Genomic DNA, 139253 nt, shown 5'->3' with positions numbered 1-139253 from the left:
ATATCCTTACAAAATGCACTCACATATTGACAGTGTATATTTGCTACTTGTTTGAAACAATGGGTGAAAGTTTTACCAAATGTGAATTAGGTGAAAACTGAATATGAACTACAAATTTTTTACTGACTTATGCTTACCTTTTTTGTTATTCTTAGACTAACTTGGGGAGGACATTTTGAATAACAGCAATAGGTTTCAATTTTAAAGCCATCCTTTAACCACACCATGAATTTCCAAGGCTGAGTAATGCAGATTATGGTCCTGGAATATATCCCCCCCACACTCCTCACACCCCCACCCCGCCTCCGGGAGCAGGGGAGAGAACTAGCCTATTCACTATAATCTGGGCCTCCTTGTAGTAAACTATAACCCATTTTATGCATCGTGACATAATGCCAAGCAATCTTCTTTAGAAAATTCTAAATAGCACAAGGAATCCCTTTATATCCTTGCGTGAAACAATTTCACTCTTCATAAATCTCCCTTCTTTGAATCAGCTACCATTTAAAATATTTTAAAATCTTTTTTAAAAGCCCCTAGAGCGGTTGCATTTAGTTGGTGGCTTGCATCTAAAGGTGTGGCCTACACTGCCATGTTAAGAGCCTCAACCTTCCACGCTCAGGTTCTATTCTTTGAATAACTGAAATATTTGTTTCGAGCATTTGGTATCTTAGTTTCCAGAACAAGCCATTACAATAAATCATCCAGGTTTTCTAAAGCTTGAATCCTCCACATTATCAGGTAAGTACAGACGGAAGTAAAGGAAGTGAGAAAAGAAAAAGGCAAAACTCACTGACAAACTGGAAACATGAAAATAATCAGCTGAGCTATCCGGACCAGAAATTTCTGCATTTTAGGGTATTTCATCTTTAAAACTGACTGGACCTCTCAGGACTCCCATCCCCCAGGTGGGTTTCTCCCGGTCTCTGCACCCGCCCTGCCCAGCCAGGAAGAGGCACGCTGCAGTCTGCAGCATTGGCGCGCGGGTCCGCAGCGTGGCGGTAGAGGCCCCAGCGAGGGGAGGGGGCTCCGAGCGCCGAGCCCGCCTCTGCGGTGGCCAGGCCCGGCGCCGAGTGGACGCCTGTGTAGGGGGAGGGGCTGCGGCCGCCGCGCCGCGCGTGCCCGCCCGCCCCTCCCTAGCCGCTACTTAAGAGGCTCCAGCGCCGCCCCCGCCTCAGTGCGTTACTTACCTCGACTCTTAGCTTGTCGGGGACAGTAACCAGGACCCGGTGTCTGCTCCTGTTGCCTTTGCTTCCTAACTCGTAGCCACCATGGTGAGTGGACCGCGCCGCGGCGCCCTGAGATGTTCGGGAAAACCGGGGGAAAACGAGCGGGAGAGGTGCGAAGGGCTTCTAGCTAGAGAGGGCTGGGACAAACGCCATCCAGTTGGAGAGCAAAAGGCGAGGCGGGGGCGGGGGTAGATGAGATCCGGGGACAAGGGCTGGGGACCAGATAAAAGGGGGCTACGGGATTTCATCTCGGGCTCTGGGGGTAATGGCGAGGCACCCGCCCCGCGGTATCTGGAGCTCCTAGCGTTAAACTCTGGGGCCCGGCGCCTCAAGACCCTACCCTTTCCCGCGCGTGCCCTTCCCCCATCCTAAACCCCTCAGGCGGGTGCGCGCAGTCACCCCGCCCTCACTTCCTTCGGAGCGCGAAAAGCGGGGGCGGGAAGGAGCTGAAGACAAAGCGCAGGCGCGACCGTTACCTTCCCGCCCGAGAGCGGCGGGAAATTACCACTGCAGTGTGCGCATGCGCACAGAGGTTCTGCGGCTCCATGACTGCAGGGCGTAGCCCCTGTAACCCATGGAGTTTTCCTAACACTGTACCACACTACGCCCCAGCCTATTAAGACAGTTAACATCTAACAGCTTTCAGAGAACCTGTCTCCACTGCACTAGGAAATCGTGTGGGGAGCAGGTGGTGGCAGTGAAGAATTTGGAGAGAATGGAAATCTGCATTGGGGCCCCTGAAAACAGATGTGGAGGTGCAGGGCTGAGCCCAGTGCCTGCAGGTATTGCGGGCATCTGCAGCTGCGCACCCCCGCCTTTGAGCGCAGCAGTGCGCTCCCTGAATTGCTCATTCATCCAGTGCCGCAGAGCCCCACCCCTTGTCCCTGCGGCCAGACATTTTCTTTGCACTCCTGCCATGTGCTTCCTGTGCTGAGAGCTGTCCGGAAATCTGGCCAACTGAAGTGGGGTTCTGGGTCTGAGCAATGGGTGGTGGATGAATTTCTCACTGCCCTGTGTTAAAAAGAGGAACCTGACTAAGCATTCTTACAGGTCTCAAAATAGCACTTCTCGATTTAAGGGTGGGAGGGGAAAAAATCGTTCTCTACTACCGGGGGAAAAAAATACGACATTTTGGATTGTTTATTTTATGGTGGAGATTGAATCCAGTCAGGGCTCATCACTGAGCTGTGTCCCCAGCTCAAATCATTTTTTGCAATACCGGAGAATACTCTTCCACTAAGCAACATTCCCGACCTTTATTTTTTTGTTCTAAGACAGGGTCGCCTGAATTTGCCTAGCTGGCTTGGATCACATGTGATCCTCTTGTCTTGGCTTCCTAAATTAATAAGAATTACAGGCATGTGCCTGAAAAAATAATTTGTGGTAGTGGGGGCTTGGCAGCACACCTGTAATAGCGGCGGTTTAGGAGGTTGGCGCAGGATTGCAAGTTCTGGACAACCTCAGGAACTTGGTGAGACCCTGTCTCAAAATAAAAAAGAACTTGTAGCTCAGTTGGAAAGTATCCCTGGGCTCAATCCAAGCACCAAAACTTTAAAAAAAATAATAATAATTTAAAAAAAGGAATTTGTTTAAATTCCATGACTTCCCCTGTCCTTTCCACAGCGTGAGTGCATCTCCATACACGTTGGCCAGGCTGGTGTCCAGATTGGAAACGCCTGCTGGGAGCTCTACTGCCTGGAACATGGCATCCAACCTGATGGCCAGATGCCAAGTGACAAGACCATTGGGGGAGGAGATGACTCCTTCAACACCTTCTTCAGTGAGACGGGTGCTGGCAAGCACGTGCCCAGGGCAGTGTTTGTAGACCTAGAACCCACGGTCATTGGTGAGTTGACTGGGCATGTCTTGGGTTCTCCATTGATCACATACACATTGTCCTTCCCACCAGAGTTGAGCAGTTTTGTGCAGGTTATTAAGCGATGGGTGCTGGTTTCCTTTTCTTTTTCAGATGAAGTTCGCACTGGGACCTACCGTCAGCTCTTCCACCCTGAGCAGCTCATCACAGGCAAGGAAGATGCTGCCAATAACTATGCCCGAGGCCACTACACCATTGGCAAGGAGATCATTGACCTTGTCTTGGACCGAATTCGTAAACTGGTAAAAACCTTAAATGAATATGTATTTTAAATGGGGTGAGAGGCTCCAGAGCAAGTTGAATAGACTGACCTAATGACTTTGTTCTTTGGTTCCAGCAAAGTGGAATAGGCTGCTTACTATATTAATTAATTAGACTTCTATGCCAGTCAGTCCCTGGCTGTAGAATAATTTGTGATGTGTCTGTTAGCCAATTTTTTATGCTATCTGGATATGGTCATGATTTAAAGAAATTATGAATAGTTCTGTAGAAAATCTGGCCAGGCGCAATGGTATGCTTCTGTAGTCTCAATGTTTGTGGGGGGGAGGTAAAGTGCTTACCTAGTTTGCACAAGGTTCTGAGTTCAGTCCCCAGTGCATGCACACAATTGAATTAGCATTAAAATATTACATTTCCTTTTTTTCTTCCCCTACAGGCTGACCAGTGCACAGGTCTTCAGGGCTTCTTGGTTTTCCACAGCTTTGGTGGGGGAACTGGTTCTGGGTTCACCTCCCTGCTGATGGAACGTCTCTCTGTTGATTATGGCAAGAAGTCTAAGCTGGAGTTCTCCATTTACCCAGCCCCCCAGGTTTCCACAGCTGTAGTTGAGCCCTATAATTCCATCCTCACCACCCACACTACCCTGGAGCACTCTGATTGTGCCTTCATGGTAGATAATGAGGCCATCTATGACATCTGTCGCAGAAACCTTGACATTGAGCGCCCAACCTACACTAACCTTAACCGCCTTATTAGCCAGATTGTGTCTTCTATCACTGCTTCCCTCAGATTTGATGGAGCCCTGAATGTTGATCTGACAGAATTCCAGACCAACCTGGTGCCCTATCCCCGCATCCACTTCCCTCTGGCCACATATGCCCCCGTCATTTCTGCTGAGAAAGCCTACCATGAACAGCTTTCTGTAGCAGAGATCACCAATGCTTGCTTTGAGCCAGCCAACCAGATGGTAAAATGTGACCCCCGCCATGGTAAATACATGGCTTGCTGCCTGTTGTACCGTGGTGATGTGGTCCCCAAAGATGTCAATGCTGCCATTGCCACCATCAAGACCAAGCGCAGCATCCAGTTTGTGGATTGGTGCCCCACTGGCTTCAAGGTTGGCATTAATTACCAGCCTCCCACTGTGGTTCCTGGTGGAGACCTGGCCAAGGTACAGCGTGCTGTGTGCATGTTGAGTAACACCACAGCCATTGCTGAGGCCTGGGCTCGCCTGGATCACAAGTTTGACCTGATGTATGCCAAGCGTGCCTTTGTTCACTGGTACGTGGGTGAGGGGATGGAGGAAGGAGAGTTTTCTGAGGCCCGTGAGGACATGGCTGCCCTAGAGAAAGATTATGAGGAGGTTGGTGTGGATTCTGTTGAAGGAGAGGGTGAGGAAGAAGGAGAGGAATACTAATTACCTATTCTTTTCAGCCCTGCAGCATGTCATACTCCCAGAGCTTCAGCATTAGCTAACAGGCATTGAAGTTTACTGATTAGATTGTCTTCACTCAATCATGATCATGTCTGTCTTTTTCCATGTGTACCTGTAAAATTTTTCCATCATGTCTCAAAGTAAAGGCTTTAAGGAAAAGTGCTTTGTCTCCTGTGCTTTATTGTAATGCATCCAATATGGAATCACTGCAACACATTGTCAAAGACCCTCACTACCTATCTAGGTTCATTTTGCTACCTTGAAGTATAGTGGACTGGGCTCAATCTGGAGCACCAAAGGAATTGAGTGATTGTCAGAGTTATAAGTGGTTTTAAATAGCCTGTTAATGGCTGCTGTTCAGTTACCATTACCACACACAAAACCTCAAAAAGACCCTTGAAGTAGAAAAGGGTGATAAGCTGTTTCAGCTCTAAAAATGAGAAAGTTGCAGGATTTATAGTAATCAACAATAGTACTAGGAGGTATGGTGGCACATTTTACCCCTGTGACTTAGGAAGCAAAGTCTGGAGAAAAAGTTCAAGGTTACCCTCTACAATTTTGCAAGATCCTGTCTCAAAATGGGCTGGGGATGTAGCTAAGTGGTTGGGTGTCCCTGGGATAGAGAAGAAAACCAAAGATTGCACAATAGGCCATGTGCATTGGAGAGGGAGGATTGCATTGCAAGATGTAATGGCAACAATGTAAATGGTAGGATAAGGGGGTCACACCATGTAACATCTGGCATGATTTGCATTCTTTCAAGCATATAGTTCAATTAAATCTAAAGGTCTGATAATAAATATGTAGCACTTGGCATGGTTTACATTCTTTCAAGTTTATAGTTCAATTAAATCTGTTAGAGGGGCTAAGGATGTAGTTGAGCCATAGAGAGCTTGCCTAATATGTGGGAGCCTCTGGGTTGGTGGGTTCAATACTTAGCACTTTTAAGAAAAAAAAAAGGATCCAAATAGAGGATTTAACCTTGGAGAAAATTACTTCACATACAAAAAGCACAAGGATAAATCTGAGGATGATGATATTTTGTTTTGTGAGTTTTTTTGTTTGTTGATACTGGAGATTGAACCAGGGGTGCTTTACCATGGAACTACATCCCAGCACTAATTTATTTATCATTTCCTTTCCTTATTGGTAACAAGGATTGAACCCAGGGGTACTTAACCACTGGGCCACAAGCTATATCCCAGTCCTTTTTACTTATTAATTTATTTTTTATTTGTTCTTTATAGTTATACATGATAGTAGAATGTTTTTTGACATACATATATGGATTATAACTTCCCATTTTTGCGGTTGTACATGATGTGGCATTACACTGATTGTGTATTCACATATGAACACAGGCAAGTTATGTTTGATTTATTCTATTGTCTTTCCTGTTCCCAACCTCCCTCCCTTCCCTTCATTCCCCTTTGTCTAATTCAATGAATTTTTATTCTCCAACCCCCCACCCATTGTAGCATCTGCATATTAGAAAACATGTTCGGCCTTTGCTTGTGGGGATTGGCTGGCCTTTTATTTTTTACTTGGAATTTTTAGACAAGATTTCACTAAATTGCCGAGGCTAGCTTTGAACTTGTGATCCTCCTTCCTCAGCTTCCTGAGTTCCTGGGATTACAGGCATAGGCCAGCACTCTGGCTGTTCTCCTTCTTGAAGACACTATTAAAATAGGAGGAGCCCAGGGGCTTGGAATGTGGCTCAAGTAACAGCGTGCTGTGGTAGCACGCTTGCTTGGCATGCGTGAGGCACTGGGTTTGATCCTTAGCACCACATAAAAATAAGATAAAGATATTGTGTCCAGGGGCTGGGGATGTGGCTCAAGCGGTAGGGCGCTTGCCTGGCATGCGTGCGGCCCGGGTTAGATCCTCAGCACCACATACCAACAAAGATGTTGTGTCCGCTGAGAACTAAATAAATAAATAAATAAATATTAAAAATTCCCTCTCTCTCTCTCTCTCCTCTCTCGCTCTCTCTTTAAAAAAAAAAAAAAAGATATTGTGTCCATCTAAAACTAAAAAATAAACATTTAAAATAGGAGGAGCCCAGTGCCTTATTCTACAGGTGATAGATATAATCAGTAGAAAGCAAAGGAAATGGTATCACAGTTCTGTGTCCTGCCTTGTAGGACTGGAGCCGTAAATATTGTTTGCTAAAAAAACAAAGGAAACTGGGTCCCCGGGGCTGGGGATGTGGCTCAAGCGGTAGCGCGCTAGCCTGGCATGCGTGCAGCCCGGGTTCGATCCTCAGCACCACATACAAACAAAGATGTTGGGTCCGCCGAGAACTAGAAAATAAATATTAAAAATTCTCTCTCTCTCTCTCTCCTCTCTCACTCTCTCTTTAAAAAAAAAAAAAAAGAAACTGGGTCCCCCACCCCAATGTGGGGGACCCAGGTTGTGATTTAGACTAAAATGCTTGAGTAAGGCCATTTTCTCCTCTCAATCCTAACAAACTCATAGCAAATTCTTTAATGTCCTGCAGATGGCACCACTAACAAGGAATTCTCCATCCGGGAAAGCCTAATTCACATTTGTGAACTCTGCCCTTGCAGTCACCTTGGAGCTAAGCCTAAAAGATGCACAACAAACAGGAAGTGACTGACCTGGCATTCCTAGCATTCACATGCTTGTCACTTTTTTGTTCTGACAATTACTGGAGGCAGCTGGGCCTTGTGCTAGGCCACTCAATCAGGCAGGCAGCCAAGGGAGACCCCACATCCAAGGAGTTTCTTGAACTCAGCCTTCTAGAATATTTTCCCTGGGTGGGATAAATATAAAAACATAGCCTTAGAGTCAACATGTAGAAAGGGAGGAACACATTGTGACATCTAAACTCAATACAAAGTCAATAACCACCTGATGATGTGGTCATCATCGTGTAGATAGGGATGTCGTTGTGTTGCTAAGACCAGCTCCTTCTCTGCCATCGGGTCCAAAAATCAAATAAACGCCTTACCCCACCCACCTGAAACTGATAGCCTGCTATATTTTACTGTGTCCAATTGTGACAGAATCAGGCTCATGACATTATTCCTGTGTGGGTCCATCAAACACATTCCTACTTTGCCTATAATACCTCCTCCAACCAAAACTGCCCCAAACTGCCCTCAACACATTTGTCCACTCAACTCATACTCTTTCTTCAATGATGGAAACCCAATTGTCATCTCATATAAAGACTTGGAGACGGGGCTTGGGATGTGGCTCAAGCGGTAGTGCGCTCGCCTGGCATGCGTGCGGCCCGGGTTCGATCCTCAGCACCACGTACAAACAAAGATGTTGTGTCTGCTGATAACTAAAAAATAAATATTAAAAATTCTCTTTCTCTCTCTCCCTCTCTCACTCTCTCTTAAAAAAAAAAAAGACTTGGAGACTAGGTCAGACTAGGTCAGATTCTATACTACATAATATTTCATATAACTTTCTACTTACTCTCATATCATTTATATTTTGTAATTACATATTGGTGGTGTGATTATTTAGTATTCTTCTCCTTTACCAGATTTTATTTTTTTCTCTACTAGATTTTTTTTTTTTTTTAACCCAGGGGCCTCAGCCACTGAGCCACATGCTCAGTCTTATTTTGTATTTTATTTAGAGACAGGGTCTCACTGAGTGCTTAGTGCCTCTCCATTGCTGAGGCTGGCTTTGAACTCGCAATACTCCTGTCTCAGCCTCCGGAGCTGCTGGGATTACAGGCATGAGCCACAGCGCCTGCCTCCACCAGATTTTATAAACTCCATGTTTCATGTGCCTATCATTGTATCACAAAGTATCTAGCTCAATACTTAGTATACAATTAATGCTTGATACTCAAGAATTAATTTTGGGCAAGGGCAGAGATTCCAATTTTTTTTTTCTTTTTGTACCAGGGATTGAACTCAGGGGCCACTGAGCCACATCCCCAGCCCTATTTTTTTTGTATTTTATTTAGAGACAGGGTCTCACTGAGTTGTTTAGCACCTCATCATTGCTGAGGCTGGCTTTGAACTCATGATCCTCCTGTCTCAGCCTTGTGAGCCACTGGGATTACAGGTATGTACCAGGCACCTGGGTAGAGATTCCAGTTTTTAATTCTCAAAGCTAGAAAAAACTACCCCTCCACTATCTTCCCCCTTTCAGACTAAACCCAGGACCCAAATATATGAGGAGCCTCAGGAAGGGTAATGGAGGTGGAGAGGAAGGTTTCTTCTCTGTTCTAATGATTCTTCATGAAGAAGAGATCCTTCAGCATCTTCTGGCTCAGTTCAGTGTCTCATGATACTGGCATGTAGGCACTTCTGTTGGCTCACAATGACCAAATGAATGCATGCCATGAAACTAGGTGTGACCCAGAGCAGGCTGATGTCACCTTAGATATTCCTTGTATGCAAAAGTGCTCAAAATAGCCAGGCATGGTGGTACACATCTAAAATTCTAGCAACTCCAGAGGCTGAAGCAGAAGGATCTCAAATTCAAAGCCGGCCTGGACAACTTAGTGAAACCCTGTCTCAAAATAAAAACAAAAAAAAAGGGCTAAGGGTGTTGCTCAGTGGTAGAGCACCTCCAGGTTAAATCCTCAATATAACACACACACACACACACACACACACACACACACACACACACACACTGCTCAAAACTAGGCAGGTTAAGTATTCCTCCACCATCTTCAGTGGTCATCCTACTGAGAAGTCTGTTATTCAGTTCTGTGTACTTGCTTCAAAAGGAACACGGATAAGTAAGAAAGTGGTGTGGTAAGGGTTACTAGATAGAAAAACTCAGAGAATTGAGGATATTTAGCTTAGAAAAAATAAACCTCACAAATGCTGCTATCCAGAACAGCAGTAGATTAATTCCTGTAAATCCCAGAAAGCACAGCAGAAAATGGGGAAGAATACTACAGTTCACTTTCTAATAATTAGGGAGGATCAACAATGGGCTATGTATTATCAATGTCTTGAAGGGCAAACAGGTAAACTGATGACCTCTAAGATTCCCATCTATCGCCAGAATCCAAGATTTCTTTTTAATTTACTTATTTATTTATTTATTTATTTTGGTAGTCTTGGGGATTAAACCCAGGGCTTTGTATATGCAATGCAAACATTCTACCAACTGAGCTATATCCCCAGCTCAAGATTTCACAATTTTTACTGTAGTCTCAAGCCAACATTTCATTATGATTATTCTAAATATTTGCGGGGAGGTCAGAGACAGATAGGGACAAGGGAATAGAATCTTTTAAATCTATTAAACTCTTCTCCCCTTTTCCTAAAACCCATTCACAACAAAAAGTTCTCAGATCCTGGGAGGCCTTGTTAAGGGAATTCCTGGTTTTCTGGCTTCCCTGGCATCCTAGACAAGAAGGCGATTCCAAAATTGACAGTTCATTTCTAGGAATTAGCCCTGTTTCTACCAGAGAGAAAGAAAATAGTTTTTATCTATAGTATTTTTCACCTCAGAGCTGAATGAGCTCAAAGACCAGGAAGTTCTGGGAACAAAACCGCCCTGAAAGTAGTCTTATTAGAGTGAATTTTTCTATACTTATTATATTGTTGTTGCTTTGCTTTGTTTGGTTTGGCATTGGGGATTGAATCTAGGGGCACTTTACTACTGAGCTACAGCCCCAACCTTTTTTTCTTTTTTTAATTGTAGATGGACAGAATGCCTTTATTATTTTATTTTATTTTATTTTATTTTTTTTTGTGGTGCTGAGGATGGAACCGAGTGCCTCATGCATGCTAGGCAAGTGTTCTACTGCTGAGCTACAGCCCCAGCCCTATTTTTCTTTTGAGACAGCCTCACTAAATTGCTGAAACTGATCTCAAATTTGTGATCCTCCTGCCTCAGCCTCCAGAGTTTCTTGGATTACTGGAGTGCATACAATACCATACCTAGCACTTATTGTGTTTTCTGTGGGAAAATTAGAACATATAGGAAAGCAAAGAGAAAATAAAAGTAATCCATATTTTGAATGGACAGTTTCTGAAATCTTCATTTAAAGAAAAAGGCACTGTGTACGGTGGCCCATGCCTATAATCCCAGCGACTCCCAAAGGAGGATCATAAATTCAAGGACAGCCCTCAGCAACTTTTGTAAGACACTGTCTCAAAATAAAAAATAATGATTGTGAATGTAGGTCAGTGGTAGAGCACCCTTGTGTTCATTCCCTGCCTTCTTCAAAAAAAAAAAAAAAAAAAAAAGGCAGCATATCTTAATCCTTCTGCCCCAGTCTTGCCCCAATCACCTTTGGGAATGGGTTCTCCTGAATCTTATCTTCTGTCTATTCCACTTAATAATAAGTCAAATCATTCAGAATCACAAAGGTTGCCTTACAAGAAAGGGCAGAACAGTGAACCTTTTAGATTCAGATGGGAGTGTGTTAGTATTACTGAAAGCTTGGTCCTTATACATGATGCCAATCCAATAATGAGGATATAGTTTTGAGAAAAAGGAAAAAAAATATTGTTTTGCTAGCATAAGAGAAACACAAGGGACTCCTATCCCAGAAGCTGTGATTTTCTCCATCAGTGGTACAGAATTTTTAAAGAGGTGATCCAGAAGGACTCCTTTCCTGAGATTAGGGAGGCAAGATTAGGGAGGAGAGAAAAAACATGTCCATTTTAGAATAGCAAGGGCTATATTCAAAGCATAAAGTGGATGGATCACTGTTACATTAAGATTCTCAAAGTTCAAGCTTTACCTTTTTTTTTTGGTATGGTATTGAGAATCTATAATTTTTAATTTTAAAAATTAAATTTTAATTAATTTTTATGTAGAGACAGGATTTTGCTAAGATGCACAGGTTGACCTCGAACTTGCAATTTCTCCTGCCTTAGTTTCCAAAGTCTGGGATTATAGGCATGCACTTCCACATCCTGCTGTTTTTTTTTTTTTTTTTAACCTTTATTTTATTTATTTATTTTATGTAGTGCTGAGGTTTGAACCAAGGGCCTCACACACGCTAATCAAGTGCTGTACCACTGAGCCACAACCCAGCCCCCTGCTCTTTTTCCTTTTATTGCAGGAATGGGGATTAAACCCAGGGCCTTGGGCATGCTGTGCAAGTACTCTACCACTGAACTACATCCTAGCTCCCCACCCTCTTTTTTTTTTTTTTCCTGATACTAGGGATTAAACCCAGGGATGCTTTACCAGTGAGCTTCATCCTTCACCAATTATAATTAGACATTGGAAAGAAAGTTATTGTGCTTCGAATGGATTTGTAAACAAGTGCTCATGGACTTGTGAGTCACTAAAATCAGATTCCTACTAGGTTCAAAACTACTTCGTCAAAACTGGGTACAGTGACACACACCTGTAATCCCAGCAATTTGGGAGACTGAGGCAGGAGGATTGCAAATTCAAGGTTAGACTTAGCAACTAAGTGAGGCCCTAAGCAACTTAGTGAGATCCTGTCTCAAAACAAACAAACAAAAAGTACTAGGGATGTGGCTCAGTGGTTAAGCACCTCTGGGTTCAATCTCTGGTACAAGAAAGAAGGAAGGAAGGAAGGGAGGGAGGGAGGGAGGGAGGGAGGAAGGAAGGAAGGAAGGAAGGAAGGAAGGAAAGAAGTGGGAAGGGGAGGGAATGGAAGGGAAAAGAAGGGAAGGGAGTGAGAAAAACAGAAGAAAAATGGAACTGGGGTTGTAGCTCAGCAGCAGAGTGCTCGCCTAGCACATGCGAGGCCCTGGGTTCGATCCTCAGCACACATAAAAATAAATAAACAAAATAAAGATATTGTGTCCAACTACAATAAAAAATAAATATTAAAAAGATAAAAAAGGGTCTGGGGATGTGGCTCAAGCGGTAGCGCGCTCGCCTGGCATGCGTGCGGCCAGGGTTCGATCCTCAGCACCACATACAAACAAAGATGTTGTGTCTGCCGAGAACTAGAAAATAAATATTTTAAAAAAATTCTTTAAAAAGATAAAAAAGGGCTGGGGATGTGGCTCAAGTGGTATTGCGCTCACCTAGCATGTGTGAGGCACTGGGTTCGATTCTCAGTACCACATAAATGTAAAATAAAGATATTGTGTCCACCTAAAAAAAACTAAAAAATAAATATTAAAAAAATAAAAAGATTAAAAAAAAGCTATGTTAAAAAAAAAAAGAAAAAGAAAAAACACCCTTCTTTGTCTAGGAAGTCTTCTAGTTCTTCCTTCCTGTTCTGAGCTTGAATTTGGATTGTATTATGCAGTTCTGAACTGATGTATGTATTGATATTTTGCCTTTGAAAGTTCACTTCGGGGCTGGGGGATGTGGCTCAAGCGGTAGCGCGCTGGCCAGGCATGCATGCGGCCCGGGTTCGATCCTCAGCATCACATACCAACAAAGATGTTGTGTCCGCCGAGAACTAAAAAATAAATATTAAAAATTCTCTCTCTCTCTCTCTCTCTCTCTCTCTCTCTCTCTCCTCTCTCCTCTCTCTTCTCTCCCTCTTAAAAAAAGAAAAAAAAAGAAGTTCACTTCAGTTGTTTACATCTAAGCAATCAATCTAAGCAGAAACCATGTTTATCAGTTGTTCTAAGATCAGATATAGCCAACTGTGATGGTGCATCCAATTTGGGAGACTGAAGCAGGAGGCTTGCAAATTTGAGGCCAGCCTCAGCAATTTAGCAAGGCCTTAAGGAATTTAACAAGCCTTATGTCAAAATTTAAAAAATAAAAAGGGCTGGGAATGGGCTCAATGGTACAATGGTACAGTGCCCCTCCCTGTGTTCAAACCCCAATACAAAAAAAAAAAAAAAAAAATCAGATATAATTGTCCATGACAGAAGAGGCCACAGCACTTCATTAAACTATGAATATGAAATTAATAGATTTGGAAGCAATCTAAAGGTGAAATGAGATGAAGTGTAGCACAAATGACAGATTACTAGAACCAGAACCTAGCCCTTCTGATTATTAGCAATGTCTACCATCTTTTCTCCTACATTTTTGTTTGTTTGTTTGTTTGTTTGTTGGCACTGGGGATTGAACCAAGGGATGTTTAGCCACTGAGCCACATCCCAAGCCCTTTTAAATTTTTTCTCATTTAGAGACAGGGTCTTGCTAACTTGCTTAGGATTTTACTACATTGCTGAGGCTGGCTTTGAACTTGCAATTCTCCTCTATCAGCCTCCCAAGCTGCTGAGATTACAGGCATGTGCCATCATGCCTGGCTTCTCACTACATTTGTAAATGTTTGAGTCTCTATCTGTATAAGACACCAGGTTAAAAGCTCAGGAAATCACCCAGTTCAAGATAAATATGATTCTTTCTCTGGAGAAGTCTCCCCCTGCTCCAGAAGTCTATAGCAGGGAAGGCCAAAAGTGAACATAATTGTGTGTCAAATAATAACAAAATTAGGCTGCTTTATATAAGGTAGTGGTGGGAAGACTCCTTTAAGCAGGGAACATTTAAGCCCAACCTGAAGGCTATTGGAGCCAGCCAAAAGTAAACTGGAAAAGAAGGGAAGAGGAGAGGAGAACTCTCTTGGGCAGAGAAAATAACAAATTCAGAACCCTGGGGTGGGGAAAAGAACTTGGCAGGGTCTACCAGGGATCAACTGAAGGTCAGGATGAGGATAAATCCAAGTTACAATGGAGAGGGGCTTGGTCAAGGGTCTTAAACTCAGATATAACTAGGCAATATAAATAAGAAAACTGGTGAGATGTAAAATTGAGTAATAGGGGGACATCTTGCTCCGTGCCATAGGTCCTTATTGCCCAGCTCTGCCAGATCCAGATCTCTGTTTAAGAGACAGATATCTGATTTTTTGGGGGGTGGGGGTGGGGGGAAAGTACAAGGAATTTAACCTAGATGTGCTTTACCACTGAGCCACATCCCCAGCTCTTTTTTAAAATTTTTTATTTTTGAGACAGGGTCTCGATAAATTGCTTAGGGCCTCACTAAAGAGATAATCTGGATTTTTAACAAGACATCTCTTTATTTTTATTTATTATTATTTGTAGCACTAGGGATTGGATCCAGGGATGCTCTACCACCAAGCTACATCTGTAGCCCTTTTTATATTAGGTAGGTCACTCTAAGTTGCCAAGTCTAAGTTGCCAAGACTAGGCTCCAACTTGTGATCCTCTTGTCTCAACCTCTCAAATCACTGGGATTACAGTTCTGTACCACCTTGCCCCTCCACCTTTTCATTTGTTTAGTACTAGGTATTGAACCCAGGGCACTTTACCATTGAGCTAGTTCCCTAGCCCTTTTTGTATTTTTATTTATTTATTTTTGGGTGCTAGGGATTGAATCCCAAGGGTAATGAGCTACATCCCCAGCCCTTCTCATTTTTTTTCTTTTCTTTTATTTATTTATATGTGGTGCTGAGAATCGAACCCAGTGCCTCACACATGCTAGGCAAGTGCTCTAACACTGAACCACAACCCCAGCCCCCTTTTATTTTTATTTTTTATTTCGAGACAGGATTTTGCTAAATTGCTTAGAGCCTTGCTAAATTGTTAAGGCTGGCCTTGTATTTGTGATCCTTCTGCCTCAGCCTCCCAAATTGCTGGGATTATAAGCATGCACCACTATATTTGACTTTCATTTTTAAATGTTGGTTTAAATCTGTTAGAAAGACTTTAAGACAAACTAAACAGCCTGTCTTTTTTTTTTTTTTTAAGAGAGAGTGAGAGAGGAGAGAGAGAGAATTTTTAATATTTATTTTTTAGTTCTTGGCGGACACCACATCTTTGTTGGTATGTGGTGCTGAGGATTGAACCTGGGTCGCACGCATGCCAGGCGAGCGCGCTACCGCTTGAGCCACATCCCCAGCCCAACAGCCTGTCTTATACAGCCCAAGGGCTACTATTTTATTAACTGTGAGGGCCTTCTAAGTTTATTTGAAGCTAGTGATTTTTTTTTTTTTTTTTTTTTTTTTACTTAGGATTGAACCTAGGGATGCTTTTCCACCAAGCTACTGAAGCCAGGTTTAAAGACAGGTAGTAGTTTAAATAGGGTCTGATAGAGAAAATGGAGTCCGATTTGAGTCCAGGAAAATGGAAACAGCTCCTGGGAGAATAGAATGTTCATGTCTCCAAAGCCTTTTGATACTACCCCTCCCAAAAAGGTTGTTAATTAAGCAGCTCCTGAGCAGACAGGGAACTGCTAATCAAAGCCCTGTAGGCTGCTGCTCCCTTCCTGCCTAGCACTCTACCTAGGCCCTTCCAGCCCACTGCTCACCCCCTGCCATTCCACCAACATCCCCCAGTCACTACGCAGGTGCAGGATGAAGGGGAAATGAACAAGATCAGGGAGAAGAAGGCAGGAGAACAAGGGAAACTTTAGATGTATAAAAGGGACAGGAATTCTTCATCCCACAGATTCCACTGTTAGGTCCCCTTCTTCTACCTGTGAGGAGTCTGTTTTACTATTCTTTTTTTAAAAAAACTTTTTTTTTTTTTTAGTTGTAGATGGACACAGTACCTTTATTTTATTTTATTTATTTTTACGTGGTGCTGAGGATCGAACCCAGTGCCTCATATGTGTGAGGCAAGCACTCTGCCACTGAAACACAATCCAAGGCCTGTTTTACCATGTTTTAATAAAGCTCCTTACTTTCTACTCTAAGCTTGTCTTGGCATGCTTTTCTAGTGTTATACTTCAACATTTGAGGAAGCGGGACTCGTCAAGGTAACCAGTAATTGGTGGTATCACTACTACTACAGCTCTATTTTTTATTTTGAGACAGGGTCTTGCAAAACTCAGGCTGGTTTTTTTTTTTTTTTTTTTTTTTTTTTAAGAGAGTGAGAGAGGGGAGGGGGGAAGAGAGAGAGAGAGAGAGAGAGAGAGAGAGAGAGAGAGAGAGAGAGAATTTTAATATTTATTTTTTAGTTCTCGGCGGACACAACATCTTTGTTGGTATGTGGTGCTGAGGATCGAACCCGGGCCGCACGCATGCCAGGCAAGCGCGCTACCGCTTAAGCCACATCCCCAGCCCTCAGGCTGGTTTTAAACTGGGAATTCTCCTGCCTCAGCCTCCCTAGTTGCTGGTATTACAAGTGTGGGCCACCACACTCAGCAATAAACTAAGTTAAAAAAATTTGGTGGTGGGGGAATACTGGGGATTTAACTCTGGATGCTTTACCACTGCGTGACATCCCCAGCCTTTTAAAAAACATTTTATTTAGAGACAGCTTTGCAAAATTGCTGAGGCTGGCTTTGAACTCCTCAAGATCTTCCTGCTTCAGTCTACAGAGCCGGATTACAGGCATATATCACAGAGCCCAGCCCCAAACTTAAAAATAAAAAATTAAATTTTGATGCAAAGAGCATCACTAGGGGGGTTAGGATTGTGGCTTAGTGGTAGAGCACTTGCCTTGCACATGTGTTCAATCCTTAGCAACACATAAAAGATAAATAAATTAGTAAAACAAAAGTATTGTGACAATGTTCAACTAAAAAAAAATTTTAAAAAAGAGTATCACTAGGTTGCTTAGGGCCTCACTAAACTGCTGAGACTGGCCTTGAACTTATGCTTTTTAATACTATCACTAAAAAACAATGCTTCTCATAGTTGAAATAAATATCTGAAAAGAAGGGTTTGGCTCCAGAGCCTCCTTCTCCCAGACTGGTTGCAAGCTCCTCCAGGGTATGGCCTTCATCCATTCAGGCTTTTTTTTGTTCATTGGCTTTTTTGGTACCAGGGATTAAATCCCAGAGCAACTTAAATCTGAACTATACCCTTAGTACATATTTTTATTTTCTGAGATAGGTCTCACTAAATTACTTATAGCCTTGCTAAATTTCTCAGCTGGCCTAGAACTTGCAATCCTCCTGCCTCCTCCTCAAGGAGTTGCTAGGATTAGAGGCATGCATCACGTATCAGGCTTTCAGGTTTGTTACTAAAACACACTTAATAGGGGGGCTAGGGTCATGGCTCAGAGGTAGAGTGCACTGGTTTCAATCCTCAGCACCACATAAAAATAAATAAAGATATTGTGTACATCTACAACTAAAAAAAATTTAAAAAATAAAAAAGGTATTGTGTTCACCTACAACCAAAAATATATATATTAACAACAACAACAACACATAATAGTCCCAAGTCACCTCCCTGTATTTTCCTTTTCTTCCTTGTAGTATAGGAAGACCCAGCCAGCTGTCTTTTCTTTGTGTCTCTCTCTGTTGGAATTCTATTCACTCCAAACTTGGTTGCTAAGAGAAATTAGCACTTCATATCCTCTCATTATCTTGCTATCATCAAAGACTAGTATATATATTATCTAGTATATATATTATATATACTAGATAATATATATACTAGTATATATATTATCTACACAAATATATTTGTTCACAGTTGTCTTCCATGTCTGCAGGAGATTAGTTCCAAGAACTCACCCCATAAATTTCCAAATCTGAGGATGCTCAAGTCCTTCATATAAAATGGTGTAATATTTGGGTATAACCTATGTACATCCTTGATATACTTTAAATCATCTCTAGATTACTTATAATACCTAATAGAATATAAGTGCTATATAAGTAGTTGTTACATTGTATTGTTTAGGGAATGACAAGGAAAAAGTGTGTGCATTGTTTAATACAGATGAGGTTGTTGTTTGTTATTGTTGTTGTTAGGAACCAAACCCAGGGCCTCATACATGCTAGGCATGCCTGAGTTGCATCCCCAGCACCTGACACAATATTTCTCTAAAAAAAATTTTTTAAAAAATTTTAGTTGTTGTCGGACACAATAACTTTATTTTTATGTGGTGCTGAGGATCAAACCTAGTACCTCACACATGCTAGGCAGGCACTATACCACTGAGCTATAGCTCCAGCCCCTCCAAATGTTTTTGATATGAATTGTTTGAACCACAGATGTGGAACCTGAGGATACAGGGGGCCAACTGTATGTAGGTGTACATATACAAACAAGTTTTTTAAAAAACCAGGTTCTATAGCAAACCACTGGGGAGACATGGGATAAAAATAATTTGACCTGTACTGGGCAGGGGGCACCTGTAATCCCAGCAATTTAGGAGGCTAAGGCAGGAGGATGGAGAGTTCAAAGTCATCTCAGCAATTCAGTGAGGCCCTAAGCAACTTAGTGGGACCCTATCTCAAAATAAAAAATTAAAAAAAAAAAATGGCTGGGGAGTGGCTCAGTGCCTCTGGGTTTGATCCCTGGTACCAAAACAAAACAAAACAACCCCCCCCCCAAAAAAAAAAAAAACAAATAAAACTTGACCCAATTAAAGAAGGTACAAAATAGTAGACAGTTGTTCACAATTCCGGACTCTTAACTTGTGCTTAGATAGCAACTAGACACAAGTCTAGGCCTCTAAAATTGGGCTTTTATTCTCAGGTGGGTATAGGACCGCCTCTGGCTATTTTCTAGCCTCTAGAGTTCTTGCAACACCTTCCTCTGAAGTGTTACTATGAAGAGATAAAGGCAACAGTAGGTGGATGCAACTAGGTGGATAGCTAGACGTTGGACTTAGTCCTCCTCACCAGTGTTCAGTGCTACCCTGTGCATATTTTTTCACCAAGTTTCAGGTTATTTCTGTAGGTTTTGTTTGTTTGTTTTTCGTACCAGGGATTGAACCCGGGGGCGCTTAACCACTGGTTCAAATTCCCAGTCCTTTTTATGTTTTGAGACAGGGTCTTACTAAGTTGCTTAGGGCCTGACTAAATTCCTGAGAGTGGCTTTGAACTTGTGATCCTTCCTGTCTCACCTCCGGAGCCTCTAGGATTACAGGCGTGAGCTACCATACCCGGCTCCAGGTTTCTCTACTATTTGTTCTAGTACACATTAGGTCTTTCATAAAAATGATTTGAGTGAAAAATCCTGGGGACTGGAAGGTGTGGGAGGGGCATCCCAACACAAACACACTTTCAGAAACTGCTATGCTACGGAATTTAGGTTACCGGACTGCTGTACCTTTTGGAACTCCCGGGTTGCTCTCACATCCTCCCTGGCTGGCCTGATCCAAACGGTTCGGCTCATTTAACCAAGTTCAAACTATAATTTAGCCAGACGTGGTGGCGCACTCTTGTAATCCCAGCGACTCACAAGGTTGAGGCAAGAGGATCACAAGTTCGAGGCCAGCATCTGCAAATTAGCGAGGCCATAAACAATTTAGTGAGACCTGTTTCAAAAGAAAAACTAAAAAGAGCTGGGGACTTAGCTCAGTAGTAGGGCTCCACAGGATTCAACCCCTAGTTAAAGTAAATAAATAAAAACAAATAACAACAGCATCAAAACCCTAAAATCTTGGCTGTTATTGAAGTCAGGAACCCCCACCTCTCTACAGTAGGAGGTGAGAGAGACAGTTGCTTAGTTTTAAAATGAGTTTAGGTAGGCCCAAAACGTCCCGCCTCCTTCCTCAGACGAACCTATCAGCGCTCCTCTAGCTGTGAGCGGCAGCTCCTCACAGGCCAGTGAGTTCCACTCTCTGGAACGAGCCCGCCTATCACTTGTGTCGTCACTCAGTCTCTTAAAAAGATAGGACTAAACTTGGCGCTTCCTCTAAATTAGCGGGGTGGTTTGCATAGAAACGTGACCGGGGCCCGACCTTAAAGGACAGGGAGCAAAGAGGGGCCGGAGCCCTTTAAGACGAGGCGGACTAGTGCCTGCCCCTTTAAGGGCGGGGCAACCCGACGACTGAATCTGAGCCCCAGATTACCCCGAGTTTCCGTCACAGGCAGCGAGGAAAGGCTCCTTGGCTGGGTCCGGGTGCTTGGCGGCGGCGGCCTCATCCCCCGCTCGTCCTCCCCGGGCCCGGAGACACCCCCTGCTCCAGTCATGCTGAACAGAGTATGGAAGCAGCTGACTACGAAGTGCTGTCTGTGCGGGAGCAGCTATTTCACGAGAGGGTCCGCGAGTGCATCGTGAGTGCGGGACCTGGGCAGGAAGGGGTCGGACCAAGGTGGGAGGGGTACGGGTGCTGTGGGAGAGCGAGAAGTTCGGGTCAGGGTGCGACCATCTGGGCTCAGAGCGCTCTCAAGCCCTGCTGGGACCAGGAGCGGGCGATGAAGGCTTCGAGCGGGAGAGAAGGGCCGGTGCCCGGCTGGTGGACCCCTAGTCAGGATGAGCTGAATCCCTGCGCGGTAAACAAAGCCGGTCGGTTTCCGTTCCTCCTCCACGCCCCTCCCCCAGGCTCCCTCCTTTCCTCCTGCGGTGCTGGCGTTTCTGGCGGTGGGTCTTCGGATGCCCAGCGTCTGGCGAGTCTGCCTAGTTTGATGGAAAGGGATACGTTTGATTCAGACAGGGTTAATTTACGTGTCCTCAAACTGGGTAGAGGGCTGATGTTGAATGAAGGGGAGACGTCAGCACATTGAGTTAGATTCTGGGAAAGACTTGGCAGGTGTAGTGGGGGACTTGATAGGTCGTCTCTCACTTTGGAAGAAGGGACGCTTACTGGGAGGGATTCTGAGTTGTAAAGTGTTTCCCCTATTTTCTCGCCACACTGGTGTTTTTGTTTTTGTTTGGTGTGAACGTGTGTTCAAGTGCTTGTGCTCGGAATTGAATACAGGGCATACCAAGCACATGCTCTACCACTGGCCACACTCTCAACCCCTTAATTGATATTGTTTTTCTTTTCTTTTTTTTTTTTTTTTTTTTTTTCATTTTTCCCAACCTCCTCTCCGCCTTTCTCTTCTCTCTCTTTTGTACTGGGGATTGAACTCAGGGCCTCCATCGTACTGAAAAGCTCTCTATTACAGACCTACATCCCCAGTTCTTTTTATTTTATTTTGAGACAGGGTTTTGCCAAGTTCTGAGTTGTTCAGGCTGGCCACAAACATGTCATCCTCCTGTCTCAGCCTACAAGTAGCTGCACTCACCCTGCCCCCACTTATTAGTGTTTCTTTGAAACCCTGAAAGTTTGGATTCTCAGCTTCCTAGCCATTCAGGAATTGCCCTTGTGAGTGGCTCCCACACTTCTCTTGAGTGCACTTGGCCACTGTTCCCTATTTCTCATTGCACCTAAAGCAAAACTGAATTTACCACACAGACATGTACTCCTTACTTTGGGGCTAGGGACACCCAGGCCTGTTTTGAATTCTCATCTTACTGTGTGTTTCTTCTCCAGGGGTTTCCAGGGTATCCCTTCTTACCAAATATTAAGTGAAAAAGGAAAGGTTTGGAGGCACAGAAAGAACTGTTAGTGAGTTGGGGTAATGGATACTGATGGAGTAATTTTTTCTTAGGCTGCATATTAGGCCAACCTGGACATCCTCGGATTGAAAAAAGGGTAAAGTGAACCAGGTTACAACTAGGTCTGTCTTTTTTCCCAAGGATTGGAAAGTAGGAAGTATGTTAGTGCCTGTGGGGGACTCCAATAAAAGTCTGCTCCCTTGTGTGTTGCTTTGGGCATATTTTGGAGGCATGCCTAAGCCTTGAGACAACGTAGAAACAGAGGCCCACATTCCTGGAGAACAGGGAGGGATGAGACCTTGGACCAAAGCAGCCTTCTGGATGGTCTCCCCTATCCTTTAGTGTCATTAGATGAGGGCATCAATGCTGGCCAAGGGCAGCCTGAAGGCTTCTGGTGCCTCCCCCACCTGGCTCCCATCTAGAGGCTAGAAAACAGCCTTTCCTCTGCCAGAACTGCGTGGAACTCCAGCCTGACCTTTTGAGCCCTCCCACCTTCCTGGCTATTACGCAAGCCCAGGGTAGAGCACTAGGCTGTAAAAATCCTGCAACTATAATCCAAGTGTCTCCTTCTAGTCTGACTCCCTAGTGTCAAAAGTTACAACTTTGTCCTAGACCAGTAGCTTTCTTGGGTCACTTCCCTCCTTGTGTAGAAAGCTGTATGCAGCTTTCCAATAAAGTCAGCTTCTCTTGGGGATTGGCTGAGACTGATCTTGTCTTTGCCTCCCACAAATGCAGTAACCTCTTGGGATTCTCTGACCTTGATTGTGGATCCAAGCTAACCAGTGACTTCTCCTCTGGCATTAGCAGCTGACTTGGAGTAGGGTAGGGATGCAGTGCATGTACTGATTAACCTGGCCAAGTTCTGCCATAACTATGAGTTGGAGGTCCAGTCATTTAGGGGTGTGGGATAGTCCCTGAGGGGCCCTGGAGTTGGAAGTCACTTCAGGTAGATTCCAGGGATTTACTATCTAAAGCTACTGCTACTGGCTCTAGAAACGTTGTAGATGTTGGGGCCCAACTAAAACCTACTCTTTTTTTTTTAAATACTTTATTTATTCATTCATTCATTTTTATGTGGTGCTGAGGATGGAACCCAGTGCCTCACATGTGCCAAGCAAGTGCTTCTACTACTGAGCCACAACCCCAGCCCCTAAAGCCTACTCTTAAGATTAAATGAGGATTATCCAAAGTACATGTATGAAGACATGGATTGAGTATCAGCCTACTTTATATACAAACAGAGTTATGGAAAATTGTGGTATATATGTGTAATAAGAATTGTAATGCAAAAAACAAACAAAAAACAAAGTACATGTATAAAGACATGAATTGGTATGAACATACTTTATATACAAAGATATGAAAAATTGTACTCTATATGTGTAATAATAATTGTAATGCAGGGCTGGGGATGTGGCTCAAGCGGTAGCGCGCTCGCCTGGCATGCGTGCGGCCCGGGTTCGATCCTCAGCACCACATACCAACGAAGATGTTGTGTCCGCCAGAACTAAAAAAATAAATAAATATTAAAAATTCTCTCTCTCTCTCTCCTCTCACTCTCTCTTAAAAAAAAAAAAAAAGAATTGTAATGCATTCCGCTGTTGTGTATTTAAAAAAATAAAATCAATTTTAAAAAAAGGCTGAGAATGTAGCTCAATAGTAGAGAATCCCAGGTGTTTGATCCCTAATGCCATTAATTAATTAACTAGCTAACTAACTAAATTAATTAATTTTAAAAAAAGATTAAATGAGACTCTGGTTTTGTCCAGAGCAGACTTAATCTTTCAGGGCCCCTGAGTAAACAAAGAGTCTGAGTTCCAACTTTATCTATAAACATGATTCCTATATACTCTCCTGGAGCTTGTTGGCTCAAGACACCAGCTGGAGTGGGATAAAAGTGGAGTGCCAGATCAATGTACACATCTTCATCTCCTCAAACCTGCTTCTCTTTCTAGTAATGTACTCAGAGTATATTCCCTCTGCATGCTTGTGGACTGTTGTAAGGGTGTGTGTGTATATCTCTAGGTTTTTTTTTTTTTTTCCTTGTTTGCCAACAGAGTTGGGCTGAAGTTATTTTCTCAGCAATTCTTATAGGACAGAGCAAGGTACATGGGACAGCTCTTTGGTCCTTTCTAGAGCCCCCCTGAGTATCTGACTTAAAGGAAGTACCACTGAAAAAGAATACCAGGAGGTATGACCCCAAAGAATTAAGAGGCTGTTGGGTCTGTGGAATGTATAGAGATTAGAGCTTCTCATCCCAGCTCATTTTTTTTGCCACAGATCTCAATACTTCTGTTTGCAACACTCTACATCCTCTGCCACATCTTCCTGACCCGCTTCAAGAAGCCTGCTGAATTCACCACAGGTATCTGCAACTTCCCTTCCTTCTGCCACAGTTCCTGTTGTCATGGAGTCAGCCTCAGGGGAATGGGCAATGGTCTCTGTTGGGAAAGGAAAGGTGGCTATGATGGGCTGTTCTGGAGACATTGCCTCTTTATACTTTCTTCACAGGCAGGGCCAAGGTGATGTGGTAGGAAGTGCCTGTAAGCTGCTGGGCAAATCATGTAGCTTTCCTAAATTCTCAGTTTCTTATAAAATGGACATAACAATGTATGTCCTGACCACTGTCATTGTGTAGACCAAATGAGGACCCTTCATGAACCTGAAGTGGGCAATAGCAGGATGAAATGAATGTCGTCATGGGCACATGCTGTGTCATCTCTTCTTATTCTCTAACACTCAGGACCAAAGACCTCCCTAAACACTGGGGCCCCAGGACCTAGTAATGGTAGCCTTTGTCTTTATAGAGTGGCTAAGCGTACTTAGACTGTAGCTTTCCTTTCTATAGACATCTTATTGGAAAGAGGGACACTTGCCTTGATTTCTTTTTTTTTTAAATTATTTTTTTTATAGTTGTAGGTGGACATCATGCCTTTATTGTATTTATTTTTTTGTGTGTGTGGTGCTGAGGATTGAACACACACTCTAGGCAAGTGCTCTGCCACTGAGCTACAGCCCCAGCCCACATTTGCCTCAATTTCTAGCCTCAGCCTGCTGAGATCATCCCATCCTGGCCTCAGCCTTTTCTCCCCTCAGGATGAGCCACCACCCAACAAGTGAACTACCATAATGTAATTTCCTGGGGGTCTTTATAAACCTCCCCTTCTCTCTTTTACTTCTCTTTCCTTCACCAAACCAATGATGTAACCAGCTTCACAGATCAGTTTAGTGTATTTACATAGAGGAACCTGTGATGGGAGAGATTCTGGGAGGAGGGAGAATTAGGGAAATTTCTGATATATATTTTTTCTACCTGAGAACATTGAACTTTAAATTGCCACCTTAGCTGGAGAATATGATGTGAGATTCATAGTGTGAGGGTCTCCCTTACAACCTTCTTTCCAGGGTGGGCATGGGGATGCAAGCCTGTAATTTTAGTGGCCCAGGAGGCTAGGAGGATCATAAGTTCAAGGCCAGCCTCAGAAATTTAGGGAGGTTGTAAGCAACTTAGCAAGATCTTGTCTCAAAATAAAAAAATAAAAAAGGGCTGGGGATGTGGCTTAGTGGTTAAGTGCCACAGTCTGGCTGGGCACAAATCACTGAGCCTCCACAAAGCACTTGTCAAACAGGAAGCTTTATTTCCCGAACTCCACCAGCACTCCAGGCACACTCCCGGGAACTCTCCCAGCTCTCCACCAGGCTCCACGCTCGCTCCCTCCCTCTCTCTCCCTCTCTCTCTCTCTCCCCCTCCCTCCCTCCCTCCCTCCCTCCCTCCCTCTCTCTCCCCCTCCCCCACGAGAATTCAACGGGAATCCCTAAGTGGTGGGAATCCCAAAGTGGTGGGCGCCTGAGGCAGCAGGAACCACCCTATTCCTGGAGCCACCCTATTGCTGGACAGCAGGGGTCCATATACAACTCAATACACAGCCTGTCCCAATCCAGCATCATCCAGTCACAGCAATTATAACTTCATTATCATCATCTTAATGGCTCGCTGGCATCACCTCTTAACTACTCCTCTGGCGCCATCCTGGCTGTGGCTCTCAGCAGTTAAGCATCTCTGGGTTCAATCCCTGGTACCAAAAACAACAAAAAACAAAACTTTTTTGGGTGCAGTGGTGCATGCCTGTAATCTCAGTGGCTCAGGAGACTGAAGCAGGAGGATTGAAACTTCAAGGCCAGGACTAGGACCGTAGTTCAGTGGCAGAGTACTTGCCTAGCATGTGTGAAGCACTGGGTTCAATCTTTAGTACCACATAAAAATAAACAAATGAAATAAAAGCATTCTGTCCATTAAAAAAAAAAATTCAAGGCCAGCCTCAGCAATTTAGTGAGGCCCTAAGCAACTTAGCAAGACCTGTCTCTAAATAAAATATAAAAAGGGCTGGGAATCTGGCTCAGTGGTTAAGTGCCCTTGGGTTCAATCCCCAATACCAAACCAAAATAAAACAAAACAAAACCTCCTTTCCAGCTCTGCCTCCATTTAGGGAGTAGGGAAGGGGGCAGGGGACACATTTTAACCTTGTTGGTTCCAAGAGATGTCCATTGATGTCCTACCCCTTCCCCATGTCTCTTTCTCTTGCAGTGGATGATGAAGATGCCACAGTCAACAAGATTGCGTAAGTCATTGCTTCTGCATCTGACATCAGCGACCTTTAGGAGTGGAAGAAAGGGAGGGTGTCACCCAGTAGAAACAGTTCCTGCTTCCATCCCATTTCTGGCTTCTTCCGGCTTTATCTCATCCTAGGGACGCTTAGGAAAGCTGCTGTTCCTGTCTTCCTGGTTAGGCCAGGATCTTCTGAGAGTCTCATGGCCAGAAACTATTGGCTGGGACCCGAGTCACCGGAACTAGCTCTAGCTTGGCTTTACCTCCTAGTGGCCAGTGATGGGGGAGTAGAGTGGGGAGTGCAGCTGATGGAAACCGGAGGGTATAGGAAAGATGGAAACACCTGACAGAGAATGCTGGCTTCTGAGAGGAAGGCCCTTACAATAGACTGCTTGTATTCACTAACATATACAGAGAAAAATAGAGAGTAGACTCCTCTGGGTTAGCAGATTAGAAGGCACCCTCTCCACTTTGCTTTCTCCTCTTGATGAACCAACTAGAAAAAGTGGCCCTTTTAGCTGATGTAGTTTGGGGCACAGGTCTTGGTTCTGAAGTTGGGTTGTAGCTTTCCTTTGTCCGTCTTTGCACTAGTTGTTCCTCCTCCTCCTCCTCCTCCTCCTTCTCCACGGAGCCACATCCCCAGCCCTATTTTGTATTTCATTTAGAGACAGGTCTCACTGAGTTGCTTAGCACCTCACCTTTGCTGAAGCTAGCTTTGAACTCTGAGATTACAGGCATGCACCACCATGCCTGGCTTGCACTAGTACCTTCTTGAAAGGCAGATCCATTCTAGGCTGAAAGAGGCTAGTCCAGAAATTCATGTCCTTTAGCAGAGAAAACACACCCTTAGCTTTGGCATCATGCCTGGCACACCCTATAGGCATGTATAGAAGGACCACATTCCTGGGGGCAGCCTAGGAAAATGACATGGCAGGTCACCATGTGTCCTTGAATGCCTGAGGTTATGCCCATTACATGTGCCAAGGCTTCCTTGGAGGGTAAAGGGCCAGGGTCATGTGGCAATAAATAGAGCCCTAGTTGGACAGTTCCTTCCCTAGGTCTCTCATTGCTATATCTGGTTCTAGAAGCTACAGGTGCCCTTTGGGGAAAATGGGGCTCTTGAGGAACTAAGCAATGACACTGTCCCCTTCTCTGCCCAGGCTTGAGCTGTGTACCTTTACCCTGGCAGTTGCCCTGGGTGCTGTCCTGCTCCTCCCCTTCTCCATCATCAGCAACGAGGTGCTGCTCTCACTGCCACGGAACTACTACATCCAGTGGCTCAATGGCTCCCTCATCCATGGTGCGTGGCTGCAGGTTGTAACTTGGGACTGTGAGTGGGGTAGATAGGCCAATATAGGAAACCTCGGGCTAATCAGTCATATGTCACCCCCGCCCCTGACCCATTACAGGGCCTATTCCCTGTGTGTTGTCCCCCTTTACTGACTACCTCTACTTTTCCTTTTTTGGCTCTAGGCCTTTGGAACCTCGTTTTTCTCTTCTCCAACCTGTCCCTCATATTCCTCATGCCCTTTGCATACTTCTTCACTGAGTCTGAGGGCTTTGCTGGCTCCAGAAAGGTGAGTAGGGATATAGTAGTCAATCTAGGCAGGAAGCAGAATTTAACTCCAATGGGTCAGCCCAAGATTCTTTAATGAAGACTGTTTTCATAGGTTTAGTAAGAGTAAAGGTAATGGGTTGAGGTTGTGGCTCAGTGGCAGAGCACTTGCCTTGCACATGTGAGGCACTGGGTTTGATCCTCAGCACCACATAAAAATGAGTAAACAAAATAAAGATATTGTGTCCATGTAAACTAAAAAATATTTTAAAAAAAGAAAAAAAAAAAAGATAAGGTAACGATCAAGTAGTCTGAGGCTGTAGTGACCAAAGTCATTACCACTCCAGGCCTTATGGGATTAAAGGGAGGAAATAGTTTTCAGATAGTTAAAGTTGGAAATGTGAGGCGACTTAGCAGAGGAATTCTTGTCTTAATGTCCTAGCCTGTACTAAAACCAGGGTGCCAAAGGTGTGAGAAAACATGGGGGAAAAAATCCCTGAACTGTTTTTCTAACTACCTTCTACTCTCCTGCTGATTCTTTTTTTTTTTTTTTTTTTTTTTTTTTTAAGAGAGGAGAGAGAGAGAGAGAGAGAGAATTTTTAATATTTATTTTTTAGTTCTCGGCGGACACAACATCTTTGTTGGTATGTGGTGCTGAGGATCGAACCCGGGCCGCACGCATGCCAGGCGAGCGCGCTACCGCTTGAGCCACATCCCCAGCCCCTCTCCTGCTGATTCTTTCATTGGGCAAGCAGAACTAGAAGCCAGAGAGCAGAGATCTTATATAATACAGACTTCAGAGTTCATCTTTTCATGGCAGACAAAGATGAGGAATTGATCTGGGGAGAGAACTTGCAAATGAAGTATATCCAGAATACAGGGTGACCCCAGACGGGGGAGTGGGAGGGCAAAGCAACTCATCAGAACAAGAGTGAAACATTCCTGTCTTTAGTCCTCCGATCCCAGCAGCCATTTCTGATATCTCCTTCCTTTCCCACATGCCTTGATGTTGATCCTCCTCTACTTCACATGCTGCTTTCTCCTATAGGGCGTCCTGGGCAGGGTCTATGAGACGGTGGTGATGTTGATGCTTCTCACTCTTCTGGTGCTGGGCATGGTATGGGTGGCATCAGCCATTGTGGACAACAAGGCCAGCAGGGAGTCTCTGTATGGTGAGAAGCCCAGCTTTTTCTTCCTCTTCCTCAAATGGACTGGCTCTTCAGTTGGCTGATATTCCTGTACCTTGGAACAACTATATCCTTCTATAGTGAAGAAGATTGGCACCGCCTTCCTTAGATTGAAGTTTCAAACTGATGGACTTCCAGCTACATCCAGTCTGCAGAAGTGTTCCACTGGACCTATGCAATGATTTTTTTTTCTTTTTTCCACATTTTAAAAAATTGGTGCAGTATAGTTATACATAATAGTGGGATTTGTTGTTACATATTCATACATTCACACAATATAACAATACCCATGTGGTGATTTTAAAAATCAAATGAATCAGTTGCTAATATTTTAAAATTGGGAGGTTTCGTGTTATATAGATAATCTGACTTTGCTTGACAGGGAGAGAATCTGGCTACACTAGTCCCTGGTGATTGGGGCTAAATAGATTTTTTTTGCCTTTTAAATAGGGCTTAGGATCTTCAGTTTTCTATAGTCCCCTCCACTCATTCTTCGAATGCTCAGTCAGCTCTTCTCATTTGCATTTATTGTCTAATCTATATAAGTGTTTGTATGTACTCTTGAGGCCTATCAACCCCCAGTAAATAGGAGGAAGGAGATGAATTAACATGACTTTTTTATCCTTAGACTTCTGGGAATACTACCTCCCCTATCTCTACTCCTGCATCTCCTTCCTTGGGGTCCTGCTGCTCCTGGGTAAGTGTGCAGGATCTGGAAAGTAATTATTATAGGGTCCTTGGGCCTATAATAATATAGGTGGAAGGAGAGGGAGTAGGCGGGGGAGAAGGGGTTGGGGGGTACAGATAAGGGATTGACAGGTGACTGGCTCTTGTCTTCACAGTATGTACTCCACTAGGTCTCGCCCGCATGTTCTCAGTCACTGGGAAGCTGCTGGTCAAGCCTCGGGTATGTAGTGCTTTTGCCTGTTTTTTTTTTTTTTTTTTTTTGGTACTAGAGATTAAACCCAAAGGTATTTAACCACTGAGCCACATTCACAGCCCTTTCTTATGTTTTATTTTGAGATAAGGTCTCACTGAGTTGCTTAGGGTCTCACTAAGTTGCTGTGATTGGTCTTGAACTCAGAGTCCTCCTGCCTCAGCCTCCTAAGCTGCTGGGATTATAGGCATGTGCCACCCTGCCTGGCATGCTCTTGCCTCTTAATCATACAGGATGACCTTCTCACAAAGCTGGGGCCAAAAAATGAAACAATCCTAAGGTTGTGCACTGAACAACCTGCAAAAGGCCACCGTTTTCATTGGTTTCTGTATCATATATCCCTATCATCTGGAGCTGATCGCCTGACATGGAAGGCAGAACTCAAAGCAACTGGAGGGGATTGGACAAACCTGCTAGCCACAGGGTGGTAAATGCAAATTGAAGAAAGGACTGCAACTATAGAGCCCTGAGATGAACAAGGTTTTCTTGGAGCCCTAGATCAGGGAGCCTCTGACAGTCCTTCCCTTCCTGTGCCCTCAGTTGCTGGAAGACCTGGAAGAACAGCTGTACTGCTCAGCCTTTGAGGAGGCTGCTCTGACCCGCAGGATCTGTAGTGAGTTGTAGTTCTCCCTAATTTAGGTAGTAGATTTGGCCTGGGCAGGGGCTGCAGGACTGGGGGGCAGCATGGTCTTCTCTGCCCTCAGATCCCACCTCCTGCTGGCTGCCTCTAGACATGGAGTTGCTGCACAGACAGGTCCTGGCTCTGCAGACACAGAGGGTCCTGCTGGGTATGTGTGTTGGTATGGCTGGGAATACTTTAATTTCTCTAATGAGAGCAGCTACTTGTTTGAACTATTTGCTAACATCCTCTCTTACTTACCTACACAGAGAAGCGGCGGAAGGCGTCAGCCTGGCAGCGGAACCTGGGCTATCCCCTGGCCATGCTGTGCTTGCTGGTGCTCACAGTGGGTATACTAGTGTTGGTGGGAATGGAGAGTGGGCCCTTGAGTACTTAAGTTCCCTCAGATGGGATAAGGAGATGCAAGGACCTAGTTATTATCAATAATAGTTGCCTCTTACTGAGGTTTCTTTCTTTTTTTTTTTTTTTTTTTGGTACTAGGGATTTAACCCAGGGGCACTTTACCTCTGAGCTACATTCTAAGCCCTTTTTATTTTTTATTTTGAGACAGGTTTCACTAAATTGCTGAGGGCCTGGCTGAGTTCTAAGTCTGGCATTGAACTTGGGATCCTCCTGCCTCAGCCTTCCAAGTTGCTGGGATTACAGGCACACGTGTACCACTGCCGCTAGCATGAGAGCTCACTTTGTGTCCCTCCCTGCACTGAATCATCAATCCCTATTTTGTGGATGAAGAAACAGAAGTATCCAGCAAGGCACTGTGTTGTATATCTATAATCTGATTCAGGAAGCTGAGGCAGGAGGATCACAAGTTTGAAGCCATCCTCAGAAACTTAGCAAGATACTGTCTCAAACTAAAGAATAAAAAATAAAAAAGGCTTAGGGTTATAGCTCAGCGGTAAAGAGCCCTTGGGTTCAATCCCTAGTATTTAAAAAAAAAAAAAAAAAGGAAAGAAAAAAGAAACAGAAGTAATTTGTCTCAAATCAGCTGCTGAGTAGTTGTGTAGGTTTTGCCCTGGGATAAGAAAAAGGTTTGAAATCTAATCCATTCCTCCCACTAGATTTAGGATTAGAGAAAGACATATCAATTTTCTTTTTCTTTTTTTTTTTTTTGCAGGGCTGGGAATCTAACTCAGGGTCTCACACATGATAGGGTAGGCAAATGCTCTATTACTGAGCTATACTCTCAGCTCCATAGTCACTTTTTTCTAGTTAGCCTTTTTGCAATCCTTCTATCTGGAAACTCTGTATCTGATAAAATCCTCAATAGTGCTAATAATAGCCTTGAGAAGGTCTTCCACAGCTAGTTGGAAGCAGAGTTAATCTTGGAAACTGAAAATGTCAGACCAAAGTCTCTGCTTTTAGTAGTGAACTCTGGGCACAATTGTGGGCCAGGGAAGGAATGGGAGTCTGACCTTGCCTCACACAGGGCCTGTCTGTGCTCATTGTGGCCATCCACATCCTGGAGCTGCTCATTGATGAGGCTGCCATGCCACGGGGCATGCAGGTATTGGACTGCCCTTCCACTGTGCCTTTTGGGGAATGCTCAAGAAAGGTTGGGGAGATGGGCAGAAGCTGAGGACAGAGGGAAGGCTGGGTATGGTATGGTGCTGACGTGGGAACGCACCTTGGTGATGCTACTCTACCACACAGGGTGCCTCCCTGGGCCAGGTCTCCTTCTCCAAGTTGGGTTCCTTTGGTGCCATCATCCAGGTTGTACTCATCTTGTATCCTTGAAACTGCCATTGCCTTGCTCCTCAAACCTGTCCCCTGGAACTCTAGACAGAACCCCTCTGGGACTTTCTTTGTGGGATCTGGGGGAGAGTAATGCAGAAGAGGGTAAGTCTTCACCAACCTTGGGATCAGAAAGAAAGAAAAGACTTGATGTGAAGCAGGCATGGTGGCTTATGCCTTAAACCCAGCCACTTGGGAGGTAAGGCAAGAGAATTGTGGATTCAAGGCCAGCATCAGCAACTTAGTGAACTACTGTCCCAAAATAAAAAGAGCTGGAGTTGTAGCTCAGTGGTAGAGCATCTCTGGTTTTAGTTCCCAGTACCAAACAAATCAATTAAACAAATAAACAGGAGGGCTGGAAGAGTGGTGTTCATTCCTTTTGAGATCAAGCATTCATTAATCCTTGAGAACTGGTCAGTTCTTCCTTAACCTAGTGACAGTTACCTGATGGTGTCCTCGGTTGTGGGTTTCTACAGCTCTCCATTCTTTGGGAGCCTGCGACCCAGATGGCATGACACAGCCATGACTCAGGTAGCTGGGAAAGAGGAGAGGAAGCTTCTTGGCGGCATGGGTGGGTACTAGGTGCTAGCAGGTCTGCTACCCTTGCTTTTCTTTCCCTACTCCCACCCAGATAATTGGGAACTGTGTCTGTCTCCTGGTCCTAAGCTCAGCACTCCCTGTCTTCTCTCGAACCCTGGGTAAGTAGCAAAAGGAGAATAAGGGAAGTGGCCTATTTTTTTTAGTATCTATTACTAATGTCAGCAAACGTGTATGTGTGTGTGTGTATGTGCTCGCATGCTTGTGTGTGTATACATTTATAATATTATATAAAAATTTATTTTTTAAAAATATGTGTATTTTTTTTATTCCCACCAAAAACTGAGAAATGTTACCTATTATATAGATGGGGAAACTGAGGCTCTGTAAAGTGCCTATGCTAAGCTTTAGAGTAATATCACTTCAGAGCTCATTTTTTATTTATTTTATTTTTGGTACAGGGGATTGAATCTAGGGGTGCTGTATCACTAAGCCACATCTCTAGCCCTTTTTACTTTTTATTTTTTTATTTTTTTTTTAATATTTATTTTTTAGTTGTAGTTGGACACAATACCTTTATTTCACTTATTTATTTTTATATGGTGCTGAGGATCGAACCCAGGGTCTCGCACGTGTGAGGCGAGCGCTCTACCTCTGAGCCACAACCCCACTCCCTTTTTATTTTTTATTTTATTTATTTCTTAAAATCTTTATTTTATTTATTTATTTTTATGTGGTGCTAAGGACTGAACCCAGGGCCTTGCACATGCTAGGTGAGTGCTCTACCACTGAGCCATCCCAGCCCCTTATTTTTTATTTTGAGACAAGGGCTGACCCAAAGTTCTTTTTTAATTTATTTTATTTTTTTCTAACATTCACTAAACTCCACTGCCTTCCTCATGTACTTCCACTTCTTGGTCAGGGAGCACTGCTTTTCTCTAAGTCTTCCTTCTGTGATAAACATTTTTATTCACGAGCATGAGATCCTAAGTTCAATCACCCCCACAAATTCCCATTCAAAAAATAAGACACAGGCCGAGCATATAGCTTATAGCATATAGCATATACCAACTGAGGTAGAGTGCTTGCCTCACATGCACTGGGTTTAATCCCCAGCACCACACACACAAAAAAAAAGGCACAAAGCTGGATACCATGGTGTATACCTATAATCCCAGTGATTTGGGAGGCAGGATTGGCAGGTTCAAAGCCAGCCTCAGCAAGGACGAGGTGTTAAGCAAGTCAGTGAGACCCTGTCTCTAAATAAAATAAAATATAAGATAGGGCTGGAATGTGGCTCAGCCGTTGAGTGTCCCTGAGTTCAATCCTCAGTAGCCCCCTACCAAAAAAAAAATGAGACACACCGAATCTAATGAATTCACCCAAAGTTATACACCTAGTTGGAGGTAAAGCTTTGTCTAGCTAGAATCCTTATCTCCTGAACCCTCAGATCAGTGGCTTTCTTCACATACTGGAGTGACAAATAATGTCCCCAGTCCTCCTGCCTTTAGAGACTTAGTCTAGAATTAACCAGTATAAAAATTCGAAAGTGGGGCTGGGGATGTGGCTCAAGCAGTAGCGCGCTCACCTGGCATGCGTGCGGCTCAGGTTCGATCCTCAGCACCACATACAAACAAAGATGTTGTGTCCGCCGAAAACAAAAATAAATAAATAAATATTAAAGTTCTCTCTCTCTAAAAAAAAAAGAAAGAAGGGAAAAACTCATTGAGTTTATTTAAAAAAAAAAATTCGAAAGTGCTGGGCATGATGGCATATGCCTATAATCCCAGCAGTTGGGGAGGCTGAGGCAGGAGGACTGCAAGTTCAAAGCCAGCCTTAGCAACTTAGTGAGACCCAGTCTCTAAATAAAATATAAAAAGGACTGGGGATAAGTGCTCCTGGGTTCAATGCCCAGTACAGGGAAAAAAAAAAAAAAGTTAAAAAGTGTAGCTGGTTCACCCAGAGTACTATGGGAGCTAAGAGGTAAGAATTCCTGTTTCTTCTCCACACCATTACCACATTATCCTCTGTATAGTATAATGATTTTGTATTTCAGTCAGCTCTAATTTTTTTTTTAAATACCAGGGACTTAACCACTGAGCCACATCCCCAGCCCTCTTTATTTTTTATTTTGAGACAGGATCTCACTAAGTTGCTGAGGCTGGCTTTGAACTTGCAATCCTTTTTCCTCAGCCTCCAGAGCTGCTGGAATTAAAGGTGTGTGCTACTGCACCCAGTTTCTATTTTGTTCTTAAAGATTATACAGATTGAGGGCTGGGGTTGAAGCTCAGTGGTAAAGTGCTCCCCTCGCATACAGGAGGCCCTGGGTTCCATCCTCAGCACCACATAAAAATAAAATAAAGGTATTGTGTCCATCTATAACTAAAAAAAAGATTATACAGGTTGAGTATCCCTTATTCCTTATCTGAAATGCTTGAAACCAGGAGTGTTTCAGATTTTAGATTTTTTTTTTGTGTGTGTTTTGGTATATTTACACAGATTTTACTGGTCTGGCATACCTAATCTAAATCCAAAGTGCTTCAACAGCTGAGCACACCCATAATCCCAGTGATTTGGGAGGCTAAGGCAGCAGGATCACAAGTTCAAGGCCAGCCTCAGTAATTTAGCAAGGCCCTGTCTAAAAATAAAAAGAGTACTGGGGCTGTAGCTCAGTGGTAGAGCACCTTTGTGTTCAATCCCTGATACCACAAAAACAAAGAAAATGCTCCAACAGTTGGATTTTGGATTTGTGGATTAGTCTGTACTCTATTGTACCATTTGTATTTATGATATGGGATTTTAGTAGGAAAGTAGTCTTATGGGTTCACCAATTAGTTCTTTTGGATGTAGGGAAGAGTAAGTGGGAGGTTCTGATTTGTGATAATATTATTAAGTGCTAGATAGTACCTGGCACATATATGGCTTTATATGTGTCATCTTGTTGGGTGTTTTTTTTTTTTTTAATATTCATTTTTTAGTAGACAGTACTTTTATTTTATTTATTTATTTTTATGTGGTGGTGAGGATCGAACCCAGTGCCTTGCATGTGCTAGGTGAGCACTCTACCGCTGAGCCCCAGCCCCAGCCCCTCTTTTTTTTTAATATTTATTTTTTAGTTGTAGTTGGACACAATACCTTTATTTATTTTTATGTGGTGCTGAGGATGGAACCCAGACCTCTAACGTGCTAGGCAAGTGCTCTACCACTGAGGGGCAACCCCAGCCTGCCCCCTCCCCCGCCCCCACCATTTTGTTTAATTCTTAACAACTGCATTCTTTCCTCTGTTTTGCAGTTGAGTAGAATGAGGCACAGAGTTTAAGGAGCTTGTCCTAGAGCACACAGAAGTTGTTGGGCTGTGAACCAAAGCAGACTGATCATAATCTAAGCCTTTAGCTACCCCACTGCTCTGTGTACTCAAGAAAACTTGGTGACCAACTGGTAGATTCTTAGCCTAGGAACAAGTTGCAGACCTGGGAGCTCCTAAGGACACCTGAAGCCAGAGAGACCCCATTGGAGAGAATAAGCCAGACTCTGGAAGGAAAACTAGAGTAAGCGTAGCTGCTGATACTTCCTTCAACAGCCTTGGACTGGCCTTGGAACAGAGTTTGAGAGGTGGTAGTAATACATACATAGGAGAGGCCAAACTATCAGTTGCAGTGTTGAGATATGGCCACCAGGAGGCAACAAAAAGTTGGGTTTGCTACACGAGAGGGACTGAAAAACCCCCTTCTCATCCTGGCCTTTGTACTTCAGGGCTCACTCGCTTTGACCTGTTGGGTGACTTTGGACGCTTCAACTGGCTGGGTAATTTCTACATCGTGTTCCTCTACAATGCAGCCTTTGCTGGCCTCACCACACTCTGTCTGGTGAAGACCTTCACCGCAGCTGTGCGGGCAGAGCTGATCCGGGCCTTTGGTGAGAAGGCGTGGGAGGTGCAGGCTGGCAGGGTGGTTATGTGATAGGGCTCTAGACCAGGAGTCATTCCTGCTGGGGGAGGGCTTGCTTCTTGATTTCTATGTAACATATCTCATCCACCCATTTTGTACCCTGGTTGTTTTATCCTTGAGGGACTAGAACTAAGCTGTCCTTCTGATTGTGTACCTCCCCCACTTCTCCAGGGCTGGATAGACTACCGCTGCCTGTCTCCGGTTTTCCCCGGACATCCAGGAAGACCCAGCACCAGTGACCTCCAGCTGGGGATGGGAGGGAGAAAACTGGACACTGCCATCTGCTTCCTAGGCCTGGAGGGGAGCCCAAGGGTGGTTGGACCTCAGGACCTGGAATCTGAAAGGGTGGGTGGTAGAGGGGAGCTGAGCCATCTGCACTGTTGCATAATCTGAGCCAGAGTTTGGGACCAGGCCCCTGCTTTTCCAGACTTAACTGTGGCCTCAGCATAGGGTGGGGCTGGTTGACTGGATCTGGCTCCTGGTCCCAAATCCGTTTACACATCAATCTGCCTCACCGTTGTTCAGGGCCATGCCTGTAGTCATGTTTACATGATTTGATGTGCAATAGGGTAGGGAGGGAGTGGGCAAGGGGCAGGCTTGAGAGGCAGGTTGTCTCCCTTGCCTCTGTCCCAGCAAAACTTAGCACTGTGCTATCCTAGAGGGGCTTTGGACCACTGGAGAAAATGGGGGCATAGGGTGAAAGAGGCTGCACCCATCAGCAATAAAGTTGATCCCAGGGTTTGCTTTGGTTTTTTTAAAGAGCCTGTCTCTGTGACTATTTGAACAGCCTTGCTCCCACTAGTCCTGAGTCTACCATCTGAGAAACAGAGGGATCTTGCCGCCATCTTGCCATCTTTTCCTTCCCTTCTATCTGCATTCTCAGTGTTATTTTGGTACATAGATCTAGTATTAGGCCATATAGTTGAGCAGTGGGAAGCTCCTCTTCCTTTTGCCTTGCTTAAAACTGGCTGGTCCCGCAGGGTGCCATGGCAGATGCCTGTAATCCCAGTGGTTTGGGAGGCTGAAGCAGGAAGATCACAGAGTTCAAAGCTAGCCTCAGCAACAGCAAGACACTGAGCAACTCAGTGAGACCTTGTCTCTAAATAAAATACAAAATAGGACTGGGGATGTGGCTCAGTGGTTAAGTCACCCTGAGTTCAATCCCCAGTCTCTCCTAACTGCCCCCCCCAAAAAGAAAGGCTAGTCCCCTGCTCTTCCTTATACTCATGACCTTGTTTCTGTACCTTTGGAATTGGGGGTTGTAGGGCATGAGCACAGGAATAAGATAACCTCCCCATATATACTCAGCCTTCAGCCCTGTCCTCCCTGATGTGACAATTGGTATAGACTAAAAGAAGTGACTGCTAATGAGAGCTGTGGCACATGCCTGTAATTTCAGTATGTTTGGGAAGTTGAGACAGAAGGATTGCAAATTCAAAGCCAATCTCAGGAACTTATTGAGGCCCTAAGCAACTTAGATCCTGTCTCAAAAAAATGAAAAGGGGAGCTGAGACTGTGGCTCAGTGGAAGAGCACTTGCCTAGCATGTTTGAGGTACTGGGTTCAATCCCCAGCACCACATAAAATAAATAAAGTTTTAAAAATAAATAAAAAGGGCTGGGATATAGCTCAGTGGTAAATTGCTCCTGGGTTAAATCCTTAGTATCCCTCCCCCCAAAGAAAAGTGACTGACAGGTCACTTTTTTTTTTTTTTTTTTTTTTAAGATAGGATTTTTTTTTTTTTTGAGAGAGAGAGAGGGGAGAGAGAGGGGAGAGAGAGAGAATTTTTAATATTTATTTTTTAGTTCTCGGCGGACACAACATCTTTGTTGGTATGTGGTGCTGAGGATCGAACCCGGGCCGCACGCATGCCAGGCGAGCGCGCTACCGCTTGAGCCACATCCCCAGCCCGACAGGTCACTTTTTAAAACTTGTTTTATTTATTTATTTTATGTGCTGAGGATCAAACCCAGTGTTTCATAGGTGCTAGGCAAGCATTCCATCACTGAGCTACAACCCCAACCCCACACTGACAGGGTTTTTTGTGTTTTGCTTTTTAACTTTATATATATATATATGTATATGTGTATATATATATATATATATATATATATATGTAATTTACTTTTTATGCGGTTCTGAGGATCGAACCCAGTGTCTCACTCATGCTGGGCAAGTGCTCTACCACTGAGCCACAACCCCAGCTCTTCACAGGGTTTTGATTCCTACTTCAGAAAAGAACCTAACTTCGATCTTTGTAGAGGCTTTCATTTCCTTGAAATCTCCTTGCTATGTTGGGAATTAGGGACAAAATTTCTGCTTAGATTTTTCACTGTATAACTTGTGGAACAACTGTTCACTTCATAGTCAATATATAGTTGTAACTTCCCCCCCACCCCGATTGAACTCAGAAGCACTATACTACTGAATTATATCCCCATGTATTTAATTTTTTAAATTTTGAGATGGGGTGTCACTAAGTTACCCAGGCTGACCCCAAACTTGTGATCCTCCTGCCTCAGTCTCCCAAGTAGCTAGGATTATAGAAATGCACCACTTTCTTTCCCTCTCCATCTCTATTTATTTATCCTGGTGCCAGGGAGCAAATCCCACCCCCACTTACACACACAGCCTCACATAATGCTAGGCAGGTGCTCTACCACTGAACTACACTCCAACTTCCATGACCGTTTCCTTATAACTGGAAGTCTAATGTCTTGAGGAAGGATTTTGTTTTTCCTAACATACACAAAGTTGGTGTGAGTGCCAGCTATGGAGCTACGTGAGGGAAGGGCGAGTGTGAAATACAAAAAAGTGTAGATTCCACAAATGCTTGCTGAGCACCCTACTAACCACTTAGCCTTGGAATTACATGACAAACAAGTTTGTACTTAAATGCTTTGTCTAGAAGGATACCAGATAATTCTAACAGTTTACTAGCATAACAGTCAATTGCTGCCTCTTACAGGAACATGGGTGGGCAGTATTAGAACATCATGAAAGACTTCCCAGAGGAAGGAATTTATAAATGTTAGAAGTAGGTGAATGAAGTGCCTCTGAGATGAGATCTGAGTGGCTTGAAGTAGAGTCCGGAAGAATCCAGAGGCTACAGAAGTGCCTACCTGGAAGATGAAGGAGGATGATCATTATATTAGTCTTTTACAGAGCAGGACTTTTGATAAGTGTCCCCTGTCCATCAGCAACTTCAAATTGCAATTTATTCATTTGAAAAGAAACTAGAAGGTGCAAAGTTGGAAGTCCTAAACAGAAGTATAAATACCAAACTCTGTTCCTGGTTCTGGGAACACTGGAAGACTATAAAGTTACTAGGGAAAATGGTCCCCTGGGATCCTTGCCTCCCATTCCTGCTTACTGCTGAGTGTGAAGAGAGAAATGGGGGAGGTTTGGAGAGAACCACAGAGAAGGGAGGCTCTGGTTGTATGCCCAAAGGGCTTGGCTGGCCTTGAGCAGAAATTGGAACCCATACTTCCTGGATGACAGCAGAGGGCATGGCCTGCCAGGGTAGGCTTTGGGAGAGCAAAGACCAATTCAAGGATCAGAGGAGAATGGTTCCAAATTTAGGTTTGGAGGTAGAAGGATGCTTATCCAGGCAGCCAAGGACTGTAAAGCTACAAGGATTTCCTAGGCAGGTGTCTGCATGGTTTCCAGGATGGGACACACTTCAGTCGCGAAATGGAACAGTGGTGACCGACTAGATCCCCCGCCCGGGTGGGAGGGGGCGGGACGGTCCTGGCAGGGGGGGGCGGGGCTACTTAAGGCGGAGTCCGAGCATTCTGGCAGCACAGGAGTTGGGCAGCAGAGACTGGCTGGGCTGGCACTCACCCACGACCCCCCTTCCCTGCCATGGTGGTCCACCAGTAGCAGATTCCAGACCACCCCAACCCCCCCCCCCCCGGACCTTTGGGCAGACCCAGCGACAGCCAGGTGCGCAAAGCCACAAGAGCTCTAGCGCAAACTGGGGGCAGCTCTGCCTGCTGTGTTCTCTTATGCTTGTGGAGATGCCCAACTGACAGGAGAGTGAGCGAAGAAAAGAACGCTCCCTCTTGACCCACGCCTGCTGCAGCCATGGCACTGCGGGTCAGTTTGTTGCCCCTGTGCTGCTTGGCACTTTTGGCATTACCTGCCCAGAGCTGTGGGCCGGGCCGGGGACCTGTTGGCAGGCGCCGCTACGTGCGCAAGCAGCTTGTGCCTCTGCTGTACAAGCAATTTGTGCCCAGCGTGCCAGAGCGGACCCTGGGTGCCAGCGGGCCGGCGGAGGGAAAGGTGGCGAGGGGCTCCGAGCGCTTTCGGGATCTCGTGCCCAACTACAACCCAGACATCATCTTCAAGGATGAGGAGAACAGTGGCGCTGACCGCCTGATGACGGAGGTAAGGAGGGCCTCGCCCCACCTGCGCCAGGGCATCCCCAACTTCTGGGAGGGTGAGGCTGCCTTCATCTACAGAGACCTTAGTCTTAAAGAAAAGACCTCCCCCAGTAAATTCCCTTTAAAAAGTAAGAACCTGGCTGGCTGGAGAGTGGTTAGGAGGTATCCCAACAGGGAAAGGCTGGGATGGGAAGGGGGGAGGAGGGATTGACTAGTGAGAGTGAAGCTGGGAGAGGCAGGGAGGGCGGGGAAAGGAGGATGGCGGCAGGCGAGACGGGAAATGGCTGAGGCGTGGACCGGGGGTCAGCCACCGAGCCAGGCAGGAAGGGCTGGGGTGAGCTGGGGGCCAGGAGCTGGCTGGGCAGCAGACAGAAGGCTCTACCCTTAGACTAGCTCCTGACCTGACTGTGCAAAAGCCCTCTGCGCAAAGAGACTGAAGGGGGTTGGGAAAGGGTGGCCAAGGATCAAGTCCCAGGGTATCTACCTGAGGAGGAGCTGGGCAGGAAATGTCTTTGGCGTAGGAGAGGTTTCCTAGAAGCAGGACAAGGCTTTTCTAGGGTCTAGATGACAGTCTTGGTGTAAGAAGCAGTCCTCAGTGAAAAGAACAGGTGGGCTCACCTGAGTATCAAATGTTTGCTGGGTCCCCCAAGCTCAGTTTAGTTCAGAAGCTTTCCTTCAAATTAAATAATTCAATTAAACTACCATTAGTGAGCATCTGCTGTAGACTGATACTGAACTGACCTAGGTGATATGGGCTATGCCTTGGAAGAGAAGGACCACCTCTGGCATGTGATAGTATCAGAACTCAAAGGAAACTTGAAAATCACATTCCTCCAACCTCCCACCCCCACCCCTCACTTTAAATGGGAGAGCTGGGTCCCAGGAGGAAAAGCAGTTTAATCAAAGTCTCACAATTAATTAGTGGCATTGCTGGGACTAGAATTCAGGACTCCTGACTTTAAGTCCTATACACTTTCCATTACACCACCTAATTGTGTATGAAGTGAGAAGGTGGGGGGAGAGGGAGGGGTACGGATTTCCTCTGATTAATTGCCATAGTTTTCCAGGTTACTTTGTTAGGAAAACCTGTCATGGGAAGAAAGCATTTCTACTTGCTCCTGTACTGAAAGCCTTCCTCCTACCCAGAGATTGGGAAGGGTCTATTCCTTTTTTTCCCCTCCTTGGTCATGGAACATTATGGCCCTTTCCTCTGGCTGCCACCTGCAGCAGAGGAGGCAGAACAAGGGACAGGCACAGGAGGGCCTCTGACAGGCCTGGGAACCCCCTCAGTCCTGCTTATCTCCCACACCCTGGCTGCAAAAGGCCTCCATTGAGTTGGCTCTGCACTGGGCTGCTGCCCCCGCAGGTCAGGGCCTCCTTAGGGGACAAAACGACAAGAAGTTGGAAGGAGCTACTGCTTTTCCTGTTCTCTCTCCCTCCACACCCCCAACCCTGCAGTTGCAGAGGTGGAGATGACTAGAGATGGGAGAGTGGGGGTGGATCCCCCTGGCAGTTTAGGAAAAAAACAAGTCTGAGGTGAGGGGTCTGGGAGGGAAGAAGAAAAGGAAACTGTCCTCTGCGCTCCTCCCGCGGTGTCCGTCCTATGGTGCGCGCCAAGGTCTCCAGCTCCCAGACAGGAGAGGCCAAGATAACTGTGGCCTCACTCCCCCAGGTGCAGACTTCCAGCCGCTGTTCCTTTTCCTCCTCTTCAGTCCACCCTGCAGGGGGCCCCCCAGATCCGCGCAAGGGCAGCGCTGAGTATTCTCAGGTGCTACTCCCACGAGCATCTCTGCCCAGAGATTGAGGAGAGATTGAAGCTCTCCAGGCTGGCGGAGCCTTAGCTGGAACTGGGAGGACTGGTCACGCTGGGGGAGGGGACCTGGCGGGCCAGAGCAGGGATGGGAGGCGCGGCTTTCTGCCCTTTCCTCTCTATGAGCCGGGGCGGCTGAAAAGCGCCTTTGTGGCTGGAGCTGCTGAGTCCGCTTCTCCAGGCGCGTTCCCGGCCTCGGCCCGGGATTCTCGTTCAGTTAAGTCATCCTGGAGAATGGCCATTGTACTTCGTGCAGCCCCCGCCACCCAACCCTTTTTCCAGCAGCCTTGATCCTGCACGGCTTCTCTTGGGCACCTCTGTGGGGGGCACCCAGACCACGAAGGGGTTAATGCTAGGGGCTGAAAGGAGGAGGAGGAAGGAAGGAAGGAAGGAAGCGATGCCCAGTGCCAGGGAAGGCCAGGGGAGGCAACGAAACAAAAGATGAATCAGGCGGAGGGAGGGCAGCCAGGGCCTGGGGCAGGGGCCAGGCTCAAACAGGGGCTCCTCTTGGGTAGCCAGGCCCTCCCTAACCAAACTCCACCCGCCCTCTCAACTCAGGTCGGGCCAAGGTCCCGGAACAAGTAGGGGCTAAAGGCAGCCATTTAAAATAGCGGAAGAGCTAGGTATGGGTGCCCGCTCTTAATCTTAGAGGTGACCCCATAGTTCTCCAACGATGCCCTGGCAAGGGAGTGCAGAAAGGCGACTACACCTATTCAGATCCTCACTTGCCCAGAACACTCAAAAACTGGTATGGAATGAACTGGGACCTAAGAACAAGGAATCAACGCTCCTATTCAAATCGTTTCGCCCCAGAGGTAATGATAGTGGTAGTGGGGAGACTGACTCCTTTATTCTCCAACAGCGTTGTAAGGAGCGGGTGAACGCGCTGGCCATTGCAGTGATGAACATGTGGCCTGGAGTGCGCCTACGAGTGACCGAGGGCTGGGATGAGGACGGCCACCACGCTCAGGATTCACTCCACTACGAAGGCCGTGCCTTGGACATTACCACCTCTGACCGCGACCGCAATAAGTATGGTTTGCTGGCGCGCCTGGCAGTGGAAGCCGGCTTCGACTGGGTCTACTACGAGTCCCGCAACCATGTCCACGTGTCTGTCAAAGCTGGTACAGTAGGGGGTGGGTGGTAAGGTCTGCCCAAAGGTGTCCGCAAGAATCTACAATAGCCCTAGGGGAAACCAACTGGGAGTTAGTGTTGTAAACCACCCTTTCACTTCTGCCCAGATTAGGGACTGATCAGTGGGAAATATTGTACTATCCAGAACTGGGTGAGGTCTGCATTGAGCTTGACTCATATTTTTGAGAATCTACCACCGTTCTGGAGCCGCTGGTCTCGATTCAGTCCTATCTTTTTTTTTTTTTTCCCTTGCAGATAACTCACTGGCTGTCCGGGCCGGCGGCTGCTTTCCGGGAAATGCCACCGTGCGCCTGCAGAGCGGCGAGCGGAAGGGGCTGCGGGAACTGCACGGCGGAGACTGGGTGCTGGCGGCGGACGCCACCGGCCGGGTGGTGCCCACGCCGGTGCTGCTCTTCCTGGACCGGGATTTGCAGCGCCGGGCCTCATTTGTGGCTGTGGAGACCGAGAGGCCTCCGCGCAAACTGTTGCTTACGCCCTGGCACCTAGTGTTCGCTGCTCGAGGGCCAGCTCCGGAACCCGGAGACTTTGCACCGGTGTTCGCGCGCCGATTACGCGCTGGGGATTCAGTGCTGGCGCCTGGCGGGGACGCGCTTCGGCCGGCGCGCGTGGCCCGCGTAGCGCGAGAGGAAGCCGTGGGCGTGTTCGCCCCACTTACTGCTCACGGGACCCTGCTAGTCAACGACGTCCTGGCCTCTTGCTACGCTGTTTTGGAGAGTCACCAGTGGGCTCACCGCGCCTTTGCTCCCTTGCGCCTGCTGCACGCGCTGGGGGCGCTGCTCCCCGGTGGTGCAGTCCAGCCCACTGGCATGCACTGGTACTCGCGCTTCCTCTATCGCTTGGCAGAGGAGCTGCTGGGCTGAATGCCCCAGACATAGAAACCTTGATACGCTTGATGAAACCCAATCGTGCTGGCTGAGATGTGGGGATGTGGGCACAGGCGATGCAGATTGGGAGGGTGGGAGGGTAAGGGAGAAAGGGGGCTATATGGAAACTGCCTGCTTTAAGGTCAACTTTCAACAGAAAGGAGGTGATCTTTGGTCCTCAGTAGGTGGGGTTGATGGTGGCACCCTTAATGAGGACTGCTTAGCCTCTTCTTCCCCAGTGCCTTAGCCCCACCCGATAATTTTATTTTATTTACTATTTATAAATTTTAATATAAGGATCTGCTTGCCCAGCCAGCCAAGATGAGGTTGCCGTCGGGCTACAACATAGCTTTAACATTGTCTGACACAGCTAGCCAAATCTGACGTCTCTCATTTTTTCTGCAGGTGGGCTAATAAAGGGAAGACTTTTAGGAGCTTATTGGAAAACATCTCTATTCAGAGGGTAATTTGGGGGGAGAGAGAGAGAGAGAGAGAGAGAGAGAGAGAGAGAAAGAGGAGATCAATCTTATTTCTGTCTCCCCCTCCTTCCTCACAGCATCTTTGGGACCCTATTCCTCTTTTCAGAGCTGTGTCCCAATGCATCAGCAGAAAAGACCAGAAAAGTCATGCAAGTATTTTAGGCTGCTGGGGAAAACTTCAATGTGAAAGGAGAAGACTGGCATTCTTCCCCTGAGGTTGCATACCGACTTCTGTAGAGAACTTTTTCTGTCCTGGGAGTTGGAAAGCCCATGCACCTCCCTTTTCTGTTTAGAGGGGCTCCCCTGTCCATATGGTACTCTTTAAGTATCTCAGTCCCCTATCTTTAGCAGTCCTGGCACCTCCCTCAAGGTCATGAATCAGCCTTGTCCCCATCTTACTGTGGTGGCACTCTCTGAAGGGAGTCTTTCTTTCTTTCTTTCTTTCTTCTTTCTTTCATTCTTTCATTCTTTTTCTTTTTGGGGATGTCTCTGGGCTATCTGATAACCTGTGGGAATCCCTGGCTAAGAACTTACAGTCCACACACAATTATAGGCAAAAGAAAGAAGCTAGAGGAAGAACTGAAATCTTTCCTTACTGCAGGGCTGCAGAGAACAAAATTGGCCTGTGGGTGTGGGCGTGGGTGTGGGTGGACGTGGGTGGACAGCCTCCCCAGGCAAGAGCATGTGCCTATTACAACCTTATCTCAGTTTTCATCACCAGCCCTGGTTGTTGTTTCTATTAGCTTCTTCCATCATTCTTCTTCCTCTTCCATTATTCCTGGGCTCTGACTCTCTGTCCCAGGTATTTTGGGGAGTTCCAACACAGTAAACACCTGGAATCAAAGGAGGCAGGCACCCCTGAGGTAGGAAGGAAAGCTCAGAAAAGGTTGGACTGCTCTGTAAAGGCAGCATCTGAGGGGTAGTCAGGAGTGGTTGATACTTAGGGGTGGGGGTGGAGCCTGCCTATAGCAGCTGTGCTGCTAAATAGATTGGTTTTGAGAATCTGAGCCTCAGAGCCTCTGAGCCCCAAGGGTCCTGCTATGTACCGCCCTCTGGTGACCATTAGGAGAATCTAGGCTTATGCCTGCAAATGGTTCTCTTCTACACCCAAGGAAAAGAACTATATTATATGGATGTGTATACTGGACAAATGTATCTCAGGGCTTGTTAAGCTGCCAGGGGTGAGCCACATGTGTCAGGAGCTTTCCAGAAGCCGTCTTATTTCCATTTAGAAAAGCCCTTCCAAAGAGTGGCACTTTTGCTTCCCTAGTGCATAGTTTAAGCTCTGTGGCTCATGGAAGCTGGAGGGGTAGCAGTCATATTCCCAGAGTAGTCCAGACTCCCTTACACATTGAAATTTCCCCCTCATGTCCCTCACCCTTGTAATCCTTGAGTTTAATAGTCAAGAAGTAAAAGCAAATGGAGTTCCATGTAGTGCTTTAGGAAGGTAACATTTGGCAGTGAAATGTTTACCTTTAGTGTCCTTCCACTCACCAATTCTCTCAATCCACACCAGGTACCTGTTGCCACCCACCCTTTTCCTGATCTCAGAAACATACTCCAAAGCTGTGGACCTTTCTTACTTTCTTTCTAAACCTGGCCTTGTTCATTCTATCAGATTTGGTGTCATTCTTTTATGTCACCCATGTGATGATTAATCTGATAAACTAATTCATCTTTCTGGGTTGGTGGGCTCTTTGTTTTTACTACCCTTCTCAGTTAATGCATGTATCCAAAAGGCTTGCTGAAAATAACACCATAAAACCATAACGATGATTATTCCTATAGTTTTAATAAGTTATACAGGGTGTTCTTTAGAGTTAAGAAACACTTCACTTGCTCTCTCTCTCTCTCAAAAAAAAAAAAAATTATGACCTATTCTTAAGCAAGTTAAGTGCTCCATCTCCAGGAAGCAGGTGGGCATACTCAGCCACCCAACATCTTCCAGTTGCCACACCTCTTTTCATCTAAAAAGTAGGGTAAGACCCTGACTGGGGAGTCAGATAGAACTGAGGATAATGCTACCTCCCTAACAGGATTGTTGATAAGGTTGTACTCGATATGAAATAGACACTCAGCAAATGTTTTCCATTCTTTACATCCATTTCTCACTGCCTTTGCTGCTTTTTGCTGTTTTTCTCCTTACCACTCCACTAAAAAGCATTATCAGTGCAAACTTTTCAGGGTTAAGTTATACCTACACTTGTTTGATTTTATGACACTCCTTTTTTCAGAAGGTGCTGTGTGACAGATTTGGGTTTGTTTTAGAACTAAGGTCTAATTAAAAACAACCTTATTTTGAAAATTTACTGAGCATTTTGCGATAACCCTGGCAAGACCTCTGCCTGCTAGGAAATCAAAATTAGAACCACTGTTTAAAGGTTCAGGTAATCCTTTTAAATTCATTCCTTTTTTTCAAGCAGGGTTTTCAGAACATCAAGAGTGTAGCACTGTGTTAGGCACTCCAAAACAAAAAGATTAACAAACAACTTCTTTCCTAGAAAAGGAGGCATAAAGACATAAAATGTTTAACTACTAAAGCAACATTGTTACTTAATTGGGATTAGTTGGACCAGCAGTAAATGTAACAGTGGTACAGAGAAGGCCTTGTGATGAAAGGAAGGCCTGAATAGAGTATTGATGCTTGTGTAGGTGGACAAGGCTGGAAAGAGCATTCCAGGCACAAGGAACATCATGTGCAAGGGCTTGAAATCTGGGATTAAGATATGTAGCCTGCTGAGAGCAGAAAACTGGGAAGTGTAACAATATATAGCTAATGTTTACTGAGGATTTAATACATGTCAGGCCTTGTTTTAGCACTTTACCCGCATTCTGGTTAATCCTTGCAACTGTCCTCTGAGATGATATTACAGATGAGGAACCTGAGGCAGAGCTTTAATTCACTATCTTGGGTTGGGTACCACAGCCAGAGTGGTAAAATGAAGTAGGAGTATATGGGAAATAAAACTGCTCTGATGGGGGCGCTGGGGATATAGTTCAGTTGCCTCTCATGCACAAGGCCCTGGATTCAATCCCCAGCACCACAAACAAAAACAAAAACTGCTCTGATGGATGGGTCCAACTATGTGGGCCTTAAGCTACTGTTTACTCTTGCTCTTTCCCTTCTTTGAGTCATAATATAAAGTCCTTCTAGCTTTCTAACACTTTTTTCTCTCTCATTTTATTGGCCTTTCTTCCTCCACACAGGATGTCTGACCTCCCACTAGGAGCTATCTGACCATCCAGTTAAGGAAATACATGTGTTGGTTTCTGATAGGAATCCATGGGAGGCTAGCACACCCACACAAAGTATAAGAAGACCCCCAGTTCTTTCTGATTAGAGAAAGAGAAAGGAGGTTTTGTAATGGACTGAATGTTTGTGCACTCCCCCCTTCCTATATTCAAATTTTGAAGACCTCTAAGGAATTAATTCAGGTTAACTGAATTCATAAAGGTGAGGCCTTAATCCTAGGATTAGTGCCCTTTATGAGAAGAGATACCAGAACAGTCAGTGTGTCTGTCTGTCTGTCTGTCTCTCTACACACACACACACACACACACACACACACACATACACATACTCACACACAAAAACACACACACAAAAGGCCATGTGTGAGGACATATGTGAGAAGCCAGCTGTCTGCAAGCCACAGTCAGAAAGCTGCTATCTAGAGCCCTCATAGAAACTGAATCATCTAGAACCTTGACCTTGGACTTCTAGCCCCCAAACTATGAGAAAATAAATACCTGCTAATTAAGCCACCTGGTCTGATATTTTGTTATGATAGCCCAAGATTAAGACAAGCTTCCAGAATTTTTTTGGGGGGGCGGCTAGGAATTAAACCCAGGGGGGTGCTTCACCAATGGGTCACATCCTCAGCTGTTTTTTCTTGGGGGGGGGGTGCTGGGGATTGAACTCAGGTAATGCAACCACTGAGCCACATCTCCAGCACTATTTTGTATTTTATTTAGAGATGGGGGTCTGAGTTGCTTAGCACCTTGCTTTTGCTGAGGCTGGTTTTGAACTTGTGATCCTCCTGCTTCAGCCTCCTGAGCTGCTGGGATTATGCTGCATCCAGCCCCAGCCCTTTTCTCTCTCTCTCCCTCTTTTTTTTTCCATAATTTTTTTTAGTTGTAGCTGGACACAATACCTTTATTTTATTATTTTATTTTTATGTGGTGCTGAGGATCAAACCCAGCACCTCACACATGCTAGGCAAGTGCTCTACCGCTGAGCCACAACCCCAGCCTCTTACCTTTTTTTTTTTTTTTTTTTTTTGTGGTGCTGGGATTGAACCCAGGGCCTTGTGCATAGAAGGCAAGCACTCAACCAACTGAGCTATATCCCCTCCCCCTTACATTTTATTTTGAGACACCGTCTCACTAAGCTGCTTAAGCTAAATTGCTGAAGCTGGTCTTTTTTTTTTTTTTTTTTTTTTAAAGAGAGAGTGAGAGAGGAAAGAGAGAGAGAGAGAGAGAGAGAGAGAGAGAGAGAGAGAGAGAGAGAGAATTTTTAATATTTATTTTTTAGTTCTCGGCAGACACAACATCTTTGTTGGTATGTGGTGCTGAGGATCGAACCCGGGCCGCACGCATGCCAGGCGAGCGCACTACCGCTTGAGCCACATCCCCAGCCCATGAAGCTGGTCTTAAACTCTTGATCTTCCTGCCTCAGCCTCCCAAGCTACTGGGATTATAAGTATGTGCCACCATGCCCAGCTCTGGCTCTGAAATCTTTAAAGGAGGAAGAGTCTAGTGCTAAGATAGGGTCTTTACTTAATGAAAATAATCATCTCTCCTTGAAAAATTAGCATGTCTGATATAAAACTTGACATGTTTATCCCTGACTATGCTTTTATGATCTGTGTTATATTAGAGAAGCTTTTTTCTGAGGCTGGGAGATTGAGGCAGCTGTCTGTGGAAAAGAAAGCTATAGGTAGTTAGGGTCTATTTCTCTGCAGGGGATTTTGTGGCCAATTAGCACACTCAAACCCTCCTCTCCCTGTTATTGTCTCTGTATGGGACTTGGTTGATGTATGTACATGAGAATCTCCAGGAGAGGGGGATCTTTGATTCAATAAGGATTTACTGCATACCTACTATGTGCCATGTGTTATGTTGTATGTGGGAATAGATTAGTAAAAGCAGGTATAGACACAATTCCTTCCCCTCATGTTTCTTACATTCATCTTACAAGACAAGCATAAATTGTTTGAATGTTGTTGAGTGTGGTGAAAGAGATTGATAGAGACATTTAAGCTGATACCTGAAGGAGGAGTCAAGTTGTTCAAGCAGAAAATATGGCATGTGCAAAGGCCTGTATAGTTGAAGAGTATGAATAAGATGAAACTGAGAAGCATCAAGGGGTTCAATCTAGCTAGAGGGAGATGGGATCTATTTAAGGATTTTAAATTTTATTCTGAAGATGAAACCCAATTATAGAATTTGAAGCAGGGGAATAACACTGTGAAGGGAATAAATAAACACATTTTACTATTTTTTATTTTTGGTACCAGGTATTAAACTAAGCCACATCCAAAGACCTTTTAATTTTGAGACAGGGGCTCACTAAGTTGCTTCAGGTCTTTCTAAGTTGCTGCAGCTGGCCTGGAACTTGTGATTCTTCTGCCTCAGCTCCCTGAGCCACTGGTATTACAGCTGTAAGCCACTATGCCCAGTGAACAGGAGTTTTTGGATAGTCTTTATCCCAAAGCAGATTGGTTCTCATCTCACTTTCCACCTTAGGAAATGCTCCCTCTCCCATATACAATGTGCTATGGGAGCAGATGAGACAGTATAGGGAAACTGGAGCAGATCAGGGTAGGATAGAATAGGATGAGAAATGCAATATAATTGAAGCCAATATACCTCACCCTGGCTTTGCTTCTCTCAGAAACGTAAACCCAAATTGTCTCTCAGCTTTTCTTATTGGGACCACATAATCTGAGAACACAGTTGCCTGATTTCTTACCAGAACTTGAGACTCTGCCATTTTCTTTTGCTTTCCAGTGATCGTTTGAGCAGAGTCTTGGTTTACCTTGGAACTGATGGCCACAAGCTGAGGCAGACTTATTACCCTGAGATGAGAGCCAGGTCTGGGCTGAATACTGAATATTGCAGCTGCCCCAGGAACAGCTGGTTAAGCCCTCAGCAGCTGCAGCAGTTGGGATTCCATCCAATATTTGAACTGGGATTAAAACCATTTCCTCCACACATAGCCCTTCCTTGTTCTAATCCATAGCTTGTCTGCAGTCATCTCATAGAATCTTTGAGAACAGATATAACAGATATCTTTTCTTACTAAAGTGGAGTCACCCACCTTCTTCTGGATGCAGTAAGCCCAAAGCACACAGCCTCATTTCCCTCATTTTTTCTATCCTTCCATAAACTGGTCAGGATGGAGTATTCTTGAATTGTATGATATTCTGTAAAAACTATTAGAATTGTTTAAAGATGGAGGGACTTCTTTGGTGTCGTGAGGTGGTAGATTTCCTTTATCTTTCAAGAACTCTACAAGGCTTTCAAACTCTTGGGAGTGTTTTGGGGAGGATCAAGAATCATACTAGTGGCCAGGATTGGTAGCACCCACCAGTAATTCCAGGGGCTCAGAGGCTCCTGGATTGCAAGTTCAAAGCCAGCCTTAGCAATTTAGTAGGCCCCAAGTAACTCAGTGAGATGCTGTCTCAATATAAAAAATAAAAAGGGCTTGGGATGTGACTCAGTGGTTAAGCACCCCTGAGTTCAATCCCTAGTCAAAAGAAAAAAAGAATCATATAAGTGATTGTTACTTTCACACTCACTGCTTTTCACTGAACCTACAGTTAAAAACAATAGGACTGTATTTTCTGTTTGATTCTTACTCATCAGTTATGTAACCTTGAGGAAATGTTGTGTGAGATGCCAGAAGCCATAATGAAGTGCTCTCCAGAGGATGAGAAAAGAGGAGGTGCTCAAGACTTAAGGCAAATTAGGGCTAACACTCTAGCTCAGTGGCAGTTTTGCATAGTACCTGTGAGGCACCGGGTTGGATCCTCAGTACCATATAAAAGTAAATAAAATAAGGGCATGCTGTCCATTACAACTACAAAATGAATTTAAAAAATTGGTCATAGGGCTGGGGATGTGGCTTCGATCCTCAGCACCACATACAAACAAAGATGTTGTGTCTGCCGAAAACTAAAAAATAAATATTAAAATTCTCTCTCTCTTTAAAAAATAATAATAATAATAATAAAAATAAATCCTATCTCTTCCTTTCTACTTTAAAAAAAATTGGTCATAAAAAAAGACTTAAGGCAAATTAATACATGAAGGGACAGGACAGCTCCTCCAGATCCAGAGACTTGACTCCAACAAACAGTTACCAAACCCTGCAAGTACTAATAGGCCTGTACCATGCTAAGGATTTGTGATATTTTTCTTTTATTTTTAATTTTGTTGTTGTTGTTGTTGTTGTTGGGGCTGGGATTGTGGCTCAGCTGTAGAGCGCTCGCCTAGCACAGGCGGGACCCGGGTTCAATCCTCAGCACCACATAAAAATAAAGGCATTGTGTTAATTTTTTTGTGTGTGTTGTAGATGGACTGAATGCCTTTATTTTATCTGTTTATTTTTATGTGGTGCTGAGGATCAAACCCAGTGCCTCCCACATTCTAGGCAAGCGCTCTGCCACTGAGCTACAGCCCCATCCCTCTCTTTTTTTTTTTTTTCCTTTTGGTACTAAGGATTAAACCCAGGGGCACTTTACTGCTGGGCTACATCCCCAGCCCTTTTTAATTTTGATTTTGGGGCAGGGTATCACTAAATTGCTGATACTGGCATAACATTTTTATCCTTTTGCCTCAGCCTCCTTAGTAACTAGGATTATAGGCATGTGCCACCATGCCTGGCTCCCACCTGAATTTTAACACATAGTCCACACTCAGAAAATGCTCCAAATACAGAGTCCACTCTGTATTTCCAGATAAATCTGTTTTCACTCTTCCCTTAGAATTTTTCTTTTTCCCTAGCACCTTTTCAATTACCTTATCAAAACTTCTCTTTTTTTCCTCTCTCTCTTTCTCATACACACACACACTCTCTCTCTCTCTTTCTCTCTCTCTGTCTTTTTCTGTCATTAAGAAGGTTTCTTCCTCTATGCGTCTAACTTCCACTGTGATGTGAGAATGTAATTTTGCCTTCTAATCTTTCATTCAACAATTTCCCCTACTATGTCTTTCATGGCACACTCAAATGGGGGAATTGAGGAGACTATAATGAATGGGCTATTCATAAAGTTGTGGACAGGGTGAAGAGGTACCAACAAGAGTGGTGAAGCATTCTGAGTGGCATCAGTGGGAGCCATTACTACCCCTAGGACTGAGAAAGGTGGGATATGAAAACCTAGAGAATACTGTAATTAACCACAGCTGTTGGATGAAGGAGAGAATCTGTGGTCTCTGGAAGAGGAGCATAGCCACGTCTAGAGTGGTTCAGCCAAACACGGTGATGCATGCCTCTAATCCCAACTACTCAGAAGGCTAAGGCAGGAGGATCAAAAGTGTGAGGCCAGGCCAGGTAACTTATGAGAACTTATCTCAAAACAAAAAAATAAAAAAGCTGGGGATGTAGCTCAGTGGTAGGTCACCATGGGATAAATCCCTAGCAACACACAGACACAGACACATAGACACACACACACACACACACACACACACACACACACACACACACTAAGCAAGAATACAGACCAAAATGTAAGTCTAAGTCTTTAGATTAGAAAGGAAAGTGAGAGGGAGCATCTGAAAGTAACTTATTAGCTAATTTAGACATAAGAAACAGCATGTTTGCATTTTATCTAATTCAACATCAGTACCTAATTTTTATTTTATTTTTAATATTTTTTTTTAAAGAGAGAGTGAGAGGGGGGGGGAGAGAGAGAGAGAGAGAGAATTTTTAATATTTATTTTTTAGTTCTCGGCGGACACAACATCTTTGTTTGTATGTGGTGCTGAGGATTGAACCCGGGTCGCACGCACGCCAGGCGAGCGCGCTACCGCTTGAGCCACATCCCCAGCCCATTTTTAATATATTTTAAAATTTGTTCTAATTAGTTATATATGACAGTAGAATGCATTTTGATACATCATATATAAATGGAGTACAACTTCTCATTCATCTTGTTGTACATGATGTAGAGTTACACAGGTCATGTAATCACATATGCACATAGGGTAATAATGTCCGATTTGTTCTACTATCATTCCTACCCTCATGCCCCACTCCCCTCCCTTCATTCCTCTCTTTCTAGCCTAAAATATCTCTATTCTTCTTCTGCCATTGTGAATTAGCAGCTGCATATCAGAGAAAACATTCAGCCTTTGGTTCTTTGGGATTGGCTTATTTTGCTTAGCATAATATTCTCCAGTTTCATCCATTTACTGGCAAATGCCATAATTTCATTCTTTTTTAAGGCTGAGTAATATTCCATTGTGTATATATACACCACAATTTCATTATCCATTCATCTGTTGAAGGGCACCTAGCTTGGTTCCATAGTCTAGGTATTGTGAATTGAGCTGCTATAAATATTGATGTGGCTGGATCACTATATAGTATGCTGATTTTAAGTTCTTTGGATATAAACCTACAAGTGGGATGACTGGGTCAAATGGTGGCTCCATTCCAAGTTTTCTTAGGACTCTCCATACTGCTTTCCAGAGTGGCTGCACCAATTTACAGTTCTACCAGAAATGTACGAGAGTACTTTTTTTCCCACATCCTTACCAACATTTATTGTTGCTTGTATTCTTGATGATTGCCATTCTGACTGGAATGAGATGGAATCTCAATGTATTTTTTTTAATATTTATTTTTTAGTTTTAACTGGACACAATGTCTTTATTTTATTTATTTGTTTTTATGTGGTGCTGAGGATCGAACCCAGGGCCTCAAATGTGCTAAACAAGAGCTCTACTGCTGAGCTACAACCCCCAGCCCCTCAATGTGGTTTTTATTTATTTATTTATTTATTTATTTATTTATTTATTTATTTATTTATTTATTTATTTATTTATTTATTTTAGTTATTGGCGGACACAACATCTTTGTATGTGGTGCTGAGGATCGAACCCGGGCCGCATGCATGCCAGGCGAGCGCGCTACCGCTTGAGCCACATCCCCAGCCCCCTCAATGTAGTTTTGATTTGCATTTCTCTAATTGATATAGATGTTGAACATATTTTCATATATTTGTTGGTCTACTGTATTTCTTCTTCTTTGCCTATTCATTGTTTTTTTTTTTTTTTTGTGTGTGTGTGTGTGTGTGTTAAGTTTGTTTGTTTGTTTGTTTTTGGTACTGGGAATTGAACTTGGGCACCCAACCACTGAGCCACATCCTTAGCCCTATTTTGTATTTTATTTAGAGACAGGGTCTCACTGAGTTGCTTAGTGCCTCACTTTTACTGAGGCTGGCTTTGAAATCATGATCCTCCTGTCTCAGCCTCCCCAGCCGCTGGGATTTGCAGGCGAGCATCTGGTGTTAAGTTTATTGAGTTTTTTTAATATATCCTGGAAATTAATAGCATATGATTTTTAAAAAGTTGATGCCCAAAATGAGATTATTATCCATTTCTCAGTTTAATAGATTCAGAATAAAAGGTGTTGCTTGACCAACTTCAGCAAGCTTTTAGGAGTCAAGAATCAAAGGTAAGTTATAATTTAATGTATTTGCTTATATATACTTATTTGAATATGTACTGTCCTACAAAGTAATAGATTGGGCTGCGGAGTATAGCTCATGACAGAGGGTGTGATTAGCATGTGTAAGGCTCTGAGATTGAGCATTATTAATAATAATAATAGATTAATTTTTTTCTGCTTTTCCATTCTTACATTTCAAGAATAGTTTTATTCAAACTTTTTTTCTCTTAAGATGAATAAAAATTTTTTTTCACAATTGAATATGAAAATATTTATTTTCAGTATATGATGACTTGAGTCTCTCTCTCTCTCTCTTTTTTTTTTTTTTTTTTTTTTTTGAGAGAGAGAGAGAGATAATTTCCTAATATTTATTTTTCAGTTTTCGGCGGACACACATCTTTGTTTGTATGTGATGCTGAGGATCAAACCTGGGCTGCACACATGCCAGGCGAGCACGCTACCACTTGAGCCACATCCCCAGCCCCTGACTTCAGTCTCTTTTGAACTGATTCTACCTTTTGCCTGAAGGTAAAATCATCTTGTGATCATGAGGTGACAAGCATAAAAAAATGTAAAGAGAACTGCAGAAATGCCAGACCTGACATCATGGAGCAACTGGACTATTGTTACTTACCTCCAGCTTTGTTATGTGGCAAAAATAAATGTATGTGTCTAAGCTACAGTAATTGTTTTTTTTTTTCTATTACAGAAGCCAAATACATTTTAATGTTCAAGTGTCTACAATGACAGAATCAGCAAATTCATGTTAGTGTAGGTTGGGTACTCAATGTCAGGGTTTCTGCAACAGATGTCATAGATAGCCTCATTGTCTACTATGAAGGCACAGAGTGCTCCAGGGTGGTATGGAGAATTCCAACTTGGGCCTTTATTTTATTTTATTTTTTTGGTACCCAGGAGTGAATGAATCCTTGGGTGCTTTAAGTTGCTTAGGGCCTCACTAAGTTGCTGAGGCTGGTTTTGAACTTATGATCCTTCTGCCTGAACCTCCTGACCCTCTAAGATTACAGATGTGCATCACTCTGCCTGGTCAGCTTGGAATTCTTGCCATAACCCAACAGAGAGACACTCTGTAGTAGGTTGAAAAATAGCCATAATATTTTGCAGTTCTTATAAAAAATAGATTCTATTTCCACTGTTTTGAATCTGGGCTGAACTTGTGACTTGCTCAGACTAATAACATGTGACAGAAGTCACATTGTTGGGTGGGTTCAAGAACCTAGGGCTCACAAGGCCATATGGTTTCTGACTTTTCCTTCTTGCATGCTTCTATCTCCAAGTCAGGAAGCCTCAGACTGGCTCCTAAAGTGTTTTGACATGGAAAGAGAGAAGTGGTGATGGGGAAGACTGACACAGGTGATAGCGAGCCCCAAGTGCCTTGACTTGTGAGTGAAATCCTTTTAGGCTTTCCATTTCCAGTAGCACATTCAGCTGACTATTGCTACATGTATGATTTAATGATTCCAGGAGAGGGAATAGAAGAATAACCAATTCAACCAACAGATTTCTGAGAGATAATACATTGTTATTGTTTAAGCTACTAAGTTTTTTTAAGCTACAAAGTTTTGATCCTATTTATTACATTGCAATAATAATCAGTAGGGAAGTTTCCCATAACTATAGAAAACCAAGAAACCCTAAAGCCCTGTACAACAGAATTCACTGGAGAGAAAATGCAACATAACTTTGGTGCAAACATTATAGAGATATTCTCATTTTTATTTATTTATTTTTTTGTGGTAGTGGGGATTGAACAGGGACACTTTACCACTGAGCTACAATTTCAATCCCAGTTCTTTTTTTTAAAGAGAGAGGAGAGAGAGAGAGAGAGAGAGAGAGAGAGAGAGAGAGAGAGAGAGAGAGAATTTTTAATATTTATTTTTTAGTTCTCGGCGGACACAACATCTTTGTTTGTATGTGGTGCTGAGGATCGAACCCGGGCCGCATGCATGCCAGGCGAGCGCGCTACAGCCTGAGCCACGCCACATTCCCAGCCCCATCAATCCCAGTTCTTTTATTTTATTAAAAAAATTTTTTTAAGTTGTCAATGGACATTTATTTTATTTATTTATATGTGGTACTTGTTGGGTGCAGAGCAGGCTGAACTGTGTTGTCTGCAGGGCAGGCTGAACAGATCTTGCAGCCCACATCTGTTCAGCCTGCCCTGCAGACAACACAGTTCAGCCTGCTCTGCACCCAACAGTACTGAGACTCAAACCCAGAGCCTCACACATGCTAGGCAAGTGCTCTACCACTGAGCTACAATCCCAGCCCTCAATCCCAGCTTTTTTATTTTTTAAATTCTGTTTCACTAAATTGCTTCGGGCCTCACTAAAATGACGAGGCTAGCCTCAAACTTGCAATCCTTCTTTCTGTCTTGATCTTCAGAGTCACCAGGATTACAGGTGTGTACCAATTTACCTGGCAGATGTTTTCACTTTTTACAGAGATACTTCAAACATTTTTCTGGGAATTTTTTAATCTTTATTTTGTCTCAGTTGTTTGAGACATAGCACTGTATGGTGTTATTACTAACAATGTCATTGTAAACCTATTTATCTAACATTAGGATAGTTTGTTTCCTTTATTTTTGGTCCTGTATTGGTGATCTTGGTATAACTGTAATCTTTACCTAGTGACCATTTGTACATTATTTAAAAAAATAACTGATAAACTGGGCATGATGGCTCACACCTGTAATCCCAGCTACTCAATTGGATTGAAAGTAATTTAGCATAGCCTTAAGCAATTTAGTGAGTTTAAAAGAACTGGGAATGTGGCTCAGTGATAATGCACTCCTTGGTTCAGTCCCTAGTATTAAAAAAAGTGATATTTAATGAACAAATATTTATTTTTCTTACATGCTAAGCATATACTCTACCACTGAACTATACCCCCAGACTCATGAACAAATATTGAACAAATAAAAACCTTGGTCCTAAAGTTATATAGGTTTTGTAGATTGAATCAAGAAACATTTTTTTCTTTATTTATCTTGGTGCTGGGGACTGAAACCAGGGCTATGTGCATGCCAGTCAAATACTTTACCATTGAGCTACATCCTAGCCTAAGCATTTCATTCTTCCTTTTTTTCTTTTCTTTTCTCTCCTTCCTTTCTTTCTTTCTTTTTTTTTTTTTTTGATATGAGGAATTGAATCCTGTCACTTTACCACTGAGTTACATCTCCAGTCTATTTATTTATTTATTTACATTTTGATCTCAAAATATAAATAAATAAATAAATAAAAAGACTGGAGATGTAACTCAGCTAAATTGCTGAGGGTCTCACTTTTGCCCAGGTTCACCTTCAACTTGTGATGCTTCTGCCTCAGTCTCTCAAGTCACTGGAATTACAGGCATGCACTACCACACTTATTGGCCCTAAATATTTATTTCGAATCATCTCATCTTTTGTCTTCCTTTACTATAGAGGTTAGAAAGGAAAATGGTAAAATTTCTGGACTCCCTTACAGCTACAGATGGTCATATGGTACAGTTTTATTCAAGGAGACAATCTGCTAAAGATATTCCCTCTACATGTAAACAGAAAAGGCCACAAGAGGAGAAAGCCCTTTATCTGATCTCTTTCACTTTGGTGTGTACCACCATACCTGATTCACAACAAGAGTCTGAAGATGAGTTAATGAAGAGACTATTTACAGAGGTGTGGACAGAGTACAGGAAAGCAATAGTGAGTAGAATAGTAACCCAAGGTGTATAACATAGGCCCATCACAACTGTAGGCATGAGGAGTGAGGACAGGGGTTACAGCAAACCAGGAGAGAGCTGAGTGAGAGGTAGCTTCCTCAAGAGGAGCTTTGACCTTCAGAGGGGTCCCAACCACCCTCCTCTTTCATTCTAATCTCCTTTGAGTGCTTCCCTTTGTTTAAGCTCCACAGAGAGTCAGAGGGAAAAGTCTCCTGGACACAAATCAAGGTAAAAAATATTGGAGAATTAATCTGGAGATAAAAACACCACACAGGCATCTATCTTTTTCTTTTTTCTTTTCTTACATCTACAGAATGCAACACACAGTGAGAGTCCTGGCAAAAAGTAGGAGATGAATCCATTTTTATTTGCATTTAATTGAATTTAATTATCTGTTCTGTCCTACAGTACTCACGACCCAATCTGAAATCACCATCAACCTTATTCATGCATAAAATCCAACATAAAATTGCTAGTCTGCAAATAACTTCTTTTTTACCCAATAGCAAAAGATATTTGGATCCTTTCCTGAGGCCAGATTAGGAGTGGTTTTTTGAAGCAACTTTTGTAGATCAAGATTTACAAAACATATTAGAAATGCAAAATAAACTGGGTGTTGTGGCATGCGCTTTTTCCTTCTCTCTTTTTCTTTCTTTCTTTCTTCTTTTCTTTCTTTCTTTCTTTCTTTTCTTTTCTTTCTTTTTTTTTTAGAGGAAGGTCTTGTTAAAATTACCTAGGTTAGTCTTGAACTTGCTGTCCTGCCTCAGCCTCCTAAGTAGCTGGAATTACAAGTGTGTACCACCATACCTTTAGGTGTGTGTGTTTACACTATTTTTTTTTGGTTTTTAAGATGGGGTCTTGTTACTCATGAGTTAAAGCCATCCTCCACCTCAGCCTCTGAAGTAGCTGGACATGTGTGTTGTCATCCTGCCTGGCTCAACATTTATATATTGATGAATGAATAAATTAAAATAATTATCAATGTTAGTTTTGTTGTAAATATAAAGTGAGATAACAATAAAATGCACTTAGTACATAGTAGAACTCTATAAATTTAAGTGTTTTCCCTCTCCCTTCCCCATGTCCAATAATTCAACAAGTCAGCTTGACCTCAGTTTTCAAACATATCTTTTTGCTCTACTTCATTTATTACTACCATTCTAGCCAAACCAACCTTATCTCCCATCTAGACTACAGTAATAGTTTCTTTCTTAGCTGATCTCTCCACCTTCTTTCTTGCTCCAGTTCCCATCAAACTCCAATCTCTCCAGAGTGCGGAAGATCTTTTAGAATTGCTTTTTTTTTTTTTTTTTGGATGGTGGAGTTGTGCTGGGATGAAACCCAGGGTCTCAGGCTGCAGTCTGGCTGGGCACAAAATAACCCAGCTGCCACAAAGCCTTGTAGGTTCAAACAGCAACTCTTTATTCCCGAACTCTCACCGGCACTCTACACACACTTTCCGGGAACATATTCCCGCGCCAATTCTCACAGAACCCAGCGAAAACTCAACGGGAACTCCGAAGTAGCCGGTGCCCTAGGCAGCAGGATCCGCCCTAATCCCAGAGCCGCCCTATTCCCCCCAGGATCCGCCCTATTCCCCCGCCCCCAGGATCCGCCCTAATCCTGGAGCCGCCCTAATCCCGGAGCAGGGTCACCTTTCAACAATTCCCTCTAGCAAAATACCAGGTGTCATTCCCACTAAACTGTGGCTCTGAACAGTCTCATGCATAAAAAGCATGTGCTCTACCATTGAATTACATCCTTAGGACTAGAAACAGTTCTGATGATGTCATTTCTAAACCAGATTAAACATTTTTTTTTTTTTTTAAAGAGAGAGTGAGAGAGGGAAAGAGAGAGAGATAATTTTTTTTTTAATATTTATTTTCTAGTTCTCGGCGGACACAACATCTTTGTTTGTATGTGGTGCTGAGGATCGAACCTGGGCCGCACGCATGCCAGGCGAGAGCGCTATCACTTGAGCCACATCCCCAGCCCCAGATTAAACATCTTTAGGTATTTAGAATTAACCTGGACTTCTTTATGTTGTTTGGTCTCTACTTTCCTCTTAAACTTCATATGCTTTAGGCTAATTGGCTCTTCCCCCCACCATCCTGGAATTAACAAAATTTATTTCCATTTTAGCACTTTAGCATTGATGGATTCTTCTTTTGGAATATTCAGCTAGTTAATTCCTTGTTGCCATTCAGATATCAGTTTTAAGGGGGACTCCCTCTGAGAAGGAGTATCACTAATCAGAAGTGGTAATTTCTGGGGCTGGGGATGTGGCTCAAGCGGTAGCGCGCTCGCCTGGCATGCGTGCCGCCCGGGTTCGATCCTCAGCACCACACACCAACAAAGATGTTGTGTCCACCGAGAACTAAAAAATGAATATTAAAAATTCTCTCTCTCTCCTCTCTCTTAAAAAAAAAGTGGTAATTTCTTATCATACCACCTTTAATAGCACTTAACACTGCACTGTTTTATTTATTTATTTATTTATTTATTTATTTATTTATTGTCTATATGTTTGTTTCTCCCTCAATAATCCCCCCCCCGCCCCCGTGCTGGGGATTGAATCCAGGGCTTCCTACATGTCACACTGATCTATAACCCCAGACCCTCTCTTCAATAAATTTTAAGCTTTGTGTGAATAGAGACCTTGTCTGGTATGTTCATCTCTCCATCTCCAAAATTAGAGCGATGTCTGGAACTTGTAGTATATGCCTAATAAATATTCGCTGAATAAATGAGCGCACTACTTATGACGACGACGACAACAACAACTCAAACTAGTCGGTTACACATTCTTGCAAATTTTCCAAGAACAAGAATTGCAGTTCCAAGCCCCTGGGTTCCATCCCAGAACCGGAAAAAGAAAAATCCTGGAAGACTGGGAAACCTAAAAACAAAAGATCTGGGGTTGCAGGCTGAAGAAGTGAAGAAAAAAATTCATGAACTTTGGCTTTTCTTTCCTAGCCAAAGACCCCAGAGACCTTGCAAAAGGGAGGCCTAGAATCTTTTGACTAGACACTCCGGCTCAATCACTGTGGGTATTTTCCATCTATGATACTTTGTAGCCACTCCTGTCGGGCTGCAAATGCGCAAATACCTTTAGGACCCCGTGTTCCATTCTGTTTCTTTATGAATGAACCGGCTCAAATCGACGCACGCGCAGCTCCCGGTTCTCCCGCTCCACGTGAGGCCCACCAGTCCCTCTAGCCCTGCGGCCCCGCCCTCATCCATTCTAATAGACCAATGATGAGAGGCCTGGGGGGCGGAGCCCGAAGCCACCAGGTTCTGTAGTTCCCCGAGCGCCCGGCTCCCTCGCGTTAGTCTTGCTGTGTTGTGATCACGTGGCCGACTTCGGGCGCGGCGCTTGTTTTGGTTTTTCTTTAGCTTGCCTCTGGAAGCTTTGGGGTGAACAACTTTCCTGCACCGGTTGCCGTGCCTGCCTACATCCAGACCTCTTCTTCTGGCTCTCTTAGCCCCCAGTTCTGCATGCCCCTTGGGGCGGGTTCCTGCCATGCCGTTGGTCCGCTACAGGAAAGTGGTCATCCTCGGATACCGCTCTGTAGGTGAGTCTCCGGCCTGCAAAGAACAGGAACGCACCGCAGCTTTGTGGCCAGAAGAGGCGCGCTGTCGCGGGAACTTGACCCAGTGCCTAGTGTTTAGAGCGAGGGATGGAGGAAAAAAGGTTGGTGTGTTGAAGGCTGCAGGAAGCCGTAGCTTGTAAGGGTTAATGTGGACTTGACTGCAGGAACATCTGAGAGGTCCTCAGCATTATCCTGGGAGTAGAGATGGGGTCCGGACTCGAAGGTGTGGGCAAATAGTCACAAGTGTCCTGGGGCAGTGAGGACACTCCTAGGAATATCGAATCTTCTCGGGAGTGAGGTGGGGTAGGGAAAGGTGGCAGGAAAGGCTTCCTGCCGCGCTGCTGTATGCACCCGGGAGCCAAAGCGAAGAGACAAGGCCAAAAGATGGTGAAGGTAGCATAAGAGAAAGTCTTTGTTGGGGCGCTCACAGACTAGGGTACTGATTTGGGGTACTATTTGGTCCTGAGCCACAGTCCTAAAGGACTGAGGATGTGAATGTGGAGGGATGTTTTACATACTACTTCTGCACTTTACAGGGAAGACATCTTTGGCGCATCAATTTGTGAAAGGCGAGTTTTTGGAAGGCTATGATCCTACAGTGGAGAATAGTGAGTATTTTGTCCTTTCGTGTGAAGGGGATATAACCTGGAGGGCTTGGGTGCCTCACCCAACTCCATGATTTGGGATTTTCCTGTTGCCAAGGGGCTCCTTTATTTAGTTGTTAAATCTAATCTCCTCTTGCAATCTTGTTCTGTGGGTGAATAGAGTATGGATTTGCAAGGTACTATGTCCAGAATAGTGTAGATATAGACAGCAAGAGTCCTAGCATGTCACTTTAGTTTCCTGGAGAGCTCCCTGGACTTGGTACATCTATGTCACCTCCAGAGTTAAGAATGTATGGGGGGGCTGGGGATGTGGCTCAAGCGGTAGCGCTCGCCTGGCATGCGTGCGGCCCGGGTTCGATCCTCAGCACCACATACCAACAAAGATGTTGTGTCCGCTGAGAACTAAAAAATAAATATTAAAAATGCTCTCTCTCTCTCTCTCTCTCTCTCTCTCTCTCTCTCTCTCTCTCCTCTCTCACTCTCTCTTAAAAAAAAAAAAGAATGTGTGGGGTACACATTGCTGGCTGTACAAAGCACCTCACAGTCAAGTTTTCTTTTCTTTTCAGCTTACAGCAAGATAGTGACTCTTGGCAAAGATGAGTTTCACCTACACCTGGTGGACACAGCAGGGCAGGTACCAGTTGGGGCAGGGTATTCAAATATGGTAGTTCAGCCCTAGGAGATAAAGTTTGGCAGCTTTCGTGGTTCATGTGTAAAGTAGTATTGAATGAAAAGCATTTTAGCTGCTAACACTGTTTTTAGGGCTCATTAGAGCTGTTCCATAAACTTATCGGATAGAAGTGACTGGAGTGGGGAGTGCCCCAAGAACACTGGACACTGTCCCACCGACCTTTGCCATCTGAGTGGTGTGGATCTAGGTTCTAATGTTTCTATTTCTTGTCAGGATGAGTACAGCATTTTGCCCTATTCATTCATCATTGGGGTCCATGGTTATGTCCTTGTGTATTCTGTCACCTCTCTACATAGGTAAGTAAACAAAGTTGTGGGGGACCTGGGAGGACATGAGGACTGTCTCAGAATTAAGATTATAGCTCCATTTCTTGTGTTTAAAGCTTCCAAGTCATTGAGAATCTGTACCAAAAGCTACATGAAGGGCATGGGAAAACCCGGTAAGTGGGCTGAAGGGGGTTGGAGGAGCAGAGGGGTGAATTGTCTAAATTAGAAAGGAGGCTAGTACATAGATAATGCCTAGCCTGATGGGGATTTGTCAAGCCTTGATTTGAAGGTGGTTGGGGTCCATAGAGAATGAGAGGGGAGCCTATAGTCACTGCCATCTCCTCACAGGCTGCCAGTGGTGCTAGTGGGGAACAAGGCAGATCTCTCTCCAGACAGGTATGTAAGTCTCTGCTGCTCAGGGTTAAGGAAAGTGAGCTAGACTAGGAATCAGTTAAGCTCTAGTCCTATCCCTACTACTGACTCAAATAAACTATTTCACCTCTCTTCATTTCTAACTAGAGGGTTAAGAGAAGATAACCCTTCTATCACAAAAGCCACAGTTGCAGTATTTCAAGTCTCAGTCTTTTTTTTTTAATCTCCCTGTGGTTCTGGGGATTGAACCCAGGCCTTGTGCATGTGAGGCAGGCATTCTACTGAGCTATATCCCCAGCTGCAAGACTCAGCCCTTTGTTTACCTATATCTCTTTCCTCAACCTTTGTTGCAAACTTTGGAGAGATGGGAAGTATCAGAGAAGTCTAGATTCTAAAGATTTTGCAGAGAACTTGGGTACATTGTTATCATCCATTTTTATGTCCCAAATTTACTTCCAGAGAGGTACAGGCAGTTGAAGGGAAGAAATTAGCAGAGTCCTGGGGTGCGACATTTATGGAGTCATCTGCTCGAGAGACTCAGGTACTGGGAAGGTGGTGGGGATAGCAGTTTCTTCCTTATACATTGCTTGGTGGCGGGGATAGGAGGGGAATGGGGCGTTCACCTCAGAGCTGGCACCAAACTGACTTTTGCCCTGAATGCTTATCCCTTATAGCTGACTCAAGGCATCTTCACAAAAGTCATCCAGGAGATTGCTCGTGTGGAGAATTCCTATGGGCAAGAGCGACGATGCCGTCTCATGTGAGCCCTCGGGTGTGGGGTAACTCCCTTGTTGCTGCCTCTAGCACTTGCTGGGTTCCACTGGGGGACAGACCCTCTGGACTTCATGGATAGCTGCCAGCTATCCCTAGCCCTCTGGGCACACAGTGTGGTACCTCATATTTGCACACTCTCCACAGGCTCCAGTGGCCTGGGTGTCAATGTTTACAAAGGGCAAGGATGTCTCATGGGCACTGGCCTCTCTAGACCCTTTTTTCCTCTAAATGAATTCTCTTAGAACCTGTGGGTTGGTATATGAGTCCTGGGCATTGTTTATCCAGGACTCATCCTCCTGTATAGGTTTTTGGTGTTGCCTGGGCAAGAAGAGCTGGGGACTCCTGAAGAAGAGTTGGCTCCCTGGTGTGACAATGTATATATGCAAATAAACTGAGAAATCTTTTGTTGTTGACTTTTCTGTATCTGAGAAGCTCAGGACCAGTATTCCTTTTCCAAGGAGTGATGGTCTTTGGTGGGAAATCATTCCTCCTACCTCATGGCTACTCCTTACTCCTCATTTATTAAGGACCATTACCTTAAGACTTACCACCTGCCTTTCTCACCTTTCTGCTAGGTTCTTCTCTACAGTACTGAGTTTCTGTTGGTTGCTCCACCCATCCAAGTTAGGCTCTTAACATTCCCTTATCTACAGAAACACCACCCTCTAGTGGCCACCTGCCATATGCTGATCTAGCTGTTGTCTCTGGGGCCTTAGTACTTGGCTGAGACTCCTGGTAGAGTTTGGGGGGGGGGGGGAGTTCCTCACTCCTTATAATGTGAAAATGAAGGTAAAGACTAAAAGTGTTGTGAAGATTTTGATTCCCCAAGAAAGTTGAGAAAGTCAGAAATAATGCTTCTGGTGCATATCAGCCTCTTTGCCCCTAGTCCCTTTCATTATAATATGCATTCTTTGCTCTTTTTATGCTTTTTAATTTTTTTGTACTGTTCACATTTTGGGGGGCATGCTACATGTTTTAGCTGCCAAAGGATATTGTTTTTGTCCTTTTTCAACAACTTACCACCTTAGAATGAGGATGGCTATCTATTTCAGCTAGAAAGGTTTGGGTCTCTTTGCCTCAGTTTATATACATACATACATAAACACACACTATATACATATTTTAGTTGTCAATGGATCTTTATTTATCTATATGCAATGCTGAGAATTGAACCCCATGCCTCACACATGCCAGGCAAGTGCTCTACCACTGAGCCACGACCCCAGCACCTCTCTGTCTCAATTTTTTTAAATTTATTTTATTTTTGGTACCAGGAATTGAAGCCAAGGGTGCTTAAGCACTGAGACACATCCCCAGCTCCCCTCCCTCCCCCGCCCTTTTTTTAGACAGGGTCTTGCTAAATTGCTGAGGCTGCCTTTGAACTTGTAATTTTCCTGCCTCAGCCTCCCAAGTAGCTGAGATTGGAGGCATGCACCACCCTATCCAGCTGCCTGTTTTTCTTGACTCTCTTTCTCATAACCCAAGAGTCTAACTGGCCCAACTTCTTCTCCAACGAAATGGATTATTTGAATGGTATCATAAATGTATAAGGAGGATGAAATACCCCATCAGTGCACTTACTTGATGGCGGTGAGAAATGGACAAAATTTTTTTTTTTTTTTTTTTTTTTTGTGGTACTGGGGACTCTTAGCTACATTCCCAGTCCTTTTAAAAAATATATATATTTTTAGTTGTAGACGAACCCACACAGTATCTTATTTTTATGTGGTGCTGAGGATTGAACCCAGTGCCTCATGCGTGCAAGGCAACCTCTTTACCACTGAGCTACAGTTCCAGCTCTCCCAGTCCTTTTTATTAAAAAAAAAATTATTATTTTTGGTTTTGAGGATTGAACCCAAAGGTGCTTTAGTACTGAGCCACATCCCTACCTATCAGTATGTTGCTTAGTGCCTCTAAATTGCTGAGTCTGGCCTTGAATTTATAATCCTCCTGTCTCAGACTCCCAAGTCTCTGGAATTGCAGGCATGTGCTACCAGGCCTGGATCTTTTTTGAGATAGGGTATCACCAAGTTGTCCAGGCTGGGCCCAAATCTGTGATCCAGGCTGGGTATGTGGCTCAAGCAGTAGCACACTCGCCTGGCATGCGTGGGGCGCTGGGTTCGATCCTCAACACCACATAAAAATAAAATAAAGATATTGTGTCCACCTAAAAAAGCTAAAAAATAAATATTAAAAAAAAAATCTGGGGCTGGGGATGTGGCTCAAGCGGTAGCGCGCTCGCCTCGCATGCGTGCGGCCCGGGTTCGATCCCTAGCACCACATACCAACAAAGATGTTGTGTCTGCCGAGAACTAAAAAATAAATATTAAAAATTCTCTCTCTCTCTCTCTCCAAATAAATAAATAAATAAATAAATTAAAAAAAAAAATCTGTGATCCTTTGCTCTAGTCTCCTGAGTTGCTTGTATTACAAATGTGTACCACCATGCCCAGCTAGGTGGGATTTAAAAAATTTTTTTTTTAAACATTTTTATTCATTGTTGATGAATTTTTAAATTTTATTTATTTATTGGTATGTGGTGCTGAGAATTGAACCCAGTGCCTCACACATGCTAGGCAAGTGCTCTACCACTGAGCCACAATCCCAGCCCACTAGGTGGGATTTTTAGCCATGACCTTGTCAGTATTTGGCTCCAGTCTTATGGCTGAAAATGATGTTTTGTCATGCTGATTTTTCAAAGTCCTATTTTTGCTTCTCTGATACAGAATCTAACAAGAAATAAGGCTTCTAGAAAAAAAATATATACCCCAAAGAGCAATCTCGGTGACTTAGGAAGTTTCTTAAGGCCATCATCATGCTCTCTTTACTTTTTACTTGGAAGCCCCAAGTCACATATGGCATACAATTAGGTCCTTCTGCACATCTGGTAAGGATTCTCATTATAGGAACCTACCACTGCCATTTTCATAAAGCCTGGGATAGACTTTATAGACATCTGATATTTTTCTAGATGTTTATCAATAAGCAATCCCAGGGCCTGAAAACCTTGAGTTATTAGTGGTTAATAGCTTCTCCATTTAGCATTGTAACCTTGGGCAGTCACTTAAAGTCTCTGAGCCTCAGCATCTTACATAGTGTGGTTAAATCTGCTTCAGACGGTTGAGATGAGAATTAAATGAGGTAATATACATAATACTTTGCATAGGTCATCATACATACAAGCCCTTAAGAAATGGTGGCTATCAGCTGGGTGCAGTGGTGCATACCTGTAATTCCAGCAGCTTGAGAGGCTGAGGCAGAAGGATCCCAATTAAAGTCATCTTCAGCAATTTAGCAAGGCCCTAAGCAACTTAGTGAGACCCTGTCTCAAAAAAATAAAAAAATGCTGGGGATGTCGCTCAGTGGTTAAGTGCCCTTGGGTTCAATCCCCAGTACAAGGAAAAAAAAGTTAAAAAAAAAAAAAAAGAAATGGTAGCTATCAGTCTATAAGTCAGTGTTATTATTGGAGTTTCTAGTGAGGGTTTGCCTTTCCCCATCTCTGGGTACAGACAATAGGGAGGTATCTTCCATTTTCCAACTTCTATCTCTCAATTAACTTACTACATAGCTGGGACAGATGTGGGGTCATTGCTAAAGGTTTTTCATTTTCATTTTTTTCTGAAATGCACTTGGTCAGAGCAGAGAACATGATGTCAATGTGTGCATAGTGGAGGACATACCTAGTCCTGATCCCTCCTATAACCATGACCAAGTCTTCATGACTGTCCAATATGGAAGCCCCAAGTCACATATGGCTTTATAAATTCAATTTAGTTAAAATAAAAAGTTCCTCAATAATACTACCTTCATTTCAAAGTGCTCACCTTTTCCATTGGGCCTGTGTCGTAAACTCTTCCCACAACACTAGTCCTATACCGTTCTGCTTGCCTTTCTTCACTTTTCCTTTTTTTATTTTTATTTTTTATTGTTGGTCGTTCAAAACATTACATAGTTCTTAATATATCATATTTCACAGTTTGATTCAAGTGGGTTATGAACTCCCATTTTTACCCCGTATACAGATTGCTTTATCACATCAGTTACACTTCCATTGCTTCACTTTTCCTTTAAAAACAAAAAAATACTCGGGAGGCTGAGGCAGGAGGATAGCAAGTTCTAGACCAGCCAGAGCAACTTATGAAGACCCAGTCTCAAAATAAAAAATTCAAAAGGCTGGGGATATAAACCATTTGTAGTGACCCCCTCCCCCACAATACTCAGTACAGCTAAAAAAACACACACAATGTTTTTAATCAACAAAACATGGCCTTTGGTTTGAAGCGTGGCTCAGCTTCTCACTAGATGTGACTTCCTGGGCAATTTTATCTCTTTTAGCCTCAATCTTTTCATTGGTAATATGGAGATCGTTCCATGCAATTCATAATACAAGTGAGGAATAACTAGGAAGATATAAAGTATCTACACATTGTTAGTTTGTCTCCTACCTGCCCCAAGTGTACAGCTCATACAGAAAGTCACTCCTATTGCTTCCTCTCATCCAGACTTGGGGTGGAGATGCCCGCCAAGAGTGTGTTCTGGAATTTTTTTCAGAGTAACAGTACTCCCGCCAGGTAGTAGCAAAGCTACCTTAGTTTACTTAAAAAGAAAAAAAAGGGGGGGGGGACAGAGGGCCTGAAGATTCCGAAACACTAGAGTTGGGGGTAGGAGCACTCTGAAAAGGAAGAGAAGGAAGCTCTACATTGATGTTTTGATGGGGAAGCGGTGTGTGTGTGTGTGTGTGGCAATTGTGAGGGCACCGACCGTCCTTACTCAAGAAGGGGTCTGGGAGCCAGAAGGAAAGACTAGGAACTCGTCCAGAGTTCTTTGGGCCCCCGAACGTGGCAAGAACACACCCTATACAGCGCCAGGCGCCGTGCCTCACTTTCTCCATTTGCGGACTCCAGTTCCCAGGATGCAGAGCAGCGTCCAATCTCCTGGCTCTTTTTCCATCCCCCTCCCGGGAAAGATTGCCCCTGGCCAAGACAAGGGGGCAGCTGCAGTTTCAGAAACCAACGACTGCAAGGGAATGGAATTAGAAAGTGACCAGAATTCCAGTTTCACTGTCCAGAAGGTAAGGAAGACAGCTCCAGAACTGGGGCGACAAGCAGGGGGGCTTCATTCCCACGTGTCTGCACAGCGGCCGGTCCGGCGCAGTCGGGGTTAACCTGTGGCGGAGGGATCCCGTAACGTGTGCGTAGAACTGCAGAGTCACAGCCTTTCCTCCGAGAGGGCCGTATCCCTACGCCGCCCCGCTCCAACACAAAATAGGGCCGCATCTTATCCTTTCTCCCCTTCTTGAGTGGGGCTCCTGGGCAAAAGGTCCCGGAGGATCCCACACCAGAGGCTTCACGAATCTCCGCGACTGCTGCCCAGATCTCGGGCCAGGAAATAGCCCCTTCGCAGGAACCACCCTACCGGCCGAACAGGAGGCGGAGGGGGGGGGGAGGCGGAGCGGCGCCGCGCTGCACTACTTTCCTCTCCGGTTGCAAATGGCTGCCTCGTTCCCCACTTTCCGCTCAGTTTCCTGACCCCTTGGCGCCGGGAGCCGGGGTTGGGCCATGCACCTCTAGGCCCCCCGCGATCACAGCCAACTGGGGGTCAAGGGGGTGCCGCCGACCTGAGCCGGCCAGGCCGGGGGCGGGGCAGCTCCGGAGGCCAGAGGGGAAGGGAGGCGAGCGCAGGGCCTGGAGCGGCCGGAGGGGAGCGGGCAGAGGGCTCGCACCGCCCGCCCCTTCCTCTTCCTCGCCCACCTACCCTCCTCCCTTCCCCGGGGGGGAGCAGAAGGTGGGGGACTCAAAGCCGCCGGAGGCGAGCGCTCGGGGTCGAGGAGCCCGGCGCTGGGTGTGTGTCAGGTTCAACCCCGCGGCCCCGCCGGCTCCGCGTCGCGGTAGCTCGCGCGGCCCCGGGGCGCCGGCCGGGCGGGGAGAGGGGCTCGGCGCTGCTGTGAGGGTCTCACGTTCCATCCGGGCCCGGCGCGGGGCGGCGCGGCATTCCTTCCGGGCTGCTGGGGAGGCGCCTCGACGTTCCATCTGGAGAGCCTCGACGTTCCGCCTGAGCCCGGCGCGGGCGGCCGGGGCGCTGGCCGGGCCCTAGGACTGAGAGGCCGCCCGGCGACGCGGATGCGGAGCCTTCTTGCCCAAGATCAAAGCCACCGGTGCTCTCTTTGTGTCCGCTCGGGATTCGCCGCCCTGGGGCTGTCCATGGAAACCTAAACTGCTGGAACCCGAGGCAGAGAACCCTTCTTTGGCTTCTTGCTTTTTTTGGGGTGGGGTGGGGAGGGTGGCCACTCCGACCTGGATTTACCGTTCTTGGCCCCCCTAAGCCCCCCCCGTGTGGGGGGCGACTGTGATCGCTCTGGCGGTTGGAGGTCGGGGAGCGGCCCGGGCTCTGGCCATGTTCTCGGATGAGGATTTCTGGATCGCCCTGTGAAGAGGTGAGTGAAGTCCGCCCGGCCAGGGCCCAGAAAGGGTTGGACTGGGGGCACAGCCAGATGGACTATCTTGGCCTGTGCTGGCCTTAGGTTGGAGAAGGGGGTGCCAGAGCTGGGAAGGGTTCTTTTGGCAGGGTCTGTCAGGGGAACCTGAGCCAGTCGTTAGGGCAGAATCGAGGCCTGGTGTCTTGGGGTGTGCCTCTTTAAAGACTGGGGGTTCAGGGAAACAGGGAGTTTGGGAACCTGTCCAGATAGTCTCTCTGCCCGTTTATTTTTGTGTTGGGGGGAGTTCCACCAAATTAAGACCCAGGCCATGGTGCCAGCACCAATCCCAGTCTGCTGCTTCTCCCCGCAGGGTTCCCGTGGGTCTTGGGACAGAACAACTTGGGATGGGGGGAGGGTGCCACTGCCAGGTCGGACTTACTGCCAGATTGGACTTTAAGGTTGTTCCTACTCAGCCAGGCACCAGTGCAGTCTCTGAGAAACTCAAGGAGCCCTAGGTCCTTCACCAGGTCTTCTTTACCTGGAGTAAAGGGGAGGGTGTGTGGATACTGACTAGTGTGATGAAGGGGTGACTGGTGAAGGAGGAGGAGGGGCTGGGGGTAGCTCTGGCCCTACTGTTCAACTTTAAACTACCCCTGCCTGGCAAAGTGACCCTAGCTAGGCCTACTGCTGTCTTAGCCTGCTTTGCCTCCCCTACTCCTGGGATGGACATAATCTCCAGGGGATTATAGAGGAGGCTGTGGAGATTTGTTTCCTGCGAATGTGGGCTGCAAAAAAATGGCTTTTGTCTCCTGCTTTCTCTGGGTCTTGTGTGGAGAGCTGGCTGCCCATGAGTCCCTAGCCAGTCCTGCAGACTCCTCCCAGACTTCTCCAACACTTTTCTGACTAAGGAATGCTAACTGGTCCTCTGATCCTATCCCAGTCCTGCAGAATAGGATGACTTGATTTGAACTTTTCTGCTGGAAGTCAGTGTGTCTAGCCCTAGCAAGTGGTGCTGGGAGAAGGGTTGTATATGCATGTGCAGGAGGTTGCAGCATGAGCCTTGCGCCTCTGACTCTGAACTCCCCAGCTAGGACAGCCTCTCTCACACCTGTCATGCTGCCCAGCAGGGATTTGGCTAGTGCATTTTGCTCCTTCACTCAACCCCCTCCAACATGCATATGTATATACTGGATCTCTTTTGAGTTTGATCTTGGAAAGCAAAAAGTAGGGGTTTTGCCCTTGAACAATTTCTGAGGCGAGAGGTGGCACAGGGCTGGTGAAGTGAGGTAAGCTGTCAGCTGTGGTCTCTGCTAGTGCTTTCTGTGGAGGGTTCCTCCTGTCATCTGTCTCCAAACAGCTTTCTCAGATGGGAAGTTAGCAGTGGCTTCTCTTAGGTGTGGCAAATTCTAGGATGACCCAGGGACAGTGTGGAGGGTCTTCAGGGCCAGTATTGCCATTTGAGTCTTTCCTGGAGGGCTGACCCAAAATGGGGGTGGACAGAGGTGTGGTTTGATTCTCAGGCTGGGAACCAGGAAGTCCTGAGTCCTATTGAAGAGTTGTTCACGCAAGGGCCTGTTTCAGCCTTTCACCTCTCCAAGCCTCTATTTCCCCTGTGGCTGGGAAAATGGAGTGAAAGCTCTTAGTCTGGGATGAGTGCAAGGAGGATAGTGGGTTGAGATAAATCCCTGCTTTTCTTGCTGTTTGTTTTGGGCCTTTTAGGCATAGCATTAAGGGGTATCAGCATAGTTTTACTTCATAGGTCAGAGGAAGCCTGCTAGGCATTATTCCACTTAGATTTAGGAAAAACCCCTTAGTGTATTAGTATGTCTGTGTTTACTGGCTGTGATTGATGGGATGTGGGAACCTGTGCCTTTATTTCTTTAGATGTGTTCAGAGGCTTAAAGGTTGTGGAACTTAGCATTGAGGTGTAGATGCTGGATGGCAGGGGTGGGGAAGTAGGGATTGAGAGCTTAGGCTTCTTGGAGGTGCCTTTAGATTCTTTTTGGTACAATTTAGAGAACACTCTGCTCCTTGCTTCTTAATCTCTCATCTTCCATAGCTCCATGAATGGGACTCTTGACTATGGAGGACATTAGTATTCTGTTCCTCAAGACTGGACGAAGGTGGTTTCTGTACCTTCTTGAACATTGCCAGCTGTACCAGCCTGAGAGGGCTGTGCTCGGGGGAGGGTAGAGGAATTTGTCCCTGTGGCCTTGTGTGAGGCGGTTCTCCTCCTACCCACTGTATTATCACTGTTGTTTTTTATTTCTTCCTGTGTGTGACTCCTTTGACTTCAATTTTGAGAACAGAGCTGGATCTTTGGGGAGGATCTTTGGAGCATGTAGTAGTAAGATACAGTAATATGCAAACATAGAAAATTTTGAGGCCTTCTTGGACTTCTGGGGATGTCTAGGCCTTGAATGACTGAATAAGAAGAGGGACCTGGCTGGTACCCTGACCTCCAACTCCCACTTCCCACAGGTGGCTTCTAATGGCCCCCTGAAGTTCCTGAGCAACTTTTCTGTGAGACAGCCAGATGACCCACCCTGCTTTTTTTTTCAGGTGTGGTTGTGTAGCAGATTTGTGAAAGAAAGATGGTTTGAGAATGGAGATGACAGGCATCAGGTGATGCTTTATGTTACCTACCTAAGAGATTCTGAGTGGTGGGGGAAATGGCTCAGGAGAAGCATTTCCAGCATCTGGAAAAGGAAGTGTGATCTTAGGAAAGGAGGGACTGATAACTTGGTAATTAGGGAATTGATTTCCCAATCTTGAGGACCTTTGAGAGTTCCCCTGTCATTGAATCCTAAATTGTTGACTGGGGGATTTGCCATACAGTTTGAGAGGACAGGGTTGTTCTTATTAAGTTTGATGTAGTCACTGTTGTTAAAAAAGAGGAGTGAAAAAGGTGGGAGATGAATTTCTCAGACTCTTATTACTTGCAATTCTTTTTTTAGGACTCTCATACTCCATCTCTTAATCTCTAATTAAGAGAACGGTCTACCCTTCTCACTAACAGCTTATGGCACCTGTCCCTTTCTCCTTTCTTCTATAGGGTCCCTTTCCTATTCCTCATCTTTGTAATTCTTCTTATTCTTTACTCCTGTTTGTTTTTGTACTATGCTTAGTTCCCTCCAAGGTAAAGGAAAATATGCTCAAAGGTGTGTTTCAACTTTTTTTTTTTTTTGGTACAACTTTAGTGTGTTTTGTATGACTCTGGTACAGGCTGGTATATCTTAGAAGGGAGACTGGGGACCGTTACTTACACACACACACACACACACACACACACACACACACACACCCAGTTTGTGTGGAAACCCTCTTTGACGGAAGAGGAAGGAAACTGCTCTGTTCTGCTATGTCCTGCCCCATTTAGAACTCCTCCAAGTGGCAATGTGCTTCCTGAGACTACAACTCCCAGCATGCTTAGCCTCAGACCTGACTACACATGCTCAGTAACTCTTCAGGCCCACTTCTGTTAACTACTGGGAACATCTCAGGAGGAAGGGCAGTTGGCGTTGTTAAGGGCAACGACCTGACGCCTTCAGGCTGGGTGAGACCCAGGGTTTAGTTAGGGCAAGGGCAGAGCATTTGAGTGGATATTGGGGTTTCTTCTGTTGGGATTGAGTTGTCCTGGTTGAGCCTAGTGGAAGTGGGAGAGATCCATCCACAGCTAGACTTTAGTTCTTGTAGTGGGCCCTATTTCTTGCAAGACCTTGGGACTCTTGCTCTGGGAGAGGGATTTTGGCTGGACTCAGACATCAGGGTCAAAATTACCCCTAAGTTGGCACTGACAGGCCTTAGGATGGTGGTTGACATGAGGAAAAAGGACAGGGGATAGGACTCATAAGAAATCAGATGAGGCAAAGGGTGGTCTAGATGTAAATTGGATGTGCTTCTAGTTAAATACTATTGCCCTGGGTTATAGAGGTGGCTAGAAATGGGAAAATGGAATAGATCCCCTGAGAGTCCAGAGTGGGAGAAGAGGGTATGTGTTTATCTGGGGAGAAAGTGGGATAAGGTTAGGAAGAATGATTTTCCTTGTCATTAATTTGGGAGTTTGTAGGTAAGACTTGGTTCTGATATCTGTAGGGTCTGGATACCATTAGCTGACTTCCTCCTAGGATTTTTGGGCAAGGGCTTTAGGGGAGATTTACTGGATACACAGATATCTCTTGACACTAACAGGTCTCCCCGAGAGGGCCCTGCCCCGTCGGAGAGAGGGATGGACAGCCAGAAGTCGCCTGGTGAGGATAAAGATTCAGAACCGGCAGGTGAGTAGGGCAAGTTTGGGGTTTGCTGAAAGCTTTTAGCTCTTTGTGGAAACCTTGTATTTCTGGCCCTGGCACAAGGATGTGAATTAAATCTGAGTAATAGACAGCTAATTGAAGGACTCTGTTCTTCAAGACAAAAATCAAAATACTATCTCTCTGGTCCAGTGTGGGTTTTAGGTAATCTCATGGTCTGGTGAGTGGACTTAGTATTAAATATGCGTGCCGCTCTTTCTATTCATTCAGCTGATGGACCTGCAGCCTCCGAGGAGCCAGGTGCCACTGAGCCAGACCTTCCCAATCCACATGTGGGGGAGGTGTCTGTCCCCAGTTCTGGGAGTCCCAGACTTCAGGAGCCACCCCAGGGCTGCAGGTAACTCATTTGGGAGAAACAAGGATGTAAGGGCTCATAAGAATTTGATTTGAGAGTTTGGGGCTTTAAGGAAGAAGATTTTTAAAAAAATGAGTATTTGGGATGCATGGGCATGCCGGTTCATGGGGTGCCAGGAGCCTAGCATGGTGCTGATGCTTATGTCTCCACAGCGGGGGTCCAGTGCGGCGCTGTGCTCTCTGTAACTGCGGGGAGCCAAGTCTTCATGGGCAGCGGGAACTGCAACGCTTTGAGTTGCCATTTGACTGGCCCCGGTCTCCCGTGGTGTTAACTGGGGGGAACCCAGGACCCAGTGAGGCAGTGCTTCCCAGTGAGGATCTATCACAGATTGGTTTCCCTGAGGGCCTTACACCTGCCCACCTAGGAGAACCTGGAGGTAAGTGAGGGAGAGTAGGGCAGAAAACCAAGTAAAGGGTGGGTAGTCATGAGCCAGGAGTCATCTTGTTAACTCTTTCCTTTTTGTTTATCTCTTCCCACCTGTAAAGGGTCCTTCTGGGCACACCATTGGTGTGCTGCATGGTCAGCAGGCGTTTGGGGGCAAGAGGGCCCAGAACTATGTGGTGTGGACAAGGCCATCTTCTCAGGGATCTCACAGGTAGAGCTAAGGCTAGGGGATTGCAGAGGGGAAAGCAGGGCTGGGCTTGGAGAGAGTGGGAATGGCTGGTGGGATTTTAAGAGTTAGGGTAGAATGAGAAGGATGGTAGACATACTGGGGCAGAGTTAGTACTTAAAACTGCTCCTCTGTAGAAAACTGGCTGGTCTGAGGATTTGTGTTCTTCCTGGCAGCGTTGCTCCCACTGCACCAGGCTCGGTGCCTCCATCCCTTGCCGTTCTCCTGGATGTCCACGGCTTTACCATTTCCCCTGTGCAACTGCCAGCGGTTCTTTCTTATCCATGAAAACACTGCAACTGCTTTGCCCAGAACACAGTGAGGGGGCTGCACATCTGGGTGAGAAATCTTATCCTTTGGACAGAGAGCAAATGAGGGGCCAAGTATGCCTCACATTTTGGTATTCTGTAGAGTACTTCTCAAATCTGTAATTATACACCATCAGTCTGCCCCACTAAAATATGTGTGAACTTTGTGAGCATGGGGTATTTGCTTGTCTCATTTACCATAGTGTCCACAGTGCCTAGAATAGTACCTGGCATATTTCGAGCCAGTACTCAGTAAACTATGTTATACATTTATTCTGTGCCCATGGAATACCTGTTATGTACCTGGTAAGGAATCTGCAGCTGACCTGTGTTGTCTGTCTCTTCCCTCTGCAGAGGAGGCTCACTGTGCAGTATGTGAGGGACCAGGGGAATTATGTGACCTGTTCTTCTGTACCAGCTGTGGGCATCACTATCATGGGGCCTGCTTGGATACTGCTTTGACTCCCCGCAAGCGTGCTGGCTGGCAGTGCCCTGAATGCAAAGTGTGCCAAGCCTGCAGGTAAGACTAGGAAGACAAGAGGGAAGCAGAACACAGGCTAAGGGAGAAAATGAGGGCAGGTAGGACCTCATAATGTGCCCTGCACCCCTGCAGGAAACCTGGGAATGACTCTAAGATGTTGGTCTGTGAGACTTGTGACAAAGGATATCATACCTTCTGCTTAAAACCACCCATGGAGGAACTGCCTGCTCACTCTTGGAAGTGTAAGGTGAGTGTCTCTGATTCTGCCTCTACAGCATCCCCAGAGTATTCCTGTGGTGACCAGTTCTATCAGTTTGACCAATGCCTGTTTTGCCTATTCCCTTCTAGGCATGTAGGGTATGCCGGGCCTGTGGAACAGGTTCAGCAGAGCTGAATCCCAACTCTGAGTGGTTTGAGAACTACTCACTCTGTCACCGCTGTCACAAAGCCCAGGGAGGTCAACCTATCAGTTCTGTTGCTGAGCAGCATTCTCCTGTCTGTAGCAGGTAAGTAGTGTGAACTGGTTGAGATTGGGATTGGGGGGTGGTCAGAAGGATTGAGATTGGCAGAGGCCATGTTAAAGCATGGACTTTTAGAGGAGAGCCCTAAAGGGGGCAGCGCAATCCACAGTATTCACGCATCACCCCAGTGTGCTCTCTAGGAATTGTTAGTTGGTGAGAGCCACAGTGCCTGCTCCCCTGTACCCTCTGCAGATTTTCACCCCCAGAGCCTGGCGATATCCCCACTGATGAGCCCGATGCTCTGTGCGTTGCATGCCAAGGGCAGCCAAAGGGTGGGCACGTGACCTCTATGCAACCCAAGGAATCGGGGCCCCTGCAATGTGAAGCCAAACCACTAGGTGAGTAGGGTTTGAGGGTCCCTGAAATTAATCCCCCTTTATTCTGTGGTAAGAAACAGATTTTCCTTTGCTTTAAACATTTTACTTTCTGGGCAGTAAATCTGAGCTAGATGGGAGTTTTGTGTGTTGTGTCTGCAGGGAGAGCAGGGGCCCAACCTGAGTCCCGGTTGGAGACCACCCTAAATGAGGAGATGCCACTGCTGCCCCCACCTGAGGAGTCACCCTTGTCCCCACCACCTGAGGAATCACCCACGTCCCCACCTCCTGAAGCCTCACGCCTGTCCCCGCCGCCTGAGGAATCACCTGCTTCCCCACCGCCTGAGATGTCACGCCTGTCCTCTCCGCCTGAGGAATCACCCCTTTCCCCACCGCCTGAAGAGTCTCCTCTGTCTCCCCCACCTGAATCATCACCTTTTTCTCCACTGGAAGAGTCGCCCTTCTCTCCACCAGAAGCATCACCCCCATCTCCCTCACTTGAGACGCCCTTGTCCCCACCACCTGAAGCATCACCCCTGTCTCCACCATTTGAGGAGTCTCCCTTGTCACCCCCACCTGAAGAATTGCCCAGTTCCCCACCACCTGAGGCATCTCGCCTGTCTCCACCACCTGAGGAGTCACCTATGTCCCCTCCACCTGAAGAGTCACCCATGTCTCCACCACCTGAGGCATCTCGTCTGTTCCCACCATTTGAAGAGTCTCCCTTGTCCCCTCCACCTGAAGAATCTCCCTTGTCTCCACCTCCTGAGGCTTCACGCCTGTCCCCACCCCCTGAGGACTCACCTATGTCCCCCCCACCTGAGGTATCATGCCTGTCTCCACTGCCTGAGGTATCACACTTATCCCCCCTACCTGAGGTGTCACGCCTGTCCCCACCACCTGAGGAATCTCCCTTGTCTCCGCCACCTGAGGAGTCCCCCACGTCACCTCCACCTGAGGCTTCACGCCTATCCCCACCACCTGAGGACTCGCCCACATCTCCACCACCTGAAGATTTATCTGCTTCTCCACCACCGGAGGACTCGCTCATGTCCCTGCCACTGGAGGAGTCACCCCTGTCGCCACTGCCTGAGGAGCTGAGACTCTGCCCCCGGCCTGAGGAGCCACACCTGTCCCCACAGCCTGAGGAGCCCCAACTTTGTTCCCAGTCTGAGAAGCTGCACCTGTCCCTGCAGCCTGAGGAGCCGAGACTCTGTCCCCAGCCTAAGGAGCTGCACCTGTCCCCACGGTCTGAGGAGCTGCACCTGTCCCCACGGCCTGAGGAGCCGCACCTGTCCCCACGGCCTGAGGAGCCGCACCTGTCCCCACAGCCTGAGGAGCCGCACCTGTCCCCACGGCCTGAGGAGCCATGTTTGTCCCCTGTGCTTGAGGAGCCATGTCTATCCTCTCAGCCTGAGAAACTACACCTATCTCCTGTGACTGAGGAACCATGCTTATCCCCTCAGCCTGAGGAATTGCTTACCCTCCAGCCTGAGGAGCCCCACCAGTCACCTATGCCTGAGGAGCCAGGCCTGACCCCCCAGCTTGAGGAACCATGCCGATCCCTTCAGCCTGAAGAGCCTCCTGAGGACCCACACCTGTGCCCTGCATCTGAGGAGTTGCCCTTGTTTCCCCCACCTGGGGAGCCTCCCTTGTCCCCCTTGCTTAGAGAGCCGGCCCTGTCTGAGCCTGGGGAACCACCTCTCTCCCCTCTACCTGAGGAGATGCCCATTTCCCCATCAGGGGAGCCATCCTTGTCACCTCAGCTGATGCCATCAGGTAAGGGGAGGTTAGTGCCTGTTTACTCTGGGACAGTCTTAACTCTTTATGGCACATCTAATCTAGAGCTTCTCTTTTTTCTTCCTCCCAGATCCTCTTCCTCCTCCACTGTCACCCATTATTCCAGCTGCAGCCCCACCAGCCCTGTCTCCTTTGGGGGAGTTAGAGTACCCCTTTGGTGCCAAAGGGGACAGTGATTCTGAGTCACCATTGGCTGCCCCCATCCTAGAGACACCCATCAGCCCTCCACCGGAAGCTAACTGCACTGACCCTGAGCCTGTGCCCCCAATGATCCTTCCCCCATCTCCAGGCTCTCCAATGGGACCTGCTTCTCCCATCCTGATGGAACCGCTTGCTCCACAGTGTTCTCCACTTCTTCAGCATCCCCTCCCTCTTCCAGACTCCCCTCCTTCCCAGTGCTCCCCTCCTGCTCTGCCACTGTCCATTCCCTCTCCATTGAGTCCCATGGGAAAGGCAATGGATATCTCAGATGAGGCTGAGTTGCATGAGATGGAGACTGAGAAAGGCCCAGAACCTGAGTGCCCAGCCTTGGAACCCAGTGCCACCAGTCCTCTCCCTTCCCCCATGGGGGACCTTTCCTGCCCTGCCCCTAGCCCTGCCCCAGCTCTAGATGACTTCTCCGGCTTGGGGGAAGACACAGCGCCTCTGGATGGGACTGATGCTCCTGGTTCACAGCCAGAGGCTGGACAGACTCCTGCCAGTTTGGCTAGTGAACCTAAAGGTTCCCCTGTGCTCCTGGACCCCGAGGAGCTGGCCCCTGTGACCCCTATGGAGGTCTATGGCCCAGAATGCAAGCAGGCAGGGCAAGGATCACCCTGTGAAGAACAAGAGGAGCCCCGTGTACCGGTGGCCCCCATACCACCCACTCTCATCAAATCTGACATTGTTAATGAGATCTCTAATCTGAGCCAGGGCGATGCCAGTGCCAGTTTTCCTGGCTCAGAGCCCCTGCTGGGTTCTCCTGACCCTGAGGGGGGTGGCTCCTTGTCCATGGAGCTGGGGGTATCTACGGATGTTAGTCCAGTTCGAGATGAGGGCTCCCTGCGACTCTGTACCGACTCACTGCCAGAGACTGATGACTCACTGTTGTGTGATGCTGGGACAGCTATCGGCGGAGGCAAAGCTGAGGGGGACAAGGGGCGGCGGCGCAGCTCCCCAGCCCGTTCCAGAATCAAACAGGTGAGGGGGCTATGCAGCCATTGTATGTGGTCAAGGTCACAATACTGTGAGAGGTACAGTCATTTGCCACTGATAACCTTCACAATTGGTTTACTGAATCCCAGGCTTGTAGAGATGCTTTAGTCCAACCAACTTCATATTTTACTAAAGAGAATACTGATACATAGAGTGGGCAGATGATTTACCTAGGCTCTTGGTCACTTAGTAGGAGAACTGGAATCAGAAACTTGGGTCTCTCAAGTCACTATTTTATCTCCTTGGATCATGTTGGTCACTCTTTTTTTTTTAATTTCAATTGTAGATGGACACAGTACCTTTATTTTATTTATTTATTTATTTATTTATTTTTTGTGGTACTGAGGATTGAACCTGGTGCCTCATACATGCTAGGCAAGCACTCCCTCACTGAACCACAACCCCAATCCCCTGGTCACTCTTTCTTGAAAGAGGGTAATTGGTGTGGGCCAGAGCAACTACTTGTTGATATTTGGGAGCTTGACTTTTCCCTGCTCTAAGTGGGGCTCCTGGGTTTAATTACTAGTCATACTCTGTCATTTGTCGCTTCTCTTTGAGCGTGTGGATCCTTGACTCGTGGATCCACGAGTCCTTGACTTTTTCTTGTAATCATCCTTTTCCCTCACTCAGGGTCGCAGCAGTAGTTTCCCAGGAAGACGCCGGCCTCGAGGAGGAGCACATGGAGGACGAGGGAGAGGACGGGCCCGGCTAAAATCAACCACTTCTTCCATCGAGACTCTGGTAGTAAGGAGAGGCCTCCCATTCCTCAAGCATGCTTCATCTGGCCCCTTCAAAATTAAACACCCTTTATATCATGCCAGTCCCCTGTATGCTAGCCTATCAGCCTGTTAGCCTAAGGTTTGTCTGGCTAGTCTGTACTCCTGTCTGTGTACTTGGTCCCTAGTCTGCTCTGAAATCCTTGCCATTGAGCTGAGGCCCAGATTGGGAGTTGGGATATTGTTCTTCCTCTTAGATCTGGCATCTGGCTTTCATCTAGCCAAGGGTTCACACCTCCTTCCCCAGTGCCAAAGAGGGAAACACCTTATTTGGGGTAGACTTATTTTCCTCACTTTCACAACTCTCTGCCTATAAGGTGGCTGATATTGATAGCTCTCCCAGCAAGGAGGAGGAGGAAGAAGATGACGACACCATGCAAAATACTGTGGTTCTTTTTTCCAACACAGACAAATTTGTTCTAATGCAGGTATTATACTTGTAGTAGTCCTATCCCCAGCAGTGTGTGTGTGTGTGTGTGTGTGTGTTTTGGTGAGATGGGGGAAATCATGTACCTATTGCTGGGGATACCCAGCTAATAAGAAAGTAAGTGGACAATAAATTAATTCCATGTAGCAGTAAGAAAGGCAAAAATGATCTTTGCCCTGTTGAAGCTTATTGTTTAGGGGGAGCTTACATATGTTCTCACCTGAATAATCTTGAAGCAGACAGACTTCTATCACATATGTGACTCTCCCCTGACCAGTCTTTATTCCATTTTACCTTCCTATAATTTTTTCATACCATTACATATGCTGAACTTTATAAACTCAAGTTACTTATTAGGTGAGTGAGACATTCTAGGGAGGCATAGTTCCTAAGGGTTGAAAAGGAGGAGCTGGGGTCCTGAGGTGGCCCTGTGTCACAGTACTGTGGAGTGGGCTTCTGATTTCCTGGCTTCTTGGTCTAAGGTTAAGTATTCTAGTAGTTAGCTGGGACAGTCAAAATAAAGAGATCTGCTTGAACATTGAGACTTCTTTGTTTCTACAGGACATGTGTGTGGTATGTGGCAGCTTTGGTCGGGGGGCAGAGGGCCACCTCCTGGCCTGTTCACAGTGCTCTCAGTGCTATCACCCTTACTGTGTCAACAGCAAGGTGAGTTCAGGACCCAAGAGGTGTGGACTGGGGAACAGGGTCAGTTCTTTCTTACTTAATCTCCTGCCCTGGCCTCAGTACCTCTTAAAGTGACCATTGCTCTGGAAGTTATTCATCAGTCACCCGGGACTATTAAGCTTATTTTGGTGAAAAGTCTTTTGGAAATTATGGAAGACTTTATAGTTTCTTTGTGGTAGACCAAAACGTGGTGACATAATTCAATCCATTACATTAAACAATGACAACTTTACTAGTATAAATCATGGTGTAGTCTGGAGTTATAATATAAAATCAAACTATAAGATGTCTCCACAAAGAGAAAGCAGTGTTTTGATCTAAGTGTGTATGGTCATTTTTAGTTTGTCAATAATATTAATTTATGATTTAATTCATGGTTAGCACTTGTTTTAGTAACAGGTTCTAAATATTCAAGAAAATTGAGGCAAGTGTGGTTTTCTGACTAGTGAAGGATTGCTTTTCCACACTTGTTGTGAGGTAGTAGCTGGTGAGGCTGTTCTGTGATTGACAGAGATCCCAGGAAGCGTGTTTAGAGTCACCGTTTTCAGGGGTGAGGGTGCTCTGTATAAGCCTACCTGTGCTCAAGTGGAAGTCTGACTTGTACTGGGGTTCCTCCAGCCCCATCAATATAAGTCCCCCTCCTCCTTCACACCCCAAGAAATCCCCCTCTTTTACATTACACTAGATTACTAAGGTGATGCTGCTAAAGGGCTGGCGTTGTGTGGAGTGTATCGTGTGTGAGGTGTGTGGCCAGGCCTCTGACCCTTCACGTCTGCTGCTCTGTGATGACTGTGACATTAGTTACCACACATACTGCCTGGATCCCCCACTGCTCACCGTGCCCAAGGGTGGCTGGAAGTGCAAGTGGTAAGGAGACCTGGGTCTTCTGAGGAGCCTGGGGCTTGAGAGGATGGGGCATTTGGGCCTTAGATGTTAGAATGGGTGTGATGTTGCATATATGACAGAGATTGAATTTAGGAGGCATGCTGCTTATTTGGTTCTCTGAGGGGGGTGCCTTTCCTTGACTTGGGTAGGTTAGGTGTTGAGGGTCTATCTTTCTACCCCATCAGGTGTGTGTCTTGTATGCAGTGTGGGGCCGCTTCCCCTGGCTTCCACTGTGAATGGCAGAATAGCTATACACACTGTGGGCCCTGTGCCAGCCTGGTAACCTGCCCTATCTGTCATGCACCATATGTTGAAGAGGACCTGTTAATTCAATGCCGCCATTGTGAACGGTGAGAGCATCCCTTTACCCTTGTGTCAGTCCCACTTCTCTGTTGTCAGCCTGGCATTGCCTGTGCTCTCATCACCCCTGTCTTGTCTCTGTTCTCCCAGGTGGATGCATGCTCGCTGCCAGAGCCTACTCACTGAGGATGATGTGGAGCAGGCAGCTGATGAGGGCTTTGACTGTGTCTCCTGCCAGCCCTATGTGGTAAAGCCTGTGGGTGAGTACCAGTTGCTGGGGGGGTAAGGAGGAGACAAAATATGGGTATTTGGTTTTAGGACAGTGCCTAAGCTGCCTGCTTGGTTCTTCCCTCCACAGTGCCTGTTGCCCCTCCAGAGTTGGTGCCTATGAAGGTGAAAGAGCCAGGTGAGTCCCAGAAATTTTGCATGCCAGAGGAAACCTTCAATACCATACACTTTAGCTCCAACCCCCTAACTTCATTTTCTCATTTTATTTTTATTTTTAAAAAATGTTTATTTAGTTGTAGATGTTTTTGTGGTGCTGAGGATTGAACCCAGTGCCTCACACATATGAGGCAAGCACTTTACCACTGAGCTTCAGCCTCAGCCCCATCATTTTCTCATTTTAAGAGGAGAAAGTAGATCCAGGGAGGTTGAGTGTCCTGCCCATAGTCTCCTAGTAAGTTAGTGGCAAAGTTATGACTAGAAGCAAAGTACCTCTAGTTTATTGAACATTGTTCTTTTTACCAGGAAACATGACCTATCTTTACTCCCAGAATTTTATCTCTAGAGAGCACAACTCTTTCTTCCTCCTTGAATGGGTTGGGGACCATCTCTTCCATCATGATGTGGATACTACTTCTGGCATCTGGGGTACTATGTGCTGGCAGTCAGCAAGTAGGGACCCTTTTGGTCCCTGGACAGCTAGAGAATCTAATTGGTGAAATTGGGGTTAATCCTGAGTAAAGTCAGGCTTCTGCAATGGCAGTCCCTTCTCTAGATTCCCCTGGGTCACTGACAGAGAACTCAGGCTTCAATCAATGCCCCTTTTTGGACTTTTTTCCTTAGCCCTCAGATCCCAGGGTGGACTTTTTGTCTGCTTTTTGTCTCAGCAGGAGACATAGGTTGAAACTTGGAGTTCTAGTTTCCCTTGGGCTTCTGTCCACAGCTCACACACTTTTCCTCCTTGTACAGAGCCCCAGTACTTTCGCTTCGAAGGTGTGTGGCTGACAGAAACAGGCATGGCTGTGCTGCGTAACCTGACCATGTCGCCACTGCACAAGCGGCGCCAGAGGCGAGGCCGTCTGGGCCTCCCAGGCGAAGCAGGGCTGGAGGGTTCTGAGCCCTCTGATGCCCTTGGCCCTGATGACAAGAAGGATGGGGACCTGGATACCGACGAGCTGCTCAAGGGTGAAGGTTGGGCCAGAAATCTCAGGGAACACACGGGAGTTGGGCTATTGAGTGGGGTCCATGTTGCTACTCCAAGTCACCTTCCAGCACTGTTGGTCTTATCTAGGTGACTCTGTGGCAAGGTACTAGGTTCTCTAGGGCAGGATAACAAGGGTAAACGGGCCCATGCCTCTGATCTACCTCCGTCACCTCTGTCTTCATATGCAGGTGGTGTGGAACACATGGAGTGTGAAATTAAACTAGAGGGCCCTGCAAGCCCTGATGTGGAACCTGGCAAAGAAGAGACTGAAGAAAGCAAAAAACGCAAGCGCAAACCCTATCGGCCTGGTAAGGCCCTGGGATGGGGAAGTGGGATGGGAAGGACAGTTTAACAGGTCCCTCAGCGGCTACTTATCCTCAGCTCCACCTCTTCATAGGCATTGGTGGTTTCATGGTGCGACAACGGAAATCCCACACACGCGTGAAAAAGGGGCCTGCTGCACAGACGGAGGTGTTGAGTGGGGATGGGCAGCCCGACGAGGGTGAGACGGGTGAGGGCACCAGTGGGGCCTGGGAGAAGGTGGGGATCATAGAACCCACAGAAAAATGCCAGGGAGGTCCAGGGTGGGGACTTGCTGCAAGGGCCAAGTGGGTGATGGGCCCAGTTGATTTTAGGGGAGAGAGTAGTTAGAAAGTATTTTTTAGTCCAGCTGGGTACATGATACCCAGTGTTCCCAGAGATCCAGAGCCTTCCCATTCTGTCCACAGTGATGCCTACTGATCTGCCTGCAGAGGGCTCCATGGAACAGAACCTCACTGATGGGGATGAGAAGAAGAAACAGCAGCGGCGAGGGCGCAAGAAAAGCAAACTAGAGGATATGTTCCCTGTTTACCTGCAGGTGGGTCTCAGGCTCTGAGGGGCAAGGGAGGTATCTGTACATGTAAGGCATCAAGAGCCTGTTTCTTCTGACTCCTATCATAGGAAGCCTTCTTTGGGAAGGAGCTGCTGGACCTGAGCCGGAAGGCCCTTTTTGCAGTTGGGGTGAGCCGGCCAACCTTTGGGCTAGGAACCCCAAAAGCCCGTGGGGATGGAGGCTCAGATAGGAAGGAGCTCACCACTTCACAGAAAGGTTAGTTCTTTATGAGTGAAATGATCTGAGGGGATCCAACTTGCCTTTTGCTTAGGAGCTGGTGGGTGTTTGCCAGGGAAGGGGCTAGCCTCCAGCAGTTAAGGGTATGCCAAAGGCCCTGGCTGGTGAAGCTGGAGAATAAGGCATCTCTGATTGGAGTGGGGCCTATTGCTTATAGGAGATGATGGTCCAGATATTGCAGATGAAGAATCCCGTGGCCCCGAGGGCATGGCTGATATACCAGGTAAGGGCCGCTGGGTGGACTGTGTCCTTTATTGGCTTTGCTTCTGTCAGTTAGCTCTGCCCTTGAGCACTGTCAGGGTTGGAGGCTGGAAATTGTTCCATACCTTTCTGCAGTTCAGGATGGCCAGTGTGGTACCTTCATATCTTAATGGCCTTGGCTGATGGGTTTCTCCTGATAATTGCAGGACCTGAGGATGGAGGTGTAAAGGCATCCCCTGTGCCCAGTGACCCTGAGAAGCCAGGCACCCCAGGTGAAGGGATGCTTAGCTCTGACTTAGACAGGATTCCTACAGAAGGTGAGGCTTATAAGGGTTGTATTTTTTCATGTCCCACTCATGGGATGATCTTCTCTGGTGGGAAGTCCTGCGCACCCTCTCTGGCCATAACCATTTGTTGACCTATGGTGACCCTTCCCTTCTTCCTCAGCAGCATCCTTTATCATTCCCCCACAGAACTGCCCAAGATGGAGTCCAAGGATCTGCAGCAGCTCTTCAAGGATGTCCTGGGTTCTGAACGAGAGCAGCATCTGGGCTGTGGAACCCCTGGCCTAGAAGGCAGCCGTACACCACTGCAGAGGCCCTTTATCCAAGGTGATATGGAGTGGGGAGTGGCCAAGGGATAAATAAGCTTGCTCCCAGGGTAGTCCAGTCACTCCCTTTCCTCTGATCCTATCCCTCTTGTAGGTGGACTCCCTCTGGTCAATCTCCCCTCCAGCAGCCCAATGGACTCCTATCCGGGCCTCTGTCAGTCCCCGTTCTTGGATTCTAGGTTGGTATCTATGCTTAATCTCTGTGGGCAGTTCCTGTTATCCTTTCCCTCCAACTAGGTCCATACCTTGGCTTGGACTTCTGGGTCACTATAGCAATACTTCCCCTGCTCTTCTCATTTCCTTGTTAATGTCCTTCCTCTATTGGGGCAGGGCGGTGGCCTGGTGGGGGACTTGGCATCCCTGCCCACTGTGACTCTCTGCCCCTGCGCCCCAGGGAGCGCGGGGGCTTCTTTAGCCCAGAACCCGGTGAGCCAGACAGCCCTTGGACAGGCTCGGGGGGCACCACACCCTCCACCCCCACCACTCCCACCACAGAGGGTGAGGGCGACGGGCTCTCCTATAATCAACGGAATCTGCAGCGCTGGGAGAAGGACGAGGAGTTGGGCCAGCTCTCTACCATCTCACCTGTGCTCTATGCCAACATTAACTTTCCAAATCTCAAGCAAGATTACCCAGGTACCTGTGGGTCGAGGGCAAGGGAAACAACTTGGCAGCCTGGCAGGTGGAGCGGTCAGCTGCTAAGTCTCTGACTCAATCCCTTTGCCCTCCAGATTGGTCTAACCGTTGCAAACAAATCATGAAGCTCTGGAGAAAGGTTCCAGCTGCTGACAAAGCCCCCTATCTGGTGAGACAGAAAGGAGCATGGGCCAGCCTTGGAATTGAGGTGGAGGGGAGGTATCTATGGAATATTTACCTTAGATCTTTCCATTCCCTATCCCTAAAGAAGCTGGGCCAAGAGGGACCAGCTTATGGGTAGGGAGTGTGAGTTACATCATGAGGGATGAGGATTAAGTTTGAGACTCAGTGCTAGGCCTATGTTGTGTCTTACATTCCTCAGCAAAAGGCCAAAGATAACAGAGCGGCTCACCGCATCAACAAGGTGCAGAAGGTGAGTTGGGGCTGGGCCGGGCCAAGTCATTGAAGTCCCATAGTGGATGGCCCATCTAGGGTCATGGGGCCTGCTTACAGCAGCCTGACTGCTCTGTGCCTGGTCTCTCCCTGTAGCAGGCTGAGAGCCAGATCAACAAGCAGACCAAGGTGGGCGACATAGCCCGTAAGACTGATCGACCGGCCCTTCATCTCCGCATTCCCCCTCAGCCAGGAGCACTGGGCAGTCCGCCCCCTGCCGCGGCCCCCACCATTTTCATTGGCAGTCCCACTACCCCCGCCGGCTTGTCTACCTCTGCGGACGGGTTCCTGAAGCCACCAGTGGGCACGGTGCCCGGCCCCGACTCGCCTGGTGAGCTCTTCCTCAAGCTCCCGCCCCAGGTGCCTGCCCAAGTGCCTTCGCAGGACCCCTTTGGACTGGCCCCTGCCTACACCCTGGAGCCCCGCTTCCCTGTGGCACCACCCACTTATCCCCCCTATCCGAGTACGACTGGGGCCCCTGCGCAGCCCCCGATGTTGGGCGCCTCATCTCGTCCTGGGACTGGTCAGCCAGGAGAATTCCGCACTACCCCACCTGGCACCCCTCGACATCAGCCCTCCACGCCTGACCCCTTTCTCAAACCCCGCTGCCCCTCACTGGACAACCTGGCTGTCCCTGAGAGCCCAGGAGTAGTGGGAGGCAAGGCTTCTGAGCCCTTGCTCTCACCTCCATCTTTTGGGGAGTCCCGGAAGGCCCTAGAGGTGAAGAAAGAAGAACTTGGGGCATCCTCTCCTAGCTATGGACCACAAAACCTGGGCTTTGTTGACTCACCCTCCTCAGGCCCTCACCTGGGTGGCCTGGAGTTGAAGGCACCTGATGTCTTCAAAGCCCCCCTGACCCCTCGGGCATCTCAGGTAGAGCCCCAGAGCCCAGGTCTGGGCCTACGGCCTCAGGAGCCACCCTCTTCCCAGGCTTTGGCCCCTTCTCCTCCCAGCCACCCAGACATCTTTCGCCCTGGTCCCTATCCTGATCCATATGCCCAGGCCCCATTGACTCCTCGGCCCCAGCCACCACCTCCTGAGAGCTGCTGTGCCCTGCCCCCTCGCTCACTGCCCTCTGACCCTTTCTCCCGAGTGCCCGCCAGTCCTCAGTCCCAGTCCAGCTCCCAGTCCCCATTAACTCCTCGTCCCCTGTCTGCTGAGGCTTTCTGCCCATCCCCTGTTACCCCTCGCTTCCAGTCCCCTGACCCTTATTCTCGCCCACCCTCGCGCCCTCAGTCCCGTGACCCATTTGCCCCTTTGCATAAACCACCCCGACCCCAGCCCCCTGAAGTTGCCTTTAAGGCTGGGCCTCTAGCCCACACTCCTCTGGGGGCTGGGAGCTTCCCAGCAGCCCTGCCCTCGGGGCCAGCAGGTGAGCTCCATGCCAAGGTCCCAAGTGGACAGCCCCCCAATTTCGCCCGCTCCCCTGGAACGGGTGCATTTGTGGGCACCCCCTCTCCCATGCGTTTTACTTTCCCTCAGGCAGTAGGGGAGCCTTCCCTAAAGCCCCCTGTCCCTCAGCCTGGTCTCCCTCCACCCCATGGGATCAACAGCCATTTTGGGCCCGGCCCCACTTTGGGCAAGCCACAAAGCACAAACTACACAGTAGCCACGGGGAACTTCCATCCATCAGGCAGTCCGCTGGGGTCCAACAGTGGGTCCACAGGGGAGGGTTATGGGCTGTCCCCACTACGCCCTGCATCAGTTCTGCCACCACCTGCACCCGATGGATCCCTCTCCTACCTGTCCCATGGAGCCTCACAGCGGGCAAGCATCACCTCTCCAGTTGAAAAGCAAGACCCAGGGTCTACAATGAGTAGCTCTTTGGCAGCACCTGATCTCCCAGGTACCCAGGACCCAGGCATGTCCAACCTCAGCCAGACAGAACTGGAGAAACAACGGCAGGTGAGTGAATATCCCACAGCTGAGCTCTGCCCCCCAGCTCCTGCCTATCTCTATATCCTCTGTGCCAGGCCCATGATTGGAATAGAATAGGTTCACTCCTTTTCTCCATTTTCTGAACAGCGCCAGCGGCTACGGGAGTTGCTGATTAGGCAGCAGATCCAGCGCAATACCCTGCGGCAGGAGAAGGAAACAGCTGCAGCGGCTGCAGGTGCAGCAGGGCCCCCAGGCAGCTGGGGTGCTGAGCCCAGCAGCCCTGCCTTTGAGCAGCTGAGTCGAGGCCAGACCCCTTTTACTGGAACCCAGGTAAATAACATGCATGGGGTGGCAGGGCCAGGGAAATGGAAGTGGCTCCAGTTTCATCTACTTCTCTCTTCTAGGACAAGAGCAGCCTTGTGGGATTACCTCCGAGCAAGCTAGGTGGCCCCATCCTTGGGCCTGGGGCCTTCCCTACCGATGAACGACTATCTCGGCCACCTCCACCAGCCACACCTTCTTTGGACATGAACAGCCGGTGAGGCTCTAGGGGTTCCCTGGGAATAAACTAAGGGGACAGATTTTATCGCCATTGTATACTCTGATTTTCCTTTTTTACCAGTCCTTCTCCAGTATCATTTACTTTTTCGTCATTCCATCCCCTTCACTCCTTTAATTCTGTCCTTCCTCATGTTGCTAGTAAGTCCTGTTCTCTCTCTCTATCCTGATTGTCTGTCTCTCACTGACTGTTACGTATTCTTCCAGGCAACTGGTGGGAGGCTCCCAGGCCTTCTATCAGCGAGGGCCCTATCCTGCGTCCCTGCCCTTACAGCAACAACAGCAGCAACAACTGTGGCAGCAGCAGCAGCAGCAGCAGGCAACAACAGCAACCTCCATGCGACTTGCCATGTCTACTCGCTTTCCATCAACTCCTGGTCCTGAACTTGGTCGCCAAGCACTAGGTTCTCCCTTGGCGGGAATTCCCACCCGCCTACCAGGTCCTGCTGAGCCAGTGCCTGGTCCAGCTGGTCCTGCTCAGTTCATTGAGTTGCGACACAATGTACAGAAAGGACTAGGACCTGGAGGGGCTCCATTTCCTGGTCAGGGCCCCCCTCAGAGGCCCCGTTTTTACCCTGTAAATGAAGATCCCCATCGATTAGCTCCTGAAGGACTTCGAGGCCTGGCAATATCAGGTCTTCCCCCACAGAAACCCTCTGTTCCACCAGTCCCTGAATTGAACAATAGCCTTCATCCAACGGTCCACACCAAGAGTCCGGCTTTGCCAGCTGGTTTGGAGCTAGTCAGCCGTCCCCCCTCAAGCACTGAGCTTGGCCGTCCCCCTCCTCTGGCCCTAGAAACTGGGAAATTACCCTGTGAGGATTCTGAGCTAGACGACGATTTTGATGCCCACAAGGCCTTAGAGGATGATGAAGAGCTTGCTCACTTGGGTCTGGGTGTGGATGTAGCCAAGGGTGATGATGAGCTGGGTACCCTGGAAAACCTGGAGACCAATGATCCCCACCTGGATGACCTGCTCAATGGAGATGAGTTTGACCTACTGGCATATACTGACCCTGAGCTGGACACAGGGGACAAGAAGGACATCTTTAATGAGCACCTAAGACTGGTGGAGTCAGCAAATGAGAAGGCTGAGCGGGAGGCCCTGCTGCGGGGGGTTGAGCCAGGACCCTTGGGCCCTGAGGAGCGCCCTCCCCCTGCTGCTGATGCATCTGAACCCCGCATAGCATCTGTACTTCCTGAGGTGAAGCCCAAGGTGGAGGAAGGTGGGCGCCACCCTTCCCCTTGCCAGTTCACCATTACTGCCCCCAAGGGAGAATCAGTACCTGCTACAACTTCCCTTGGCCTAGGACTGAAGCCAGGACAGAGTGTGATGGGTACCCGGGACACCCGAATGGGCACAGGACCATTTTCCAGCGGTGGGCACACAGTTGAGAAGGGCTCCTTTGGGACCACAGGAGGACCATCAGCCCACTTGCTGACTCCTAGCCCCTTGAGTGGCCCAGGAGGATCCTCCCTACTGGAAAAGTTTGAGCTAGAGAGTGGGGCCCTGACCTTGCCTGGTGGACATGCAACATCAGGGGATGAGCTGGACAAGATGGAGAGCTCGCTGGTTGCCAGTGAGTTGCCCCTGCTCATTGAGGACCTGTTGGAACATGAAAAGAAGGAGCTGCAGAAGAAACAGCAGCTTTCAGCACAGCTGCAACCTTCCCAGCAACAGCAGCAACAACAACATCCCCTACTGTCCACACCAGGCCCTGCCCAGGCCCTGCCTTTGCCACATGAGGGCTCTTCTAGTTTGGCTGGGCCCCAGCAGCAGCTTGCCCTAGGTCTTGCAGGTGCCCGACAGCCAGGCTTGAGCCAACCACTGATGCCCACCCAGACACCAGCTCATGCCCTCCAGCAGCGCCTGGCCCCATCTATGGCCATGGTGTCCAACCAAGGGCATATGCTAAGTGGGCAGCATGGGGGGCAAGCAGGCTTGGTGCCCCAGCAGAGCCCTCAGCCAGTGCTAGCACAGAAACCCATGGGTACCATGCCACCTTCCATGTGCATGAAGCCCCAGCAGTTGGTGATGCAGCAGCAGCTGGCTAACAACTTCTTCCCAGATACAGGTAACCTTAGTTGCTGGCATGGTTGAGTTAATTGGGGGTGATCATTGTTATCACCAAATGGGTATTGAGGTTAGCAACCTAAGATAAGCCATAGTTAAGGGAGATTAGACACAAAGTGATTTGGCTAAATATTGTACTAGTGCAGGCAGAAGCACTGTAGCCTTTAAGGGAGGGCATGGTTCTTGACCTATAGAAGGCATTCAGATATCAGAATGAATGAATGGAATGAATGCATGAATGAAGTCTAATTAGCAAAGGCTTTATGGTGGCTATGGTGAGGCTAAAAGTTTAGGACTTGGAGAGAAGTGATACAAGAAAAAGCAATCCAGATAAACAGAAAGATGTGAAGCTGTAATGGCAGGAAAACCGGATGTTGGAGAACAGTGAGATAAGTGAGCAGGCACTACCATAATTTTGAAGAGGTAAGAAGAAAAGCCATATTGAGAAAGATGTCAACGTATAACAACATTTATTGAGTAATTATTATTTTCCAAGCAGTGTGTTGAGTGCTTTACACTCATTGTCTAATTTCCTAATCACAACAGACTCACTAAATAGGTACTATTATTGTCTGATTACAGAAGAGGAAACAGGCATAGAAGTTAAGTAACTTGTCTATGATTACACAGCAAGTAGCAGAGTTGGATATGAATACCAGTACTCTTCTTGACTGCCTCAGAATTCCAGGACAATGAGTTTGGTTAGTTCTTTAGAAAGTGTGTGTGTATGTTGGGGGGGGTCAGTTGTTTTCTAAGCAACGGAAATATATAAAGAAAAGGGTTTTTTTTTTTAAAGTATTTATTTTTTAGCTATAGGTGAACGCAATATCTTTATTTTACATTTACGTGGTGCTGAGGATCGAACCCAGTGCCTCACACATGCTAGGCGAGTGCTCCACCTCTGAGCCACATCCCCAGCCCAAGAAAAGGGTATTAGGAAGATTTGAGGTTGTTTTTTCTTTTGGGGGTGATACTAGGCAAGTAATCTATTACTGAGTTCCCAGCCCTTTTTATTTCATTTTGAGCCAGGATGTTGCTAAGTTGCCCAGGCTGGTCTCAATTTTCCTGTCTCAGCCTCCTGAGTAGCTGGGATTACAGGTGTATGCCACTGTGCCCTGCTGGAAAATTTGCATCTTGGGTGGTTATTTATTTATTTATTTATTTATTATTTTTTTAGAGACAGAGAATTTTTTTTAAAAAATATTTATTTTTTAGTTTTCGGCGGACTCAACATCTTTGTTTTGTATGTGGTGCTGAGGATCGAACCCAGGCCGCACACATGCCAGGCGAGCGCGCCACCGCTTGAGCCACATCCCCAGCCCGGGTGGTTATTTATTTTACCCTTTTTAGCCCAGCATCCTAGATTGGCAGGAAAGTTGGTTTTAGATGATGCCTTTTTGTGTCCCAAACTACTCTTAACATCTAGGGCTTTGCCACAGTGCCCACATCTTGGGTTCTGAGTTGTGCTTGCCCTAAGAATACTATGTTTGAAGAGAACTTTCCAGGTCATAAAGTATACCCGCTTGTCACATCTCCATGATATACCTAGAATAGGGATCATGATCTCTATCAAACAGGTAAACTGAGGTTTAGATAGGTGAAGTGACATTAATCTATTGACTAAACAAATATTTACCAAGTTCTTTTTCCTGACACTGTACAAGTAAAGGCTGGACCACATGTTCTCTGAATAACAGAGCTGTGTCACCAAGCCACCTGTCTTCTGTCTCAGTTGTCTTTCTGCCTGACTGTGCCATGTTCTTCATGGCTTGGTGTAGGTCAGGGTGTTAGTCATATAATGTATAAAGCATTGACTCCAAAGTCTAGCTCATTTGGCTATCCCCTTTCTAGACCTGGACAAATTTGCTGCAGAAGACATCATTGATCCCATTGCAAAGGCCAAGATGGTAGCTTTAAAAGGCATCAAGAAAGTGATGGCTCAGGGCAGCATTGGGGTGGCACCTGGTATGAACAGGTAAGACTTGGGGCTGGCCCTTTTCTTTCCCAGTTAACACCCCTTCCCTTCTTGGCCCCACTTTCCTGTTTGTCCTACTTCTTTGCCTTTCAACAACACTTAATCCTCTGTGCTTTGATGGACTCCAGGCAGCAAGTGTCACTGCTAGCCCAGAGGCTCTCTGGGGGACCTGGCAGTGATTTGCAGAACCATGTGGCACCTGGGAGTGGCCAGGTAAGTTGTCAGGAGCTGGGGGTTGGGGTTGGAACATGGGTATTATGCATTGAGTCACCTTTCTTAGGGCCTTGTGTGGAACAGTGACCTTTTATTGGTCTTTCTCATAACAGGAGCGGAATGCCAGTGACCCCTCCCAGCCTCGTCCCAACCCACCCACTTTTGCCCAGGGAGTAATCAGTGAGTATGGGGTAGAAGAGAAGGTACAAGGAAGTGGTTTAAGGACCAGTGGAAAGAGAGGGATTATGGTCCTGACATGCTACTTCCTCTCCTAGATGAGGCTGATCAGCGGCAGTATGAGGAGTGGCTCTTCCATACCCAGCAGCTCCTACAGATGCAACTGAAGTTGCTAGAGGAGCAGATTGGTGTGCACCGTAAGTCCCGGAAGGCTCTGTGTGCCAAACAGCGCACTGCCAAAAAGGCTGGCCGCGAGTTCCCGGAAGCTGATGCTGAGAAGCTCAAACTGGTTACAGAACAGCAGAGCAAGATCCAGAAACAGCTGGATCAGGTGGGGAAAGCAAACTTCAACTTATCATTCAGAAGTCAGGAATAAGGGATGGCATGGGTGGGCAGGTTCCAGGCTGACCTCTTCTACCCTTCATGTTAGGTTCGTAAACAGCAGAAGGAGCACACGAATCTCATGGCAGAATATCGAAACAAGCAGCAACAGCAGCAGCAGCAGCAGCAGCAGCAGCAGCAACAGCAACAACAGCAGCAACAGCAGCAACAGCACTCAGCTGTGCTAGCTCTCAGCCCTTCTCAGAGTCCTCGGCTACTCACCAAGCTCCCTGGTCAGCTGCTCCCTGGCCATGGGTTGCAGCCACCACAGGGGCCTCCGGGTGGGCAAGCTGGAGGTCTTCGCCTGCCTCCTGGGGGTATGGCACTACCTGGACAGCCTACTGGCCCATTTCTCAACACAGCCCTGGCCCAACAGCAACAACAGCAACATTCTGGTGCGGCTGGATCCTTGGCTGGTGCCTCAGGGGGCTTCTTTCCTGGCAACCTTGCTCTTCGAAGCCTAGGACCTGACTCAAGGCTTTTACAGGAAAGGCAGCTGCAGCTGCAGCAGCAACGCATGCAGCTGGCTCAGAAACTACAGCAGCAGCAACAGCAGCAGCAACACCTCCTAGGACAGGTGTCAGTTCAGCAGCAACAGCAACAGGGTCCTGGGGTACAAGCAAACCAGACTCTGGGTCCCAAGCCCCAGGGTCTTCTGCCTCCTGGCAGCCACCAGGGCCTCCTGGTGCAGCAGTTGTCCCCACAACCACCCCAGGGGTCCCAGGGTATGTTGGGTCCTTCCCAGGTGGCAGTGTTGCAGCAGCAGCACCCTGCAGCTTTGGGTCCTCAGGGCCCTCACAGACAGGTGCTTATGACCCAGTCCCGGGTGCTGAGTTCCCCCCAGCTGGCGCAGCAGGGTCATGGCCTTATGGGACACCGGCTGGTCACAGCCCAACAGCAGCAGCAGCAGCAGCAACAACAACACCAACAGCAGGGATCCATGGCAGGGCTTTCCCATCTTCAGCAGGGCCTGATATCACACAGTGGTCAGCCCAAACTGAGCACTCAGCCTCTGGGCTCCTTACAGCAGCAGCAGCTTCAACAGCAGCAGCAACAGCAGCAGCAACAGCAGCTTCAACAGCAGCAGCAGCAACTTCAGCAACAGCAGCTTCAACAGCAACAGCAGCAACAACAACTTCAGCAACAGCAGCAGTTACAGCAGCAACAACAGCAGCTGCAGCAGCAGCAACAGCAGCAGATGGGCCTCTTGAACCAGAGTCGAACTTTATTATCTCCTCAGCAACAGCAGCAGCAGCAGGTGACACTTGGCCCTGGCATGCCAGCCAAGCCTCCTCAACATTTTTCTAGCTCTGGAGCCCTAGGCCCAACCCTCCTCCTGACGGGCAAGGAACAAAACATTGTAGAGACTTCTCTTCCTTCAGAAGTCACCGAAGGGCCCTCAACACATCAAGGAGGGCCATTAGGAATAGGGACTGCACCTGAATCATTGGCTACTGAGCCAGGAGAGGTAAAGCCCTCCCTCTCTGGGGACTCACAACTCTTGCTGGTCCAACCCCAGGCCCAGCCTCAGCCCAACTCTCTGCAGCTGCAGCCACCTCTGAGGCTCCCGGGACAACCTCAGCAGCAAGTTAACTTGCTACACACAGCAGGTGCAGGAAGCCATGGGCAACTAGGCAGTGGACCATCCTCTGAGGCTTCATCTATGCCCCACTTGCTGGCCCAGCCCTCTGTTTCCTTAGGGGAACAGCCTATGCCCATGACCCAGAACCTTCTGGGGCCCCAACAGCCCCTTGGGCTAGAGAGACCCATGCAAAATAATACAGGGCCACAGCCTTCCAAAGCAGGATCTGGCGCCCAGTCTGGGCAGGGTCTGCCTGGGGTTGGAGTCATGCCTACAGTGGGTCAACTTCGAGCACAGCTCCAAGGAGTTCTGGCCAAAAACCCACAGCTGCGGCACTTGAGTCCTCAGCAGCAGCAGCAACTACAGGCCCTCCTCATGCAGCGGCAGCTGCAGCAGAGTCAGGCAGTCCGCCAGACTCCACCCTACCAGGAGCCTGGAACCCAACCCTCTCCCCTGCAGGGCCTCTTGGGCTGCCATCCTCAACCTGGGGGTTTCCCTGGATCCCAGACAGGCCCCCTCCAGGAGCTAGGGGCAGGGCCTAGACCTCAGGGCCCACCCCGGCTCCCTACCCCACAAGGAGCCTTATCCACAGGACCAGTCCTTGGCCCTGTCCATCCCACACCTCCACCATCCAGTCCCCAAGAGCCAAAGAGATCTTCACAATTACCTTCCCCCAGTGCCCAGCTCACCCCTACCCATCCAGGGACCCCAAAGCCCCAGGGGCCAACCTCAGAGCTGCCTCCTGAGAGGGTCTCACCTGCTGCTGCCCAGCTTGTGGATACCTTCTTTGGCAAGGGGCTGGGACCTTGGGATCCCCCAGACAACCTAGCAGAAGCCCAGAAGCTAGAGCAGAGCAGCCTGGTACCTGGGCATCTGGAGCAGGTGAATGGACAAGTGGTACCTGAGCCACCCCAACTCAGCATCAAGCAGGAACCTCGGGAAGAGCCATGTGCCCTGGGACCCCAGGCAGTGAAGAGGGAGGCCAATGGGGAGCCAATAGGGACACCAGGTACCAGCAACCACCTCCTGCTGGCAGGCTCCCGCTCAGAGGCAGGGCATCTGCTCTTGCAGAAGCTTCTACGAGCAAAGAATGTGCAACTCGGCGCTGGGCGGGGGCCTGAGGGGCTGCGAGCTGAGATCAACGGGCACATTGACAGCAAACTGGCAGGGCTGGAACAGAAACTACAGGGTACCCCCAGCAACAAAGAGGTGAGTACTCCTGCTAGAGTTGAGCAGACAGAGTGGGGCCTGGAATGGAGGTGGGAATTGCAAGAATGAGCAGGTCTGGGTCAGTCAGAACAGATAAGGGCAGCAGCCTTTACAGAGTTTATCTGGATTAGGATGCAGCAGCAAGGAAGCCTTTGACACCAAAGCCCAAGCGGGTACAGAAGGCAAGCGACAGGTTGGTGAGCTCCCGAAAGAAGCTGCGGAAGGAGGATGGTGTCAGGGCCAACGAGGCCCTGCTGAAACAGCTAAAACAGGTGACCTCCCCCAGGAACCAGTCCCCTGGTCCCATCCCAGGATGGGGGAACCCTGTCCCCCAGCTTTGTAATGGCAGGTACAAATGCTGCAGGTTTCCAACTTTGTCATCTTGCCCCTGTAGGAGCTGTCCTTGCTGCCCCTGACGGAACCTAACATCACTGCCAATTTTAGTCTCTTTGCTCCCTTTGGCAGTGGCTGCCCAGTCAGTGGGCAGAGCCAGCTGAGAGGGGCCTTTGGAAGTGGGGCACTGTCCAGCAGCCCTGACTACTATTCCCAGCTGCTTACCAAGGTCAGAAAAGTGGCATTGCCTTTTGGGAATAATGAAGTTCTTGGGGAGGTGGGGGTGGGGATACTAGGAATGGAATACTTGAGGAAATTGCTGATGTAGTGTGGGGCCAGGAGATTATAGCAGTCTCCCTATGCCATCTTGCACACAACACCACCCCACCCCCCAGAATAACCTGAGTAACCCGCCGACACCACCCTCGTCGCTGCCCCCCACCCCACCCCCATCGGTGCAGCAGAAGATGGTAAATGGTGTCACTCCTTCTGAAGAGCTGGGGGAGCACCCCAAGGACACAGCCTCTTCCCGGGACACTGAAGGAGCACTGAGGGGTAAGTGAAGAAGCTGACTTTTCTTCCCCAGTGGGATTCTATGGCTGGGGTTTAAGCAGTTATTATTGTGCCCTGTCACACAATTTAAGAAAACAAGTAGATTACATACTGCTCTATGTGCTTAACATGATAGGTGGCCTGGTAGGAAGGGCCTTTTCAGGACTGATTTGTTAGGGACAAGGATGGGCTTCTGGAATCTGAAGCAAAGGCAACAGGGGAGGTTGGTGGCAGGGAGAGTCTGATTGAATTTTTGTATAGAAGAAACAGTGCAACTTTCCTGGGTGTGGAGCTTTAGCCCAACCTGGATTTGGACTCTGGTGCCTGCATTTATTTAGTTGTATTACTTCAGCCAAATTTCCTTGTGGGAGCCTCAATTTCCTTCCTATAAATGGAGTATTAGAACATTCATCTAACAAGTTGTTAAAATTAAATAAAGCCAGGTGAGGTGAATTGCAGCTACTCAGGAGGCTTAAGCAAGAGGATCACAAGTTTGACACCAACTTTGGCAGCTTAGAGAGACCTGTCTCAAAATAAGAGTTTTAAAAGGACTAGAGAGGTTCAGGGTGCAGTGGTGCATGCCTATAATCCTAGTGACCGGGGAGGCTGAAGCAGGAGGATCACAAGTTCAAGCCAGCCTTAGGAATTTATCAAGGCCCTAAGCAGGGCTGGGGATGTGGCTCAAGCGGTAGCGCGCTCGCCTGGCATGCGTGCGGCCCGGGTTCGATCCTCAGCACCACATACCAACAAAGATGTTGTGTCCGCCGAGAACTAAAAAATAAATATTAAAAAAAAAAATTCTCTCTCTCTCTCTCTCTCTCTCTCTCTCTCTAAAAAAAAAAAAAAAAAAAAAAAAGGCCCTAAGCAACTTAGTGAGACTCTATCTCAAATAAAAAGGGCTGGGATGTGGCTGAGTGGCAAAGTGCCTCTGGGTTTAATCCCTAGTAACAACAACAAAAAAGGATTGGGGGGTGTAGCTCGGTGGTAGAATACTTGCTGCCTAACATATGCAAGACCCTGGGTTCAATCCTTGGTATTGGTGGAACAAAGAAGAAAAAGATGAAATAGAGAGTATACGTGGGCCTGGGTTTATGGCTCAGTGGTAGGGTGCTTGCCTCACATATAAATAAGTAAAAATAAAGGTTCATTGACAACTAAAAAAATATTTTTAAGAAAGGGTACCTAAAGCCCAGGGTCTGCCATATAGGAAAGGCTCAATAAATATAGCTTTTCTGCCCCAAACTGGTAGGTGAGTTTGATGGTTAATCATAACTAAGCTAAGATTTCATGCTAGTTGAATACGAAGTGTCAGGGAGAAAACACCGTCTACTCTGGACACTCTCACCCCTGACTTTTCTTCTCCCTACCCACAGATGCTTCAGAGGTGAAGAGTGTAGACCTGCTGGCCGCCTTGCCCACACCCCCCCACAATCAGACCGAGGATGTCAGGTGAGGGTGGAATTGAGAGTGGAATGGGGTACAGCTTGCTTCAGTTTTCTTTGGCCAATGGCAGATTTTTAGATTCGGGTGGGAGAATCCCCAGGGCTGTACCAATAGGTATCTACATCTGGCCCACAGGATGGAGAGTGATGAGGACAGTGATTCTCCTGACAGCATTGTGCCGGCATCGTCCCCCGAGAGCATCCTGGGGGAGGAGGCCCCTCGTTTCCCTCAGCTGGGCTCAGGCCTGTGGGAGCAGGATGACCGGGCCCTCTCTCCTGTCATCCCAATCATTCCTCGGGCTAGCATCCCAGGTATGTGCTGGAGATGTGTCAGGCCTGGCTTGGCAGGCTTGGCAGAAGCTGGCATGAGTGGGTGGTTGAGGGAGATAACTAACTCTATACATGTCCCTTTCTCATTCAGTCTTCCCAGATACCAAACCTTATGGGACCCTCGACTTAGAGGTCCCTGGAAAGCTGCCTGCCACAACTTGGGAAAAGAGCAAAGGAAGTGAGGTGTCAGTCATGCTGACAGTTTCAGCTGCTGCAGCCAAGGTGTGTCCTGCGGGTTCTCTAAGGCCAAGAGGACCTTGCTGAGAAGGCAGTCTCTTTGCTTGTCTAGATAAATATATCCAATCATTCAAACAAATCTCTTCTAGGCCTAGGGTTATGGCTCAGTGGTAGAGCTAAGAGCATGTGTGAGGCACTGGGTTTGATTTTCAGCACCACATATAAATAAATGAATAAAATAAAGGTCCATTAACATCTAAATTTTTTTTTTTTTTTTAATATCTACTATGTGTGAAAGCCTGGGCTAGAGGTTGTGAGAAGAGGGTGAATGAAGCATAGTCTCTGTCCACCAGAGCTCCTCATCTAGTAGTAAAAACTGGCAAGCCAACAGAGTGTGTTTTGTGCAACAAATGCTACAAGTGCCAGAAGACATAATTTCCTTACTCACATTTGGTGGAACTTTGCTGTATTTGAATGTTAGCAGGGTTTTTATAGGAAAAAAAAAAATTGGAAAACAGAGTTAAAACAACATTACTCAGTTTCTTTACTACAAGAACTCCCATGTGCTTTAATTTGCACACATAGGGTGAATGAATCTCCAGCTTGTATGATGGGCATCACTTCCTAAATTCAGTTAATATTCCCTTCTTGCAGAGCCCCTGTGAGTACCTGTAACAGTTTGAGAAATACCTCCTGCTGTAACTGAGGTGTTTGAGAAGAGCTAGAGTGGAACAGGCAGCACTGACTTTGTCCCCACCCACCTGGGACTCATGCTTCAGGACACTCTCCTAACATGTTTCTCCCATCCCTTCTTCTTCTGTGGCAGAATCTTAATGGTGTGATGGTGGCAGTGGCAGAGCTGCTAAGCATGAAGATCCCCAACTCCTATGAGGTGCTGTTTCCAGAGAGCCCTGCCAGGGCAAGCATTGAGCCTAAGAAGGGAGAAGCCGAGGGCCCTGGTGAGTGGGACAGAAGAGTTCTTTGGGACCAGAGGAAAAAGGTTCTGGTAGAGACTCTGACACCTTCTTTCCTACAGGTGGGAAAGAAAAGGGTCTGGGCGTCAAGAGTTCAGATGCTGGCCCTGATTGGCTAAAGCAGTTTGACGCAGTGTTGCCTGGCTACACCCTTAAGAGCCAGCTAGACATCTTGAGCCTCCTGAAACAGGTGGGTAGAGGGAGGGAAAAAGGTGCTACCCAAGGCAAAGAAGACAGAGGGCTTTAGAGAAGAGGGAGAGGGCTAGTTAGTGGAGGAGCTGGCACTAATTATCCAGGGCATTCTCCTGTAGGAGAGCCCCGCTCCAGAGCCGGCCACCCAGCACAGCTACACCTACAACGTCTCCAATCTGGATGTGCGACAGCTCTCTGCTCCGCCTCCTGAAGAACCCTCCCCACCCCCATCCCCCTTGGCACCCTCCCCTGCCAGCCCTCCTGCTGAACCCCTGGTTGAACTTGCAACTGAACCCTCAGCTGACCCACCAATGCCCTCACCCTTGCCTTTGGCCTCATCCCCCGAATCAGCCCGGCCTAAGCCCCGAGCCCGGCCCCCTGAAGAAGGTGAAGATTCCCGCTCCCCTCGCCTCAAGAAGTGGAAAGGGGTGCGCTGGAAGAGGCTGCGGCTGCTTCTGACCATCCAGAAGGGCAGTGGGCGGCAGGAGGATGAGCGGGAAGTGGCAGAGTTTATGGAACAACTTGGCACAGCCTTGCGGCCTGACAAGGTGCCCCGCGACATGCGGCGCTGCTGCTTCTGTCATGAGGAGGGAGATGGGGCCACTGATGGTCCTGCCCGCCTGCTGAACCTGGACCTGGACCTGTGGGTACACCTCAACTGTGCTCTGTGGTCCACGGAAGTATATGAGACCCAGGGTGGGGCACTTATGAATGTGGAGGTTGCCCTGCACCGAGGACTGCTAACCAAGTGCTCCCTGTGCCAGCGAACTGGTGCCACCAGCAGCTGTAATCGCATGCGTTGCCCCAATGTCTACCACTTTGCCTGTGCCATCCGCGCCAAGTGCATGTTCTTTAAGGACAAGACCATGCTGTGTCCTATGCATAAGATCAAGGGGCCCTGTGAGCAGGAGCTCAGCTCATTTGCTGTCTTCCGGCGGGTCTACATTGAACGGGATGAGGTGAAGCAGATTGCTAGCATCATCCAGCGGGGAGAGCGGCTTCACATGTTCCGAGTAGGGGGTCTTGTGTTCCATGCCATTGGACAGCTGCTCCCTCACCAGATGGCTGACTTCCACAGTGCCACTGCCCTCTATCCTGTGGGCTATGAGGCCACACGCATCTACTGGAGCCTCCGCACTAATAATCGCCGCTGCTGCTACCGATGCTCCATTGGAGAGAACAATGGGCGGCCTGAGTTTATAATCAAAGTCATGGAGCAGGGCCTGGAAGACCTGGTCTTCACTGATGCCTCTCCACAGGGTAAGCACTAAGCTTTTATAGTGGTAATATTGAATTGGGTAAGTTTCTCATAGGGGTCACTTTACAATGTCAATAAGAGGATCTTCAACCTCCATATGAGTATTCCTCCCCCACCTCAGGCGCACAGGGGTTTCTTGAAAGTATTTCATCCTCTTTCAATCACTTTAAATTCCTTTGTAATTGAAAATATTTTTCTAATCTCATATATTCTAGCTCCTTTTCCTATTCTCAATGGAACTAAAGGATTCAGTTCTGAGACTCATGATTTGGTTCACCCAACCTGATTCTAAGTTCCTTGGTTTTTTCTCTATATAAAATTATTTTGATTTTAGTTTTTGTGTTAATGATGAAATAATAAGAGCCGGTACTACCCTTTATTGGGTATATACTGTGTGCCACAAACTAAGTGATTTATATAGGTTGTTTTGCTCCTGCATCCTTATGAGGTAAGTAGGTTTGTGGGCTAGGGATGAAGTTCTGGTGGTAGATAATTTGCCTGGCATGTTTGAGGCTCCGTGTTCCGATCCCCAGACCATAGAAAAAAAAGGAAGGAAGGAAGGGATTGGGGGGAGGAGAAGGAAGAGAAAGAAGGATGGAAAGAAAGAATCTTGCAAAGAAACTTACATATTTGTTTAAGGTCTCATGACCAGAGCACTAGAACCTGAACTGTTTGTTTTTATAGGCTCCTGAGGCTCCTGTCTTTTTGGGGGGAGTCAAATCCAGGGCCTCATGCATTCAAGGCAAGCACTGTACCACTGAACTATATCTCCAGTCCCTTTTGGTTTCTTAAGAGAAAGTGTTACTAGGAAGCCAGGAGAGGATCCTAAAGATTCACACACCTTCATAACAGGAAGGTGTGAAGGCCACAGAAGTGGCTCAGGAGTGGGGTTAAGGACTGAAGGTCAGTGAGCAGAGCTTTCCTCTGAGGGCTGCTCTTTCTCTTCCTTCTAGCTGTGTGGAATCGCATCATCGAGCCAGTGGCTGCCATGAGAAAAGAAGCTGACATGCTGCGACTCTTCCCTGAGTACCTAAAAGGCGAGGAGCTCTTTGGGCTGACGGTGCATGCTGTGCTTCGCATAGCTGAATCAGTAAGCAAGGGGCTGGGAGCTGGGGGACTGTGGCACTGAGAACATTGACCCTGCTGCAAAGGATCTCAGGTTAAGGCAAAGACTACCTATGCCCACAGCTGCCTGGGGTGGAGAGCTGTCAAAACTATTTATTCCGCTATGGGCGCCACCCACTGATGGAGCTGCCACTCATGATCAACCCCACTGGCTGTGCCCGATCGGAGCCTAAAATCCTCACACACTACAAACGGTGAGCTTGTGGGGCTGGGGCCATGGGCTATGGGTGTGGGTGTTGGTAGAGAGTCTCTGGCCACATTATGAGAGTTTGGGATGGAGATCAGGGTTCCCTTGGAGAAACTGGGATTCACTCTTAGACATCCTGATTATAAAGGATGCATAGCTATTACTAGGGTATCCCTTTCCTCCCCACCAATCTGTTCAGATATTCTGGGTTGAATTGTCATCTTGGATACCCTGGGAATGGCTGCTGGGGAGGTTCTTGGTAGACAGTGGTGAAATGTTATGAAATATATAAGGGACTTGGTCACTTCTTCCTTTTCCTCTTTTGCATCCAGGGGGGCCTGTGATTCTCCAAAATCTCAGGCACCCCATGAATGCTAGGGTCACCTTCCCTTCCCAAGGTTGAGTTGGTGTCAAAAATAATTAAAAATATAATAGAAAAATAATAAAACCTTACATTTGTATAGCACTTTATACTTTTTTTTTCAAAGCGTTTTCACATCCATTATCTCATTTGATCCTCACAACAACCTTATGAGGTAGGTAGGGCAGGTGGTATGACCCCCATTTTACAGCTGAGAAAACTAGGCCCAGAAAGACTACATGACTGGATAAAGGTCATACAAGTGGGACCAGATGTCTTGACTTGTGTCACTTTCTTTCTGTGTATCACAATAACCTGACCTTGGTCCTTGGGTAGAGGGAGGCAGAATCCATGATAGCAGGGATTTCTTAAAGGCCTTTGGTGACTCCTAGGCTGTCGTAGAGCGTCAGAGTCTACCCCTAGTCAGCCCTGGTCCTTGATGCTCTACAACAGTGGTTTTCAAACTTTGAGTGTATGTGTTGCCGAATGCTATGGAACACATAATCTGATGGGCAGAAGAACTTGGCCCTTGCTGTGCATAATTTCACCTTCCCCAAATTGCATTCAACCAGAAGAGTTATATATCCTCACCAACTTTTTAGATTGGAGTTAGTCAACATTTTGTTAAAGAAAAAATTCTGCTAATGAAACAAAAACCAAAAACAACCCAAATGTTTGAAAACCACTGCTCTGGGATGGGCAAGAATTTGGCTGGTGTCCTAGGGTGGTGAAAAGGCATCCTGCCAGGTAGCAGTCATTCCCCTGCACTGAGCCATCTGTACAGAGCCAGATGCTAAGTCAGAGAATGGGACAGTCTGAAGAAAAGCAAGGATATCACCTTTAGGCTGCAAATTTACAGCCAATTTTAATTAAAATCCCGCCCACATCCAGCCCATGTGGTAGACATGGCTCCATCATGTGCAGGAGGTAGAACTCAATAGTTTACATTCTAGGCCTGGACTGCTTGGGGACTCCTAGAGGAGCCTGGCCTTTGCATATGGTTTAGCAAGAGGGTGGTAGCAAGAGAAGAGATGGGAGAGCAGGCTCAGTGTAGGGGAATTGGTGCCCCTCTCCTTCCATCCCCATCCCTTGTCTTGGGCGGTTTGTGCCATCTAGGGTGTCAGAAGGGTCCTCTTAGCTAGTTGCTGCCTCTCTATAATTGAGATCCAGATGCCTCCACCCCCAGGCAGCACTTGCCAGCACCACACATCCTAACAGTGTGTTGCACATCCCAGGGAGGAGGTGGGTGGTGTGTACTTGGTCTGTAGCTGTCTTGTCATGGACTGTATCACCTCCCAGGCCCCATACCCTGAACAGCACCAGCATGTCTAAGGCATATCAGAGCACCTTCACAGGCGAAACCAACACACCGTACAGCAAGCAGTTTGTGCACTCGAAGTCATCTCAGTACCGGCGCCTGCGCACTGAGTGGAAGAACAATGTGTATCTGGCTCGCTCCCGTATCCAGGGCCTGGGGCTCTATGCAGCCAAGGATCTAGAAAAGCACACTATGGTCATCGAGTACATTGGCACCATCATTCGCAATGAGGTGGCCAACCGGCGGGAGAAAATATATGAAGAGCAGGTATGGGCTGAGTTGAGGGGTCTTTATGGTAGATGGTCCACACTTCAGTCAAGGAACAGGGGGCAGGTTTAGGTATGAGAGGTTTAGGTATAGGAGGGGAGGTAGAAAGCTTATGGGGGAAAGGAGAAAGGCAGGAGAAATGAGGAGGAACATGGTAGATAAACCCACAGCCTGAGTCTACTATATGATAATCTTGTCCCTTCTGCAACCTTTGTCTTTCTTAGAATCGAGGCATCTACATGTTCCGAATAAACAATGAACATGTCATTGATGCTACATTGACTGGAGGCCCTGCCAGGTGAGAGATGAAGGAGGGATTTAGGGGTCTTTGGAGGTGACCCTCTGAGCATAGGTCAACAATGAACCAAAATTATCTCTACTCAGTTGCCTGGCATCACTGACTCTGTCCCACTGCCCAGGTACATTAACCATTCCTGTGCCCCTAACTGTGTGGCAGAAGTCGTGACATTTGACAAGGAGGACAAAATCATTATCATCTCTAGCCGGCGAATCCCCAAAGGAGAGGAGGTGAGAGGAAGCATCCTAAGTGAGTGACAAAGCAGCTCCTCCCTCTCTTCCCCTTCTCTGCTATTCCTTAGGAGCTGGGTTTCAAGGCCGTGACCCACAGATCAGATCTCAGCCAGCATCCCCTTCCTCTGGGGAGTAAATTTTGATTTTGCCTTTTTCTCTTTCCAGCTGACCTATGACTATCAGTTTGATTTTGAGGATGATCAGCACAAGATCCCCTGTCACTGTGGAGCCTGGAATTGTCGAAAATGGATGAACTAAGAAGCTTTGAGGCTACCAGGCAGGGGAGTCTCCCCACCCCCAACCTCTTCCCTGAAAGGGATGAGGGGGAAGAGAGGTAGCAGCCAGAGCCAGGACCCAGGGCAGGGGCTGCCGACTGACCGGAGCCCCTGGAGCAAGAGGCTGGGGCAGAGGGCCCCTTAGGCCACGCCCACCCTGGGCACCAGGGACAACCCTCTTCCCCACCACTGACCCTCAGGCTGGCATCTCTGCCCCCAGCTCCAGGAGGGGCCAGACAGAAGCAGCCATTGGGCATCTCAGGTTTGAGGGGGATATGGGCCGGGAACTACCCAGAAGCATCTGGGAGGCAGCAGGGAGCGGGGAGGAGGATGTGTGGCCGGGCCTCACAGCCCTGCTGCTCCCACTGACCTCTCCGGCCCAACTCAAGGCTGCAAAGAGACTTGACTAAGCTTGACAATCCCAAAGGCCGGGTCCCACACCTGGCCCTGCCTGCCGGGTCCTGCCCCCACCCTCACCCCCAACTCCTTCCCTCTCTTATCTGTCTCTGTCTCCCTCTTTCCTCTGTGTTTCTGTCTCTCTATGGGTTGTGTTTCCTTGTTTTCCACTCTGACAAATGCAACATGAACGGGAAAGAGGCGCCCAGCTTCCCAGGAGGGCAAGCTGGGCAAGCCGGGCAAGGAGACCCCGCACCCACACCTACCTCATTTAAGTGTTGGATTTTTTGCTGTTTTGAAATGTGAGACCCTCTCCAAGCCCCTACTGCCCCAACCCTCTCCCCCACCTCACTGCCCTCTTCTGAGTGGGTGGAAAGGGGGTAGGAGGAGGAAGAAAAACAACAACAAAAAATCCATCTTTGTTTTTAATTATGGGCATGGGATGGTGGTTGAGGCAAATGGTGATGAAGATTGGGGATGACTGGCCCCTAGTTGCTCTAGGACTTCCTTCTCCATCTGGACATGGGGCAGGAGGGGTGTGCTAAACCTAGGACCAGGATATCTCCCTCCTGTTTTCCTAACCTCATCATGAGCCCATTTGCCCTCCAGCCCCTGGATGGGTGGGTGGGGGGCAGGGTGAGGGCTATCCCTGAGTGGCATGCCCATACCCAGTGAGGCAGGGTGTGGCCCGGAGCTCCCACTTTCCCTCAGTCACCAAACTGCTGCTGGTCTGGTGGGAAGGGGTGGTGATGTGGGGGTGGGGAGCTTAGTGTCAGCGCGGGGAGGGTGGGGGGTATTTATCTATTTATACATGGGATTGTACATAGTCTTGTGGGGCATGGGGGAGCCGGCTGGAGGTGAGAACCCTCCCCTCTCCCCCCACCCCCGGGGAGAGCAAATGTAAAACTACTAATTTTTGTGCTTTATATATTCTATATAAATATATCTATTTTCTTTTTACAAAACCAGTTTATAAATGGTAGGGGGGTGTGGGGCGGACACATGGAGCCCCCCTTGTGGGGGGGCCCACTCCATTACCCAACCTACCGCCCTTTTCCTCACCCCCCCTTCCCACCCCCTGGCTGTGACTGCTGTAAGGTGAGGGTATAGAGAGAGGCTGGGCCGCCCCCCCTCTCCGTTGTATAGTTGGACTATTATAACGCACAAAAGTGAGCTGGCCCCAGGGGGAGCCAGAGGGTGATGGATTCCCTGCCCCCTTTCCTTCCCCTTTCTGCCCAAGCTTGTGCTGCAGTTGAACCTCTTCCTGGGGGTAGGGGTAGGTAGGGGGTAGGTGAAGCCCCAGACCCCTCTCTGATAGGGAGCCATGGAATGAAGATAAAACTTATATGCAGTTCTCTCCTAGGGGCTGTGGGCAAAGGGCATTTTGTAATTAATATTTTCAAGAATCAGATGTCTGGAGTGTAGGGGTGGGCTTGGTGGTGGCAGATGGGCAGGCCTGCTGGAGGGGGAGCACGGTCGCTGTTGTGATTTTAGGTTTGTTTTTGTTTTGTTTTGAATTTGGGGGGTTGTGGATTGATGGGGGTAGGGAGATTTCTTTCTTTTCTTTTTTCTTTTTTTTTTTTTAAGCTGCTTCCTCAACTGTTTCAAGCTGCAAATGTTTAAGAGAATAACACCCCCGACTCCCACAGGAATCACTGTAATTAGATCAGGCAGTGGGGAGACTGGGCTGCTGCCCCTAGAGCCACAGCCCTTGGTCGCTCTTTTTCTGAGAGCAAAAAGGTCTAGGCCACAGGGATGGGGAGATTGGCTGCAGTCAAACTCTGGTCGGGGCTTGGGCCTTAAGATTGGGCAAAGGGGATGGGGCAGACTTTGTAAGCATATGCTAGGTATCCGATAGTCCTGTAGAATTTAGTGAAGAATCCTTATACAGTTTTTAATTTTTATATAAACTATAACTCAGACCCAAGCTGCAAGGTTGGAATTTTGGTTGTTGGTTTTTTTAAGTACCCTGCCTGTATAATTGCATCAAAATTCCCTCCCCACCCCACTCCCCCTGTTTGTATTTTGGGTTGGTTTACACTTGCACATACTCAATTTTCAGTTTTTCCCCTGTACCGCCTTCTACCCTCACCTCCAGGACCCTCCCCCTTTTTAAAAAAATAAATCGCTGACAAGTGTGAATCCCGTGAAGACTTTATTTTGTGTTGTGTGTATCCTGTACAGCAAGGTTGGTCCTTCGTAACAACGGATGAAATGGTTCCCCTTTTTTAAAGCGCCCTCTCTCCCTCCACCCCCAGCGCCCCTGTCCTTGGCATGTTTTGTATCAGCGATCATTCTGAACTGTACATAATTTATGTTGCGAGAGGCAAAGGGCAAGTTTTGGATTTTGCTTCTTCCAAGTTTGTTTTTAAACGACAAATAAAAAAAGAACATTTTAAATATAAGCGGCTCCGTTCCGTGACCCTCGCCGTCAGCCGGATACGTGAGGTCCGCGAGGACCCGGGGGAGGGTGGTTATCCAGGCAAGGCCACCCCCGCAAGGGTGGACTCCTCCCGTCTGGGCTTACGTTCTGCCGTGACGTAGGCGGAAGTGGCGTCGCAGCACCGGACATGGGGCGGGACGTGCCCTGAGCGAGCTTCCTAAAGTGAAAGGATAAGGCCGGTGCCCCTTGCGATGGAGACGGTGAGGAGCGCAGGAGGGCGGCCGGGGGGCGCTGTGGAGCCTGAGACCCCCCCAGTTTAGGAGACGGGCAGGGCCTGGCGCTGGTGTCTGGCAAACAAGAAGTAGCCGGTGGCTGTCCTGTTGCGTGACCCTGCCCCTCTGCTCCTTCGCTGGGCGTATTTCCTAAGACGGGGCCCCGCCCTTGCCTGCCTTCCGTCAGTCCGTGGTACCCTTGGCCGGAGCGGGCGGGGACTTTCCTGGCTTCCTTCCTTGGAGCCCACGTACCCTATGGCTCTCAGGCCTCTTTCCTCATAGCAACTCAAGCCCTTTCAGAAGCGTACATGAGAGAGCAGGGTTATGATCTGGCTTTACTGATGGGTGACCCGTGCTTGCAGATAGTTCTTGGAACCCGATTGACTGATTCCTACAATCTCTAGCAGGAGGGAGATCTGAAAGACTTTTGTACTGCATCCAGCGAGGTTCCATTCCCTTATTGACTGAGAATTGAGGTTTTCTTGAAGGAAGAAATCTTTCAGTGTTATAGGCGGCCTTGTCCCTTGGACAAGCTTAGGTCATGTCCTGCTTTGCGACTCAAGCAGGAGTATTGACATAGTTCATTCTTGATGAGCAGGCGAAAGACCAATTGTGACAGGTCCCTGTCCCTCTCCCATGGATGTTGCAGGTTACTTGCTCCATGTTTGGACCCACCTCACTCTGGGGATTCTTTCTCCAGCACTCTAGGAACCCCCCGCCATTTACTTCCTGCTCCCCAGTTACTCTGTCAGAGTAATTCTTCTCAGCTTGGTTTTTAATCATCCGCTACTGTTGTTGTGGAAGGATTGCAGGTTCACTTTTCTTTCAATCAGTTAGTTATTTGCCCTGAGTAATTCTTTGCCACACCGTTTCTCTGCTTGCAGAGAGGTGGTGTTCCTTAGATTCTAAAGAAGAAAACAAAGTGGTAAAGTGAAATGTAGGTAAGGGAGTCAGTTTCTAGAGTAAGAGAATTTTGAGCAAAAATAGTTTGATTCCACTCAATTCAAAATGATGTATCATTTTTAATTTACTGGTAATGTATTATGGTTTACAAAGCATTTTCTATATATTTTCTAATTTAGCCCTCATGCTTTATGTACCAGATTGGGTTCTAGGTGTAGAGATTGTTTTGAAAAAGAAAATTCTTGCTTTGAAAGTCCTTGACCTAACTGAAGTGAGGGTGAGGGCAAACCTGAAACAGCTATTAAGGTAGATTGTGCCATCATCAAGACATAAACTAAGAACTGTACAAGTGTAGAGGAGGAAGAAATTACACTGGACTTAGCAATGGGCATTAAAATTGAGCAAGGACATAAAAATTGGGTACACAAAGAATAAATAGGAGTGAGATAGTTGGTTTGATGTTGCTGGAGCTTTGAATTTTTTGGACACAGTATGAGAAAAGACTAGAAGAGTAGGCTAAAATCAGGTTGAAGGTATTATTGCTTATTGTTCTAGGTTTGAATTTTGCTTTATAATTAAGGGACCTGTGGAAGATGTCTGAACCAGGGATAAGTGTGCTTTGCAGGGAATGTTCTTAACAGCTTTCTGTCAATGGATGGACCCACTACAGAAAGTAATGAGTTTCTGATTTCTGGAGATGAAAATTCCTCTCAAACTAGAAATGCGTTGGTAAGAGAACTTGGTGAAAGCATAGAAGATGAATCAAAGAGGAGATAGATTGAGGGCAAGGAAACAAATTTAGAGACTGTTGCAGAAGGGAGAGGTAAAAGCTTAAGTCTATAAAAGTGTAAGAGAGATGGATATAAGGCTTCTTTTTTTTTCCCCCTAAAACAGTCTCACTAAATGCTGGGGCTGGTCTTGAACTTGTGAACCTCCGGCCTCAGCCTCCTAAGTAGCTGGGATTACAAGCTTATGCCACTGCATCTGGCATGATATTAGGCATTTCTAACATAGTAGCTTAGCACCTTGAGTTCTGCATGTTACAGAAAGTAGGAAAATCAACTACAGTTCTAGGTACTTGGGAAGATACCAGTCACAGTAAGACTAAGAGGATTGAACAGATAAATATTCTGTTTTGTATTGAAGCATTTTTAGTAGTCTTTGTGACGTGTTGTCATGTCAATTGGAAATGTGGATAAGAAGTTTAAAGAATTTGTTTTCTGTGTGTCAGATCTAAACTGTGTCTGTAATATATTGTACTACTTGTGGAATACAGGGGTGTCTTCTCAGTTCCTCACATTATTAAAAATCGAAAAGAGTAAATTCCCCTCTTGTGTGGAGAAACAGGCAGAAAGATAAGGTCATATGTTTGTTCAATTGTCTTACTCTTTTATATTGTTATCTATATTTCAATTAAGATATATGTCTCTTCTCTCTATATATAACTTAGTCTTAGGTCTAATTATTACTAGAGAAATTTAAAAAATTGTGAATGATATACAGTACACCATGCTAAGTGATGGGGGATACAAAGTATAAGCTAGTTGTAGGCTTCCAGGAATTTATAATCTGTTTAAATAGATAATGAAAAAAATAACTGTAACACAGTGCGGTGTGTAGGTATCATATGATGGGTGTGGTAATTTATATGAATAGCTGTTTCTGTACCTTTGTATAGACATTTGTGAGGCTGTGTATATCATGTATGTATCTTTGCTACAGAACAGCTCTCTCCACTTTTAAATGATGAGGCCGTTGTTCCGGTAGCCCTGCCAAAAATGCCCAGACCAAGCCCAAAGAGAAGTGAGGGAGTTTATTCTCTCTCCTCCCCCAACCCTCAGCACATTTCAGGGGGGAAGTTAGGGTTGCTCTGCCAACTTGACCCTGTTTGCCAGCCAGCTTCCAAGGTTCAAGCCAAAGTATTTAACTTCATGTTACTACAGAAGTTATGGATGTAAAGTATGGCCTTAAGTTTGTTTGGGGATATTACACAAAACAGATGGAGCCAAAATTATTGATGCCAGTTGATTTTCAGAATCCCTCCTGAGTTCCTACATAACATCCCCACTTGGGGGAGCACAGAGATGGTTCTGAAGGTTTGTTTGTCTAATCTGAGACTGTCTTGGGAAATGAAACTTGGAAATCCAGCATCCCCTTTGACTCACAGGGTGCTGAGAGGACTCAAGTCTCCAGTTTTATACATTGATATTCCTCATCTACTCCTCAGTTATTCAGGCTTTGGCTGTCTTACTGACAACTATGAGGATCTCCCCAGACATGGCCCTCTGTCAGTGGTAAGGGGTATGTCTGTGATTCCAGTGCCCACAACTATGCTTAATATCATTATCTCTCTGGCATCCATGTTTTTGTTTTGTCTTTGTTTGTTTTTATTTGTTTGAGATACTAGGATTGAACCCAGGGCCTCCTACATGCTAGGCAAGCACTGTACCACTTAGCTGCATCTCCAGCCCTTTTTATTTTATCTTGAGACATAGTCTCACTAAGTTACCTAGTTTGGCCTCAAACTTGTGATCATCCTGACTCAGCCTCCTGAGTAGCTGGGATTCCAGGCATGCGTCATTGTGCCCAGCAGCATCTATTTTATTTTATATTTATTTACTTAATATTTTTTTTTAGTTGTTGATGAACCTTTATTTTTATTTATTTGTATGTAGTGCTGTGCCGAGAATTGAACCCAGTGCTTCATGCATGCTAGGCAAGCGCTCTACCACTGAGCCACAACCCCAGTCCCCAGCAGCATCTATTTTTTAAAATATTTTTTTTAGTTGTTGATGGACTTTTATTGTATTCATTTATTTACATGTGGTCTGAAAATCGAACTCAGTGCCTCCCGTATGCTAGACAGGCGCTCTACCACTGAGCCGCAACCCCAGCCCAGCATCTATATTTTAATAAAGTCGATCCTGTGAGAATCCTATGAGGCCTGTCCTAAGTCCATATTTTTTAGTCTTAATTTTTAAGACCTAGGGCTAGGATTGTAGCTCAGTGGTAGAGTGCTCGTCTCACATGTGGGGGGCACTGGGTTTGATCCTCAGCACCATATAAAAATAAAATAAAGATGTTGTGTCCACCAAAAACTAAAAAATAAATATTAAAAAAATTCTCTCTCTTGGGCTGGGGATGTGGCTCAAGCGGTAGCGCGCTTGCCTCGCATGCGTGCGGCCCAGGTTCGATCCTCAGCACCACATACCAACAAAGATGTTGTGTCCGCCGAGAACTAAAAAATAAATATTAAAAATTCTCTCTCTCTCTCTCTCTCTCTCCTCTTTCTCTCTCTCTTTAAAAAAAAAATTCTCTCTCTTTAAAAAAATTAAAAAATAAAATAAAACAAAGGTATTGTGTTCATCTACAACTAAGGAAATGTTTAAAAAAAAAAAAACAAAAAACTTTTTTAAGACCTAATGTCTCATAGGCAGGGTAGCAAATAAGAACATGAACTTTCAAACCAGACAGATGATTTGTTCAAGTCTCTACCCCTTACCAACCAGTTGACCTTTGATGGGTTGATTAATGTCTCTTGACTCTCAGTTTCCTAATCTGTGAAAATAGGATAATAATAGTATTCACCTTAGGGTTGTTATGAAAATTAAGTAAAATAATATTTTTGAAGAGTCCTAGAATGTTTTAATCATTAGTTTATAAGCCTTTTTCCTAATGTTGCTAGGTTAAAATGGATGGAGCCTAGGTTAAGTTGCATCTGTGTTTCTCTTATCTTTCCAGGTTACTTCAGATAGCTCCCCTGCTCTGGAAAATGAGCATCCTCAAGGTAAGTATACTGTGCGATAAAGTGAACAAAGGAGACTGAACATAAAAACCATAGCTTGACCCTAACTTATCTTCACAATGGTTTTGCATCTTCTAGTGTTTCCCCTGGAAAAATCAAAACTGATCCAGATAATGTGCCAAGCCACTCAAATCAGGAATAGTCATTTGGCAGGATCACCCAGGAATAAATCTTGGATAGGGTCGGGAGGATTAATACCTTCAATTATTAAGCCACTTGGGAATAACTTCTGAGATAATTGAGCATTTTCACATAGTATCTGTCTGAGTACATTCTCAGTAGGCAACTCAGCTGGCTAGCCATGCTTTTGAAATCTCTGGTATTTTTTGAGTAGTCCAAAAACAGTGCCGTGAGGATTTTATCACCCAGCAAGTTCACAAAGCCTTTAAGTGTACACAAGAAATTATGGGAAAACTTCAAAAGTCCTTAGAATTTATCTGGAAGTAGAAGTACTATGCCTTTAAAATCCAGAGTAAAGGAGAAGACAGTTCCTGTGCATTTCCAAATACCTTTTTAAAATGGAATGTTCCAACTCTAGGCCATCTAGAATGAGGCACAATTGACAGACATCTCTAGTAAACGATTTTTCCAGGAACACTCTTAGGTCTCCACAGGATGTGTTTATGGCATTGGGAGTACACACTTTTCCAGAGGATTAAATAGGAGCTGAGTACAGATTCCAAGAGGCAATATAGTGTCATATTGTGATCCTAAGGGTTTTTGAATTCTTGACAAGAATTTAAAATTTTTTTAGGCTAGGGAAGTAGTTCAGTGGTAGAGTGCTTACCTAGCATGTGCAAAGACCTGGGTTTGATTCTCAGTACCACCACCAAAAAAAAAAAAAAATTAAAACAATTTTTGTTTTCATTTTATTTTTGGATTATCTGAATAACTCTTCATAATTGAGCATTTTCACATGGTATCTGTCTGAGTATATTCTCAGTAGCAACAAGGTAGGACTTAGAAACTGGATTATCTACATGAACCTAGCAGTAAAACAGAAATATGATTGGAACAATCTATAAATCTTTTTTATTTTTAATTGATTTATTCTAATTTATTCTAATCTCATGTTTGAAAAACAATGGATAGCTTCCAGTTAAATCTTATTTTATTTAAAGACATGGTCATGGTCTCACTTAGTTGCTTAGTGCCTTGCTTTTGCTGAGGCTGGCTTTAAACTCAAGATCCTCCTGCCTTAGCCTCCCGAGCCACTGGAATTGCAGGCATGCGCCACTATGACTATCTACCTATTTTGGCCAGATTTTTGTGTGTGTGTGGTGCTGAGAATTGAACCCAGAGCCTTGTGCAAGCACTCTACCCACTGAGCTATATCTCTGTCCCCCAGATATTTTTGATATTGGAAAGAAACTCGGAATTAGCATTTTTATGTAAATCTCCAGGTTTTTAAAGTTGAGCAAATACAAATTACTTTTTTAAAACACTAGGAAAGCCAAATTCAATATGTATAGGGGCCTGTGGCTTAAAATGGTAGTGTTTAATTGTTGATGCAGTGTATTTTCAACTAGTATCTAAAGGTATTTCTTAGGTGTTTGTGAATTCTCATGTTTGAAAAACAATGGATAGCTTCCAGTTAAAGATGATAGATTGGATATATATGTCCTTCACCAAACCCCCTAAAACCATTATAAAGGAATTTTTTTAAAAAGGTACAAACTATCAGAACAGGAGAGAAAATAATAGCAATGAATTTTTGGAGGCTGGAAAGCAGATGGAAGAATGTTGAGTAACTTGGCTGATCTGAGAAAACTGAAAATGAGCAAATAGATCCCAAGAGTCTACCTATTGAATATGGTTGGACAACTCCCCCTCCCCACTTTGGCCAAAACTGGGCATCAAGAGAGAGACTGAGGCACAGTTGAGGGCAGAGGTACTATACTGAAAACGGGGGCCTAAAGTGAACTGCCCCAGGTACTGACCCTTCAGCCCTCTTTCCCCTGGAGATTCAGCTTCTAGAATACTGAAAGACTTCACCCTCCAAGCTTGAAATTGAATAGTTCTTCTCTCCAGATTCCCCTTGAGGGGAATGCCCCCAAAATGTAAGTATTAAATCTTCTCTATTTAAATGGCTCACAGAAAGCTTACTCACACACTTAGAGCACCCAATCAGTTTTTAATCCTCCCCTCTTATAATATAATCTGGACCTCCCCCAAATGTGTGTGTGTGTGTGTGTGTGTGTGAGAGTGATTTGGGCAGGGATGGGGGAACAATAGGATTTGAATACTCTTTTAAACCAAGAGTTACTAGCCAAGCCAGGCCCAGTGGTACATGCCTACAATCCCAGTGTTTCAGTCAGCTATTTTGCTGCTGTAACCAAAAGACCTGACAAGAACAATTAGAGAAGGAAGAGTTTATTTTGGGACTCATAGTTTCAGAGGTCTCAGTCCATAGATGGCTGGCTGACTCTGTTCCTCAAGACTAGAGATGAGGCAGAACATCACGGCGGAAGTGTGTAGCATAGGAAAGCAGCTGGGGAAGTGTGTAGCATAGGAAAGCAGCTGGGGACAAGGCACCAGGAAGCAGAGCGACTAAGCTGAGCTCACAAAATAGATACTAAAGACACGATCCCCCCCATCCCCCCCCCATCCACCTTCTCCAGCCATACCCCACCTGCCTACACTCACTGTTGGAATTAAGGTACTGATTGGGTTAAAGGGTCTCCCAGTCATTTTGCCTCTAAACCTTCCCGTATTGTCTCACATATGAGCCTTTGGGGGACACCTAATATCTAAACCATAATATCCAGCAACTCAGGAGGATGTAGCAGAAGAATTACAAGTTGGAGATCAACCTAGGCAACTTAAGGAGAACCCTATCTCAAGAAAAGGCTGAGAGTGTAGCTCAGTGGCAGAGTGCCCCTGAATAAATGAATGGGTGAATGAATTAATAAAATTAAACCAAGAACTACCAAACATCTAAGGGAAGTGAAAAAAGTCATACAAATGATTACTTGCCACCTCACATATGGAAACAAAAAGAAAAAAAAAAAGCAACTGCAGAAAAAGTCAATACACAGAGTAGAAAACTTTAATAATAATATTAGGCTCAATGAACATATTTCTATCAGGAAACAAGTATAAGATAAGTTTTTCTTTTTTTAAAAAAGGAATTTTCAACTGACGTGATTCTGCAATCTGCATTTGGGGTAAAATTGGGGGTTCATAACCCACTTCAATCTAATGTATGAAATATGATATGTCAAGAGCTTTGTAATGTTGTGAACAACCAATTAAAAAAAAAAGAAAAAAAAAAGGAATTTTCAGAAAACAAAATGGAGCCCTTGGAAATCAATCAAAACTTATACAGGGGTTGGGGATATAGCCAGTTTGTAGAGTGCCTGCTTCGAATGTAGAAGGCCCTGGGTTCAATCCCCAGCACCACAGAAACAAACAAACAAACAAAAACTTTTGGGGGGGCTGGGGATATAGCTCAATTGGTAGAGTGCTTGCCTCACATACACAAAGCCCTGGCGAGGCAGGGGAATCACAAGTTCAAATCCAGCTTTGGCAATTTGTGAGGCCTTGTCTCAAAATAAAAAATAAAGCTGGGCATAGTGGTGCATGCTTGTAATCCCAACGGCTTGGGAGGCTGAAGCAGGAGGATCATGAGTTCAAAGCCAGCATCAGAAATGGCAAGGCACTAAGCAACTCAGTGAGACCCTCTCTTTTTTTTTTTTTTTTTTAAAGAGAGAGTGAGAGTGATAGAGCGATAGAGAGAGAGAGAGAGAATTTTTTTAATATTTATTTTTTAGTTTTCGGCAGACACTATATCTTTGTTTGTATGTGGTGCTGAGGATCGAACCCGGGCCTCACGCATGCCAGGCGAGCGTGCTACCACTTGAGCCACATCCCCAGCCCAGAGAGACCCTCTCTTTAAATAAAATACAAAATAGGGCTGGGGATGTGGTTCAGTGGTCTGGTGCCCCGAGTTCAATTCCCAGTACCAAAAAAGAATTAAAAATAGAAAGGGCTTGGGATGTGGCTCAGTGGTTAAGTACCCCTGGATTCACTTGCTGGTTACAAAACAAAACAAAAACAGAAATAAATAGGAGATCTGAAAAATCCAGGAGAAGAATTCTCCCAGAATATAGTTAAACATCAAGGAAGCTGGGCTAGGGATGTAGCTCAGTGGTAGAGCACTTGCTTAACCTGGGCAAAGCCCTAAGTTCAATCCCCAGCACTGCAAAATAAATCAAGGAAGCAGAAAATAGGAGAGAAGATATTTTAAAAACAAGAAGTTGGGTGGGACGTGGTTCACTGTCAGAGCACTTGCCTAGCATATGTGAGGCACTGGGTTCGATTCTTAGCACCACATAGCAAATAAAATAAAGGCATTCTGTCCATCTACAACTACAAAAAGATAAAAAAAAAAACAAAACAATAAGTCACAAAAGCAAACAAAAACCCAGACAGACCTGAGAGGATCAGTGTAGATGGTCCAATATCTAAATAATAGGACTGAAATGGGAAAATGACAACACAGAAAGAAAGAAAACAAAAAAAAATCAAGAATATTTCTGGGAACTGAAAAATTAGTTTTCAAACTAAATAACTCATTGAACATTTAGCATAGTGGATGAACCCTGCTGAAACACAGTCATCATGAGACTTCAAAACACTGAAAACAGAAGATCCTGTGAGTTTCCAGAGAAGAAAAAGCAAGTAATATACAAAGAATCAGAATTACCTGGGACTCTCAACAATACTAGCAGCTAACAGGAAATGGAGCAATGCCTTCAATATTCTTCAGGAAAATAAACTCCATATCCACCCAAATTATAAACCAAGGAAGGATGAGGGTAGAATAAAGATATCAACAGACTGCAAGGTCTCAAAACATTTACCTCCCATGCACCCTTTCTCAGGAAGCTACTGGAAGATGTGCTCTACCAAAACAAGGGAGTAATCAAAAAAGATGAAAACATGAAATACAGGAAACAGGAGTACCAATAGAGGAGATGTAAAAGGGCCCCCTGGATGGTGACAAAAGGAAGATCCCAGGATGGCAGCAGTATACACCAGGCAAACCAGTCCAGATTTGAGCAGGTCAGAAGACTCCAGAGAGACTTCTTTAGATAATTTAAATTGATAAGTTATCTCATGCTTCTGAATTTCTTGAAAGGAGATTTTAATAATTTGTGAAGAGTTTGGGGGTTGAATTATAAGTACTTATATAGAAAATTAAACAAGTATAAAACCATTGTTAACTCCAGGAAAAACAAAGTTGTAAAAGAAAAATCAGAGTTTACTTTTTGGTTTAGTTCTGATAATGCATATTTAGCCAAAATGGCTTAAGTACTAATGTAACCAACATTAGAGTTTAACTCCTGGAAGAACTGAGGTGGAAGGCACATGTTTGTGATGGAGTACCGGTAGGGAAAAAAAAAACCAAAAAACTAAAAATCCTCATTTTACTTGTTAGAAAGATAGTAGATAAAGATCAAAAATGAAAAATCAGAAAGTAGCAATATAAGTATGTAATTTAAGGACATAGAAATAATTACCAAAATAATCAGCTAAAAGAGATAAATATCTGAGGAGGGGTGGTTCAGGGAGGGAGGTGGGTGCCTGGTACAGCAGTTTTTCATAACAAAATTAACAAAACTGTTTAACTCTTCATACTGTGTGCCTGTGTAACTTTGGTGAAAAATTAAATATTGAAAAGCAAGCTGGTGGGAGGGGCTAGGGATATGGTTCAATGGTAGAGCACATTTTAGCATGAACAGAGACCCTGCATTCAATCCCCAGCGACAAATAAACAAAATTGACTTAGAATTTATGAGCATGAACTTTGGAATTAGGTAGATCTTTCTTGCCACTTTCTAATGGTGTGACTTTGATGGCTTATTTAACTCTTCCATATCTGTTTTCTCATCTGAAACATGAGGATACTTAACAGATTTGTTGAAAGAATTAAGTGATGTAATATGTTTACGTATACATAGCCTAGTACATAGCACATTTGGGCTGCTGTTTTGAGGGATTGCTTCTCCAGTTTTGGTCAAGCAATTAAAATCACAGGAATGAGCCTGGCACCGTGGCACATGCCTTAATCCCAGTGACTCAGGAGACTGAGTCAGGAAGATTTCAAATTCAAGGCCACCCTTAGCAATTTAGTAAGGCCTTAAGCTACTTAGTGAGACTTTGTCTCAAAATTAAAAATAAAAAAGGTCTGGGAAGGTAACTTAATTGTAAAGTGCCCCTGGGTTCAATCCCCAGTACCTGTCCCCCACAAAAATCACAAGAATGGAGGTAAGCCTAGCCAGACTCTCCTATTTGTCTAGAGTAGGTGGTATGATCTCTGATTTAATGATCCCATAATGAACTCTCAGGATGATTGAGCACTGGGCTCCAACTTAGTGTTGCTGAGAAACGGCCCAACTTATACCATGACTCTGCCATCTGCAGGTCTTGGAAGAATTTTTTCTTTTTTTTTTTTTTTTGTAGTTGTAGGTAGACAGAATGTCTTTATTTATTTTTATGTGGTGCTAAGGAAGTGTTGTGCCACTGAGCTACAGCCTCAGCCTCTTAGAGAAGAATTTTAAAAAGCTTGCTTAGTATTTTATCATTTATTTATTTATTTATTTATTTATTTTAGTTGTAGGTGAACACAATACCTTTATTTATTTATTTTTATGTGGTGCTGAGGATTGAACCCAGTGCCCCACATGTGCTAGGCGAGTGCTCTACCACTGAGCCACAACTTCAGCCCCTTGGTATTTCATCTTTACTGAGAAAAGACAACAAGTGAAAGTGTGCTAAATAAATGGAAGGAAATTTTTGAATTAAAGCTGAGAAAAAACTTTTAGACTAGAACAAGTTAATGAAAGATATTATAGACTTTGTTTTAATCATCCTTCTTTTACTTAAAGAGCCAATATAGTCTTACCTGGGGTTAGGAGTTGGATAAAACAGTTTTTAAGGGGTTCATCTAGGTTTTCTAGGAACAACAGAACAAAACAGAATAGGGAACCTAATTTTTAAAAAAAAAAAAAAACGCTTTATTTGAGAAACTAAAACACTGTTTTGTTTATTGTCTCTTTTAATGGGGGGTTGTTGTATGGAAGAAAGCTATTAACTGTCCCACCCTATGCAGAGACCCCAGAATCGAACAATAGTGTATATACTTCCTTCATGAAGTCTCATCGCTGCTATGACCTGATTCCCACAAGCTCCAAATTGGTTGTATTTGATACTTCCCTGCAGGTGGGTGGAATCTTCTTTTCCCTTCCCCCTTCCTTGGAACCTCTGGTTCAATACCTCTTATCCTGTCTCATCTTAAGGGTAATGGCCTTTTCCTTCTATGGAATTAATCTCTTGTTTTCCCCAGAATACCAACCCTTCTTCTTTCTAACAGTCCTGTATCCTGCTAATTTCCCTTTATGATTATTACTGTCTTGGCTACAGGTGAAGAAAGCTTTCTTTGCTTTGGTAACTAATGGTGTACGTGCTGCCCCATTGTGGGATAGTAAGAAGCAAAGTTTTGTGGGTAAGCAAAAGTCTGGGACACAATATTATTGGCATCTTATGCTGGGAAGGGAGAGAAGCTTTGAGCAATGCTGAGGGCTCTTGTCTTGGCCTTTAGGTATGCTGACTATCACAGATTTCATCAATATCTTACATCGCTACTATAAGTCAGCCTTGGTAAGGAACCTTAGCCCAAACACTAAAACCACTTTCCTTGCCCAGAGTTTCTCATTCTCATGTATTTTCCTGCATGCAAGCCATGAAATAAAGAGGAAGATGATCAAGTTCTTTTGCTTCTGCTTCCAGGTACAGATCTATGAGCTAGAAGAACACAAAATAGAAACCTGGAGAGGTATATGGAGAATCAGGGGTTGTAAAAGGATGAAGGGATGAGGGTGTTTCCTGTGGGAAATGCTTTTTCCACGGCAGTATTTTGTGAACTGTCCCTTTTCCTTTCAGAGGTGTACCTACAGGACTCCTTTAAGCCACTTGTCTGTATTTCTCCAAATGCTAGGTGAGTTCCTGCTGTCCATGTATCCAAATGGGAACAGCCTTGCCATCAGCTTAACTAAAACCCTAAACACCCAAAGATCCAGGGAGGGGCAAAAAAAGATACTCCTCTTAACACTCACACTCTCTTACACACTAACTCACTCCTTCTCTCCCCCCCAAGTCTGGTCTAAGCTATCAACCTCTCCTAACCACCAGTTTTTCCTGTTTACAAATACTCTAACAGAATTATATAACTCAGCATTAGAATTATGGACTTATTATTACTCTTTACCTTCTCACAGCTTGTTTGATGCTGTCTCTTCATTAATTCAAAACAAGATCCATAGGCTGCCAGTTATTGACCCAGAATCAGGCAATACCTTGTACATTCTTACACACAAGCGCATCCTGAAGTTCCTCAAATTGTTTGTAAGTGATCTCAACCCAGTTCTTATTTCTTATATACTGGGTTGGAGGGTTATCCATGGTTGGTTTAGGGGGCCTTAAAAGTCAAGCTAATGGTTCTTTCCTCAGATCACTGAGTTCCCCAAGCCAGAGTTCATGTCTAAGTCTTTGGAAGAGTTGCGGATTGGCACCTATGCCAATATTGCTATGGTCCGTACTACCACCCCCGTATATGTGGCTCTGGGCATCTTTGTACAGCATCGAGTCTCAGCCCTGCCTGTGGTGGATGAGAAAGGTGAGATTAGGAAAGGAGAGGGAAGACTCTTAGGGGTCAGGTAGCTGAAGAAAATCTGCTTTCCCTTCAGCTCAACATGGGAGGGGGGCAATTCTTTGGGGAAGGGGGAGCCTTGGATGCCAGATCTCCTTTCTGAGCTGCCTCTATCCCCCTAGGGCGTGTGGTGGACATCTACTCCAAGTTTGATGTTATCGTGAGTGATTGGGGAGGGGTTGGGATATTGGGAAGGGGAGGGATATTGAATGTGGAAAGGGAAAAGAAGGAGTCTTTTTTGTCACTTGAGTCTTAGAAGTTTCCAAGCTTTCAAATTCTATTTGAAAATAAATTGAATGATCTGTGTATGGCTTGTGGATGTGGCTGACAGTTGCCCTAAACCCCTATGGTGAGATTGGGTGTGTCCAAGATTTAGGGACTGGTTCCCTTGCTTCCCTGCAAGCCCTTCCTTTCTCTCCCCAGAATCTGGCAGCAGAAAAGACCTACAACAACCTGGATGTGTCTGTGACCAAAGCTCTACAACATCGATCACACTATTTTGAGGGTGTTCTCAAGTGCTACCTGCATGAAACTCTAGAGACCATCATCAACAGGCTGGTGGAAGCAGAGGTAGGGAGGCCAGTGACTCTAAAGGAGCTGGGGGAAGTAGTCTTGAGAGTTGGGGTTTAGCATGGAGAATAGGGGTTGGGGGCTCACCCCAACTGAGGCTGGCACTAAGCATTCCTTCTTCTTGTTCTGTGCCAGGTTCACCGACTTGTAGTAGTGGATGAGAATGATGTGGTCAAGGGAATTGTATCACTGTCTGACATCCTGCAGGCCCTGGTGCTCACAGGTGGAGAGAAGAAGCCCTGAGCAGGAGGAAGGAGTTGGGCAGCATCAGGGGATATGCTTCACTTGCTGCCTGATGAAAGCTGTAGGAATCAGATGAAACCTTAGGAGAACTGACTGTTCCCTACTCAGAGTCCCCTGCCCTCTCTCTGAAAGCTAGAGGAGGCATGAGGAGAAGGAGAAAGGATTTTAGCTGCCCTTACCCTCACATGTATACTTGAGAAAATCTTTCAGCCTAGCCAATCCCAGCTCCTGTCTTAGACATAGCCCCTTTTTGGGTATAATATGGGCTCTGTGCTCCTCAGGCAAATACTGATCTCTGAGAGATCCCTAGACCTCACCCTTCCTTTGCCTCTGTCTCTGCTCTGACTCTATCCTAAGATAATAGCACAACCAAACTCTTCATATTTTTATTCTTCCTAGTTCATGCTGTATGTAGGAGGCTGAGTCCATTTAGTGTCATTTCTTCCAGTGATCTGAGTGGGGAGGATTGTGGGGAGGAAGGCTTTTGGTTCTTGTGCTGTAAGCATATGAAGGAAGATGGTTAAGTGGTGGAGGAGGTCAGAGTGGATAGCAAAGGTTATTGCTTTTCATGGCAAAGCTGATTAAATGACAACAATCTCATCATGTTATTGCAGTGTTTGATTTTTACACTTAATAGACACTTTCCCCAGCCTTTCAACTTCATATGACTTCTTCAACTCATCACTAATAACAGTAGTAATAACAACACACATACATATATAACTGCTTACTAAATATCATTCTCAGTGCTTTACCTATACAAGTTAAGTATTCCTTATCCTAAATACTTGAGACTATGTGTTTTGAATTTTGGAGCAATTCAGATTTAAAATTTTTTGATTAGGGATAGTCAACTGTGTTAACACATTTAGTCTTCAGAACCATACTAGATACTATACTAGTTTTAATAGATTTTTTTTTTTTTTGTGTGTGTGTGTGTGTGTGGTACTGATACTGGTACTGGGGATTGAACCCAGGGCCTTGTGCATGCAAGGCAAGCACGCTACCAATTGAGCTGAATCCCCAGCCCTTAATAGATTTTTTTAAGAAGTGCGGCATAGGGGGACTAACTGGCTCAAGGCCACAAGCTAATGAAAAATAAAATTAGGATTAAAATCCAAATGGTCTAGATCCAGGTTTCATGCTTTTTCTTTCTTTCTTTTTTTTTTTTTTAATCACTATGCTAGACTTACTACCTCTTTAATTCTCCTTTCACAAGTGTTGTCCACCCTATTCCCTTATTATTCACTTTCTCCTCTGCCTGAACCATAGCTGAGGCCCCAGGAAAATCTCATAATAATGATAGCTCTCCAGAGAATAGACAGGTCTTTGGGCAGAGAGACCTGCCACCATCAGCAACTTTTCCTAAGGAAGGTTGGATTGTTTGAACTTTGCTGGGCTGGCACTATCCTTGAACTTACAAATTCTTGCCTTTCTTCCAAGGTAAGAATGAGCTAGACAGTGGTAGAACACTTGCCTAGCATGTTTGGCCCTAGTTTAAATCTCCAGTAGCTCGCGGCGCACAAACATGTGCGCACACACACACACAAACACTAAGCTAACAGTAGTGGGTAAGGGAATAGCAGGAGTTAGGTCACCCTATCAGACCCACTCCCTATGCTGAAATTACATGGACTGAAACAGTAGTCAGCATCAGACACCTCAATGACTGCCAGACTATGGGATATGAGCCAGATTCCAATGCCATTTCACTACTCTCTTGCAGGTACAAAATAATTTCCCATCCAAACCAGGAACTACAGCATCTCTACAAGCCTGGGCTTCCCTCTACTGTTTATAAGTCTTTTTTTTTTTTTTTTTTTGCATTTAAAAATTTTTTTTAGTTGTAGATGGACACAATATCTTTATTTTTACTTGTTTATTTTTATGTGGGGCTGAGGATCGAACCCAGGGCCTCACGCTTGCAAGGCAAGCACTCTACCACTGAGCTACAACCCTAGCCCCTGTATCTAACTCTTCTGATGAACCATCAGCCTTACTATACTTTTTCCAAACCAGGATTCCTAATGGAATCTTCTGATTCCAAACCAGGAGAAAAGCATCAAGATACTTGTCAGGGTTCAGCTTTCAGTGCTGCATTGTGGCTATGCCCTTGCTTCTGTGCTCACCTTTTCACAGCTCTGGCAGCACATTCCCAAACTTGGGGGAGGAAGGCTTCCAAGTTATTAGAATTAGAGTATGTTTATATGTGTGTGGGTAGGTGCATGGTGGAAAGGACAGATGTCTCCTTATGTCACATTCCCTCATGAACAAAGATTTGTCTGGAGAGGAGGCAAGAGCTTTAAAAAGCCTCTGGACTCTGGTGGAATCCAGAGTGGAAAGAAGCACCTTCAAGCAGAGCCATCAGTGCGGCTGGTATGTGCATGGAATCAGGAGGGAGGACATAGATGGGACAGGGGTTGTTTGGGTTCTCTCCAAGGGTCCATGTTAAGGAGCAGGGGGTCTAAGTTTTGTGCTGTTTCTCAGTAGTAAGTCCCATCTCTGCCATGCAACCCTTTTTATTCCCATTACCTTAAAAGGTAGGGTCTGTACCCAAAGAGGTCCATGTCCTTTAGCAGAAAACAAATTGGGATCTCCTGCTTTTCCCATTTTCCTCTAAAATCCAACCAATCATTCTCAGAATCTGAGGATGGAACTGAGGGAAGGACAAGGGAGCTCCACAGGCTTCTAACCTTTTCTTCTCAGAAGAGGCAAATTGTCCCTTGTTCCTTAGGAACTATTACCATACACACTTTCTCCCTCTCTGCACCCCTCCCCTCCACGGAAGCTGCTGCCATGGTTGCCAGGCAATGTTGCTAAGTCTCTGCATGTAAGGGTTGGCGTGGGCTGTGCTGCCACTAACATTACCATGGTGAATCAGGGGACACCTGGTGTAGGCTTAGGGGGAGGGATCATGTGGATGTAAGCAACAACCTCCTAGGACAGACTGAGCCCAAGAGGCTAGTTCCACTGTAGAAAGGGGTTGAGTGAACTAGGAATTGTGGTAGTGGAGAGGGAGCCCTACAGTGGGAAATACAGGCCACTTTTATTGCAGTTGCTAGGGAATTTGTTTTGCCAAGGGAGCACACCATTCCTCCTCCATCCCTCTTAGTAAGGGTGCAAGTGCATAAGCACTCTATTCTGTCCTCCATAAGGCTGGACAGGGCTGTGTAGGCACAGAACAGTGTAACCCCAAAATTCTGGCTTCTGTACTTGGGGAATGTATCTGCTCCTGGGTGGGGTGGCTCCATGGGTGCCCAAGGGCAAATATCTAGAGTGGGAGTGGTAGAACAGCTTAGATAGCCACCATGGAGTGTGTCCTACTATACCAGCAGCCACTCTGCCACACTCAAAAAGTGAGGGTTAAGGATGCAGGGGTCACCCTTTCTGAGCTTGGGGGAACAGCTCTCTCTCCGAATCATACAAAGCTTCCTGAAAGCCACCGCCTCCTCTCTCCACTGCTTGGGAGCTGGTTACTCATCTCATCTCTGCACCCGAATGCCACTGCCGCTAAAAATAGCGCCCCCAGCCGTGGGCCAGCCCCTCCTGCACCCCAACCCCATGGAAACCAGCACAGAGAGTGGCAGGCAGAGACCTTAAATTCCATTCTCATCATTCCCCGTTGTGGAAATAAGTCCAAGGCAGGAAGAAAGTACCAGGTAGAACCCTAGTGGTCTGGCAACCTGACAAGCAGGAGAGTAAAGGGTTAAAACAGCAGGAAGGTTGAAGAAATGGGGACGACTAGAGAGGGGGGCACTGTCAGCGTGGTAAGAATCAGAAGCCTCTCTTCCACCCACACTGCGGGTCCCATTAGGCTTGGGGGACCAGAGCAGTGGGAAGGGGCGTCCAATCCTGGGCCCCAGGGGGCGGCCGTGTACATGGGGGAGGTAGCAACGCTGAGCGGTCCGCGCTGTGTCACATGCGCGCGCGCGCACACACACACAGACAGGCACACACGTGTGCCTGGGTATATATAGTTCCCAGTCCCTGGGCCCGCCGCTCTGCAGTGGGCGCCGGCTCCCTGGGCTGGGAGGGGGCTCCAGGGGCGGGTGGGAGGGTGGGGGGCCGGGGTGGGGTGGGGCAGGATGCTGGATGGCCCGCTGTTCTCCGAGGGGCCCGACAGCCCCCGGGAGCTCCAGGATGAGGAGTCTGGCAGCTGCCTCTGGGTGCAGAAGTCCAAGCTGTTGGTGATCGAAGTGAAGACTATTTCCTGTCATTATAGTCGCCGCGCCCCTTCTCGACAGCCCATGGACTTTCAGGCCAGCCACTGGGCTCGCGGGCCCCAGAACCGCACGTGAGTGAAGGAGGGGTGAGGGGAAGCAAGTGGTGGGGCGGGGATTGGGGTCCAGATCTCCCCACAGGCACCAGTGAACACCGCTGGTCCCCATTCTCTTTCCCGCGCCTCCCTCCCCCACCCCTCGAGGGCTCAGGCCTGACTCATTCAGCGTTGATTCGGGGGACATGAGTGGGCGTGAGAAAGGGCAGGAGGTAAGATGGGGCAGGCGCTATTAAGGTGTGCATGGAGAGGTGGCGAAGAGTCCCACTTCGACTTCAGCCCTAACATATACGCACGTGCACACTCGCACACACTCACACAAACCCCTTCACGTGGCTGCCCCAAACGGTCACCAGTGCTCCCAGTTCCCTGGACCTCGGCTCCCTTCCCCCACAAACTGCTCACCTGGGTTCCTGCTCATTGTCCCAGGTGTAGGCCAAGCCCGGAATCCCCCGAGCCGCCGCCCCGCCGTCCCTGGGCCTCCAGGGTGCTGCAGGAGGCGACCAACTGGCGGGCGGGGCCTCCGGCCGAGGCCCGAGCCCGGGAGCAAGAGAAAAGGAAAGCGGCGTCGCAGGAACGGGAGGCCAAGGAAACCGAGCGAAAAAGGCGCAAAGCTGGTGGGGCCCGACGAAGCCCCGTGGGTCAGCCGCGCCTGGAGCCCCGGAACGTCCCTCGGGTGGCCCAACCTGCAGGGCTCCCAGTTCCCTCTCGGCCCGGGCGCCTGGGGCAGGTGGGGAGAGCTCGTCCATCCGCGCAACCGCAGAGCGACCCGGGGGCGCCATGGGCGGGGCCCTGGGGAGGTCGCAGGCCAGGGCCCCCCAGCTATGAGACTCACCTGCTACTCAGAGGCTCTGCAGGTACGGCCCCACGACGCCGCTGGGACCGGCCACCACCCTACGTGGCTCCACCTTGTTACGAAGGCCCCCACAGGACCTTGGGGACCAAGCGAGGTCCCGAGTTCTCACAGGCACCCATCTCATCAGCCCCAACTCCGACCCCCGCCAGGACAGAGGGAGGGCGCACAAAAAAGAAGTTAGACCCTCGAATCTACCGGGACGTCTTAGGGGCTTGGGGTATCCGACAGGGGCGAGGTCTCTTAGGGGGATCTCCAGGCTGTGGAGCGGCCAGAGCAAGGCCAGAGTCTGACAAGGGGGCCACGGAGAAAAGTCTGGGCCTAGCGGCTGCTGGCCTCAACAATGGTAGTGACCGCCACTCCCAAGCCAAAACTACAGGTAGCCCAGGCACGGAGATAGCTCCTTCGAGGTCTGCAACTGCGTCTCCGAGCCCTCCACGTCCAGCTCCCAGGTCCAGGCACCATCACAAGGGCTCGAGGGAAGGGAAAGAGGGAAGAGAACCTATCTGGCTGCCCAAATGCTGGTTTCCTTCCCCTAAAAAGCAGCCACCCCGGCATAGCCAGACGCTCCCCAGACCCTGGGCTCCAGGAGGCACTGGATGGAGAGAGTTCCTGGGTCCTAGAGAGGGGACAGGATCCGAGACCCTGGAGGGTTGGAAGGCAACCCGCCGCGCCCACACCCTGCCTCGCAGTTCCCGGGGTCCCGCTAGTGGAGAAGGTGTCTTTGTCATTGACGCCACGTGTGTGGTGATACGGTCCCAGTATGTTCCCACCTCTCGAACCCAAAAGATGCAGATTTTGCCCTCTGGGGAGCCACGCGTGGTGGGAGAAGCTCCCAGGCAACCCAATCCCTGTAAGGAAGAGGGCGAGGGGTCCGCGGTCTTTCCCTCCAGCGACCAGAAACCGCTATTGAGCAGTCTCCTTTTACACCAGCTGGGCAGGGGGCGCGGGGGCGAAACTGAGGACGGGAAGCCGGGGGAATCTTCACTGGAGGAGCGCGCCTCCCGCATCTTGGGGCTCTCGGTAGGCGAAGAAAACCTGCCGGACGCCCCCAAGCAGCCAGGTAGCCCAGAGCACCCAACCTTAGGCCCATCAGCTCTAGGAGGCGCCGGCGGCGCAAAGGGCTTGGAAGTGGCAGTGGTCCCGCGGCGCGCGGGCGGGGGCTGGGCGCGGACCCCGGGGCCCTATGCCGGGGCCCTGCGGGAAGCCGTGTCCCGCATCCGCCGCCACACTGCCCCAGACTCGGACTCAGACGAAGCTGAAGAGCTCAGCATCCATAGCGGTTCCTCTGATGGAAGCGACACAGAAACCCCGGACGCCTCCTGGCGGAATGAGAGGACCCTGTCGGTGGTTGGGAACGCCCGGCCACGGGAAGGCTGGAAGACAGCAGAGCTGAGCGACAGTGTCCAAGAGATTCTAGATGTCATCAGCCAAACTGAGCAGGCCCTCTTTGGGGCGAGGGATGCCAAGGGGACCCCACAAGGGAATAGGGAGAGGCAGTGAGAGACTCCTTCTTGTATTTGTATCCTCTGACCCATCCCTCTTTGGACCTACTGGTCCTCCTTCTTCCCCACAGAGACTTCCTTTGCTCTCTTTTCCTTGTTTCCCTACCCATACCTTTTCCTATACTTGATATAGAAATGAAAGGAAAAGGGAGCATGTGGCATTTTATGGTTGTTTCAGGAGAGATGAGAATGAGCAGATTTAATGCCTGTTGTATGCAAGACATTCCTTGAGATCTTCAGCAGGGGCTGGTGCCCAAGGTGTGGAGCTGAACAGAGAGGCCTAGTAAGGACCAGGCAAAAGGGCAGGGATGGAGGCAGTCATAGGGAGACAATGTCAGGGCAGGACCTCTGGGCAGGAAGGATCTAGGGACAAAGTGGCCAGGTGATAGAGGGGTTCTTGGCAGAAGAGGGTCCAGAAACAACCAGCAAAGCAGGAAAAGGACTCAAGGTTGTTGTCACAGGTCTTGAGTTTTGGCCCCAACTCTGCCACTGATTTGCCAGTTGACTTACACCTGTCACTTCCCCTCTCCAGGGCTCCTAGTATTTAAAATGAGGGAGATCTATGGTTCTTTCCAGCTCTGGAATTTGGGGATCTTTGAGGAGGCTTCATCTCAACAAGCCAGGAAAGAGCATTGGGAATAGGCTAACAGAATCCAAGGGTTCCCCAGTTGCCTCCTTGTCACCTTCACTTATCCTCAATTCAGGAGACTGTCTAGGGTTTACAGAAGAACTGAGTGAGCAAGGTGCTCATACCCTGGTCTCCCTCATTTAGATGATGGTTCCCCAAAGCAAGGCAGGATAGTGACCCTGTTACTGTCCCTGGCCTGTGGTGGTCCAAGCTGGGGAGGGAAGGTAGCCAATGAATCAGCTTGGGACCTCTCTAGGCCTTCCCCTTTTGCTTCACCCCCATGTCCCTTAGTGGTGTACTAAAGCATTATTACGATTTCTCAGCCAGGTGTATTGCTCACCTGACAGAACCCTGAGAATTTCTGCATCTTTGCCTCTTCAAGAAACTCTCCAAGCAAGGAAAAAGGCTGGTCTCAAAAAGACCATAGGGTGGGGCGTGATACTCACAGTAGCCACTAAGGGGCGCGCGCAGGTCGCGGATTTCCCCGGTTGCTAGTTCCTGAGTCCCCCCTATCCGGGCATTGCAGGTTATCTGATCCCTAGTTACCGCGCGCCTGTCCCCCGCCTTGACACCTCCAGCTGTGCTGGGCCGGGAGCAGGCCTCCGGCTTCCCAGATCTCTGGAGCACGCCGAGCCCCTCTTTGTACTCATCCACGCCAAGTGGCTTGGAACGCGGACACTGACCTTTTTTTTCTCTCCGATCCTGGATACATCCTCTGTTTGCCATTTACTAGCCATGTGAGCTTGGCCAAATCACTTCACCTCCCTGAGCCTCAGTTTCCTCATCTGTCAAATGGGGGTTTATAAACACCTACCTCGCAGGGTTGTTGTGAGGATTTAATGCGGTAATGTATGTAAAGCGCCTTGCACAGTGCCTAGCACACATTGGCGCTCAATAAATCTAAGCTTCCCTTTAATCAGTTCTGGCATCTTCCTTTCTCTGACCCTTTCCCCACACCCTCTCCCAGGGCTCCTCTGCTCCTTCCTGCTTGCTGTGAGGAGGGAGGAGGACTCCTTTCTTTGGTGAAAACTCTAGGCCCACCCATCTCCCCTACCAGGGACTCTCTCTTCCTCGCCCCCCACTCCACCCCTGCTAGCTCTTCCCACTGCTTGGGAACACTCCCCCCGCCCCCCATTCCGGGCAAGGGCTGAGTCAGCCCGGGTAAATTTAGCCGCCGGCTAGGCAGGCGCGGGGGCTTTGCCCAGACTCAGTCTCCGGGTCCTGGCCTGCCCCCCCCCCCCCCCCCGCCTCTGCCCTCACTTCTATCGAGTCCCGCCAACCCCAGCTCCCGCTCAGCGTTCAGGTCCCCAGCTCCGCTCTCAAACCACTTCTGGTTTTAGTCTCCAATTATCTCGACATCACTCTGGGAAGGACTTGGAGGAGGCAGGGCTGCCAGTTGGATGTGAGGCGACCCAGGGCCCCGAGGTTGGCCTTACTTCAGGAGATGAGGGTCTCTCCTCTTGGTGTTTCCGAACCAGAGGGGAGAACATTGGTTTGAGCTCCAGAAGAAGGTCCACCCCGCTGCCTACCTTGAACGCACACTTCCAGATTTCAAATAGTTCTGGAAGGAGAGGGTGAAGGAAGTGGGGAGGAGGACCATACCATCTTGGGCAGAGATTAAAGGTTGCTGATATCTGTCTCCCTCCCATTTCAATCCTTAACTGTTGCCAATTCTAACGACTAAGTGTTTACTGAGCAGTACTAGGAGCAAGACACTCTGTGCTGGACTCCAGAAAGAGAAGGAAGGCATGCCTGACAATGAGGCAAAGATGAAACACAGAGATGATAGTACCGAGTGTGAATGTTAAATACTATGAGGAGTCAAACTAGGGAGATTACAATTTTATGAGATTTGGGACTTCTCCTTGGAGGAAGTGGCATTTGAGATAAAATTTGGTGAAAGAGCATTTCAAGTAGAGGTGGTGCCTGTCTTTAAGAGCATAGTCTGTAGTTCCAGTTACTCTGGAGACTGAGACAGGAGGATTGCTAGAATCCTACAATTCTTGACCAGTGTAAGCAGCATAGCAAGACCCCATCTCAAAAATCAAAATAGAAGTAGAGAGAACAAAGTAGCAAAAAAGATATGGAGGGCTGGGGATGTGGCTCAAGCGGTAGCACACTTGCCTGGCATGCACGGGGCGCTGGGTTCAATCCTCAGCACCACATAAAAATTAAAAAATAAAGATTTGTGTCCACCAAAAAATAAAAATAAAAAAATATTAAAAATTATCTCTCTCTTTCTCTTTAAAAAAAAAGATATGGATGCAGGGAAACAGGATATTTTTTAAATTATAAAACTAAAAGAAAAGAAAGTCATCAAATGAGCCAGTCACAGTGGCAGGAATGTAAACCCATCTAAAGCAGGAAGATTCCAAGTTGGAGACCAGCCTGGGCAATTTAGCAAGGCCTTGTCTCAAAATAAAGAAATAAATCAGGGCTGGGGATGGACCCAGTGGTAAGGTGCATGCCTAGTATGTGTGAGGCCCTGAGTTCAATCCCAGAACCACCAATAAATAAATAAAATTTTAAAAGGGCTTGGGGTGTAACTCAATGGCAAAGAACTCCTGAGTTCAATTCCCAGTACCTCCTTCCTATAAATTACCAAATGGTCTAGTCCTCACAAAGTTGAGAGAATGTTCATAGTGGAAGATCAATCAGTTGGGAGTGAAAACAGAGGTGGAACAGGTGAACCTGGTACATTGGTGAACCCTACCCTCTTGGGCTTGGGAAGAGGGTAGGATTCAGGCTAAGAGGAAAACTAGGGAAGCCCACGGAGGAAGTGAGAGCAGCTGCCTGTAGTTTGCTACAACCTAGGGGTTCCAGGATCCTGAGGCAGGTAGAAGTGGTGAACTAACTGCGTGGTATAGTGGAGGAGCTGACCCTGTGGGAGTTGTCTCCACTATACTGCCTAAGCACATTTGAAGTGAACATACAATAGTCTATTTTCTAAAAGCTCACCCACATTGCTACCATTATTGGAGAATTAAGGTAGCATGTTTAGAACTTGGACTTCGGGGCCTGGCAGCCTGTATTTAAACCTTGCCTCTACCTCATTCTAGCCGTGTGACATTGGGCAAGATACTCAATGTCTCTATGCCTCAGTGTCTTATATAAAAAGGAGAGGAGGATATTACCAGGCGTGGAGGTGCACACCTGTAATCCCAGCAACTTGGGAGGTGAAGCAGGAGGATCACAAGTTCAAATTCACCTTAGCAATTTAGCAAGACCCTGTCTCAAAGTAAAAAATTATAAAAAGGCTGGGGTTGAACCCCTGGGTTCAATCCCTGGTTTTAAAAAAAAAGGCAGGGGGAAAATATTAAAAGCACTTTTTGCATAGGGTTGTTGAAAGGATTAAATGATTCAATATGCATGGTACTTAGAACAATGCATGGTACATAGTAAGTGATATATAAGTATTAGCTCTATTCTTTCTCTTTAGCACTATTTCATTAGTGATGGAGTGTCAAACAAAAGGATGAGGGAAAGAAGTAGAAGTAAAAGAGGAGGGCTGGGGATGTGGCTCAAGCGGTAGCGCGCTCGCCTGGCATGCATGCAGCCCGGGTTCGATCCTCAGCACCACATACAAACAAAGATGTTGTGTCCACCGAAAACTAAAAAAAAATAAATATTAAAATTCTTTAGAAAAAAAAAAAGAAGTAAAAGAGGAGAAAGGGGTAGCAGAGTCCACATCAAGAGGAGCACAGGAAAAAAAAAAAAAAAGAGGAGCACAGGGTTTGGGCATGGTAACATATGCCTGTAATCCCAGAGACTCCAGAGACTGAGGCAAGAGGATCCAAAGTTCAAGGCCAGCCTGGGCAACTTAGCTAAACTGTCTCAAAATAAAAAATAAAAAGGGTTGGGATATGGCTCAATGGTAAAGTGCTCCTGGGTTCAATTTCCAATACAAAAAAAAAAAAAGCACTGGAGTGGATGCAAACAGCACCTTAAATGGGCCAGTGGTGTACTGGGAACACTTGAGTGATTAGGAACAACATGCTCCTTCTTCCAGAACTTCACTCCATCTTTGCCTATGGATAGAGTTGGCACCAGTTGCCAAAGTTCGGGGGAGAAAGGGAGAAAGAGAAGTGGAGGAGTGACTGCAGGTCTGGGGCCAGCTCCTGGTAATCCATATCTCAGGCTGGCCCTGCAGGGCCCTGTGGGTGGGAGGCTGAAGGTTCCCTGCTGTGAAAATGACTTCTAAATTCGGCTGTGTCTGCCAGTCAGCCAGCCTCGTGATGGAGGCCACAACCACCCCCTACCTTAGTACTGCCTTACTGTTTATGAGTAGGAATAGCAGATACAGGAGGACATGGTCAGTTTGGAGCAGATCTATCTTAGGTTAGTGTGGGTCCCTGTGACCCTCCCAATAGCCAGGTTCTTCCCTGGGAAGACTTTTCTGCTCTAGTGATTAAGGCTTTGGAAGAACCAAGCACCTTCTCTCCTTTCAGACTCAGGAAAGTCTCTGGAACTTCCTGAGATCATCCATAGATGGGTAATGGAAACCAAGAATCAGGACATAACTCTGGGACTTCAGAGACTATCAGAGTCAGGAGTGTGAACATGTATGTGTGTGAGGAGGAGAGAACCAGGAGAGAAAACTAAACTCGAGGACATGGGAAGTATGCGAAGTGTGTCTACGGGGTATAGTGTCAGTGTTCACTCAGTTATTCATTTGTTCACTTGCCCATTAAATGCATATGCCAGGGATACAGAAGAGACTCAGGCACACTTTCTACCTTCATGGATTCCACATTCTAGGCTCTATGGGTAAAGACCCACAGAGGTATTACAGTGTAGAATGACAGCATAATAAAAAAGCATTCCTGAGGGAACATGGCAGGAAGGAAGAAACAGCTACTAGACTAGGACTTATGAGGAGTAAGAACATATTCAGGTTTCCAGGAGACAAACTGTTGAAAGTGCATAGTGAAGGAAGGTTCAGCCTAGATATGCTGTCCTTGCCTTTGCATGACATAGGGTGAACTCTCTTCCTTGAATCCCATGACACATGAATTCTTTATATTTATATAAACATGAATTCTTCATATATATATATATATATATATATATATATATATATATATATATAGTAGTTAGACACAATACTTTTATTTA

General features: G+C 46.7%; 7 protein-coding genes across 17 annotated transcripts; all 7 read left to right on the top strand.

Moving 5' to 3' along the window:
• Window positions 1–1114: 1114 nt before the first annotated feature.
• Window positions 1115–4796, top strand: LOC308658413 (tubulin alpha-1B chain). Its single transcript, XM_081311037.1, has 4 exons — window positions 1115–1274; window positions 2853–3075; window positions 3199–3347; window positions 3761–4796. The coding sequence occupies exons 1-4, from the start codon at window positions 1272–1274 to the stop codon at window positions 4739–4741; spliced, it is 1356 nt and encodes a 451-aa protein (XP_081167163.1). The 5' UTR covers window positions 1115–1271; the 3' UTR covers window positions 4742–4796.
• Window positions 4797–20272: 15476 nt separating this feature from the next.
• LMBR1L (limb development membrane protein 1 like) lies at window positions 20273–37734 on the top strand. 3 transcript variants are annotated; one of them, XM_081310232.1, is made up of 17 exons: window positions 20273–20596; window positions 24144–24228; window positions 26449–26482; window positions 27630–27769; window positions 27943–28046; window positions 29073–29196; window positions 29840–29908; window positions 30054–30118; window positions 30689–30761; window positions 30880–30936; window positions 31037–31113; window positions 32215–32292; window positions 32439–32512; window positions 32960–33050; window positions 33151–33217; window positions 36810–36971; window positions 37175–37734. In XM_081310232.1, exons 1-17 carry the CDS (start codon window positions 20525–20527, stop codon window positions 37240–37242), a joined length of 1440 nt encoding a protein of 479 aa, XP_081166358.1. In that variant the 5' UTR covers window positions 20273–20524; the 3' UTR covers window positions 37243–37734. The 3 variants fall into 3 exon arrangements, with proteins under 3 accessions (XP_081166358.1, XP_081166357.1, XP_081166359.1); XM_081310231.1 differs by having other exon boundaries at window positions 20274–20596; window positions 30853–30936; XM_081310233.1 differs by lacking the exon at window positions 33151–33217 and having other exon boundaries at window positions 20274–20596; window positions 30853–30936; window positions 36894–36971.
• A 3116-nt stretch (window positions 37735–40850) lies between these two features.
• Window positions 40851–49431, top strand: DHH (desert hedgehog signaling molecule). The gene is made up of 3 exons (XM_081310072.1): window positions 40851–41391; window positions 44060–44321; window positions 44587–49431. Exons 1-3 carry the CDS (start codon window positions 41089–41091, stop codon window positions 45210–45212), a joined length of 1191 nt encoding a protein of 396 aa, XP_081166198.1. The 5' UTR covers window positions 40851–41088; the 3' UTR covers window positions 45213–49431.
• A 13987-nt stretch (window positions 49432–63418) lies between these two features.
• RHEBL1 (RHEB like 1) lies at window positions 63419–66797 on the top strand (the record flags this gene model as incomplete). 2 transcript variants are annotated; one of them, XM_081311306.1, is made up of 9 exons in its annotated part: window positions 63419–63676; window positions 64231–64302; window positions 64866–64933; window positions 65204–65286; window positions 65373–65429; window positions 65605–65652; window positions 66088–66169; window positions 66303–66388; window positions 66707–66797. In XM_081311306.1, exons 1-9 carry the CDS (start codon window positions 63625–63627, stop codon window positions 66795–66797), a joined length of 639 nt encoding a protein of 212 aa, XP_081167432.1. In that variant the 5' UTR covers window positions 63419–63624. The 2 variants fall into 2 exon arrangements, with proteins under 2 accessions (XP_081167432.1, XP_081167433.1); XM_081311307.1 differs by having other exon boundaries at window positions 66303–66781.
• A 1980-nt stretch (window positions 66798–68777) lies between these two features.
• On the top strand, window positions 68778–112392 carry KMT2D (lysine methyltransferase 2D). 6 transcript variants are annotated; one of them, XM_081310073.1, is made up of 55 exons: window positions 68778–72835; window positions 77009–77094; window positions 77338–77464; window positions 77635–77858; window positions 77968–78077; window positions 78269–78431; window positions 78755–78920; window positions 79014–79128; window positions 79230–79387; window positions 79595–79740; window positions 79879–81495; window positions 81587–82695; window positions 83341–83451; window positions 83804–83914; window positions 84475–84579; window positions 85283–85464; window positions 85668–85832; window positions 85933–86042; window positions 86141–86188; window positions 86977–87198; window positions 87400–87519; window positions 87609–87722; window positions 87940–88070; window positions 88154–88301; window positions 88480–88545; window positions 88730–88840; window positions 88997–89134; window positions 89228–89312; window positions 89528–89769; window positions 89865–89938; window positions 90152–90202; window positions 90319–92127; window positions 92248–92430; window positions 92505–92638; window positions 92866–94733; window positions 96584–96707; window positions 96836–96920; window positions 97034–97100; window positions 97196–97428; window positions 97528–100269; window positions 100401–100541; window positions 100664–100831; window positions 100998–101157; window positions 102528–102603; window positions 102733–102908; window positions 103018–103148; window positions 103930–104062; window positions 104140–104267; window positions 104389–105529; window positions 106481–106617; window positions 106716–106846; window positions 108500–108785; window positions 109010–109083; window positions 109205–109313; window positions 109482–112392. In XM_081310073.1, exons 2-55 carry the CDS (start codon window positions 77046–77048, stop codon window positions 109572–109574), a joined length of 16647 nt encoding a protein of 5548 aa, XP_081166199.1. In that variant the 5' UTR covers window positions 68778–72835; window positions 77009–77045; the 3' UTR covers window positions 109575–112392. The 6 variants fall into 6 exon arrangements, with proteins under 6 accessions (XP_081166199.1, XP_081166200.1, XP_081166201.1 ...); XM_081310074.1 differs by having other exon boundaries at window positions 83341–83454; window positions 86977–87192; XM_081310075.1 differs by having other exon boundaries at window positions 83341–83454; window positions 87609–87713.
• A 126-nt stretch (window positions 112393–112518) lies between these two features.
• Window positions 112519–127479, top strand: PRKAG1 (protein kinase AMP-activated non-catalytic subunit gamma 1). 3 transcript variants are annotated; one of them, XM_081310105.1, is made up of 13 exons: window positions 112637–112824; window positions 117287–117332; window positions 122237–122417; window positions 124468–124577; window positions 124779–124860; window positions 124957–125015; window positions 125145–125190; window positions 125298–125352; window positions 125633–125759; window positions 125865–126030; window positions 126186–126223; window positions 126487–126633; window positions 126769–127479. In XM_081310105.1, exons 4-13 carry the CDS (start codon window positions 124506–124508, stop codon window positions 126874–126876), a joined length of 900 nt encoding a protein of 299 aa, XP_081166231.1. In that variant the 5' UTR covers window positions 112637–112824; window positions 117287–117332; window positions 122237–122417; window positions 124468–124505; the 3' UTR covers window positions 126877–127479. The 3 variants fall into 3 exon arrangements, with proteins under 3 accessions (XP_081166229.1, XP_081166231.1, XP_081166230.1); XM_081310103.1 differs by lacking the exons at window positions 112637–112824; window positions 122237–122417 and adding an exon at window positions 112519–112630; XM_081310104.1 differs by lacking the exon at window positions 122237–122417.
• Window positions 127480–130961: 3482 nt separating this feature from the next.
• DDN (dendrin) lies at window positions 130962–133508 on the top strand (the record flags this gene model as incomplete). The annotated part of the gene is made up of 2 exons (XM_081310088.1): window positions 130962–131170; window positions 131582–133508. 2 exons carry the CDS (start codon window positions 130962–130964, stop codon window positions 133506–133508), a joined length of 2136 nt encoding a protein of 711 aa, XP_081166214.1.
• Window positions 133509–139253: the final 5745 nt, after the last annotated feature.

Source organism: Spermophilus citellus (genome assembly GCF_964194105.1).
Source record: "Spermophilus citellus genome assembly, chromosome: 10".
Classification (NCBI taxonomy): domain Eukaryota; kingdom Metazoa; phylum Chordata; class Mammalia; order Rodentia; family Sciuridae; genus Spermophilus; species Spermophilus citellus.
Note: the sequence above shows the minus strand (reverse complement) of the source record. Positions and strands in the feature narration are given on the sequence as shown.

Excerpts from the sequence above, each read along its gene's own strand:
- LOC308658413 (XM_081311037.1), top strand. Across the intron at positions 3,076-3,198 it reads CCTAGAACCCACGGTCATTG|ATGAAGTTCGCACTGGGACC; the intron begins GTGAGTTGACTG and ends TTTCTTTTTCAG. Across the intron at positions 3,348-3,760 it reads TGGACCGAATTCGTAAACTG|GCTGACCAGTGCACAGGTCT; the intron begins GTAAAAACCTTA and ends CTTCCCCTACAG.
- LMBR1L (XM_081310231.1), top strand. The coding sequence starts at position 20,525 with ATGGAAGCAGCTGACTACGAAGTGCTGTCTGTGCGGGAGCAGCTATTT. Across the intron at positions 29,197-29,839 it reads CAGCAGGGAGTCTCTGTATG|ACTTCTGGGAATACTACCTC; the intron begins GTGAGAAGCCCA and ends TTTTATCCTTAG. Across the intron at positions 30,119-30,688 it reads AGCTGCTGGTCAAGCCTCGG|TTGCTGGAAGACCTGGAAGA; the intron begins GTATGTAGTGCT and ends CTGTGCCCTCAG.
- DHH (XM_081310072.1), top strand. The coding sequence starts at position 41,089 with ATGGCACTGCGGGTCAGTTTGTTGCCCCTGTGCTGCTTGGCACTTTTG. Across the intron at positions 41,392-44,059 it reads CTGACCGCCTGATGACGGAG|CGTTGTAAGGAGCGGGTGAA; the intron begins GTAAGGAGGGCC and ends ATTCTCCAACAG. Across the intron at positions 44,322-44,586 it reads CCACGTGTCTGTCAAAGCTG|ATAACTCACTGGCTGTCCGG; the intron begins GTACAGTAGGGG and ends TTTCCCTTGCAG.
- KMT2D (XM_081310073.1), top strand. The coding sequence starts at position 77,046 with ATGGACAGCCAGAAGTCGCCTGGTGAGGATAAAGATTCAGAACCGGCA. Across the intron at positions 87,520-87,608 it reads GCGCAAACCCTATCGGCCTG|GCATTGGTGGTTTCATGGTG; the intron begins GTAAGGCCCTGG and ends ACCTCTTCATAG. Across the intron at positions 96,708-96,835 it reads GTGGCACCTGGTATGAACAG|GCAGCAAGTGTCACTGCTAG; the intron begins GTAAGACTTGGG and ends GATGGACTCCAG.
- PRKAG1 (XM_081310103.1), top strand. Across the intron at positions 124,578-124,778 it reads TATTTGATACTTCCCTGCAG|GTGAAGAAAGCTTTCTTTGC; the intron begins GTGGGTGGAATC and ends TCTTGGCTACAG. Across the intron at positions 125,191-125,297 it reads CAAAATAGAAACCTGGAGAG|AGGTGTACCTACAGGACTCC; the intron begins GTATATGGAGAA and ends TTTTCCTTTCAG.